Consider the following 121,297-nt stretch of genomic DNA (forward strand, 5'->3'; position numbering starts at 1 on the left):
AGATTTTGAACCATCTGAGGGAGGAATAAGGTCCGAGCTTCATGAATACCTCTTCCCCTTAGTTTGCTGTAATTGTCATACGGGGGTTACTGACAGGTGCATAGCCTGCAGAGTTTTCCCAGCCCTTCTCTCATTTGAGCTCCGCAACCCTGGAGGGAAGGTAGGAGTAACTGTAGTAGTTGTTTTAATCATATCAACAGTCACCAACATTTACCGAGCACTTCGATTGTAAACATGTCACATACATTGTCAATTTTAAACTTAGACAGTGAACTAGCAGTGATGATCCCCACTTTATAGGCCAGTATATTGTCACTCAAAATAGTCCAATGCCTTGCCCAAGGTCACCACGCCAATAAATGGAATAACTGGGATCTGTAGGCATTTATTTAGACCTCGTGCCCAGAGTGATTTCCACAACTGCTCACTGTAACTTCCTCAACTTTGCTTGCTTTTTTATTGCTATCATTTTTAGGAAAGACAGTGGTTTAACAATAAAGAGTGCTGGGTTCTATCCTGATCTTTCTAGCTGTGTAACCTTGGATAATTTACTTTAACTCTGTGTGTCAATTTCTTCCTCTTGTGGATAGATCTTAACATCTATGTCCCAGGGCTCAAGGTTAAACAAAACAATGTACACAGAGTGCTGCTCCCAAGGCTGGAGTAAACACTCAAAGGACATTGACACATACCTGATTTTCTTAAGCTGTCTTCTCATAGAAAGAGTTAAGGCTCGCGGGGCAGGGGTACAATGTCCTTGAGAGCTTCTAGGTGCCAGAGGAGCAATACTTCTCACGTCCATGACCTCAGCTCCCTTGAAGAGGCTCCTCCATTGGAGTGTGTACCTATCAGAGGGCAGCATTGAGGGCCAAGAGGGTGCTTGGCAGGAGTGGGCACTTGACTCCTCTTTCTCCCTCAGGGGCCCCTGAGAAACCCCTAGGCCTTTAGAACTAAGATGCCCTTTGTTGAACTATTTTGAAGTCGCCATGTTGATTTCATGCTGACTTCTGAGGGTGGGGTGACAGGGAAACCCAGTTTTACAAGAGCACATGATTCCTGAAAAGGCTGCAAGGAGATCAGAGCTAGAAGGAGACACAGGCATCAGCTCCTCCAAACCTGTCCTTGTACAGATGGTAAACCAAGAGCCACAGGAAGAAAGCATTTTGACAAGAGCTCATCCTGCAAATGTTGACAGAGCCAGGGTCAGAGCCACCATCAGACCCAAATCATTCCTTACCGAGAAGGTGGCTGAGGGCCAGCAAGAGGCCTAAATCTACTGGCTGGACACCCATGGGCCTTTGTACATTCAGACATCTGGCCCCGGGCTCTCTTTTATGTCACCAGCTTCCCTCCCCAGGAACTTTCCTCCCAGAATCACGGAAATGGTGCCCTGCTGCCGGCTTCCAATCAATGGCCAAGACAGATTTTTAAAATAATGACAAGTCATCAGGGTCTGCTCTCAGGCAGCCGTGGGGGCCTTGGGAATGAAAGAAATCTTCCAAATTAGGCCATGTTGGTGTATGGGAACTAGCAGCATCTTGCTCATTCCAGCAGGCCCAAATTAGAACAGCCAATGAAGAGGGTCCTGGGAGATCAGGCCTCCTCGTGGGCCCGTGCATCTGAGTCCCTGTCTCAATCACTACACTGTTCTTAGGATCATCGGGTGTTTGCTGGCAGCGGGCAGTGCCCCAAGTGCAGTCAGGAATTTGGCATCGGGTGTAATCCTTAGCCGTGTGCTGGCAGCACTACTTCTTTAAGAGGCGGGAACACTGGGATCTCTGCCACCTGGTCCCCTGTTGGGGAACTAGCCTGTGAATCAGCCAAGCCAGGTTCCCAGCCCAGACTACTATCAGGTAGAAAAAGCCGGTGGGCCACTTCCAGTTGTGTTACTGAAGCATATATAAGCATATATTACCTGATCTCCCTGCTGTCTTGCTAGGAGTCATTCATTCAGCAAAAATGTATTAAGCACCAATTTAGGGCTATCCTGATGAATAAGACAACAAAAAGAGGGATTGTGTGCCCAGTGCTTACAATATGAGGTTATTTCAAAAAGTTTGTGGGCAAATGAAATTAAAAGACAAATTTACTTTGGTACAAAAACATTTGAGGGGCCGGCGCGGTGGCGCACTAGGTTAATCTTCCACCTATGGTGCCGGCATCCCATATGGGCGCCGGGTTCTAGACCCGGTTGCCCCTCTTCCAGTCCAGCTCTCTGCTGTGGCCCAAGAGGGCAGTGGAGGATGGCCCAAGTGCTTGGGCCCTGCACCCGCATGGGAGAGCAGGAAGAAGCTCCTGGCTCCTGGCTTTGGATCGGCGTAGCTCCGGCCACTGCAGCCATTTGGGGAGTGAACCAACAAGGAAGACCTTTCTCTCTGTCTCTCTCTCTCATTGTCTGTAACTCTACCTGTCAAAAAAAAAAAAAAAAAAAAAAAACTTTTGAAGTCTATGCATGGCTTTTTCATGATACACATTTTCTGGGAACTTTTTTGAAGATTTCCCATATAACAAGTAAGATCATCACCTTACCAACAGAGTATGATAAATGCCACAAGGGTGATTAGAAAGGGTGTTGTAATATTACCTTAGGGTGGGCAGGGAGGTCTGGGTATTCAGCCAAAACCAAAAGAAGGAGCCAGCTCTGGAAAACCAGAAGGAATAGTAAGTACAACTTTGAGGTAGGAAAGGCCCAGGAAGGAGGGAACAGGTGATGCACAAGAAGTGAAGGAGGCAGTGTAAGATAAGAAGACTAGAGCTTTTTTGTTTGCTTTATATTGTAAGTTATCTATTCATTTTATTTGAAAGGGAGAGAGAGAAGGAGGGAAAGAGAGGGAGACAGAGAGAGATCTTTTCATCCAATGGTTCACTCACTAAATGCCTACAACAGCCAGTCCTCTGGGCCAGGCTGAAACCAGGGGCTCAGAACTCAGTCCAGGTCTCCAGTGTGGGTGGCAGGGACCTAAGTACTTGAGCCATCGTCTGCTGCCTCCCAGGATGTGCATTAGCAGGATTCGAAATGAACACTGCAGAGTGCTTTAACTGCTCTGCCAAACGCCTGCCCCAGAGGATTGGGTTTTATTCTGAGAGCAATAGGAAGTCAGCAGAGAGTGTCGGGCAAGAGGACGAAGTGGACCACAGGGCAGCAGGACAGAAGCACAGCGAGCAGTGAGAAGGCTGACTTGCCCTGGTCTAGGGGCAGATGCAAGATCTGCTTTAACAGTGGGATTGCTGAGATCTGCTATTGGATTAGTTCATTCATTCATCGATTCAACACACATCAACTAAGCACCTATAGCCTTCTGATTCTATGGCTGGTGTTGGGGTAAATGTGGAATGAGGATCACAGTCTACTCAGGGAAACAGATCAGAATAGGGAAATGCAATGCATTTAAGTAAGTGCGTGGGGAGCAGGCATCTGGTGCAGTGATTAAGTCACCACTTGGGACGTCTACATCCCATAGCAGAGTGCCTGGCTTGTGTCCTGGCAACTCCGCTTTTGATTGAGCATCCTGCTAATGAGCACCCTGGTAAGCAGCAGATGATAGCCCAAGTACTTGGGTGCCTGCCACCCACACTGGAGACCTGGATTGAGTTCTGAGCTCCTGGCTTCAGCCTGACCCAGAGGATCAGCTGTTGCGGGATCTGGAGAGTGACTCAGCATATGGAAGTCTTCTCTCTCTCTCTCTCTCTTTCTCTGTGTGTCTGCCCTTCAAATAAATAATAACAATAACTAATACATACAGTAAATGTTAGAGAACATCTAACTCTGCTGAGGGGAAAGGACCAAAGTTGTCTTCCTAGCACAGGGGAGCCAGAGCTGAGTCTCGAAAGAAGAACAGGAATAATGAAGAGAAGGCCTTTTGGGGGTCCTGGAACAGAACTCTGAGATAATAGCACAGTAGCAATCTAGTAGCATGGCTAATACCTGGTAAAGCCTAACAATGTGCTAGGTACTCATGGGCACCATCACTGAATCCCATGAGACAGGAACTATTATCACCTCCACTTTACAAATAAGAAAACAGAGGCACAGTTAGGCTCCACTACATGACTTGCCCAGGGTCACCCCACTCACAATGGCAGAGCCGGGCTCATGCAGCTTGGCCGTGAAGGCCACGGTTAACTCGCTCACCATGCTGAAGGGCCAGCCTGCGGGACAGCAGGCGAGCAGGCGCTGACGATAGCATGGAAGGTGTAGGGTATGGGAAAGAAGGAAGTTGATGTGGCCAGTGCAGGGCACCGGGTGGAAAGAGAAATGACATGAGGAGGGCATTTTGCAAACTGTTAAGTACTGTCCTGTTATTATTAAATAACTGCCTTTTCCCTCTGTGAGATACCAAGGTTTTCTCAGCAGCATCTCTGGATTATGGTCTGGATTGTGGCTTCCTGGGGGCCTGCTGGACAAAGGCAATCTGGGAAAGGATGGGCTGCGGTGACCCTGACCCTGGGAAGCAGCAGGCTTGGGCTCCAGTCCTAGCTCTGCCCCTGATGCAAGGCATGGTTCTGCATGAGTCCCTGCCGCAGCCTGGTCTGCAGCTTCCCTGCATCTAGGATGGAAGGAAGGAGGAAGGGGGGCTCCCAGGCCTTCCCAGCCTTCACATTCTGGTGGTGTTCTGCTTCTCTAGACCAGGTGGTGACCTAAATGTCTGCCTGGGACCTCTCACCAAAGCAAAATGCCACCCTGGATAAGAGTGGCGCCTTCCAGGAGGGAGGACTCACACAGGATGGGAAGCCTATGGCCCATGTCCCCCAAGGCCACAGGTGTCCAGGCCAAACAGCTTCTTTCCTGTCCCTGCCAGGACACGGGTTTCAAGGCCCTAGTCCAGGGAGTGACAGCATTCTCCACCCTGCTTCTAAGGATGCAGCCAGAAGACACAGATGTGGTTTATATCCTGGGTGGTCCCATGCGAGTTTTCTTAAGATTTATCTTATTTATTTGAAAGGCAGAGTTATATATATATAGAGAGAGACAGAGAGAGAAGTCTTCCAGCGTACTCCTCAAATGGCTGCAATGGCTGGGACTGGGCTAGCCAAAGCCAGGAGCCAGGAGCTTCTTCTGAATCTCCCACATGGGTGCAGGGGCCCAAGCACTTGGGCCATCTTCCACTGTCTTCCCATGTGCATTAGAAGGGAGTTATACTGGAAGTGGAGCAGCCAGGACTTGAACCGGTGCCCATAGGGATGCCGGCACTGTAGCAGCGGCTTAACCTGCTGTGCCGCAAGGCCTGCCCCTGGTTAGTTTGGACAAAATCCTCAAGGTTTTCTCACTTATCCTGTTCCAGGATCCATCTTGTACAATTATTTTTAGATCCACCCCGTGGAATAAAAAGTGTCTGTCACTTCCTGTTCTGGGTTTAGGACCCCAGGGTGGCCTGCTCTGAGCTGCCACAAACACGGAGGTCTTTGGTATGTTACCCAAAGAGTCCCCACACTGCCAAAGGCAGATTTTCTCTCTGGTCCTTTGGATGAGCAGACCAGTCAGGGGCGCTGGTGAGGCAGCCTCTGGACTAGAATCAGCCCATCTTTCTCATGATGGACAATCTCGGGGCCCTGGCGACTGACAGATCACACACTTCCGTCGTCTGCCCGGCAAGAGCTGTGAATAAACACGGACGCTCTGTGAAGGCGTAAGCCACTGATGACAGAGGTCAGAGGTCTTGGTTCTTTTCCAGGCTGTCAACCAAGAAAAATGACCTGCTGAAGAGCTGGGGTCCGGGCACGAGTCCTGGCCATGAGCAGGATTCTTTTTGCTGTCCAAGATTCACTAGAAGAATCCTAGAATGTTCAAGTCAGAAGAGAACCTAAGCATTTAAGAGCTAATCCAAGCACTCTCAATCTTCCAGAAAAGAAGGAAAGGATGTATTTAAGCTTCCATGATAACTTGGCCGGGAACTCCTTTTTGTTTCTGGTGCCACATTCCAGATTCAGATGATTGGCTTTCCGCACTGAGCAAACAGCAGGTGGGCGGATGTGGTCACCAGCCAGCCAGCGCACTGGCACTGTGGGTCACCGAGCTTCACCCACAGCACACCATGAACAGCTTAGCCCAGCCTGCCACTCTCTCCTCCCTGGAGGTCCTACAGTCCACAGAGTGGCTCAGAGATAAACCAGCTCTTGGGGTGGGCAATTGGCACAGCAGTTAAGAAGCCACTTGGGATGCCTGTGCATCATACTGGAGTGCCTGGTTCGAGTCCTGGCTTCTGCTTCCTGTGAATGTGCAACCTGGGAGGCAGCAGTGGTGGCTCAAGTATTTGGGTTCTTGCCACCCATGTGGGAAGCTAGAATGGAGTTCCAGGCTCCTGGCCTCGGTCTGGCCCAGCCCTGGCTGCTGAGGGCATTTGAGAAGTGAACCAGAAGATGGAAAATCTCTTTCTGTCTCTGCCTTTCAAACAAAGTGAAAATACAGAGAGAGAGGGAGAGAGAGAGAGAGAGAGAGAGAGAGAGAGAGACTGACTTCTCTAAGCCAAGCTCCTAAGATGGGAGATGAAATGGCCTAGGGAGACCATCCCCCCTTTTAGCCTAGTTCCCTCCGTGATGAAGCATCCCCAGCTCTGTGCAGGGACACAGTACCAGAGCTCAGTGAGATCAGTGAGCTGCAGATTGGTGAGCAGGCCACACGGGGCAGAGGGAAGCAGGTGGGTCATGGGACACAGGGCAGGAGTGCAGCTGCCCTCACCCTGTCTCTGGTCAGCTCTGTCCAGAAGTTATTTATTTACTGGAAAGGCAGAGTTACAGAGAGGCAGAGGCAGGGACAGGTCTTCCATCCACTGGTTCACCCCACAAATGGCCACAACAGCTGAAGCTGGGCTGATCCAAAGCCAGGAGTTTGGAGCTTCTTCTGGGTCTCCCATGTGGGTGCAGGGGTCCAAAGACTTGGGCCATCTTACACTGCTTTCTCAGGCACATTAACAGAGAGCTGGATTGGAAGTAGAGCAGCCGGGATTCGAACCAGCATCCATATGGAATGCTGGCACTGCAGGCAGCAGCTTTACCTACTATGCCACAGCGCTGGCCCTGGTTCTTTTTCTATTGAACTAAAGTCTGTCTCTATGAACTTCTGCCCACTGGGTCCAACTTCACTTCCTGGAGTCCCACAGATCCAACACGTTCATTCCTTCTGAAGACTTGGGAGGAGGTATCCCAGATCACACACCCCACAAGGGAAGCTGTTATAGGGCAGAAATCCTGATCAGCAGCCCAGCCCAGCCCAGCCCAGTCCTGCCTGGCTCTCTCTCTTGCCAAGCTGAAATATACACAAGGGTGCCTCTGAAAGTGCATGGGAGACATGCATCCAGAAAAAACCACGCATAGCAGTTCAAAAGTTTTTGCATCAAAATAAACTTTGTTTTTCATCCTATTTTTCCATGCACTTTTTGAAATACCTTCCTGTGTCCCACTTAGGAGGAAAATGATGAAGCTGAATCAAGAAACACGAGGGCCCCTGGGAATCTTTGTCTGGAAGCCCCCCGTGAGTGCCGGCATCACTCTCAGCTCTGAGCAAAGAGCAGACAGCCTCTGCCGCCATCCCAGGGGAGGTAAGGTTCTGATTACCGAGAGGGACACTATCTGGATATACAAGATATTTCAGGAAATAGCACTAAGCATAAAACAAAGGCTGACAGTGAGATAGAAAACAAGTAGGGGGCAGGTGGTTGACACAGAAGTGAAGTTACTGTTTCGGGATGCTAGCAGAGGACCTGGGTTCGAGTCCTGGCTTCACTCCCCAGTCCAGCTTCCTGCTGCTGCTCACCCTGGGTGGGGTTGGGGAGACAGCTGGTGATGGCTCAAGTATTTGGGATCCCTGCCACTCATGCGGGAGACCCAGACTGAGTTCTGGGATCCTGACTTTGGCCTCGCCAAGCCTCAGCTATTGTGGGCATTTGCAGAATGAACCAGTGGATGGGAGGTCACACTCTGCCTTGCTCTTTCTCTGTCTCTTTGCCTTTCACATAAATGAGATAAATAAACAACAATTTTAAACACAAAGGCTCAGGCAGCATGTCACGTTCAGTGGAGTGGCTGGGAAGACCTTTCACAGGAGGTGCTCACTGCGCCAGAGCCAGGAGGCCGGCGTGGGGCAATCCAGGGACGGAGTGGTGAATGCAAACTCTGAGACAGGAATGAGCTTGGAAGAGAAAAGCCCAGCTGTGCAGGGTACCGCAAGCGAGGGGCGGCAGGAAAGGAGATAAAGCCTCTGATTGGAGGCTCTGGCCTGAGCAGAAGATGGATCATGCTGACGGTTCCACTTCCCAAGTGCCAGAGCCCCAGCACAGCAGAAATTACAGCACCGCTGTGCTGAGAACTGTGAGGGCCGGGTGCTCACATGTGTGCGGCTGGGCAGGGGTCCCTGGGACAACGCCGCTGGAACCTGCAGCTCAGATCCAAAGGGAAGCATCCATCCCAGACTTCTGTCCAGGCCAAACAGCCGCAGAGGACTTGTCTGCAGCTCCCTGTCAAAGAGTCTCAAAGGACAGAGGCAACCCAAGAAGGAAGCCGAGGTGTCAGGATTCTGGGTGCAACACAGAAGGGGCTCCTTGCCTTGCTCTTAGGGTCTTCATGGGAGCTCACCACCTTCTTCCCCAATCAGGCCAGCTCTCAGCGTCAAAAATAACTCACCCCGGGATAAAACAGCCCTCTCCTGGGAGTCTGTACTGTATCAAGAATCAAAGTCCTGAGCTGAGGGAGTACAGATAAAATTGTTGGGGGCAGGTGTTGTGGGGCAGCAGGTTAAGCCACTACTTGGAACATCTGCATCCCATATTGGAGTGCCTAGGACCAAACCCCAGCTGCTCCACTTCCAATCCAATTTTCTGCTTCTGCTCAGGTGCTTGGGTCCCTGCCACCCACATAGGAGACCCTGATGGCTTTCGCCTGGCCCAACCCTGGCACCCTGGCTGTTGTAGGCATTTGGATTTGGAGAATGAACCAGTAAATGGAATATTTCTTTCTCTCTCTCTTTCTCTCTCTCAAATTCTTTCTCTCTCTCTCCCTTTAAAATAAATAAAATAAGTAGCCAGCACTGGCAGTAGGCCTGGCCTGAAGCGCCAGCATCCCGTATGGGCGCTGGTTTGAGTTCTGGCTGCTCCACTTCCAATCCAGCTCTCTGCTATGGCCTGGGAAAGCAGTAGAAGATGGCCTACGTTCTTGGGCCCCTGCACCTGCATGGGAAACCCAGAAGAAGCTCCTGGCTCCTGGCTTCAGATAGACACAGCTCGATTCCATCGGATGGAAGACCTCTCTCTCTCTCTCTCTGCCTCTCTTCTCTGTGAAACTCTTTCAAATAAAATAAGTAGGTCTTTTTAAAAAATGAAATAAATGAATAGACTTTTTTTAAAAAAGATTTATTTATTTATTTATTTATTTATTTATTTATTTATTTGAAAGGCAGCACTACAGAGAGGCAGAGGCAGAGAGGAGGGGGGTGTCTTCCATCCGATGATTCATTTCCCAGATGGCTGCAACAGTTGGGGCTGTGCCAATCCGAAGCCAGGAGCCAGGAGCTTCTTCCAGGTCTCCCACATGGGTGAGGGGTGCAAGGACTTGAGCCATCTTCTACTGCTTTCCCAGGCCATAGCAGAGAGCTGGATCGGAAGTGGAGCAGCTGAGACTTGAACTGGCATCCATATGGGATGCCAGCACTGCAGGTGGAGGCTTTACTCGCTACGCCACAGCACCAGACCCCGTGAATAGACTTTCCAATCAATCACCTTTAAAAATAAAATTGTGTGATTTCAGATTTTTAGGTTAAATGCCTGTGTTCCACATCAGAACACCCAGGTTCATTATCTAGCTTCGGCTCCTGACTCCAGGTTTGTGCTCATGCAGACCCTGGGAGGCAGTGGTAATGGCTCAAGTAATTGGATTCTTGCCACTCAGGTGGAGACCTGGATTGAGTTCCCAGCTCTTGCTTTGATCCTGGCCCAGGCCTGGCCACTGAGCATTTAGGGGGTGAACCAGCAAATAGGCTGTGTCTCTCTCATAGATAGATAGATAGATAGATAGATAGATAGATAGATAGATAAATGTGTGTAGTCAGTATTCTGCCACTCCGGTTGGGCAGGCACCTGCTGGATCAGCAGTTTGATGCAGGGCCCTCGTTGGTGTGGGGCTCCCTCCCCCATCTCTGCTGCCTTGCTAAGGTGAAACACTCATTCCTGCCCGGCACAGGGCATTTGACTCTTGGAAACTCATGGGAGCTTCTGGAGCGCTCCGAGCACTGTTAACTGCCTCTGCACAATTCCTGCCAAGGTGGCTGAGGCAGGGGTGGGGTAGCCCTGAGTAAACTGACAGTCAGAGGACACATATCAGTTGAGAATGTTCCCATGGAAAACAAAGTCCAGCCCCTTCCAGCAAGTGCTGCCTGGCTTAGCCAAGAGTGCCCTGTCATCTCATTGGCACTGCTTCTGTATTTCTCAGCAGACCAGAGTCTGCGAGCACGGACAGTCTCTGGGAGCAGGTTTGTTGTTGCTGTTGTTTGTTTATCTTTCTCCAGGATACTCTGACCTTATGTAGCAAGAGCAAGAAAACCCAGTTCCATCCTTAGGTTCCCCCAGCCCACATCTAGTGATTTGTCCTAAGGATATGCTGCACAGACTGGAAGATTGTTTTAATAAAGCTTGATAGTATCATATACAATAGCATAAAGTGGGAATTCTCCAGGTGCCAAATGACCAGAGAAATAAACAGACTCTAGCCCATCCCTTTGGAGGACTTACTAGGACAAGCTTGGAAATGACAAACACGGTGAGGGGTAGGGGTTGGGGGAGGGGCATGGCGGCACTGTGGCTTAGTGGGTAAAACGACCGCCTGCAATGCCAGCATCCCATATGGGCGCCAGCTCAAGACCAGGCTGCTCCATTTCTGATCTGGCTCTCTGCTATAGCCTGAGAAAGCAGTAAAAGATGGCCCAAGTGCTTGGGCCCTTGCTACCCACGTTAGAGACCAGGAAGAAGCTCCTGGCTCCTGGCTTCGGACTGGCCCAGGTCTGGCCGATGCAGCCACTTGGGGAGTGAACCAGTGAATGGAAGATTGCTCTCTCCCTCTCTTTCTCTCTCTGTAACTCTGCCTTTCACATAAAAAAAATCTTAAAAAAAAAAAAAAAAAAAAAAAAAAAAAAAAAAAACCAAGAATTAAGGGGCCAGTGCTGTGGCCTGGGAAAGCAATAGAAGATGGCCCAAGTACTTGGTCCCCTGCACCCACACGGGAGACCTGGAAGAAGATCCTGGCTCCTGGATTCGGATCCGCTCAGCTCCGGCCGTTGTGGCCAACTGAGGAGTGAGCCAGCAGATGGAAGACCTCTCTCTCTCTCTCTCTCTCTCTCTCTCTCACTGTTTGTAACTCTACCTCTCAAATAAATAAATAAAATATTTTTAAAAGCCCAGAATGTACTTTAAAAAAACAAAAAAAGAGCTAAATAAAGCCCCTGTTCATTTTGCTTTTCTGTGTTTAAATAATGTAAATAAAATAATTTATATGAAAATTCTAGTTTTTAAATATTTAATACATTCAAATATTTTATAATTATTATTTTAAAATTTTTAATTTTTAATTTAAATTATTTTTAAATATTTTAAAATTAGGGGCTGGCGTTATGGCACAGTGGGTAAAGCCAACACCTGTGGTGCCAGCATCCCATATGGGCACGGGTTGGGGTGTTGGCTGCTCCATTTATGATCCATCTCCCTGCTAATGCACCTGGGAAAGAAATGAAAGATGGCCCAAGTGGTTGGGCCCTGCATCCACGTGCAGGAGCTCCTGGATCCTGGCTTTGGATTGGTGCAGCTATAGCCATTGTGGCCATTTGGGGAGTGAATCATCGGATGGAAGATTTTTCTCTCTGTCTCTCCTGCTTTCTCTCTCTAACTCTTTCAAATAAATAAATAAATATTTTTAAATGTTTTGATTAAATATTAGGCATTAATATTTAAACAACACAAAATTGTTATTCACCTTCTTCAAAAGATAATTTTGGGGTGGATATTTAGACTAGTGGTAAAGCCATCAGTTTGGACACCCACATTCCATACCAGAGAGCCTGTGTTTGTGCCCCAGCTCTGCCCTTGATTCCAGCTTCCTGCTAATACATACCTGGGAGCCAGCAGGTAATGGCTCAAGGAGCTGGATCCTTGCCACACACATGAGACTCAGAACGAGTTCCAGGCTCCCAGTTTCAGCCAGGTCCAGCCTCAGCTGTTACAAACTGAACCAGCCCTCTCTCTCTCTCTCTCTCTCTCTCTCTGAAATAAAAAACAGATATTTTAATTAATTTTTAAAACATAATGAGTTCTTTTAACAACTGCTCATTATGCCATCCTGTGTCAGGTGACCAGCATGGAGAACTGATGGTCTGTTGAATGGAATTCAGGGATGTGGAATAGACGTGGGAGTCTAGCCTTGACCAGGACCCCACCTCCCCATGGATACCCCAAGAGTTAGGTTCTAAAACAGCACACGCTCCCGCCCAAAGGATGGGAGATCACTTTCCCAGGCAGGATTTGTCCTGGACCAGGAAAAAAAAATCCATCTTGCCCAAATGACCGGTCCTCCTACAACACTGTTCTGCCCTCCACCAGACTACCAGCTCTATGGATTCCCAGCTGCAAACAACAAACATCTACTATGAGTAATTACCGCTGCTATCATCACTAGTGGTGATGGTGGATGCAGGGCTGTGCTAAGCTTAGAGGTAAGAGCTTTATATTCATTATCTCTTTTTAACCATAACCTCAAAAAGGAGAGATTTACTCCCTGTTAAAGATGAGATAATTTGGGGCTGGCGCTGTGGCTCTGGGTAAAGCTGCCTCCTGCAGCACCGGCATCCCATATGGGTACCGGTTTGAGTATCAGCTGCTCCACTTCTGATCCAGCTCCCTGCTATTGCGCCTGGGAAAGCAGTACAGGAGACCCAGAAGAAGCTCCTGGCTCCTGGCTTAGGAGTGGCCCAGGTTTGGCCGTTGCAGCCACTTGAGGAATGAACCAGCAAATGGAAGATTTCTCTGTCTCTGTCTCTGTCTCTCTCTCTCTCTTTCTAACTGCCTTTCAAATAAATAAATAAATCTTAAAAAAAAAAAAAAGAAGTAATTGAGGCTAAGAACAGTTGAGAAACTTGCCCCACGGCCACGGATGTAGTAAGTGGTAGAGACAGTTTCAAAACAAGAGCTGACTGCTAAGCTTGAGGGCTCACCCTCAAATGAGTCCTTCATGGGGGCGAACCCTCAAGGCTTCCAGATGGGGGCCTCCATCCTTCGAGGGTCTCCTCTGGCCTTAATGCATCAGGGCAATTTCCAAAGAGCAGGCTGGAGTCAGCTGCTGTCACTCACAGCCATATGGCCTTGAAAGTGGCATTCCCAGCAGCTCACAGGAACTGGGAGCCAAGGCAGCTCCCAAGCAGAAATGCTCTCAGGCCTCCGGAAACATCTGGAAGTCCTCAAGGAGGCAAGACCTGCCCCTTTATCACCTCTCCAGGGGAGATAGCAGGCCTGCCCCAAAGGCAGGGTAAGGACAAACATACCACTTCACTTTTCCAGATAGGTCCCTGCAAACACAAAGACTCACTCCTATTAAGCTTTGAGGATTGGCCGTGTGTGCACAGACCCCATCCTGGGCAGTGGGGTCGCAGTCCAGGAATCAGAGCCCCCGTGTGCCTTGTAGGGCTTGCAGGGTGAAGGCAAGGAGAATGACAAACAGCATTTGCAATCGAAGGTGACTGGTGCAAGGACAGGGATGTGACGCAACAGGGAGAGGATGAACTTTGGAGTCGGAAGGGCCTGTTTCTTCATGTCCTGGTTGTGTGACTGCACAAATGTCCTAACCTCTCCGGGTTGTTTCCTCATCTGGAAGAAGTGTCATGTGCTTTGCTTGCATAATTACCATGAGAATTAAAAGTACATCAATACTTAGAACTGCCTGGCACGCAGGGGGAGCTCACTAACTGAGTACTAGTATTAATAGTACAAGTATGTTTGTAAAGGCTCTAGTTGGGGCATGTGTAACTGCTGTTATCAAGGAAAAACAATAGAAGGGACCTATGAGCTGGGTTTTGACAGGTGAGTAGGAGTTTGTTGACAGCTGGTGGGCGGGAAGGGTTTCCTAGTTAGAAACAACAACAAGGACAGCTTTGCGAGGGACAGTGGAATGTTCAGGCAACTTGAGGAGACCAATCAGAAGCCACTGAGACATTCTCATCAAGCTAGAAGGGCCTTATCTGGGGCAGGATGACTCTCTGAAGTCCACTTTCATCTGTCCTCTAAAGGACCATAAACAACGTCTCAGTGTGACTTCATAAACCAACATTCTTGTAAGCAATGCTCCCTGCTGCACAGCAGCCTCCACGCCTCTGATAATCCCCATGGAACAAACGAAGCTGAGAATTAGACTCCAAGCACCCAAGCCACTCACTCACCTTCTCTAGACTTAGACAGGCTTGAGTTGGATTCCTGTCCTGGCTGTCTGACCTTGGAAACTCACTAACGTCTCTGATCTGTCAGTTTTATTACCTGAAAAATGGGAATCATTATGTTGGTATGTTACATAGAAATCAACGCCCACTATCAGTGTCTGGCACATGGCAGGTGCTCTCCCCGGAGAAGGGAAAGGAAGTGCTGTCCTGCCAGAACGTACTGCGGAGTGAGAGCAGATCTGACCTACATCCTGGGGAAGCCTCAGAATATCAGCCACAAAAGACTGAAAAACGACTTCCACCAAAATGGCATCTTGTAGATATTATTCTGCACTTTGCTTTTTCCAATGAATGCCTCTTTCTTTCTTATTGACATAATTCATATATAATTAAGTTGACCCTAAAACTGAGTGGTTTTTAGTACATTCACAAGGTTGTGCAAACCATTATGCTACCTAATTCCAGAACAATCTCCTCATCCCAAAAAGAAACCCTGTACTCATTTGCAATAATCACTCTCCATTCCCTTCTCCTTCCAGTCTCTCCACCAATAACTACTTATTTTCCTTTTCTGCAGGTTTGCAAACTCTAGACATTTCATTTAAATGGATTCATATTATCTGTGGCCTTCTATGTCTAACTTCATTTACTTGGCACAATGTTTCCAACATTCAAATAGCTTGTACTGTAACTTCTTTCCTCTTTATGGCTGAATAGTAATCCATTGTATAGATATTCCACATTTTAAAATGTGTTCATCAGTTGGTGGACAATGGGTTGTGTCCTTTGGGGGCTATTATGAATAAACTTAATTCTTTTTAACATTTACATTTTGGTGATTTGATGTTGCATATTTTATTTTATTTATTTTTTTATTTTATTTTATTTATTTGAAAGGCAGAGTCACAGAGAGGCAGAAGCAGAGAGAGAAGGGCGGGGGGTCTTCTATCCGCTGGTTCACTCCCCAGATGGCTGCAACAGCCAGAGCTGCGCTGATCCAAAGCCAGGAGCCAGGAGCTTCTTCCGGGTCTCCCATGTGGGTGCTGGGGCCCAAGGACCTGGGCCATCTACCACTTTCCCAGGCCATAGCAGAGAGCTGGAACTCAACCTGGCACCCATATGAGATGCTGGCACTGCAGACAGTGGCTTTATTCACTATGCCATGATTGCGACCCCAGCATATTTAAGCACTTCCTTCTAAAGCATAGTTCTGGTCTTCCTCTAATATAAAAAAAAATAAGTTGTCACAACATTCACCTAGTCTTCCATAAGAGGTGGTAAAAACTTACCCCATTTCCTGAGGAAATGACCCAACAGAAGCAATAAGTTTTATTGACAAAGATATTATTTGCAGCAATTTTGACAGTAACACAAAATTGGGTACAACTTAACCAGTCCATAATTGGGAGCTATTTAGATAAAATGTATTGTTTGAGGAAATAGCGTGCAGTTAATTCTTAATAATTAGGAAGGCCATATAGCGATAAGTAAATTGCTAAAGATCTTAACCCAACTCATCTAAATGTAAAAGGGCATCACAAGCCCATGCTGGTTCTCACAGCAATCTGAGATGGGGCCGGAGGCACCTGCTGGGCTCAAGTCTTGTCAACTGCATCACCAAGATGAACAGAAGCCAGGGGGCCTTGCTGAGGCTGGGGGTCACGGCCAACCTGCCAGGACCTCCCGCACATGCTGTGAGAGGACCCACACAGAGTAAGGAAGACTTCTTCTAAGTGACAAGTGGCAGCTGAAGTCACAGTGTTGGCTTTGTTCATTTGTTTTTAAAGATTTATGGGGGCCAGTGCTGTGGCACAGCTGGTTAAAGCCCCAGCCTGCAGCACCTGCATCCCATAAGGCCACCAATGTAAGTCCCAGCTGCTCCATTTCCAATTCAGCTCCCTGCTAGTGTGCCTGGGAAAGCAGTGGAGGATGGCCCAAGTCCTTGGGCCCCTGTGCAAAGTGGGAGACCAGAGGAAGCTCCTGGCTTCGAATCTGCTCAGCTCCAGCTGTTGTGGCCATTTGGGGAGTGAACCAGCAGATGAAGACCTCTCTCTCTCTCTCTCACTCTCTCTCTCTCCCTGTCTCTCTACCTCTCTCTGTAACTCTTTCAAATAAATAAAATACATCTTTTAAAAAAAAGATTTTTACATTTGAAAGGCAGAGTTACAGACAGAAAGAAAGACAGAGATCTTCCATCTACTGACTCACTCCCCAAATGGCCACAACAGCCAGGGCTAGGCCAGGTTGAAGCTAGGAGCCTAGAACTCCATCCAGGTCTCCCTCATGGGTGCAGGGGCCCAAGCACTTGAGCCATCTTCCACTGCTTTCTCAGGTGTGTTCACAGCGAGCTCGATGGGAAGTGGAGCGGCCAGAACTCTCACAGGGGCTCCTATGGGATGCCGGTGTCACATGTGGAAGCTTAACCTGTTGTGCTGCTTCCTTAGACTTTGGACATCCCAACTCCTTAGGTGCTCAGAGGGTGGCTCGTACTGGTCTGTATAGTAGAAATGACAGTCATGGACCCAAGATCATCGTGATGGCTGTGGAATCAGTTGTTCGTGAAGGTAACAGGTGACCTGTTGTGACAGGCACCTCCAAAAGTCTGTGTGCCATGCTGGAGCCCCTCTCCAGCATTCAGAATCTGGGACAAGGCCGACTTCTCAGAGCATTACCTGACGTTGTACTTTCCATACAAATGTCTTTGTCAAAAGTCCACTTCTAGGGCTGGCATTGTGGTGCAGCAGGTTAAGCCACCATCTGCAATGCTGACATCCCATGTGAGTGCTGGTTCCAGTCCTGGATGGTCCACTTCTGATCCAGCTCCCTGCTAATATGCCTGAGAAAGCAGCAGCAGATGGCCCAAGTGCTTGTGCCCCTGCCACCCACATGGGAGACCCAGATGGAGATTCAGGCTCCTGGCTTCAGCCTGGCCCAGCCCTGACCATCACAGCCATTTGGGGAATGAAACGGCAGGTGGAAGTTCTCTCTCTCTCTCTCTCTAACTCTTTCTTTCAAATAAATAAATTTTAAAATAAAAATAAAAAGTGTGTTTCCTACCACAATCATGTTGACTATAATCACTGCCATTAAAAGGACACAATGTAGCAAAACCCAACTGTGAACACATAGCCTTCAAAGTATCGATATGAGAAATTCAGTCTCAACAGAGCACGTTGGTTGTGACATGGGATAGGCAAGCAGCTAGTTAGGTCTGTGGAGCCAGAAATCACTAATCACTTGCCACCCAAGAACCCTCCTACCTGTCAATCAAAATTCCTGCCTCCCATGATGTATCTGGTGCGTCACGGACCAGGGCACATACAAGATTTTAAAAAGATGGAAGATTGGGGCTGTTGCTGTGGTGTAGTGGGTTGAGCCTCCACCTGTAGCATCAACATTCCATAAGGGTGCCAGTCCAAGTCCTGGTTGTTCCACTTCTGATCCGGGTCCCTGCTAATGGCCTGGGAGAGCAATGGAGGAAGCAAAAGTGCTTGGGCCCCTGTACCCACATGGGAAACCCAGAGGAAGCTCCTGGCTCCTGGCTCCTGGCTCCTGGCTTTGGATCAGCCCAGCTCCAGTTGCAGCCATTTGGGAAGTGAGTGAATCAGTGGATGAAAGACCTCTCTCTCTCTTTCTCCCTCTGTCTGTTAAAAAAAAGGGGGGGGGGGTGAGGGAGTGCTTTCTTTCCTCCCTGGACCTCCGAAGATCTTCCACTCTCCCCACCTCTTATTCTCAGACAGATCTTCCTAATCACAGGTTTTCCTTTGCTCCCACATTTATGGACAACTCTTTGGCCCACTCATGCTGTGTATTTCTCCTTTTAAGGCAGCTGACACTCACTATCAAATAAACTTTATACCTGTTTGCACATGATCCCAGTCTCCACTTAGTATTTCTATCTCTGTGGAAGATAAGAACCTGACCTAAAATATAATAAATCCAGGGCCAGCTCTGTGGCATAGCAGGTAAAGCCGCCGCCTGCAGTGCCCGCATCCCACATGGGCGCTGGTTCTAGTCCTGGCTGCTCCACTTCTGATCCAGCTCTCTGCTATGGCCTGGGAAAGCAGTAGAAGATGGCCCAAGTCCTTGAGCCTCTGCAGCCACATGGGAAACCCGAAAGAAGCTCCTGGCTTCGGATTGGCACAGCTCTGGCCGTTGCCGCCAATTGGAAAGTGAACCAGCAGATAGAAGACCTCTCTCTCTCTCTCTCTCTCTTTCTCTCTCTCCCCCTCTCTTTCTCTTTGCCTTTCTCTATGTAACTCTGACTTTCAAATAAATCCTTTAAAAAAATAATAAATCCATTGCTCACAACCTAAGGCAGGTTATTTTTTAGTATGATTCTGGTCATGACACTTGTATTGTGATTGTGTATTTTGTATCAACTGTCACTTAAATTGTATTTATTTCAAAATTTTAAAAATATACTCATTTAATTTTTGTTGAGTTTACAGGAAGGAATATAAAAGAATATTTTGGAACATGCATGGTGGCTTCCAAGCGCTCTTCTACAAGCCTCCAATCAACTCCACAGAGTGAAATGGTCTCTAAAGTGTCCCCACTCTTAGGGAGAAGTTTGAGGCTGTACTAGTTAAGATCACAGTTATGCTACTCTGACAAAGACAGCCCAAAACACAGTGTCTCCAACATGACCAAACTTCATTTCTCTCTCACCAACCACAGCCAGGCTACTGAAGTGATGCTGCTGTGAACAGGTGCAGTCAACCTGTTGCTCTGCCACCCCCGAGGGTGTCGTCATTTGCTTCACCAAAGCTGGGTTGCTACTCCTGGGAAAGGGGAAAGAGCCAACATACAAGATAAGGAGCTCGGCCGGCGCCACGGCTCACTAGGCTAATCCTCCACCTAGCGGCGCCGGCACACCGGGTTCTAGCCCCAGTCAGGGCGCCAGATTCTGTCCCGGTTGCCACTCTTCCAGGCCAGCTCTCTGCTGTGGCCCGGGAGTGCAGTGGAGGATGGCCCAAGTGCTTGGGCCCTGCACCCCATGGGAGACCAGGAGAAGCACCTGGCTCCTGCCTTTGGATCAGCACGGTACGCACGCTGGCTGCGGCGGCCATTGGAGGGTGAACCAACGGCAAAAGGAAGACCTTTCTCTCTGTCTCTCTCTCACACTGTCCACTCTGCCTGTCAAAAAAATAAAAAAGATAAGGAGTTTATGTTTGGAGATGTCCCAGAAAATGTGCACATCACTCCCTTGTGCATCCTGTCACTCCCCACTCAATCACAAGGCTATGCCCAGCTGCACAGCAAGCTAGGAAATAGAGCTTTCAGCTGGGCTCAGTCAGGGGAGAAGGAAAGGTCTGAGGAAAGAAGTAGTCACCTGTGACAATGAATTTTTTTAATTAAAAAAAAAAAAGAAAAAAAAGATAACTGGGCAGGCATTGTGGTACAGCAAGTTAAGCCACCACTTGGGATGCCCGCACCCCATATCCAAGTGCCTGGGACCAAGTTGCACCTCCATTTCCAATCCAGCTTCCTGCCAATGTATACCCTGGGAGGTAGCAGATGGTGGCTCAAGTAATTAGGTTTCTGCCACTCATGGGAAAGACTTGGATTGAGGGCCTGACTCCTGGCTTTAGCCTGGCCTGTCCCCAGCCATTGCAGGCATTTGCAGGTTCTCTCTGCCTCGCAAATAAATAAATAAGCTTTTACAAGGCTAATCATCACAGCCTTCTTCAAAACACTAAAAAATGGAACCAACAGGAATGTCCAACAACAGAGAATGTTAAAGTCAAGTATGACCCACCCATCGTATGATGGACTGCTGCACAGGCACCAGAATCACACTCCTGATAAACATTGATATGAAAATTTTGATTACCTAAATGTGAAAAGCACATTGCAAAAACAATATATACAGTTTAATTCCAATTTTTGTGGTAAAAATTATCCAACGATATGGGGCAGCATTGCAGCACGGTGCGTTAAGTTGCCTCCTATGATGTCAGCACCGGGCACTGGTTTGTGTCCCAGCTGCTCCACTTCTGATCCGGCTCCCCGCTAATATGCTTGGTAAAGTGCTTGGGCCCCTGCCACCCATGTGAGAGACCCAGCTCAAGCTCTTGGCTCCTGGCTTTCGCCTGGCTCACCCCTGACTGTTGTAGCCTTTTGGGGAGTGAACAAGTAGATGGAAGATCTCTCTTTCTCCCTTTCTCTAATTCTGCCTTTCAAGTAAATAAATATATCCTTTTTTTAAAAAAAAGATCTTTGATATTTGAAAGGCAGAGTATACAGAGAAAGAGGGAAAGAGAGAGAGAAGCCAGGAGCTTCTCTCACATCTCCCACATGGGTACAGGGGCCCAAGAACTTGAACCATCTTCCACTGCTTTCCCAGGCACATTAGAAGAAAGCTGGATCAGGAGTGGCACAACCAAGTCTCAAACCGATGCCTATATGGGAAGCCAGTGTCACAGGCAACAGCTTTACCAGCTACATCACATGCCAGCCCCAATAAATAGACCTTTTTGGAGCCGGCGCCGTGGCTCAATAGGCTAATCCTCCACCTTGCGGCGCCGGCACACCGGGTTCTAGTCCCGGTTGGGGCGCCGGATTCTGTCCCGGTTGCCCCTCTTCCAGGCCAGCTCTCTGCTATGGCCAGGGAGTGCAGTGGAGGATGGCCCAGGTGCTTGGGCCCTGCACCCCATGGGAGACCAGGAAAAGCACCTGGATCCTGGCTCCTGCCTTCGGATCAGCACGGTGCGCCGGCTGCAGCGGCGGCCATTGGAGGGTGAACCAAGGGCAAAGGAAGACCTTTCTCTCTCTGTCTCTCTCTCTCACTGTCCACTCTGCCTGTCAAAAAATTAAAAAAAAAAAAATAAATAAATAAATAAATAGACCTTTTTGAAAGTTATTCTTAAAGGACCAGAAGAACATTCACCAAAGTGTTAATAGTGATTCTTCAGTGAGTGACACTGCTAGTGATTTTTACTTTCTCCTTTATTCTTTCCAGAACTTTTTAGTTTCATTGTAAAGACATGTATGATTTTTTTTTTATTTTTTATTTTTTGACAGGCAGAGTGGACAGTGAGAGAGAGAGACAGAGAGAGAAAGGTCTTCCTTTGCCATTGGTTCACCCCACAATGGCCGCTGTGGCGGGTGTGCTGCAGCCAGTGCACCGCGCTGATCCGAAGCCAGGAGCCAGGTGCTTCTCCTGGTCTCCCATGGGGTGCAGGGCCCAAGCACTTGGGCCATCCTCCATTGCACTCCCTGGCCACAGCAGAGAGCTGGACAGGAAGAGGAGCAACCGGGACAGAATCCGGCACTCCTACTGGGACTAGAACCCCGTGTGCCAGCGCCGCAGGCGGAGGACTAGCCTATTGAGCCACGGCGCTGGCCGACATGTATGATTTTTATAACACAGGTGTCATTTAAAATGTTGGATTTAGTGCACAGAATGCCGTGTAGTAGCAGGATGGACTCTCAGCCCTCAGCAACAACACCCTGTTCCAGGTGGGGAGAGGAAGGCCCAGGGAGGCCAGGGGACTTGCCTCAAGTGCACAACTAGTCAGAAAGGGGATCTGAATGGAGGTAGCCTGTCCTCAGGGCTGGGATTCTTATCAACATCCTGCACCAGAAAGAACAGCTTGATTGCTGGCAGCTTAGTTGGTGTTGAGGTGCAGTCAAAACAAAGTGTCTTCAAGTTCTTAGAGAACTTAAACACACACACACACACACACACACCCCACATTTCTGGCACTAATAAGGAAATAGGCACCGCATAAATTAAGTCCTCACTTTGATAGAGACAGGATATGAACCCTTGTTTCGTTCATTTACAGCATGTTTGTTGAGTACCTGCTACAAGCCACTGTGGACACACCTGTTCCTGGGAATCAGGGCATGACTCTTGCTTGCTCTTGTGGGGCTGTTTCTGTTTATTGAGTCCCTAATACAAACCATACATTTTATTGAACACCTACTACACACTGACAGTGTATACCAATAATAGCAACCTGCACTTGCTCAGTTAGGGTCTAACTCTCAAGCATTGTAACTAAGCATCATTGTCACCTCACAACAACCCTATGACCCTGGTAACACTAACCCCATTTTACAGATGACAGCACTGAGAACCAGAGATATTAAGTGGATATCCCAACGTTTCGCAATAGTCTGTGGCAGATCTGTTTTTCAGTGTATATCCTGCTGCCCTAAAACTCAGGTCCTGTTCCCAGTACCACAGCCTCACCCTCCAGCACCTCCTCATTACAGCCTAATAAAAGACCTCCGACTCAGCGAATTTGGTCCCGGTCAGACTCACTAAACTTCCTGGAATGGATCTCAGGGATATTTCATTCTCAGTACAATACCCTGTATAACTCCCATTGATGCTAAAGTTTGGGAACCATTACCCTAACCTGTAACCTGGAGTGCTATATAGTTCTTTCTCCCAGGCCCCGGGCTGGAAGTACCAAGCCTCATATTCCACTAGGGTGCAGCCTAAGCCAGGATGTCTAGATGAGTGGTACACTGTTGAAGAGTGGTGGAATCGCTGATGACATTCATTCATTCATTTGACCAAAGGTGTGGGCTTACCAGGTGCCAGGGACTGGGCTGGGCCCTGGCGGATGATTTCTGAAACTCCGGTGCTAAACAAACCGGGAAAGCTTCTTTGGAGCAGTGAGGTACATTGATAAGCAGAGCCAGAATATTTTCGGCTTTGCCCATCGCAACCTGCTTGTCTCTGGGTGAAGCCGCATGACGTGCTTTGACCAATATGGTGGAATGACTTTTGGCATTCCAGAACCCAGACCTCACGGCCTTGCCGCTTCTACCTTTGCCCTCTTGAAGGTCTCTACCACTGAGTACAGAAGCCCAGGCTGCAAGTCCAGGCAGAGAGACCCACCTGTCCCAGCTCAGGCCCCAGACAGGTGAGGGAGGCCTTCCCAGGCCACGTATCCCCAGAACAGCTGCCAGGTGACTGTTCACCCAGTCAACCCATCAAACCATGAGAAGTAACAAAATTTTGTTTTAAGTCACTGAGTTTTGGAGAAGATTATAATACAGAAGATTATAGGACAGCTGACGGAAGCAGCAATGCATAGGGGGAATTTTGTTATCTGTTCACAATTATGTTCATTCCTCAGAATCCATGGGGGATGGGTTTCAGGGGCAAATACTCAAATATCTGGGACTTCAAGTCCCTTATAGAAAATGGCATAGTATCTGTATATAACCTACACAATCCCCCAATATACTTTGTCATTTCTAGATTATTTATAATATCTAATATAGCTATGTTATGTAAATGGTTATTATACTGCATAATTAACAGGTTAATGACAACAAGAATTAGCCTGTACATGTTCAATACAGGTGTAAATTTTTTCAAAAATATTTTTTAAAAACTTATTAATTTGTGAGAGACAGCGTGCCCATGCTCTTCCATCTCCTGGTTCATTCCCCAAATGCCTGAAATAGTCATGCCTGGGCCAGGCCTAGGTCAGGCACCTAGAACTCAATCCAGTTCTCCCACTTACTTGGGCCATCACCTATTGGCTCTCAGGGTGCGCATTAGTAGGAAGCTGAAACCAGAAGCAAAGCCAGGACTTGGAACCCAGGCACTCTGATATGGGATGTGGGTATCCTAAGAGGCATCTTAATTGTTATGCAAAACAGTTGCTCCCCCCACAAATATTTTCACTCTGTGGTTTGTTGCATCCATGTATGCAGAACCTGTGGATGTGGAATAAACTATATTTACTGAGGGCCTACGATGCACCAAGTATTACATTACCCCAGGTGTCGGGGAACAAGCTAAGAGAAGCCTCCAGCCTCATGTTGGGGGAAGCTAAACCATAAATAAGTAAACCCATAGATACACAAGTCTAATCTCCTAGGCAGGTAGGTGCTGTGAAGGAAAACAAAGCAATAACTAAAGAATGATGAGCCGGCGCCGCGGCTCAATAGGCTAATCCTCCGCCTTGCGGTGCTGGCACACCGGGTTCTAGTCCCGGTCGGGGCGCCCGATTCTGTCCCAGTTGCCCCTCTTCCAGGCCAGCTCTCTGCTATGGCCCGGGAGTGCAGTGGAGGATGGCCCAAGTGCTTGGGCCCTGCACCCCATGGGAGACCAGGAGAAGTACCTGGCTCCTGCCTTCGGATCTGCGCGCTGCGGCCGGCCGCGGCGGCCATTGGAGGGTGAACCAATGGCAAAAAGGAAGACCTTTCTCTGTCTCTCTCTCTCTCTCACTGTCCACTTTGCCTGTTAAAAAAAAAAAAAAAAAAAAAAGAATGATGAATACTGGAGAAAGGGTGTTTTGGGATATGGTGGTGGTAGGAACCTTTTCTAGAAAGGTGAAATTTGAGAATAGTTCAGAGGACTGAGAAGGAGCAAAACCTGAGACGATTCAGGACAGGTAGGTTCCAGGTAAATGGAACAGGAAGTACAGAGATCCCAAAGCAGGAAAAATCTTAGTACACTCAGAATTCAGCCAGGAGGCCAGTGGGGCTAGTTTAGTGCAACATACACTGATTTGAATTTATTTGAATGTGTTTACATTTGAGTGCATTTAAAATTCTGTGTCTTTCAATTTCCCCTTCACTCAGGACATGGTAATGCCATCCACTCACATTCACCAAATACCAGCTCAATTGGATGCTGTCCCAAAGCATCTGTCAAAAGACATGTAAAAGTTCTTTATTTTTCTGGCTTTTGTTTGTTTGTTTAAATATTTACTTATTTATTTGAAAGTCAGAGTTATACAAAAAGAGGAGAGGCAGAGAGAGAGAGGTCTTCCATTCAATGGTTCATTCTGCAACTGCCGGAGCTGTGCCAATCTTAAGCCAGGAGCCAGGAGCTTCTTCCAGGTCTCCCAAGCTGGTGCAGGGGCCCAAGGACTTGGGCCATCTTCCACTGCTCTCCCAGGCTGTAACAGAGAGCTGGATTGGAAGTGGAGCAGCTGGGACTTGAATCAGTGCCCATATGGGATGCCAGCACTGCAGATGGCTGCCCTACCTGTTACGCCAAAGTGCCAGCCCCTATTTTTCTGGCTTTTGAATCAGCAAGCTACTTTCCACTTTTCTGTAGATCTTCTTGTCTTCAGTAGTTCGGACTAGTCAGTTTGTCAGCACTGAGACCCACGAAGGAAAGGGGTACGTTTTGGCTCACGGTGTTGGAGTCCAAGATCTCGCAGGCCCACTAATGTGGCCTTCGCTGAGGCCGAGCGTGGATCACACCGTGATTCTGGAAGCAGAGAGAGCGTCTGGGCTGAACTCAGTTTTATAGCCACTCCTCTCTTGAAAATGAACTAAGTTCTCTGAGGCCCCCCGACAAGGCCTACCTCCAAAGCATCACAATCGGATTAAGTTTTCATCCTCTGGGCCCACCTTGTGGAGTAGCCTGTAAAGCCACTGCCTGCAGTGCCAGCATCCCATTTGGGCACCGGTTCGGGTCCTGGCTGCTCCACTTCCAATCCAGCTCTACTATGGCCTGGAAAGCAGTGGAGGATGGCCCCAGTCTTTGGGACCCTGCACCCACATGGGAAACTTGGAGGAAGCTCCTGGCTCCTGGCTTTGGGTCAGCACAGCTCCAGCCATTGTGGCCATCTGGGGAGTGAACAAGCGGATGGAAGACCTCTCGCTCTCCCTCGCTCTTTCTGCTTCTCTGTGACTCTGTCTTTCAAATAAGTAAATAAATCTTAAAAAAGGTTTTCATCCTCCAAGTAACATCAATTTACGATGTTGGGATTGAACGGTGTGGGAGCCACATCCTATTCACAGCAGTATTCTCTTACTGTGTGCGGAACATGCTCTTCAGATCTGGACTGTCTCTACAAAGCACAGCAAATGGTTCTAAATCAGATCAATAAATTATGGAGTACTTATTCAGTTGGCAAAGTAATACTGAGTGCTTTCTTCCTCTCCCAAAATCCGTTCTGGGGGAATCACTTAAGTGAAATGGAACGGTGGAGTTGAGGGACTTGCCAAACAAAATGGTCTCTGGGGAGATACAGTCTGTCTGGAACTCCAGGGGTGGACCTGGAGCCGAGAGGGCAGAGCCTGCAGCGCGGGTGAAGAGCTGATGAAGGGGGCAGGGAGGACAGGCTGGAGGACAGGCCTGGAAGGCCAGCTACTGCCTCCCCCAGGGTGTCCTCTTGGATAATCATTGCCTACCCCTTCTCCTGAGCAAGCAGCAGCAAGTTCAGCTCAGCAGGGAAGAAAAAAGAAGAGAAAAATGAAGAGAGATAGAGAGGACTCCCCAGAGAGAGTGGCTCTTCCCAGTGCTGCTGTTCCTAGAAATTCAAAGGAAATTCCTGACCAGAGGATGAATTCCTTCCAGAAAGGTGGTTCTGTAGAGCCTGGGGGTCTACGACTCTGGGCTTATTCTCTCCTCTTCCCCCTAAACACCACCACAGAGAGCAGCTCCACCAGGGAACCCGGGCTCACAGACCAATCTAATTAGCCAGCTGAGGAACGCAACACAGCACAGGGAGGTAGAAGATGGTGTCCACATCTGGAGCAAAAGTGCTGGCCTCAACCAATCAAGGACTGCATGGAAATGAACTCAACACAGCAAGGAGTGGAAAAATGTACCGCAAGAATGAGAAATCATGTTTACCACCTGAGTGAGGGCTAATGAATGTAAGGGAAGCTCCCCATATCTAAAAGGTTCGACTTGATGAGTTTTGACCTAGTGTAACCCCTGAGAAACCACTGCTACGATCAAGATATGAACTCCTCCATCACCCAGAGCTTCCTCCTGCCACTCTGACTCGGTCCATGCAGGCTGTTGTTTTTTATTTTTTTTTTTTTATTTTTTTTTTTATTTTTGACAGGCAGAGTGGACAGTGAGAGAGAGACAGAGAGAGAAAGGTCTTCCTTTGCCGTTGGATCACCCTCCAATGGCCGCCGCTGCAGCCGGCGCACCGCCATGCAGGCTGTTGTAACAGAATACGAGAAGGGGTGGCTTATTAACAACAGAAATGTGTTTCTTACAGTTCTGGAAGCTGGGCAGTCCAGGATCAAGGTGTCTGGTGAGGGCCACTTCTCTGGAGACAGTCGTCTTCTCGGTCCGCAGAGGGTCAGTGAGCTCCCTGGGGTCTCTTCTGCAAGGGCACCAATGGCATTCACGAAGGCTCCACCTCCCTCAGGCCCCACCTCCTGATGCCACCACCACAGAGATTAGGACTTCAGTATCTGAAATTTGACAGGATAGATTCAACCCAGAGCACCCTTGCAATCCATCCTTCTCTCCACCTCTGTCCCAAATAACCACTGATCTGCTTTCCATCACATAAAGAATTTTGTATGGATAAAATCACCTAGCTTACATTCTTTGTTTTCTGGTTTATTTCACACAGAATAATTTTGAAGTTCATCCATGTTATTGATAGTTTTTCCTTTTCATTGCTGAGTAGTATTCCATCGTATGGATATACCTCAATCTGTCTATCCATTTATCTGTTGATAAACATTCAGGGGGGATATTACAAATAATGCAGCTATCAGTATCTATGTACATGCCTTTGTTTAGATGTGTGTTTCTATTACTTTGGGGTAAAAATGGTAGAAATGGAATGGCGAGGTCCTGTGGTACACCTTTCCAAACCGGTTGTACAATTCTGCATTGCCACTAGCAGCGTATGAGAGCTCCGGCTGCTCTACCTCTTGCCAGGACTTGATTAGTTTTCTCATTTTTTTTAAAAATTTGTTTATTTATCTGAAAGTTTACAGAGAGAGGGTGAGACAGAGAGAGAGAAAGAGAGAGAGATCTTCAATCTGCGGTTCAATCCCTAGATAGCTGCAACAGGCATGCTGAGCCAGGCCGAAGCCAGGAGCCAGGAGCCAGGAGCTTCTTCCAGGTCTTCCACATGGCTGACAGGTGCCCAAGCACTTGAGCCATCTTCTGCTGCTTCTCCCAGGCCCTTAGCAGCCAAGACACAAACGTATAGGATGGCAGCATTGCAGGCAGTGGCTTAACCACTATGCCCCAGCTCCGGTCCCAGCACTTGGTTTAGTTAAATCGTTAATTTTAGTCATACTATCCAATTTGTACTGGCATCTCACAATTTTTGTTTGCCTGGTTTACCTTAGTCATTCTCATGTATCTTCTTTTGTGATGTGTCCGTCCCAATCTTTTGTGTCTTTTAAAATGGAGTTGTCTTTATTCGTGACTTATACAAATTATTGATCTCTTCTGCATGCAGGTCTCATCTGCTCTCTGTGTTGTAAATATTTGCTCTCAGTCTATAGATTGTCTTTTTCTTTTCTTTATTTTATTTTATTTTGACAGGTAGAGTTATAGACAGTGAGAGAGAAAGACAGAGAGAAAGGTCTTCCTTCCATTGGTTCACTCCCCAAATGGCTGCTACGGCTGGCACTGCACCGATCCGAAGCCAGGAGCCAGGTGCTTCCTCCTGGTCCCCGATGTGGGTACAGGGGCCCAAGCACTTGGGCCACCCTCCACTGCCTTTCCGGGCCACAGCAGAGAGCTGGACTGGAAGAGGAGCAACCGGGACTAGAACCCCGCGCCCATATGGAATGCTGGCACCGCAGGCAGAGGATTAACCAAGTGAGCCACGGTGCTGGCCCCACCTTTTTCTTTTCTTAATGGTGTTTTTGGAAGGGCAAAGCTTTCTCATGTTGATACGGTCCAATTTGGAAACCTTTCCATTATGGTTTGTGCTTTTTGTATTCTAGTTTTAAAGGATGTGCCTATGGGGCCAGCACTATGGCGCAGCAGGTTAAAGCCCCAGTCTGTGGTGCTGGCATCCCATATGGGCGCCAGTTCAAGTCCCAGCAACTCCTCTTCTGATCCAGCTCTCTGCTATGGCCTGGGAAAGCAGCAGAGGATGGCCCAATTCCCTGGGCTCCCCAACCCACATGGGAGACCTGGAAGAGACTCTTGGCTCCTGGCTGCAGATCAGCTCAGCTCTGGCCATTATGGCCATTTGGGGAGTGAATCAACAGAATGGAAGACCTCGCTCCCTCTTTCTCTCTCTCTGTAACTCTGTCTTTCAAATAAATAATTCTTAAAAAAAAAAAAAAAAAGATGTGCCTACCCTGGCACTGTGGCACAGCAGGTTAAAGCCCTAGCTTGCAGTGCCGGCATCCCACATGGACGCCTGTTTGAGTCCCAGCTGCTCCAGTTCTGATTCAGCTTCCTGCTAATGAACCTGGGAAAGCAGTGGAAGTAGAAGATGGCCCAAGTCCTTGGGCTCCTCCACCAGCTTGGGAGACCTGGAAGAAGCTCCAGGTTCCTGGCTTCAGATCAGCGCAACTCCGGTCATTGCAACCATCTGAGGAGTGAACCAGCAGATGAAAGACCTCTCTCTCCATTTCTCCCTCTCTCTGTAACTGTCTTTCAAATAAATAAAATAAATCTTAGGGAAAAAAATGTGCCTACCCTTAGATTGCAAAGATTTTCTTCACTATTTCTTCTAGTATCTAGTCTGTAATTTTTTTTCAGTTAAATTTTGTATATGGTATGAAGTAAGGATTGATGTTCTTTTTCTTCCCACCCAATTGTATATCCTGTAACTGCAGCGCCACACATTGAAAATACTCTCCTTTCGCTGTGACTTGGCAACTTTGTCAAAAACCAATCAATCATGTGGGAGGGGAGATGGGGGAGCGAGGGCTTCACCATTACAGAGCCTCCTCTGAAGGGGATGAAGGTGCTCTGAGGTTTGATAGAGATTGCACAGCACCGTGAATGTGCCAGAGGCCATGGAATCACACACCATCAAATGGTCCACTGGTCATTTATGTGAGGGTTTATTTCAGGGCCATCTACTCCGAACTCCTGATCTTTGCATCCATCTTTTCCCAACACCCACCTGGATTTATGGTATATTTTGAAGTCAAGTAGGGCGAGTCCTCAAACTTCGTTCATTTTTTTAGAAAGTGTGGCAGTTCTTCTCATTGGAGGATAATGTATAAACATACCTAGTGTCATTGATAGAAAAACAGGACACTATCGCTTTACACCTGTTTCGTGGCAAACACACATGCACACACAATAATGACAAGCGTTGACAGGATGTGGGAACACAGTCATTGCGGGTGGGAGAGCAGTCACACTGAGCATCCTCACACAGGTCAGAGGGGACATGCGTGACATGTCCATCACAGGCTGGTAGCAAGGAGTTGGAGAGGCCACCCCGCTGGTGGGCAGGTGCCTGCACTGACCACTTCCCAGGGAACTACTGTTACTGGAGAACGGCAGGGTCCTTGTCTTCACACAAGAAAGAATTGAGGCGTGAGACAGAGCGTAAGTAGAAAGCAAATAGCAAGGTTTATTAGAACAGGAACAGGGACATTTTTTTTTTTTTTTTGACAGGCAGAGTGGACTGTGAGAGAGAGAGAGACAGAGAGAAAGGTCTTCCTTTGCCGTTGGTTCACCCTCCAATGGCCGCCGCGGCTGGCGCGCTGCCGCCGGTGCACCGCGCTGATCCGATTGCAGGAGCCAGGAGCCAGGTGCTTATCCTGGTCTCCCATGGGGTGCAGGGCACAAGCACTTGGGCCATCCTCCACTGCACTCCCTGGCCACAGCAGAGAGCTGGCCTGGAAGAGGGGCAACCGGGACAGAATCCGGCGCCCCGACCAGGACTAGAACCCGGTGTGCCGGTGCCGCTAGGCAGAGGATTAGCCTAGTGAGCCACGGCGCCAGCTGAACAGGGACATCTTTAAGAATGGATGGGCACCTCTCTAGACAGAACCTGAGAGAGAGTGCCCAGTCGCTCAGACTGGGGGAGAGCGGGGTTACATGGTTGAGTGGAGAGAGTACACCTGGCTAGGCCAGGCAGTGCCTCAGCATAGAGGCAGAGGGCAGAGCACACAGTCTGGTTGAGGCCAGGGGTTTTTAAGGGGATGGGTCTTGTCTTCCCACATCTTCTCCTCCTGAAACAAAAGACTTTTTTGGAGGTAAATACGAAAAATTCCTATCTGAGATTTCCCCCTGAAGTTATCAGACAGGAGGAAGCCTGGCTGGCGTCTACCCCAGTTAGAGGAAGGATGGGCAGGACCCACTGGAGGATCAGGATCTGGAGCAGGATATTTTAAATGCAGATACTGGACTGCAGCTGGAAGATTATCAGGCAGAAGGGATGGGGACCCCCACCTGGCAGGTTGTCAGGTAGAAGGGGCAGGGCAGGATGCAAATACTGGGCTGCCCTGGAAGATTATTGGGATGACTTTGAGATGCATATGCTGGACCTAGATGTCAACTCTTCAGGCCTTTGTCACACACACATAAGCTCATATCTGACTTCCTACCTAACACTATCACCTGGAGAGACCACTCCTCAGGACTGCTGGGGAGTCTGAGGAGGCAGTGCCCAAACAGCAATCAAGGTGGCTGACCCTCAAGGGATGTCCCCCTTTCTCTGCCTACACACCCATCAGCCGAGGGAGGCACCAGCAGGAGCTGGAGGGAGGCAGCCGAGAACCCTAGCATGGGGGCAAGAGAAACTTGGACTGGAGCTCTCCCCATAACCCACAGCAGTGCTCCACCCAGCTCCACGATGGTCCTCCTCGTCCTAGTTCCCAAGGGATCGTCACTACTCTGACTCGAACACACCAACCTGGTAATGGCATCTCAGGCTGGAGGAATGGGTCCTGGCGCTTGGCCCCTGAGGCTGGAGACAGGGTGCCTGGCAGACAGCAGGAGCTCAATACGAATGCTGCTCTAGCACCTCTCGGACAAACCTTGCTGCTCTAAGCGGACTTCCCTCTGCTAAATCAAAACCTATCTTCCCATAACTCAGGGAAAACTAGTTAAGTCACTGTCAAAATAAAATTTTACAGAGCTTGAAAGGAAAAATAGCTACAGAATAAACACACTTAGAATGAAAGAAAGCACTTATAACCGAAACCAACAGTTCTCTATTCAGCCTCACTTTCGACTGGCTTCGCTGACCCCACCTCCACCTCTATTCCTAAAGAAAAACTTCTACTGTGATTTCTTCCTTAGGAATTTCGCTGCATGGTCCATATTTTGAGGTCTGCCAAAGTAGTGGCCACTCCTCCATACACATCTGGTCTTAATGTCTAAAAATGTTTTGTTTAAAGATTTTATTTATTCATTTTTGAAAGAGTGACAGAGAAGGGTAATTGATCTTCCATTCATTGGTTCACTCCCCAAATGGCTTTTGCGGTCCGAGCAAGACCGATCCAAAGCCAGGAGCCAGGAGCTTCCTCTGGGCCTCCCACATGGGTGACAGAGACCCAGGTACATAGACCATCCACCACTACCTTCCCAGGTGCACTAGTAGGGAGCTGGATCAGAAGTGGAGGAGCTAAGACTCAAATCGGCATTCAAATACGGGATGCCACTGTCGCAAGCTGCAGCTTAACACACTATACCACAACGCTGGCCCCAGTGCTATTAATTTTTTAAATTAAAAAATTAAACTTCAGGTGAAGTACAAGTGATAATCAACTGAATAAATTAATAAAAATACATACCTGAAAATATGTTCCTTAATAGAAGGAACACCATTTAGGGTGTGAACCAGCAGCGGATAGAAGATTCTCTCTCCCTTTCTCTCCTCTTCTTCTGTCACTCTGTCCTCCAAATAAATAAAATCTATCTTTAAAAAAAAAAACTTAATAGCCCTATTTTGTTCCTCTTCCATTTCTTTTCAACGGTTATTAACACTGCCACTAGCCAAAATCACAAAGACTTACTTTCTCTAGGCTGGATCTAATTTTTATTTCTTGAAAAAATAAGCAAGGGGGTAGAAATACTAGGCCCACAGGACCCACAGGTCAATTAAAGAGTCTTGTATTGCCTTGTCTTCTCTATGCAAAACAGTTTTACAAAATTCCAGTATTACCTGCTTGGTTTGGTTTTGTTTTTAAACCGTGTTGGAACAGCTCTAGAGCTTTCCCCAGTTCCGAGGGGAAGACAGGTTTCTTTGTAGTCTACTTCAAAATTGGGGGGAGGTGTCCTGATCCTTTTTTGTAATATCTCCTGAGGCAGAAACAAATCCCAGTAAGTATTCCTGGACTTCATCTCAGGCAGGTCAAACAGGCAGGTCTTTCTTTGCTCTTGGGTAGCTGCCACGAACAGCAACAAGGCACAATTTGGGGGCTAAAATCGCCCAGAAACCTTGCAAACACCCCCACAGCACATTTGTTGTGATGATGTAAAATCTATCTTTCCAAAAAGGGTACCCATCTATTTTTGTTTGATTTGAGAACAATCACAGTTTATGTCCATAAGTCCCTAAGAAACGGGAGAAAACATATGCTGGGGATCATGAAGTTTTTGATATTTAATAAAAGGATTCATGAAAATATTTATGAAAAGTGGTAATTTCCCTTTAAAATAAATTCAAACAAAAGAATAGTGTTTCAAAGTAAAACACAAGTATTAAGTAAGCACAAATGATAACAATTGTATGCTGGTATTGGAATAATAAAGGTTTTGGAAATATTGCTCTAGTTCATTAATTCATGTCACAAATATTTGTTGAGTAGCAGGCAAAGTTAGGTGAGTGCAAAGCTATTCAAAAGTTCCATATCATAGAGCTCATGGAATGTTCCATGAAGACAGGTCCTTTTTAAAAAAATCAAACACATTTTTTTTTTTAATTTGGAAGGCAAAGTTAGAGAGAGAGAGAGAGAGAGAGAGAGAGATCTTCCATCTGCTGGATCTTTCCCCAAATGACCACACGATAGCCAGGGCTGGGTCAGGCCAAAGCCAAGAGCTTGGAACTCCACCCAGGTCTCCCTTGTGAATGGCAATGGCACAAGTATTTGAGCCATCTCCCACTGCTTTCCCAGGCACATCAGTAGGGAGCTGGATTGGAAGTGGAACAGCCAGGACTCAGACTGGTGTTTATATGGGACGCCAGTATCGCAGGCAGTGGATGAACCTGCTGTGCCTGCCCTATGTGGTCAGACCCTTAATAACCACCTAGTCCAATTCCCTTCCTCACTCACTTTTACTGTCAGGGAAGCTGAGACTGAGAGAGCAAACAATGCACCTTGCTTGTGAAATGAATGAAGGAAGCCTGCCAGTTCTCCACCCAGGGCATCCATCACTATGTCTTCATCCCTCTGGAACCTGCCCTCTGCGGTCTGCTCCCTGGACTGTCATGAAGGTTCTGATCTAGCTCTTAGGGGAAATCGCCTTAGGAGAAGGGCTGCTTTCTATTCTCATCTCAGATTTCAACTCCTGTGACAAATACTGGTCAGTCTCCTGCCAGATGTACCCGCCCCTCCTTCTCTTTGAAGATGCTGCACCAGTGTCCATTGGAGGGAAGAATGAATTTTTATTTTAAAGATTTATTTATTTAATCAAAAGGCAGAGTTAGAGAGAGGCAGAGAGAGAGAAAGAGAGAGAGAGAGGTCTTCCATCTGCTGGTTCACTCCCCTGATGGTCGCAATGGCTGGAGCTGTGACAACCAGAAGCCAGGAGCCAGGAGCTTCTTCCCAGTCTTCCCACATGGGTGTAGGGGCCCAAGCACTTGGGCCATCTTCTACTGCTTTCCCAGGCCATAGCAGAGAGCTGGATCGGAAGAGGTGCAGCCGGGTCTCAAACCGGCGCCCATATGGGATGCCGGCGCTTCAGGCCAGGGTGTTAACCCACTGTGCCACAGCGCTGGCCCCATTTTTTTTTTTAACTTTTATTTAATGAATATAAATTTCCAAAGTACAGCTTATGGGTTACAATGGCTTCCCCCCCATAACGTCCCTCCCACCCGCAACCCTCCCCTTTCCCACTCCCTCTCCCCTTCCATTCACATCAAGATTCATTTTCTATTCTCTTTATATACCCCATTTTTTTTTAAGATTTATTTATTTATTTGAGAGGCAGAGTTACAGACAGTGAGAGAGAGAGACAGAGAGAAAGGTCTTCTTTCTGTTGGTTCACTCCTCAGATGGCCTCAACAGCCAGAGCTGTGCCAATCTGAAGCCAGGAGCTTCTTTTGGGTCTCCCACGTGGGCGCAGTGGCCCAGCTATAGATATTTCTTGGAGTCAGACATACCATTTTGATCCTAAACCTCAAATAATTATGTTGAAAACAAAAGAAATTGAAAAGGGGCCAGCACCGCAGCTCACTAGGCTAATCCTCCGCCTGCGGCGCTGGCACCCTGGGTTCTAGTCCCGGTCGGGGCGCCGGATTCTGTCCCAGTTGCCCCTCTTCCAGTCCAGCTCTCTGCTGTGGCCAGGGAGTGCAGTGGAGGATGGCCCAGGTGCTTGGGCCCTGCACCCTATGGGAGATCAGGAGAAGCACCTGGCTCCTGGCTTCGGATCGGTGCGGTGCACTGGCCACAGCGCACTGGCCGCGGCGGCCATTGGAGGGCGAACCAACAGTAAAGGAAGACCTTTCTCTGTCTCTCTCTTTCACTGTCCACTCTGCCTGTCAAAAAAAAAAAAAAAAGTAAAGAAAAGAAAAGAAAAGAAAAAGGATGTTCACTGTACCCTCTTCTCAGTTTTGTTGTGACACTAAAGCTGCATTAAACGAAGTCTTCAAAAGAAAAAACGAAAAAGAAAATAAGATATCCATCTACAGAGGGGAGACTGCTGGGAAGTACAAGCACATTCCTTAGGGATCGCAGGACTGTAATGATAGCTCTGTGTTTTGGTCATTGGTTTCTACCAAATTTCAGCCATACTATTGGAGTCATTCACCATGAAGAAGTTCAAGTGCTTATATTGCCTGGACTGCCTGCCTGCTGGTAGCACTTCTGTCTAAAGAGCAGAAACGGTTTCCATGGTGACAGCAACAGCTCCCCTTTGCACACGGCTGATGGATTCCTCAGGACCACTGGCTCAGGTATGTGTCGATTCACTGAGCCAAGGCAGGAAACACCACCTGCATACCAAGGCTTGAAATCAGATCCCGAGTTCCTTCCTGGATCCTTCCTCTGAGTTTACTGTGTGCATTTCACCTCTTTGAGAGAGCAAGTGCAAGAGTATTCTACAATTTACTCAAAGCACAGAGAGAGGTGCATCTCTGGGTGTTCCGACTGGGATGAAATGCCAGCTGCGGCAAGTTTTGAGAAAGAGCTTTGCAGTACTGCATCATTAAAGGGCCAGAGCGGGGCTGGTGCTGTGGCATAGTGGGTAAAGCCGCCGCCTGCAGTGCTGGCATCCCATATGGGTGCTGGTTTGAGACCTGGCTGCTCCACTTCCTACTCAGCTCTCTGCTATGGCCTGGGAAAGCAGTACCGGAAGGCCCAAGTCCTTGGGCCCCTGCACCCATGTGGGAGAGCTGGAAGAAGCTCCTGGCTCCTGGCTTCAGATTGGTGCAGCTCCAGCTGTTGAGGCCAACTGGGGAGTGAACCAGCAGATGGAAGACTCTCTCTCTCTCTGCGTCTCCTTCTCTCTGTGTAACTCTGACTTTCAAATAAATAAAATTGTTAAAGAAAAATAAAAATAGAGGCCCAGAGGGAGTCACTCCATGGCCCATCACGACCTACTCTGTCACTTCATCCTGGCATCCAGGACGACTAACGTCAGGGTCAGCTCTCAATGACAGTGTCCATGGAAATGTGCACAGGAGCCCGTCTGTGCTGCTGAACGTCAAGGAGATTGTGCTGTAGGTCAGGCACCAGGGCTGGAAGCTCATGGCGGGGGAGCTTAGGCATTTACGGTTGGATGGTGGGATTTTCCTCCTTAAAAGCTTTGTCTTCTGGCCGGCGCCACGGCTCACTAGGCTAATCCTCTGCCTTGCGGCACCGGCACACCGGGTTCTAGTCCCGGTTGGGGCGCCGGATTCTGTCCCGGTTGCCCCTCTTCCAGTCCAGCTCTCTGCTGTGGCCCGGGAGTGCAGTGGAGGATGGCCCAAGTGCTTGGGCCCTGCACCCCATGGGAGACCAGGATAAGTACCTGGCTCCTGCCATCGGATCAGCGCGGTGCGCCGGCCGCAGCGCGCTGGCTGCGGCAGCCATTGGAGGGTGAACCAATGGCAAAGGAAGACCTTTCTCTCTGTCTCTCTCTCTCACTGTCCACTCTGCCTGTCAAAAAATTAAAAAAAAAAAAAAAAAAAAAAAAGCTTTGTCTTCGCCAATAATGTCTATCTATAAATCTTTAAGGATCTTTCTGGAAGCATCTCCCTGGGGCGAATGTGTGCCAGCCTCCTTGCACAGAGCAAAGCCCATCAAAGTCAGTGAAACTGAAGAAAATGTTGGTTGAGTTAAAGAAAGTTGTTCTCATTTGCATGCACAGAGACCTGGAGGGCTCTGACCCCTCCTGTGATGGGCTATGATGTCGCTTTCCTTGACCATGGCAGGAAGCCCCTCCAGAGGACTGAAACAACATAGCAATTGGGCAAATCTTAGTCAAGTCTGGATCTTGCACTGAGTAAATTGTACTCAACACCAAAAAAGCATTCCCAGATTTCCCCTTTTGAGAGAAAGAGAGAGAGAAAGAAAGGTGAATTAACTTTGACAGGAGGTCCAAAGTCAGGTCCAGATGTTTCCAAAGATAACTGGCTCAAAGTCACTTAAGACAACTAAACCAAAGTCCAGAGGCTCTTTTCAAATGCATTTACTCTGGGTGGAAAAATCCCCAGAACAGAGAAAGTCAGCAATTTGAGCAGTTTCCTGGCAGCAGCTTCCACTGGCTTCCATTTGGGAAAGAGATAATCGGGGCCTCAACAGGTCTTTGGAACATCTATATTTATGCATAACCACTTCAAGGACATGTTCCCAAAACCATGTAATTGGAAATATTTTATATATTTTTTTCTTTCTGTCTTTTGCATTTTTTTTGAAAACAAAACTTCTACATTTGAGACTGAATAAGAACAATCACGAGATACTTCTGCAGGAAAGCTTTGTTATAGTCAAAGATCTCAAAACCACTAGTGAAAATTTTTGGTGCTCAAGACATTAGATGTTTGTAAGCAGGTAAGTGGTGTCTACTTGGGGGCAGTGCTGTGGTGTGACGGGTTAAGCTGCCACCTGCAACACGGGCATTCCATGTGGGCGCCTGTTTGAGACTAGGCTACTCCACTGCCAATCTAGCTCTCTGCTAATATTCCGGGGAAGCAGCAGAAGATGGCCCAAGTGCTTGGGCCTCTACACTTAGATGGCAGACCGGATGATGCGCCTGGTTCCTGGCTTTGGCCTGGCCCAGCCCTGGCCATTGTGGCCATTTGGAGAGTGAACCAGCAGATAGAATACCTCTTTCTCTCTCTCTCTCTCCTTCATCCTCTCTCTCCCCCTGTACCTTTGCCCTTATGATAAACAAGAAACCTTTTCTTAAAATATTGGTATTTATTTGAAAACTGTGTGGAGTTTGAAAGCATATTTTTTTCTTTTGTAAATGGTTTCACAATATTTCTCTAGGGTGGCACTGCTGGCATGCTGGGTGGAAGGATTCTTTGTTATACTGGAATATCTTGTGCATTTCAGGAAACTTTAGCATCGCTATGCCTGGACACAGAATCGTACAGTGATTGGGGTCTTGAGGGAGACACCTGCAGGCACTGTTGGCAGGCACTCGGGACACAGAAGTGGCATAGCCCCCACAGGGAACTCGCAGATACCTGACAGTTCACTTCTGGAAGGTGCCCCGGCACACCCTGGCTGAGTCAGCTAACCAGGTCAGGAGGGTGGAATTGCGCATGCCTGGTCAGCGGGCCCTGCAGTAGGAGTCGGAGGTGGCCCCACCGGTGTGGGGAGAAAAGACTGCTCCACAGAGAAGGGAAACGGCTCGGCTTTGTCTCTAATAACAAAATGTTGGATTCACCTTTGATCGCTAACAAAAGTGTTTTTGTTTTGATTTATTGACACTGTCTGTTTATGTCTTGGAGATGCAGAGAGACAGAGAGTTCCCAATCCCTGGTTCATTCCCCACATGCCCATGATGGCCAGGGCTGGGTGAAGGCCAAAGCTGGATTGGGAATTCAACGCACGTCTCCCATGTGGGTGGCAAGAACCCAACTCCTTGAGCCACCACCACTGCTTTCCAGGGTCTACACTGGCAGGAAGGCAGTGTTCTGGAGCAGGAGGCAAGCGTCCAACCCAGGCACTCTGATGAGGGACAAAAACATCTTAACTGGTGTCAACCGCGAGGCCAAATGCCCACCCTACAAAACAATTTTTAAAAACCTAAAATGCTTTTATTTAAAAATGCCACAGTAGCAGATCTCATTTGGAGCTGCTGTTTTTGCAGGATCTGGATGCTGGGCAGATGTGTGGACTGCGAAGAGGGCTGCAGCTGGAGCTGTAAAGTCTAGCCTGGGCTTAGTGTTGCAGGTATAGAAATTTTATAGCTTGGTTCCGAGTTGATTAGAGTCTAAGATAGGTGAGAATAAATCTAGATTTTTCCCTCAATCCAAATCCTTTGCCAGAGGGTTGGATGGTTAAGCACAAGAATGGAACAAAGAAAGTTCAGGGCTACTTTATCCAGGTAGAATGAGAATACTGAGTTCGCTGGGCACCAAGACACGGTGCCTCTTTCCCTTAGCTAGTCCATTCAGACCCTCAGGTCAACCCACCACATCCTCTTTCCAGATTCTCCGGTGGACCAGGTGAACTCTGCACAACCCGGATAGACTCCAGCTTCCCATCTCCTTGGGCTACCCATCCCCAGGTTACCTTTCAGGGTATGGACACTTTCAGACAGCTCTTGCTTTCATCTGTTCTGTTACAAGAATTGGTACCTTCACATTACATGATTCCAAAAGCTAACTTTCGTGTCTGTTTTACAGAGGAGGAAACTGAAAAGCTGTGAGAAGTGAAGTGACTTCCTGCATGCCGGGACGGGTACCCAGGCCCTCTGCACCACTGCTGCCCACACATTCATGTGCACATGAATTACCTGGGGATACTGTCAAAACTCAGATTCTGACCTGGGAGGTCGGGGGACGGTCCCAGATTCTGCATTCCTAATGGGTTTCCAAAATGCTGCTACTGCTGCTTTAGAAACCACACATTGAATGGTGAGTCTACACACCATGCACCAAAAGCATCAACCCTCCTAGGTTGGTGTTTTATTTGTAAAAAATGTTTATTTATATTTATTTGAAAGGCAGAGTTATGGGGCGGGAGATGAGATCTTCCATTTGCTGTTCGCTCCTCAAATGGCCACAACGGCCAGGGTTAGGCAAGGCCGAAGCCAGGAGTGTGGAACTCCATCCTGTTCTTCCACGTGGGTGCAGGGGCCCAAGCACTTGGGCCATCTTCTGCTGCTTTCCCAAGCACATTAGCAGGGAGCGGGACCCAAAGTGGAGAGCTGGGACTCAAACCAGTACCCATATGGGATGCAGTATCACAGGTGGTGGCTTAACCTGCTGCACCACAGTGCCGGCCCCAGGTTGATATTTTTTAAAAATTGTTTTATTGCAAACTAAGACACAGATACAGAAAACCAAGGAAATCAAATGTGTAGTGTAATGAATGATTGTAAGGTAAACACCACCCCAGTCAACAAACAGGACTTTGCTATCCAATCCAGAAGCCCCCTCCAAAGGCCCCATCCCGATCACAGCGGCCTCCCTGCCCAGCAGATGAGGCCACTACCCTGACTTACCAGCAGTCTCTTCTTCGCTTTTACATTTTTTTTATTTTCACATGTTGAGAACATCTATCACTAGACCCCCATAATCTTGCCTGTATTTCAAAAGGCCTATCTTTTAAGTCTCTCTGAATCTGAAGATTCCTCCTCCATCCCTTCTGTTTCCTTACAAAGTATCTTTTGAAGAATTCAAACCACTTAACCTGCAATTCCTGAGTTTGGAGTCTGCAGGCAACACTCTCACTGCAGCTCAACATACTCTTCTGTCCTTCGTTTTTCTGGCAAACTAATAGCTCGATTCAGAGGACAGGTCAGACTCAGGTTTGGTCCCTCTGGCAAGGCTGTAAAAGGTATTTGGCAAGATGATAGCAGATATGTAACATCGCGTTGTCTTTCTGTGGTCTTAGCAACTGCTGATGCTTAATGCCCATCTCCTTATTCAGCGCACCTGCAAAGCAGTGACGGCCTTTTTATTAATTTTCCATTTATACTTGGAATATTTTATTAAGAGATACTTCCCAAAATCTGCTATGTGGATGTCCAAATAATCTTTTTCTTTTTCTTTAAAGTTCAGTAAATGTAATAGAATGTTCTAGTGTTGGTCCTCCTGGGTTTATATTCTCATGGTATACTTTCAGTAAGTAGTTTCACTTTTTTTAATTTCAGAAAAGTTTTCTTGGATTCTATCTTTTAGCATTTGTTCCATTCCTCCCTTGCTTTGTTTTTTTTCCCTATATGTTTGATCTTTGCCTGTCATAAATATTTATCAATTTCCCTCAAATGTTATCTCCTCATTCCCTTCTTTAAACATATTTTTCTTCTCCCCATATTTTTACCTCCTAAGGCATTATCTGTGCTACGTTTCATTCTTATGTTCTTTCTCATTCAGTCTTCATTTCCAAAAGAATTTCTAATTCCTTCCTGAATTATGCTTCATGTTTTAATTTTCACAATTCTGATTTATGCCATTCTTTCATGGCTAATATCACTTGCTTAATGCATTTGGTTTGTTTTTAAGTAAGTTAGAGCTCTCATTGTCTATGTTACTCTGCTCCCTCTCAGTCCTTTTTTTCTTTTAATAACTTTGCATGGAATTTGGCCTTGATGCTTTTCTATGCTTTTTTTTATTTGAAAGGTAGAGTCACAGAAAGAGAGAGAGAGAGAGAGAGAGAGAGTCTTCCATCCACTGGTTCACTCCCCAGATGGCTGCAACAGCTTTAACTGAGCTGGTCTGAAGCCAGGAGCCAGGAACTGCTTCCGGGTCTCCCACGTGAGCGCAGGGGCCCAAGGACTTGGGCCATCTTCTACTGCTTTCCCAGGACACAGCAGAGAGCTGGATCGGAAGTAGAGCAGCCAGGACTACAACTGGCGCCCATACGGACGCTGGCACTGCAGGCTGCAGCTTTATCTGCTACGCCACAGTGCCGGCCCCTCTAGTGATTTTTATGTGAAGTATTTTCCTGACTTTTTTAGAAAGAGGATACTTCCTGGCCGGCGCCGCGGCTCACTAGGCTAATCCTCCGCCTAGCGGCGCCGGCACACCGGGTTCTAGTCCCGGTTGGGGCGCCGGATTCTGTCCCGGTTGCCCCTCTTCCAGGCCAGCTCTCTGCTGTGGCCAGGGAGTGCAGTGGAGGATGGCCCAGGTGCTTGGGCCCTGCACCCCATGGGAGATCAGGAAAAGCACCTGGCTCCTGCCTTCGGATCAGCGCGGTGCGCCGGCCGCAGCGCGCCGACCGCGGCGGCCATTGGAGGGTGAACCAACGGCAAAAGAAGACCTTTCTCTCTGTCTCTCTCTCTCACTGTCCACTCTGCCTGTCAAAAAAATAAATAAATAAATAAATAAGAAAGAGGATACTTCCAGGCAAGACTTCGAACCTTTACAGAGCCCCTCTGACATTTTCAAGTAGAGTTTAAAAACATGGCAGCCTGCTTTCTGGGATTTCCTGCCTCTGCGATTCTTTCCTGGGTCTAGGCCATTCTTTGTTTCCTTTCTCTAGTCCTTGCCCTGCTCAATTTTTACTCATCAGAGTTTTCCTCAGTGTGTGTGTGGGGGGGGGGGGGGAACTGTCTTCGAAAAGGGCAATTCACAGGCTCAGTGCTATGCGTAGCGGGTTAGGCCACCCCTGAATTCCAGTATCCCGTAAGGGCACCAGCTCAAGTCCTGGCAGCTCCACTTCTGATCCAGCTCTCTGCTAATATGCCTGGGAAAGCAGAGGAAGATGGTCCAAGTCCTTGGGCCCCTGCACCCCCATTGGAGACCAGAGGAGGCTCCTGGCTCCTAGCCATGGCCTGGTCTAGTCCGGGCTGTTGCAGCCATTTGAGGAGTGAACCAATGGATGGAAGATCTCTCTGTCTCTCCCTCTTTCTCTAACTCTTTCAAATAAATAAATAAGTCTTTAAGAAAGAAAGAAAGAGACCAATTCATTCTCAAGAGTGTAAGACGGCTGCAGCACTCCAGCCCTTTCAGGTGTCTCCTGTCCAGTTAAGACGTCGGAACCTCTCCCAGCTATTCAGTGAGACCCAGTGCCTTCCTTGGGTTGTCCTGTTCTCAGGCCTGTCTTGAGCTGTCCCTGTTTCTCTCCTCCCTTTCCTTTCACACAAATGTTCTTGTGCAGCAGGTGTTTTGCCCCAATTGCTTGTATCTCGGGGTTCACAGGGTTACCCCATCACTAGTTTTGTTGTTAGTACTGTCTGGGGTTTTGGTTTTGCTATTCAGTTGCTGTTTTTATGTAGAGATTGGGATGGATTAAAAAGAATGCAGCCACCACCAACTTTCGAGGTTGAAATTTAGTGATTTTTGTCTTCCACCTCTGGTAGCGCCTTACATGTTCCTACAGTGATGATAAAGACCTGAGCAGTGTCACGGCGTCTCCAACCATGCACCTGGGTTTGTTAGCTACCCACAGCTAAACAGAGCAGCAATGTATGAGATGTCTCTCTCTCTGGAATTCTACTTATGGAGGGTTACTTCCTCTGTGAAACTTTGGCTGTCACTCCTAAGTAAAACTCTCTTGTGTTTCCCTCATTACACCTCTTGGGTTCTCTGTGTGTGCTACCTCAGAGAAACAAAGTCACAGAAGTAGGGGCCATCCACAATTTCATCTCTGTTGCTCCAGGCCCTACAATACCTGGCATGGAGTAGGAGCCTAATTGATACTTCCTGAAGGAAGAGATTTGAGTTAAATGATGCCTGCATCTGGATTACATAACCAATATTTTTTTAATTATTCTCTTTTAAGATTTATTTATTTGAAAGGCAGTTATAAAAGCAGAGAGAGAGAGAGAGAGAGAGAGAGAGAGAGAGAGAGAGAGAGAGGTCTTCCATCCACGGTTCACTCCCTAAATGGCCAAAATGGCTGGAGCTGTGCTGATCCAAAGCCAGGAGCCAGAAACTTCCTCTGGATCTCCCACATGGGTGCAAGGGCCCAAGGACTTGGGCCACCTTCTACTGCCTTCCCAGGCCATAGCAGAACTGGATCAGAAGTGGAGCAGCCAGGAGTTGGATCGGCACCCATATGGGATGCCAGCAATGCAGGCAGCAGCTTTACGCACTACGTGACAGCATCAACTCCTAAATTATTCTTTTAATTTATGCTGAATGTAGGAAACTTAAAAAACACAAAAAAGCCTGTCAAGCATATTGACTTATTGTATGGCTCAGCTTTTAGATACTATAATAAATGTCTGAAAGAAGCTAACCTACAAAGGAAAAGGCTTATTTTTGCTTGCAGTTTTGGAGGTTCACAGTCCAGGATCAGGTAAGAACCACTGGTTTTGTTGTCTGATGAAGCCGGCGGATGGTAAGGGGACAGTGCGTGCAGAGGAAGGATCACATGGTGCACCAGGAAGCAGAGCAGCTGGGCCTCACCCAGGCTTTTACAACCAGGCCCCTCTGAGAACTGCCTTCCAGGAGCCAGCCTCCATGATCGAGGGCCCTCCCCCTAGACCCACCTCCTAGAAACCCTAATTGGATTAAGTTTCTATTCTTTTGGTAGTATTTTGACTTTGGCATTTAACTATCTGTATGCATTTGGGAGCCAAATCTTGTTCAAACCATAGCATTTATCTTACCCTTAAGACATAATCGTCGGGGCTGGCGCCATGGTACGTTAGGTTAATCCTCTGCCTGCAGCACCGGCATCCCACATGGGCGCCAGTTCTAGTCCCAGTTGCTCCTCTTCCAATCCAGCTCTCTGATATGTCCTGGGAAAGCAATAGAAGATGACCCAAGTCCTTAGACCCCTGCACCCGTGTGGGAGACCGGGAAGAAGCTCCTGGCTCCTGACCGGTGCAGCTCCAGCCACTCGGGGAGTGAACCAACGGATAGAAGACCTTTCTCTCTGTCTCTGCTTCTCACTGTCTGTAACTCTACCTATCAAATAAATATATAAAATCTTTAAAAAAAAGACATAATCGCTATTAGCCTTTTTGGTATGTTTAATTTCATTTGTTTCTATGCATGTTTCAATCACTTAATTTGAATCATGCTGTGTGTCATTTTTAATCTTGTTTTTTCCACTTATATTTTACTTTTTACTGATTATTCTTATATTTATATTCTTATGTTTATTTTTACTGATTATTCTTCAGTAGCATTATTTGGTAGGTGTGTATTGTTCTAGAGAATAAGGAAACAGTTCCAACACAAAGCTGGAGACAATTCTAAAATCGGGAAGTGTACTCTGCCCGCTGATGTCTTTACACGACATGCTCTAGGATAACTGGAAATGAGGTAGGAGACAAGTGTAGTACTAGAACACATTCAGAGGGCTGTAACGTTTAGTACAAGAAAATTCTTGGTATAATTAACATTTTCAACAGCAACAGAATCCAGCTCCAACTCATTACAAGATGCAGTTCCCCTATGTTCCACTAGGTGGCAGAACAGGTTGGAGAACAGTGGTGGGTCTCAACCTTAATGCACGTAACAATCACTCATGGGGCTCCAGCCCCTAAGTTTGGTTTATTTGACTTGGCAATGATTCGCATTTCTAACAGGTTTCCAGGTGATGCATGTTTGCAGAAAGAGAACCACACTTTGAGAACACTGGATTATAGGAAGCCAAAGTAGACTAACCCAAGACCCATTCACTCAGCCATCCATCTGTTCATCCTCTTCTCTAGTACAAGGAGATAGGTGTAAGTGGAGGGAATGAGACACAGGTCTTGTTCTCAGGACACAGTCCAGCGGGCAAAATAAAAGAAAATAACTTAGGTTATTACTTCTATTTTTCTCTCTCTTCTGACACAGACTCCATCAGTGTTAATTTTGTTTTTCTGATCCCGTCAAATAGGGTTCAAGCCTTGTGCTCTCAAAGCTTGAATGAACAGTCCAAGAGTCATCTCATATGGCTAACCCTGCCGAACTAAAAATGCAGGAATGTTTTCTATCCTGTAAAAGCTTCCAGATGGGAAATCTCTCTGAACATGGAGACCTGCCTGCGATATAAAGTCACCCATGACAAACCCCTCCCTGACTCTGCATTAATGAGTAAAGACAAAACACCAGGATTACACGTGCTGGGAATCTGTACCATGCTGTCTTCTGGATTAATGCATTTTAAACTTTAACATATATTATGATTAACTTGGGGAAAATCTTCTGGTTATGATCATCCATATTTTCCTTTAAACATTATTCATCATTTGTGAGTCAGTTCTATTAGGAAAAAGTTTCAATTAAAAACATACAATATACTCAGTATCGCTGACTAGCTCTACTCTTCAGAACTGAGTCTCACTAGAACTACTTAAACGGTTATTGCACAGTTTGCATATCACATTAACAGCACGTAAATAGCAACTGCCTACAGTTTTGACACAAATCCTTTTTACGTAATGGAAGGAAACTATAAAACATGCCTTGCGTTAAATTATTATTTCTAAATTAGTGGTTTCTTGATTAGTAAAATTTTATTTATGACCATAATTTAACTAAACCAATGTTTCCACAAGTGTTTGAAAATGTAATAAAAAATGAGGAAAAGATGCAGAGTTAAAAATAAAAACAAGTGGAGCCAGCACGGTGGTGCCGCCTGCAGTGTCAGCATCCCATATTGGCGCCGGTTCTGGTCCCGGCTGCTCCTCTTCCCATCCAGCTCTCTGATATGGCCTGGGAAAGCAGTAGAAGATGGCCCGAGTCCTTGGGCCCCTGCACCCACGTGGGACACCCAGAAGAAGTTCCTGGCTCCGGATTGGCGCAGCTCCGGCCATTGCGGCCATTTGGGGAGTGAACCAATGGAAGGAAGACCTTTCTTCTCTGTCTCTACCTCTGACTGTAACTCTACCTCTCACATAAATAAAACCTTTTAAAAAAAATTAAAAAAATAAAAACAAGCAAATGTTAAATATCAATAAAGCAACCTTGAAATATATTCTTTATACCTATTAAATTGGCAAAAATGTTTGCAATAACAACTCAAGGGAAGGACATTTAACCTAGTGGTTAAGTTGGCCAGTTAAGATACTCATGACCCATACCTGGGCTCAACACCTGGCTCCAGTTCCTGTCCCCACCTTACTGCTAATGCAGACCCAGGATGGCAGCAATGGTGGCTCAAATATTTGGGTCCCTGCCACCCAGATGGTAGTCCTGGATGATGTTCCCAGTTCTTGGCTTTGCCCCAGCACAGCCTTGGCTATTGTGGGCCTTGGCGGAGTGAACCAACAGATAAGAGCTCTGTCTCTCAAATAAGTAATTAAAAAAAAAAAGCTCAAATGATAATGTGGTGAAAAAAATCCAGCACTGTGATTGTAATATAAATCAATGTAAACCATCTAGAAAGCCACATGAAAATATGAACCAATAGCCATAAAGGGTCCCTTTTGAGCCACAGAGGAGTATTCTGGGACACCAAAAATGTCCTATCTTGACTCTGGCTATGGCTGGACAGGTATTCACTGTATTCAATAAAGTGTTTTCTACGCACTCTCTGTAAAGAAAAATTCTTTGCTTTTACCAGTAAGTCTTCTATTGAGAACTTGTTCTAAGGAAATATACACAAAGTCTCTACAGCATTATATAAAAAGTAAAACTGGAAACTACCTAATTATCCACCCAAACAGGAATGGTTTAGCAAATTACAGTAATAAAGGAATATTACAAAGTATTATGGTAATTGTAAAGACTTAAAGCACATTTCTGACAGCATAATACACACCAATGATTTGCAATCCTATAACTACACACATGTGCCTAAGGAATAGAACAGAATATTCAAAATCATGATGAAGGAGTTCTGGGTAATTTTCCACCTAAGTTTTTATTATTGTTAGGTTATCTTTACCGCAAAGAGAACAGAACATGTAGTTAAAATGCAAAGGACAGGAACATTCCACTGGCAAGGACTATTCACGTCTAATCACGCTGTGATCATCAAATCTTCTACACTAACGTATACAGAACACTTTGGATGTTTACAGAGGATGGCAGAGCAGAGAAGTCTGACAGGAAGAGCTGTGCAGAATTAGTCTTTGATTTTGCATCTGCTATTATATTCTGAATTTTCAATACCTTGATTTTCCCATAAATGAATTTTATTCCAATCCACATACCCCTCAAGACAGCCTGTGGAATTTATTGAAATATTAAGAACTCAGCATCATTGAGTTCCTACTCTCAATCTCACAGTGTTACTGGGGACACTAAGTACTCTTCTGAATTTTGGAAAGTTCATGGGTCAATGGTGAAAGCCAACAGTCTGTCAACTGCAAAAAGTACCACCTGATGTATTGCTGAGAGAATCACACGGTTGACCTTCCTAGACAAAAACACCTGGTCAAGACAAGCAGGGGATGGCGGTCAGCAGAAGCTTCGAAGACAGTGGAGTTCACTGATGGAGGGGACATGCAGGACTTCGGATGAGGAGCGGAGGATAAGTTCCAAAGTCCAAGGGCAACAGAGAGCCAGCAAGAACTGTCTGCCAGAAGGGGTGGGCTGGGACTCCATGATGTGAGGAGAGGGAGGCTGGACAAGCCCAGTCTGTTGGATCAGGAGTCAGAGCTCAAAGGAGCGGCGGAGGAGACCTCGCGGAAGCAGGGTTAAGAGGATTTTGAAAGGTGCACACAGACAGTAAGGAAGCCAGCAGTTGAGGTTTGCAAACGCTTGAAACAGGGAGGGAATGGAAAGGCAGACGGGAAAGGCAGGAAACGTCCAGGTCCACCAAACCTCTCAACTTGCTACTCTCCTCTAAGCACTGAGTCACTGTTCCAAGCCTCAGTTTTCTCATCTGTAAAGCAGGAATGATGATCTGGCCTATGCTGTTGGGGATCAAGACTAAAGGACCACATTTAAATGAAGAAGGAAGGAAGCTGCTAGTGATGTGAATCAAGGGGGGTGGGGGGAGTGAGAGGAGACAACTCCAAGGTCTGCAAGCCGCAAAGCTGCCTCCTCCACTCCCACCCCGTCTGCATCTATTCATGGAGGTCTCCAAGACTCTTTCCTCCCTCTGTGCTTGTAGATGTACTGCCTCCTCTCCGGTCTCCTGCAGAAACTGTTACACCTGTTGAGTGTACATGACAGAACACGCAGACAGAGTAAAAGAACTGTCAGTCGTACCAGGAGCAGTTCCATTTCAACACATTCCAAACACACGTGCTTCTCAAAGTCCCTAAACTGGTTGGGGGGGGGGGGGGGATCTGAATTTGTTAGGAGAGAAAAAAGCAAGAAAAAGTCTTAACTGCAAAATATACTGTTAAGGAAATGAAGTTTTATTACAAGTACAATGAACTTGGGCTTGGCTAACCAGCGTTGCCTAATTAAGGGAATCTGCTTTAACGTACAGATGATTTATAGTTAGCACAATCACTCATGGGTGAAAGAATGTTTCTATGATGCATGAAAATAACTTCTCATCACAATCACTCCACTATTTGCCTAAGCAATCCCCTCTTCCTCCCAGCCCACAGTTCCGATATAAACTCTCCCTGTCTGTGAATGTCACAACATACATCAAGTTAGTGAGGCATACAGTTCATCAGAACTGTACCATGCTGCTCTAGTGCTGGACTGGGAAGAGACCAGCTTTCTGGACCCGAGCATTCTCATCAGAAGGACTAAATCTAAATTGGTGAATCGGTTTGTTCACAACGTAACAAGGACACCAAGAAACTATGAGCATTTATCAGCTGAATCAATAGTCTGCCAGGTTTGCCTATGCAAAAGCACAATTTGGGGGCACATTTCTGAAGAGAAGTAGCTGGATTCTCTGAGCTGCAATAATTGAGTTCACACTGGTCAAGACTGAAATAATTTCAAGCAATTGAGTGGTTCTAAGGAAGACTGGAAACACAGACACAACTTGAAAGCAAAACACCTTTTGCACTGAGCATGATCAGTAGGCCTTCCTAGGCTGATGGGAGACTCTCCAGTAATCACCTGAGAATTCATTCTGTAAAAATTTCACTTTCCTAGAGCAGGTATAGGAAACCTCCAACAGGAGACACTGCCCAACACGGCTAGTGGGCGTTCTGTCAAACATGCCAACTCGCTACTCATCAGGCACTATTAAGCCATTTTGGCAGGAGCACCAGCACAATAATGAGCTTGGAAAGGCTGTGTCAAGGGGTCATTCCTAAAGGGTCTTTCCTCCTGACAACTCTGTGTCCCTTAGGGCAAAGATGATGGCGCACCCTCCCCCAGACGCATGGGTGAGCAGTGGTCTGATTCTGCTAGCTTCCCTACAGAGGAAAGGGAGGGAGGCACGGAAAGCTCTAAGAATGGCGGTGAGAAGAGTCACCTCTAGGCTCCCAAGAGGCTGCCGGCCTTAAGAAGCTGGCTGGGTTTGGCCAACGCAGTGTGTAAAGTCAGGCTCTACAGTCTTCAGCTGTTTCCGTTAGGGCAACATGCCTAACCTAAAAAAGATAATTTCCTCTCATCCAAAATAATACTGTTTCCAAAGGTGTTTCTTCTCTGTTTTACAAATGCAGGTATAATTATTCTCCTAGAAGCAAATACTGCAGAATGATCACAAAATCCTCTTTCAAAGTTTACTGAGCATTTTAAACGGCGAGAATGGAGTAATTTTTGAATTATGAAAAATGAAGCGTAAACCTTAGAACTGAATAGCAATATTCTCCAAGCTGCACTTTTGCAAAACCCTGTGGGACCTCTTCAGTCTGGCCCTTCCATTGGAGCACCTCTCTTTATATTTTTCTGAACAGGGTCTACATGGTCAGGGTAGGGCTGGATTTGACTACTACTAGCCCAAATAATGGAGCCAGAAGAAACTACCTTCCTTTTAAGGGGAACAAAGTCTTCTAAAAACCTCAAATCTATTCAGGGCTCCAGCAACTCTGTCCTAATTTTGGAACCTGAAGCTGTTAGGGCATCCTTTACAGACCTGCGAGCAGACAGCCCTTCATGTCCACCACACCACAATGTCATCCAATAAATCTAATGCTTGCAAACATGGACAGGGTTGATGTACTCAAGACAGAATTTTACAGAACAAGAATATTCATGAGAGGCAAAGGCAATGCCCTCACCCCTGAGCTAAGGAAGCCAATGTCAGCAGGTACACGACAGTCCCCAAACTCAAGGAAGGAGAGTAAGAACTACCAACTTCCCTTCCTACTCCTCTGCCTCCCCACTTTGCTCTACTTTGTCAAAAAGCTGACCTAGTTTTCAAATTTTTTAGAGAAGCTGGCAAGGGTATGAATAAATCCAGAATTTATAAAGCAATTTCATTAAATGGAAATGATGGCCTCTGTGGAGAGGAATCAAAGCTAGGACTCCAACCACTGCCTCACGGATTGCTGTCAAAATCCAGCTGCGTCAGCACTCTCTGATGACAACTTCCAGGCTCACCACTGAAACCGAAATGGGACATACCACCCAAGTTTCAAGTCAGTCATTGTACAAAAAATTCTTTCCACAAATGACTATAATTACTCGCCCTTTGAAGCTATTGGACACACCTGAAAGTGAGACGTGGCTATGTGATCATTAGATCAGTAATCTCAGTTATCTGCTCAGGCTGGGCGAAAACAAGAAAGTCATTTACCCTCATCACTGCCTGAGGTCTCCCAGGGCTCCTGCAAAATAGATTCCAGCTGCAATTCTGGTTTCATTTCTTTCTTCTTTAAAGATCTATTTATTTGAAAAGAGCAATAGCAGAGACAGAGGGAGAGATATTCCATCCACTGGCTCATTCCTCCAAAGGCTGCAACAGCCAGGTCACAGTCAGGAACTAGGTACTCCATGGCAGGGGCCCAAGTACTTGGGCTAGCTTCTGCTACCTTCCCAGGTGCATTAGCAGGAAGCTGGATCGAAAGCAGAATAACAGGGATTCAAACCAGCTCTCAAATATGGCATGCCAGCTTTGCAAGCCGCAGCTTAATCTGCTACGCCAAAACGCCTGCCCTCCTGGTTCCACTTCTAAGAGGACGAAGCAGAGCTCATTCACAGAACTCAGTGTGAGGTGGAATAAATCCAGATTTGAGGGGCTTGAGGAAGACATTCTTTCATCGAATCCCCTTGGAGTTTCAACATGGACGTTAACTAGACCTGTCCTGGAAACAGCCAGATTCTCTAACACCACAGCACTCAGAGGTCCACCATCAGGCTCTATGGGAATGCAGATGCTGGGAGAGCTGGGTCCCCACTTTAGAAGTCTGCAACATTTTCAGATCTGCCCACAGTCCCTTTTCCCAACTATAAACAGGTATGCTTGATATTGGAGACAGCAAGGAGGTAACTCATGTCCCCAGGCCAAGGCTGCACTGAGCTTCCAATTCTCACGATCATCTTTCAAACTACTTTCTTGTTGGTCTGTGAATGAAAAATGCCTGTCCCCTCACTTGCCCCTCACTCTCCTTGCAACACAAGAGGCTACCACTTCCACAGCTGCCCCCTCTTCTCTCTCCTAATGTTTATGACATTTCCACTGCTGAACCGCAATTACCTAACTTTATGTATTTTTTAAAGATTATTAATTTATTTGAAAGGTAGATTGACAGAGAGAGGAAGCGAGCAAGAGAGATCTGCTGGTTACTCCCTAAATGGCAGCAACAGCCAGGGCTGGGCCAGGGTGAAACCATGGGTCTCCCACATGGTGGCAGGGGCCCAAGCACCTGAGCCATCTTCCACTGCTTTCCCGGGCGCAGCAGCAGCGAACTGGATTGGAAGCAGAGTAGTCAGAACTCAAACGGGTGCTCCAACGTGGAATGCCAGAACTGCATGTGACAGCTTAACCCACTGTGTCCCACACTGTTCCCAGAATTACCTAATTTTAGAAGACAAAGGTGGAGGACACAAACTGGCAGTCCACTGACATGTTCTCCTTAGTTTAACTTACGGAAAATTGTCTTCAATCAGTTGTCAGCACTTTTAATATCAGGGTATTTCCAATAAAAATCTGGATTTCTAGCTCCTCCTGAAAAAAACCCAGAAGACGTGTGAACACTGGGCTAGCTTCTGCCATGATGAAATAGCTACAGCCAAGGAGCCGCTGTCAGATAAGTGCTCCAGGGCCAGCACCATCCTGCTCCGGCACGTTGCACTCACTGACCTCGCCTGCCTGGCTTTTTATGCCCTTGAGTTTGTGAGTCCTCATCTAGAACAATCCCTTCCCTTTAAAGATGAAGACAATGGGGGTCTGGGGCAAAGGAAGCATGTAAGGAGGGTTCAGGCATCTTCCTCTCCAATTTGGCACATTGCTTCCCTATAGAACCATGATCCCATCAGCATTTCTGCCACCAATTGCTTACATTTTACATATTCTAAGTGGAATCTGATATATTCTTTAAATTCCCTTTTATTCTTTTCCATAGGATTGGATTTCCTTATAGATAACAACTTTCGGATCTGTGATTTCATTTAAATATTACATGCAGCCCAAAAGAAACAATTAATTGATGAGATCAAACTGCACTATCGACTTTTGCACACTTCAACAGATGCAAGGCTGGAAGGAACTGCAGAATCACTTAGCTTAACACTGGGCTGTACAACAAGGAGGAACTGGGGGCTCAGCGAAGAGATATGGCTGAGGTTGCAGAGTTCCTAGGTAATAGCCAGTCTCCAATTTTCCAGCTCAGTGCTCTTTCCACTGTACCATGTCACCTCTGTGCTGTCACCCAGGTTGTTTCTACAGGGAAACAAAAACTATATAACTCTAAATTCCAAGAAGCGGAATTTAGAATGAGTTATTCACCAATTTATAGAACTGGACTTGCACTGGGAAGCAGGCTTTCTTTAGAACTGGTATTTGCTGGAGAATTTATGAATGCCACAGGACTTGGGGGTCTTCGTTAACACTGGCCCGTATAAAAAGCTAAGCCCCACGTGAGAGAAGTTGTTTTAACAACATCATAGCACCTTCGCTTCAACTTCAAAAGAAAAAAAGGCTACAATAAAAAGCTTTCATAACAGACTAAATGTGATTTTATAGGCAACCAATTAGCAGATTAATGAACCATTTAACTTTCTTTACTTAAAACCAATATTCCACTCAATAAAGATGAATCCAAAATGCATCCTCTTATGCTGATCAACATAAGTAAGTACAAATGAAGTCAATGGTGTATCCCATTAGCATGCTGCGTTGTATGTCCATAAAACAAGCCCTCCCCCGCCCCAAGCCCTGGCCCCTGGCAAACACAGATAAATGATTGTGCACTGCGTGATGATACCATTAGGTGAGAACTTTGGTTCATGCAGTCGGCTGCCATGGAGGTTGCACCCAAAACCCACAGCCCCGGCACCCAAAGTCAGTCAGCGGTGGTGGCTCATGGTGTCAGCCGTGCTCCTTCCACAACACCAGGTGAATACTGTGGTCAGGCATGCTGGTGGCAAAGACCAAGCCCGTGTCATTGTGCCCGTCTAGTCCATTCAGCCAGGATGCTTCGCCTGCCAGAAAGCTTGAGCCTCTCTTTGATTTCCTGTACTCTGGCAGAGGCCAGCGGCTAATCAGGCTCTCTGTCCGCAAATCCATGATGTACAGGTAGCGGTTGTCAAACAGCAGGGCAAAGATATCTCCGAAGCCAAGCAAGGCCAGGTTTGCTATCTCAGGAGTCTTGATGACCCTACAAGGATGAGAGTTAGGGATCATGAACCAGAAGGCAATTCTGCTTCTGTTTACGTCACTATAATCTTCGCTGGAGACATTTAAAATCAATACAAAATTCAAGCAAATTTAGAATTAAATGACAGTTTTTGAGAAAGAAGAAAATGAGGACAAAAAGCTCACTTACAAATTTGGGGAGGGGGCCAAACAGCCATCAAATCTGACAACATATTAAAAAAAAAAAAGGTGATTGTTTTGTTTTTAATTGGAGAGGCAGAAACAGAGAACTCACATCTACTGGATCACTCCCCAAATGCCTGCAATGGACAAGGCTGGGGACCAGGCCAAAGGCAGGAGGCAGGAACCCAACGCAAGTCTCCCACATGGATGGCAAGAACCCAATTTATTGGGCCATCGCTGCTGTCCCTCAGGGTCTGCAAGCAGGAAGCTAGAGTCAGAAGCCAGAGTCAAGAATGGTACTCAGGCACTCTCATGTAGGATGCAGGTATCTTAACTGCTAAGCTAGTATCTACCCTGAAAGGTAGTATCTGACAAAAGTTTATAAACAAAGCACGAAAACATCCGACCAGGCTGGAAAGCTCCTTCAGATTATCCAACTTAACATTCTCACGTCCAAGATGGGAAAATCAAAGCCCAGCTAGGGTAATAACTTTAGCTAAAGATTCACAACTTGTCAGACACCAGTCAGAACCAGAATGCAAGAATCAACTCGTATTACAAGCTAAGATGACTTATTCATTAAATCCTAGAATACTAAAACATCCCATCCCAAAGCCCAGCAACTGAAGTGCCAGTCATCTCAGCAGGCAGCAAACAAACGGGTTTCTGCAAAAACAGCAAAGCTGAAAAAATTCAGTTCTCAAAATAATTCAGAAACACTTATTAATAGTAGATTCCTAAGAACTTGTTAGAGAAAACTAGGGGAGCTGAGAGGACATCCCTAACCTTCACGGGTTGGCAATGACAAGGGCACAAAATGGGAGAGACTGAACCAAACACCAGCATACATGAGAAAAGCAAACCCAAAACCCCCTTAGTTTCTGTTGTCTGTGCCTTTAGCAAAGCAAAAGGTTGACAAGAAAAGCTGATGTCCTCTTGTGGGTATTAGGAAAAAAGCTACAAGGTAAGCAGAATCCAAGAGTGCTCTGCGATCATGTGGTTGGGCTCCTGTGGGAAGGAAGGAAGTCAGCCTAGTTTTTCACAAGGACACTATGAAATTAGTGTACATCCAAGACTCAACCAGAATGCGGAGGGCCTGGCGATCAGGACAAGTAAGGAGCAGCTGAAGGCTAATGCTGAGAGCAGTGAAGGATGCAGGGGCAGGGCAACTACGCAGGATCATTACTTGTGAACGGTGCAGGACGCATGAGACAAAGGCCAGACGTTACAGGCTCTAGAAGACAGGAACCAGCATCAAATGAAAAGGATTACAAAGATTTCAGTCTGACACTAGCAAGGGAGGGGACTTTTTTTTTCAACAAACATTTACCTAATGTGCCAGGCAAAGAACATCACAGTTATTAACAAGTATCTTGGTACTCTATACTTTGTGTGTCTTTGTGGGTGCAGTCTGTTGAAATCTTTAGTATTAATTGAAAATGAATCATGATGAAGAATGGGATGGGAGAGAGAGTGGGAGATGGATGGTAGCAGGTAGGAGGGAGGTTATGGAGGGAAAAGCTGCTATAATCCAAAAATTGTACTTTGGAAATTTATATTTATTAAATAAAAGTTGAAAAGAAAAAAAAAGTATCTTGTAAACAACACAGTGAGGCAGAGGCATTTATCCACTGTGACCAGTGAATGAACTGAGGGGACAGTAAAATGTTTTGCCCTGGCCACAAGGCGAACATGAAGCAGATTGAGCTTTGGAGCCCAGACCTGTCAGACTCTGGGACGTATGCTCTGTGGGACGTGTGCTCTGTGGGACGTGTGCTCTGTGGGACGTGTGCTCTGTGGGACGTATGCTCTGTGGGACGTGTGCTCTGTGGGACGTATGCTCTGTTCTCTACATTTAGCTGCTTCCGATGAGGAAGGCAGAGAGCATCTCCAGTTGAGGTGTACAACTCTCTCCTGAATGGAGGGATGACTGCACAAATAAATGGATTCCAACTAAATACCCATTTTCTGAGAGTTACACAGGTTGAGTGCTGGTTGGGCCTGAAAAGGAGACGTACAACAGTCTTCTCACTGAGACTGGGGCGGGCACAGCACACCGCTGTCAGCAGTGAGAACGTACTCAGCACAAACACTGCAAAAGATACAACAGCAACACCAAGGAGTGAGCACGTCATTCTACCTTTTATCAGCTGGACCTGGAAGAGTACCTTTTCTCTTTCCAGAAGAAGAAATGAAACTAGGAATTCCAGAATGAAGAACACTAAAGGCCTCTTGAAATTTTACAAATTTTCTACCATAGGCAGGTGTTTCTCTTAACACTGATAACTCCAGAAAAGAATTGTGTGGTACTGAGAATATCAAGAGAAGTATAAATTTTAGGAAACTAAGAAAATGATTAACAAGGGCTTAAAAAGCAGATCATAGGCCAGTGTTATGGCATAACGGGTAAAGCCAACTAGAGTGCTGGCATCCCATATAGGCCCAGCTGTTCCACTTCCAATCCAACTCCTTGCTAACGCTCCTGGGAAAACAGCAGAAAATGTTCCAAGTACTTGGACCCTTGCACCCACATCAGGGACCCAGAAGAAGCTCCTAGCACACAGCTTTGGAGTGGCCCAGCTCCAGCTGTTGCAACCATTTGGGAAGTGAACCAGTGGATCAAAAATCTCACTTTCTTTCTCTCTCTCTTTCAAATAAATAAATTTAAAGAAAAAAAAAGATTAAGCTCATTTTCCTAGATTGAAAAAGGAACTCTTTTTAAAAGAGGTAGATGGGGCCGGCGCCGCGGCTCACTAGGCTAATCCTCCGCCTAGCGGCACCGGCACACCAGGTTCTAGTCCCGGTCGGGGCGCCGGATTCTGTCCCGGTTTCCCCTCTTCCAGGCCGGCTCTCTGCTGTGGCCAGGGAGTGCAGTGGAGGATGGCCCAGGTGCTTGGGCCCTGCACCCCATGGGAGACCAGGAAAAGCACCTGGCTCCTGGCTCCTGCTATCGGATCAGCGCGGTGCGCCAGCCGCAGTGCGCCGGCCATTGGAGGGTGAACCAATGGCAAAGGAAGACCTTTCTCTCTGTCTCTCTCTCTCACTGTCCACTCTGTCAAAAAAAAAAAAAAAAAAAAAAAGAGGTAGATGGGTACGTTCAAGCGTGACATTAATCCAAAATCAATCACTGAATTATAATATGCACAGATGCACTAGGCCCGATCCCAGGGACAGCAGTAGGTTGGGATTAAGCAAGCATAGGGGAAACAGCGGTTCTAGCCACTGTGCTCCAAATAAGTTCACAATCAGTAACTCCCTCATCATTTTCCATTTGGATGATTATGTTCATTCATTTCACAAATATTGGGAACATGAAGTATGCTAGTCATTGCTGGTATCAGGATTAGGTAGTGAAGAAGACAAACTGAATTTCCTCACCTACAATCTGTCAAAAACAAAATCTATTGCCAAACCCATTTCTCTATTTCCTCACCTGCTCATTGGCCCAAACTGCTCAAGCTAGGAAACAGAGTCATCACCCAATTCTTCTCCATACTTAAATCCTAAATTCAATCACCAAGCTCTACTGACTACCTCCTGAATTTTTTTTCATTTTTTTCTCCATTATCATGCTTTTGCTTGCCGTATTGCCAACAGCTTTCTCCCCAGCTACTCTTAGAATTTTTCAATCAGCTACCTTCACACTAAATCTGATGCTACTACCACTTTGTTTGAGCTTCTACACCCAATGATGCCTCCATACTACCCTCTTACCTCCAGCTACACTGGTGAATTCCTCAAATACACCAGACCCCTTCACCTCCAGGACCTATGAACAGAACAGTCTTGGTCTACAATACTGCTCACTGCACACCAGCTCCTGGCACTTAGTTAAAGGCATACATTTAAAGGTCAACCCAAATAGTTCTTCCTCTAGGAAGTATTCACTTACTTCACAAACAATATGGGCCGTCAACATACCCTGCACTAGGTACTTACTACCAAACCATTAAAAATAATGCACTAGCTTGTGGCCAGCACTGTAAGTAAGTAAAGCTGCTGCCTGCAGTGCTGGCATCCCACATGGGCGCCAGTTCAAGTCCTGGCTGCTCCACTTCCAACCTAGCTCTCTGCTATGGCCTGGGAAAGCAGTCAAAGATTGCCCAAGTCCTTGGGCCCCTGCACCCACATGGGAGACCCGGAAGATGCTCCTGGCTCCTGCCTTCAGAACAGCTCAGCTCCGGCCACTACGGCCAATTGGGGAGTGAACCAGTGGATGGAAGACCCCTCTCTTTCACTCTCTCTCTGCCTCTCCTTCTCTGTGTAACTCTTTCAAATAAATAAATAAATCTAAAAAAAATGCACTAGTTGTTCAATGTCAGCCTTCCTTCATACTGGTTAGTCATTTCCATGTGCTTACTAATAAGTATTTCTGTCACTTCCCAATGCAGAAATAGACAGGTACTAAGTATCAACTAATAAACAAAGCAGTGGTATAACAAACACTACAAATACAAATTCCTATAAGAGACCAAAGGACACTGGGAAAAACCAACTAGAAGGTATGGTAAGCCCTCTATCATCAATTTAAAGCAGGATAAAATTGGAAACACAGAAAACTGGGTGGTTATGGGTATAAGAATTAAGACTAGTGAAGGAGGGCCAGCACTGTAGTGCAGTGGTTTAAAGCCCCCGCCTGCAGTGCTGGCATCCCATATGAGCACTGGTTCGAGTCCCAGCTACTCCACTTCCAATCTGGCTCTTTGCTATGGCCTGGGAAAGTAGTAGAAGATGGCCCTCATTATTGGGCCCCTGCACCCATGTGGGAGACCTGGAAGAAGCTCCTGGTTCCTGGCTTCAGATCAGCTCAGCTCTGGCTGTTGTTGTCATTTGGGGAGTGAACCAGCAGATGGAAGCCCTCTTTCTCTAACTCTGCTTTTCAAATAGGTTAAAAGAAATCTTAAAAAAAAAAAAAAAAGACTAGTGAAGATGAACAGATTCCAAAGACTGAAATACAAACATGTTGCAGAAGAGATAATACTTTTGATAAGCTTGTGAATCCTTCGACTTTGACCAGATTAGTACTGTAAATAGATTGCCCAGCTGTGCAGTTAGGCTCTTGAACCTAAGAAATCTTGCGTGCTGTAGTAAAGAAACCTAGCTCAAGGCTGGTGCTGTGGTGCAGCTTATGGCTGGTGTTGTGGTGTAGCAGGTTAAGCTACTGCCTGTGACATCAGCATTCCATATGGGTGCAGGTTCCAGTCCTGGCTGCTCCGTTTCCAATCTAGCTCCCTGCTAATGCACCTGGGAAAGCAGCAGAGGATAGTCCAAGTGATTGAGTGCTCCTGCACCCAGATGGGAGACTCAGGTGAAGCTCCTGGCTTTGCTATGGCACTGCTATGACCACTGCAGCCATTTGGGAGTGAACCAGTGGATGAAAGCTCTCTCCCTGTCTCTGTCTCTCTCTCATGCTAACTCTGCCCTTCAAATAAATAAATCTTTAAAAAAAAAAAAAAAAAAAAGTTTGTAGGAAAAAAGAAAACCCAGCTCTAGTTCAAGAGATTGCATCATTATCTCAGACTTACTGTGCAACATGTTGTCACGTGTGTTTTGCTTCTTTTCCGTTAGCTTCAGACCTTAAGCAGCCCTATCTGGTCCTAGCAACTAAGGCCAGAGAACTTACAGCAGGATTCAGAAGAGGCTGGTTTACATTTGAAGGAAAAGAAGCAGAGATAAAATAGCCCCTTTTCAAAGAAAAATAAAATCTACCACTTCTCACCAGGAAACAATCTTGCAGACTTGCCAGGTAAAGTTGGCATATCCAAATACTAAAAACTAACAAGAGGGGCTGGCACTGTGGAGTAGCAGGTAAAGCCACCACCTGCAATGCCAGCATCCCACATGGGTGCTGGTTCGAGTCCCCACTGCTCCACTTCCAATCCAGCTCTCTGCTATGGCCTGGGAAAGCAGTAGAAGATGGCCCAAGTCCTTGGGCCCCTGCACCCACGTGGGAGACCTGGAAGAAGCTCCTGGCTCCTGGCTTCGGATCAGGCCCAGCCCTGGCCATTGCTGCCATCTGGGGAGTGAACCAGCAGATAGAAGACCTCTCTCTCTCTCTCTGACTCTCTGTAATTCTGCCTTTCAAATAATAAATAAATAAAGCTTAAAAAAAAAAGAAAAAAAAAAAACTGACAGAACTTTTACCCAGGACTCTAGACTCTCTATAGGTCTTTCTTAGCAGTAAACATACATGAAAAATGTAGGTGCAGGGTCAAATTCAAACTTTTAGAAACTCTTAAGCATCCAACAATTATGATACCTTTACCCTACTCTCTACCTTCATGCCCCTCCTTTCCAAAATTTCAATTTAAAAGTAAAGCAGTATCAACCTACAAAAAATGTGGTTTTTCCTATGATGATTACTTGGATTTTTTCTTTGCAAAATATCAAGTTCTTCCAAGGGATTCTTTTCTCATATTTTGGGGTCCTTGATTTCCTGGGACATTAAGTACACACCTCCCAGATAATCCAGCCAGGAATGGAGCAACGTTAGACTAAGTGAGATACAGAATGTAGGGCAAGGCCATAGCCCCATCTTGGCTTCAGTTTCCAATCTAAAAAATGAAGATCTTGGACTGATGTTTTCCAGGTCTGTTTTTTTTTTTTCTCAAGCATAATCATCAATCATTCCTAGAAATGTTTCTGACAGCTCTGAAACCTGACTGTTCAGAAATGTTGGTCTGACTCCAGAAGACATGAATGGGGTTCTAACTTTGTCAACAGATGGGGCCTGCCAAAATTCTGCTGGCTAGTAGGATCAGATCCCATTTAAGCTGACCTCAAACAGTCACATTAGAAAAAAAAAATGGAGAGAATGTCCCCCAAGTCAGCATTTCCTGACACGCTGTGGAACATTAACTTTCTGAGCTTTTGTGAGTTGTTACTGCACATGTGCACCACAGGTACGACATAGAGTAGGATAAACAGATTCAAACAGGTTTCTTTACGGAAGCTTCCAGAGTTATTAGTAATGATCCGCCAGGTGCCATACTAAGCCCTTACACAAGCATTTCATTCAATGCTCACTTTATAGATGAGAAAATTGATGCACAGAAGGATTAAGAAACTTACACAACATCACACAGCTCATAAGAGATGGTACCAGATGTTAACCCATCATATAGCACTGGCTTCCATCAGCCTTGAATATGCCAGCAAACACTGCCAATCTCCAAGAGGGGTCTATGTTGGGTCAAAAATCACAAAATTATTTGTCCACAGACCTCTCATTTCTTTGGAAACACTGGAAGTTATATTTTTCTCTAAGTACCACTACTTTTCAATCAGTCAATAAGAAAGCCACTTGATCCCTAGATCCACTGAGGTTGACCAGGCTTGCATAACAATGTAGAATTTCAACTGACTATGAAGAGAACTTTAAAAAAAAAATTAGAATTGGAAAAGATCAGGAAGATCTGTCATCCAGGCCCCTCATCTTCCCGAAAAGCAAGTTAAACCCTGAAAGGGAAAGTGATTTATGACTCAGAGTAGGGGAGGGATTATAACCTAGATATTTAGCTTCCAGGAAACAATCCTTTGTCATTTGCTTATTGCCTCTAAAACAAGTTTTCCACTGTGAGATGCTGACTTTAAATAGACTGGCTTATAACTGATGCAGTAAATATTTCCTAAAAGCAAGCTGTTGGTTGGTACATGCAAATATTTAGTCTTTTCTTTACTACTCAACAGCCAGCATTCAAAGATAAAGCATAAGGTACAAGGAACATTACCTGAGGATATCATAACTGGCAAAGTCCCACTGGTAGAGACCTAGTGCTGAACTACAGACAATGTATTTGCCATCAAAATGAAGTCTTGGCTGAAGGCAGATACTTCTATCCTCAGAGACAGATAATGTCTTTAAGCATTTGCAGTTGATTTCTCTCCCAATTGGCCAAATCTACCAAAAAAAAAGAAAGAAAATGAGAAAAGATAACAGATCACACCACCAACAGAAAACCTTGCCTTAAACAATGTGGCCTGCATTTGCTGAAGTCAGATACAAAGTGCAGCATACTGGGAACATCACAGGTTTTAAAGCCAAAGATCACGTATTCAATTCTTGATTCTTCTGGGTAATTTGGGTCAAAGATTTAACATTCCTGAAGCCCAGTTCTTGCGTGAAGATTAAAGCCTACCGCATGGATTGGTTTGAAAGATGCAATAATGGGGCAGGCATTTGGCATAGCCACTAAGATGGCACCTGAGAGGTCCCCATTGCATGTCAGAGTGCCTGGGTTGGAGGCCTCCCTTGTTCTGCTTCTGATTCCAGCTTCCTTCTAACATACACCCTGGGAGGCAGCAGGTGCCGACGACTCAAGTACCTGGGTCTCTGCTACCCACGTGGGAGACGTGAATTGAGTTCCAGGCTCCTGGCTTTGGCCTGGCCCAGTCCTGGCTGTTGCCAGCATTTGGGAAGTGAACCAGAGGATGGAAGATCTCTGTCTCTGATACTCTCTCTCTCTCTCTCTCTTCCTGCTTTTTAAATAAATAAAATCAATTAAAATTTTTTAAATAAACAAAGAGGCAATAAGAACATATATAAAAATTGTGTAAACTCTTTGCAAATTGTTTCAACAAATGGATATTTATGGTTTCATAGCTTAAGAATTGAGGAGAGCAGGAAGTATGTGTCTTAAGAAAACAGTAAGAATAAGTTGAAACAAATTTCTGTGAATTTCTTTTTCATTTACAAATCATAGTTAGAAACTGCATAGGATACAGAATTAGTGAATCATATCCTAGTCTTTTTTTTTTTAAGATTTATTTATTTGAAAGGCAGAGTGACAGTAAGAGTGAGTGAGAATGAGACAAGAGAGAGAGAGAGAGAGAGAGAGAAAGTATCTTCCATTTGCTGGTTCACTCTCCAAATGGCCACAAGAACCAGGACTGGGCCAGGCTCATGCCAGGAACTCCTTCCAAGTCTTCCAAATGGGTGACAGGGACTTGAGGCCTCAGGCCATCATCTGCTATTTCCACATGCGTGAGCAGAGAGCTGCATCAGAAGCAGAGCAGCCAGGACTCAAATTGGCATTCCAACATAGGATGCAAGCACCCCAGGTAGTGCCTTAAGCCGCCCTAGTCATGTTCTATTCTGATGGATTTAAGACACTGGACTAAGACATTCTCACTTTCCCCTGTGGAGTATTCTCTCTTTGCCATGTCATTTTAATTTTCTTAATAGTCGCCAGTTTTTCTTGATGGGGCAAATTAATAGAAGAAAAAAAAAATCTGACCTTGATCTCGTATTTGTCTGCGCTTAAGAGGATATAGTCTCCAGGGCTATGCAACAGAGATTTGACTTTGCACTTCTGCAAAACCACCTGCAAATATAAACATCCATGTTACAGAAACATCTGTTTAATGGTCTTCTATAGTGATTTTCATTTTTTTAATTAAAATATGAAAATGAGCTTGAAATGACACAGTACTGTAGAATAGCTAAACTATAATCCCATTACTAAATTTCTGTTATTAGCAGTATCTACAAGTATCCAATACTGGCAGCATTTAACCTTACCTATAATCTGGAAGAGAGAACTAGTAAGTCATATATGATGGGCACACACCCACTCATCTCCCCAGACTACAGTATAGCTCCAAGGGCCTTCTTCCAGGTCATCAAATGTTCCAAGTTCTTTCCTATCCCTAGCCCTGTACACATACTGCACATTCTAAAGCACTCTTTCCACAGCTACCACCTTTTCGATTTTTACGTCTGTACCTTCTCAAAAAGCTTTCCTTGAACTAGTTACTCTCACAGAAATTAACACAAATTGTAATTATATCATTTAAAATCACTGTTTAATAACTATTTATCCTCCTAGACTAACATCTGTAAGAGTAAAGCCTGGGTATATTTTTCTAGCTCCTGTATCCTCAGACCCTCAAGTTCAAGGAAATGCATCACATGGCACAGTCACTATTAATGCTGCATGTGAGCCCCACAATAACCTTTGGAACTAGAAGACATCATGATATTTTGCTACAGGTCTTGTAAACTTTTCTTAGCCTCACTTCTTTTTTCCAAGACTGAAAAGCATTCTTTTTTTCAAAATGGAAATTGCTTTTCTGATTAAAAGACAAAAATGTTCTTCCAAAAAAGCACCCACAATCTCATCAGAAATAATCTCCTTAAAAATACTGGTGCATAGCCGGCGCTGTGGCTCAATAGGCTAATCCTCCACCTTGCGACGCCGGCACACCGGGTTCTAGTCCCGGTCGGGGCGCCGGATTCTGTCCCGGTTGCCCCTCTTCCAGGCCGGCTCTCTGCTATGGCCAGGGAGTGCAGTGGAGGATGGCCCAGGTGCTTGGGCCCTGCACCCCATGGGAGACCAGGAAAAGCACCTGGATCCTGGCTCCTGCCATTGGATCAGCGCGGTGCGCTGGCTGCAGCGGCGGCCATTGGAGGGTGAACCAACGGCAAAGGAAGACCTTTCTCTCTGTCTCTCTCTCTCACTGTCCACTCTGCCTGTCAAAAAAAAAAAAAAAAAAAAAAAAAAAAATACTGGTGCATAAACACATTAAAAATGTTCAGATATCATGGGCATTTTTCCCTGTCCATAAGTCACTCATCGATTAAACTACTGAGACCTTCTACATGCTGGTCACTGGGGTATACCATCAAACTTTGTGATTATGACTATTCTGTCTTAGGATTAATTTCCACTTACAGGGTAGTATTCACATCCCCCACTTCCCACCACCCACAAGAAGTCTGCCATCAAAGAGATGTCTTCTCAGTCTTCCTACCTTGGTGACCCACTCCGTGTGCCCAGTGAGTGTGTTCAGGCATGTCCCAGCAGATAAAGCCCATACTTTCACAGTGAAGTCTGCAGAGCCGCTCACCAAGATATCCAGTTCATCATTGTAGTCCACGCTAAACACTAGTACATACAGATACACAAAATTAAAACACATGCCTCTGTCAGTGGTAAAAAAAAAAAAAAAAAAAGAGTTCAATAACATTTAGTCTCCCTAGCTTCCCAATTACATAATTTCCCAACCAAAGCCACTATAAGAATGGGACTATTCCATTAGCAATTTTATGATTTAAAAAATCCATTTCAAATTCTTGTTACCGGGCTGGCATTGTAGTGTAGCAGGTGAAGCCATTGCTATATGGGTACTGATTCGAGTCCCAGGTGCTCTACTTCCAATCTGACTCTTTACTAATATGTCTGCAAAAGCAGAGGAAGATGGCCCAAGTGCTTGGGCTCCTATCAACCACATGGGAGACTCGGATGGAGTTTCAGCCTGGTCCAGACCTGGCCGTGCAGCCATCTTGGGGGGTGAACCAGCAAATGGAAGATCGATTCTCTGTCTGTGTCTTTCTCTCTCTCTCTGTCTCTCCCTATCTGTAACTCTGCTTTTCAAACAAATAAAGCTTTTAAAAAAGAAAAAAACTGTTGCTATTATTACAGATTATTTTAAGCTTGGAACATTCCAGAAACAATACAATTTCTTGTATTTGTATTTGCTTTCAAGTAGGGCAAAACCAGTACTGGAGATATTGGTATCCCTTCTCAGGCCTGCCTGCCTGCCTGACACTACACAAAGCTATCTACTTTATGCAGGAAAACAGAATATAACTGGCCCTGCTCAGATACGCACTGACAGTAAGACAAAACATAAAGAATATAAGTTGCAAAACAGTACCCAGACTCAAGAAAGGCCAATGTAAAGAGAATCAAAGGGGGAGGGGGAATCTCAAAGGTCACACTAAGGCATTCACTCAAAACAGTGGCTCAATTTCTTTATGGCTCTATCCCAGCACCTAAGTTAGTGTCTGCAGTAGAGCCAGTACTCAAATACTTGTTTTTAAATGTCTGTCGGGCTCTACAGGAACACCAAGGACGCAGAGACAATGATACTGTTCCTTTCTTTAATTAAGGAACACACTCTAAGTTAGGGATTGAGGAGGGAGTCCAGAAAAAAATAAATGTTTACCTCTTGCTAGGGGAACACCAAGGAGAATGACTAACTCTGCCCAGGGGTATCAGGGAGGACTTCAGGGAAGAGGCAATAACGGTGATGAGCCCTGAAGGATGAGCAGAGTTTATCAAGAAAAGAAAGAATACTGCAGGTAGAGGGGTCAGCAAAAACATGGAGTTAAGATAAGCGGCAGCAATGTCCAGGGAACAGCAAGTAGAAAATTTTTTAGATCGAAGTTGATCAGGAATAAAATCACTAGAAGTCATGGTACATTTTGACACTGTGGAATACTACACTCTGTAATATGTAAGTTCCATACTAAGCCATACACCTTCAAATGTCAATCTCTAAAACCAGCGATTGGTAGCAGACAGCAAAGACTAAAGCTGAGTTTACATTAAAGAATATTGAGTACTAGGCACATAAAGTACAAGAAACTCAAGACACAAGGGTAAACAAGCCAGGCAGGGCCCTTGTCCTACAGAGCTACAGTCCGGGAGGAATCGGGATTACCACCCTTATTTGCATGATGGGTGTTCTGGGCATCTTACAGCAGAGGGCCCAACCTGTTCACAGAGGACTGTTCACAAACGTGATGCTTAAGAGTGGAGACTGATTCTCAGAGGCTAAAGCAGTGGGCAAATGCAAAAAGAAGAAGGGAGCTGCAGCACAGAAGTCTGGGAAATAGCTTAATACGATTTCCACACAAAGCTCCAAAATACAGGAGAGAGAGAAGTTCAAATCTCAAGGCTATATTAAAGAAGTCAGTTCTCTGCAAAATAAGGCTCCTGTATATTTCTTAGGGACTATGCAATCATCTGTTTATCTCTAGGTGGTTACCTTTTAATCAGATGTTAATCAAGCTCCAACCAGATGTAATCTATAGACCACACAACCTGGGAACCACCATCACTCCAAAGGATTTTCTGCTTTAATTCCACAAATAAAGTGGTCTGAATTTACAAGCACAGGACTTACTCAAATTTGGAGATAGGGAATCTGATAAAAGCAAAGATGACTGACTGTTCAACATTATATAAATGAAATAGGAAGGAGGGAGAACTACCCTTCCCAACGTAAGAGTAGATAGAATTTGTAAATGGGCCAGGAGGGGAAGAGCAAAAGTGGGGAGAGCATCCCATATACGACTAACTGGAATAAAGGGAGCAACTGCAGTGCCTGAGGAAGAAGAAGGGGGAAAGACGGGATAAATGGAAAAGGAAAAAAGTTTCACATTCTTGGCCTATGGCTTTAAAGATGAGGTTAGAGCAATTTTAAAAACCCTTGAAAAAGGGCAACCCACCCGCCCCCGTGTGCCCCCGGAAGTGCTGGGTCCGGGCTCCAGAACTCCACTCCCAGCACGCCACAGTGTTGTCAAAGGAGCCTGTCACAAGCTTCTGCTCGTCAAACTTCACTGCTGCACAAGTGTGGGTCTGGATGCCATAAACACATTGCCCTGTGCTCACATCCCACAGCTTTGCAGACAAGTCATCTGACCCTTCAAGAGAAAAACAGGGAGGTTAATAAGAAAAGGCATATTAAAAAGACAAAGTCAATCTTCAAACCAAAGTATTCTTAAAAGAGAACATTAATGGTCACCTTTTCCAGCACTTTGACTTTATGGCTGAGAAAACCAAAGAACGAAGAGTCCCAGTTGCATGACTTGCTAAGTCATGAAAACAGTGTCAAATGCACTGAATGCACTGTGGGGGCTGGCATGGTGGTGTAGCGGGTAAAGCTGCTGCCTGCAGTGCCGGCATCCCATATGGGTGCCGGTTTGAGTCCTGGCTGCTCCTCTTCCGATCCAGCTCTCTGCTATGGCCTGGGAGGGCAGCGGAAGATGGCCCAACTGTTTGGGCCTATGCACCAGCGTGGGAGACCTGGAAGAAGCTCCTGGCTTCTGGCTTCACATTGGCCCAGCTCCAGCCTGGCTACTGCAGCCATCTGGGGAGTGAGTCAGCAGATGAAAAACTTCTCTCTCTCTCCCTGCCTCTGCCTCTCTGTAACTCTGCCTTCCAAATAAATTAATTAATTAAAAAAAATCAAGACTTGGGGGCTGGCGCTGTGGCGCAGTGGGTTAAAACCCTGGCCTGACGCGCCGGCATCCCATATGGGCACCGGTTCTAGTCCCGGCTGCTCCTCTTCCAATCTAGCTCTCTGCTATGGCCTGGGAAAGCAGTAGAAGATGGCTCAAGTCCTTGGGCCCCTGCACCCACATGGGAGACCTGGAAGAAGCTTCTGGCTCCTGGCTTCGGATCGGCGCAGCTCCAGCCGTTGCGGTCATCTGGGGAGTGAACCATCGGATGGAAGACCTCTCCCTCTCTGTCTATACCTCTCTCTATAACTCTGTCTTTCAAATAAATAAAATAAATCTTTAAAAAAAAAAAGGAACAAAGATATAAAGATTTTCAGCCACATGTGCACTGTTAGAGGTAACATAAAAAAAAAATCAAGACTTGGTTTTAATTAAGTTTAAAATCCTAATAACTAACTCATGTCTCACAATTTACCTTTAATAAAACTCAATAAAGAAAAAGACATCGGTACTATAATAAAAACATAGTACCCTAGGAAAGCACTAAATCATCAGTTTTCTAAAAGCTGAAAAGACTTCACAAAGTCAGCCACAATTCCACCTTTCATAAAGGGCCATTGTTTCAGAAAATGAAAAATAGTTACCACTTATGAAAGAGCTTGAACACTGAAATGATGAATGTATTTGTCACCCTGCTATTTTGTAAGACTTGGCTGGTGATTCTCAATGGACAGGAGAGATCAGAACCATGAGGGTTCTTTTATCAAAACACACAAACAGGGCTCTAAGAGAATTCTAATTTAGAATCTAAGAGATTCTAATTTAGGCTACCTTAGGTAGAATCCAATAATCTTAAAATTTCCAGGCTACTCTAACTCATCAGTATTTTGAAAATCAATGGTCTAAAACAACGCTGCCCAACAGAAATATAATGCACACCATATATGTAATTTAAAATGTACTAAAAAAGTGTAAATGAATGAAAATAATTATCTAAGTAAATGTAAAAAATATTATCATTTTAACATATAATCAGTATAAAATTTATTGAGAAATTTTATATTCTTTTACAATCTGTCTTCTAAGTCTGGCATTTCATATTTCACATCACAAGTTGGTTTAGCCACAGCTCAACTATTCAAAAGCCACAGGGACCAATGGCTACCTCACTGGATAGCACAGGTCTAGATAGTCTGCACAGCAAATACGAGGAGGGGATAAAAAGAGAAAAGGCCTCATGAAACTGAACAGTCCTCATGTACACGTTCTACAAACACGAATGCAAACATGCCTTAGAACAAAATGAATGCAACTGGAAAACATTACACTTAAGTAAAATAAGCCAGCCCCAAAAGGACAGATACCACATGTTCTCCCTGATCTGTGGTAACTAATAGAGCACTTTTTAAAAGGTAATCTATAGAAGCAAAAATGACAGCTTGAGATGCAATGACTTTGAACAGTCCATCTTGACTGAAGAACATTTTTTTTCATACTATTTGTTGAACTCTTTAATTAGTATAGAGTTAATCTTATGTACATAAAGTTAATTGAAAATAGATCTTAGTAAAAAATAAAAAAATGGAAATGGGAGGAAGAGGAGGAAGAAGCGTGGGAGTGCAGGTAGAGTGGGAAGAATCACTATATTCCTAAAATTGTATTTATGAATTATATGATGTTTGTATTCCTTAAACAAAGGGTTTCTGGGAAGGGGGAAAGAACATGCCTTAGAAGCCAGCACGACTGGCTCCTCAACTACACTTCTCTTGTTTTTAGTATGGAATTGTTTGAGGAAGGAATTTCGAGGTTAAAAAAAAAAAAAAAAAGAAAAGAAAAAGGAACAGTATATACTAGAAGTTGGCAAAACTTCCATAAAAGACCAGACGGTACCTATTTCGGGCTCTGGAAGACACAGTCTGCTGAAATTACTCTGTTCTGCTGGATGTGGTCCACAGTCTATAGCTTGCCAATCCCTGGGTTATACCTATTAACCTTCCTACTATGCATCTCTATATATTACAAAAATACGTGTGGTCAATTAATAAAGAACTTCTAAGGATCGAGGATTATAGACAAGGTTTGTCAAAATGCATTGCCTAAAACATGAACACTGGTTATAAAAACAGTTCAGTCTGACTGTGAAACAGTGACAAAGTCAGGCTGGAGAACTGGGTCAAGGGGATGTTTAACCAGACCTTATTTGCATTTCTGAAAGATCACTGCATCGTGGAAAATGATTTGGGGGAATGGCAAAACTGGAGGCAAGATGGCTGGATAAACTAGGGGAAAGGATAAACAAAATGTGGTATACGCCTATTTGTACAACACAACATTATTTAATCTTAAAAAGAAATGAAATTCTGACACACGGTATGACACAGAGGAACACTGAGTATATCAAACTAAGTGAAACAGGCCAGTCACAAAAGAACACTGCATTATTCCACTAACATGAGGTTCCTAGAACAGATGAAATGCAGACAGAAAGTAGAATGGGGGTGGTCACTGGCTAGGGGGAGGGTGACTGGGCAGTTAAGTATTTATGTGGTACAGTTCAGTTTGGGAAGATGAAAGAAGCTCTACATGGTTGAAGCTAATAGTTGCACGATGTACTTAATGACACAGACAGCACACTTAAAAAGGACAAATTTTATAATGCATGCTTTACCACAATTTGGAAAAAAAACAAAACATACTAGGAAGAAATTTTCCAAACTAATTATTTAACTAGTTTATACAGGAAAATGTTGTCAAAAACAATCAGGGGGCCAGCATTGTGACGTAGCAGGTTAGGCTACCATCTGCAATGCCCGGATCCCATGTGGGCGTGGGATGGAGTCCTGGCTGCTCCATTTCTGATCCAGCTCCCTGCTAATGTGCCTGGAAAGGCAGCAGAGGATGGTCCAAGTGCTTGGGCCCCAGCACCCACATGGTAGACCCAGATGAACATCCTGGCTTTGGTCTGCGTTGTGGCTATTTGGCCATTTGGGGAGTGAACTAGCTGATAGAAGATCTTTCTGTTTCTCCCTCTCTCTGTGGCTCTACCTGTCAAGTAAAATAAAAACATCTTAAAATAATAATAACCAGATTAAGTTCCATTATTCAGGGGGTACAAGTCTATTCCTAATTGGTAATCACTTAGCAGCCACAATTCTCAACCCTTTTCTGGCTTTACGTTGACCTCTCCTCTGGACTCCCACTTACCGCATCAACCAACTCAACTTGTTTTCAGAGGCTGATGCAGTCTACAGGTGATGGACGATTCAATAAATGTGGACTTTTACATTTCATGAGAAAAAAAAATCCTCTTGAAAACAAAAGATGAGTATGTACAAAGATAGACAGGAAAATGAGCTGTAACCCAAATGGAGCAGGCTATCTTATCAAGTTTAAGTTTAAATATTTAACTAGTAGAATAAGATCTCAGATCTCAGCTCTCAACCCCCTCTCGGAAGCACCGGCCTCTGCTGACCAAATGAATATACATCACAGTGCCTCTTTAACAGGCGAGCCTCCTGCTCTAGGTACTCTTCATCCCTGTTCTGGTCCCTTCACCTCTCTCCTTGGTCTAAGTATACTCTTCAAATAGCTCTATTCTCTCCCATCTCTAAATCTCCTTTTAAAATTTCACTGTTTCAGCCACAGCTGGGATGTGACTGACTCCTAAAGCTTTCTGTCTAGCTCTGAATATTCCAAGCCCAGACCCGGTATTGCTAAATACTGTGGCGTATCCACTTAAATATATAGAACAGGCAACTGAATTCAGTTCATCCCAACTGAACTCCATCTACCCTCTCAAATGTCTTCATTTTCTTTTTCTTCTTTTTTTTTTTTTTTTTTTTTTTTGACAGGCAGAGTTAGACAGTGAGAGAGAGAGAGAGAAAGGTCTTCCTTTAGCCGTTGGTTTACCCCCAAAATGGCTGCTACGGCCGGCGCACCGCGCAGATTCAAACCCAGGAGTCAGGTGCTTCCTCCTGGTCTTCCATGTGGGTGCAGGGCCCAAGCACTTGGGCCATCCTCCACTGCCTTCCTGGGCCACAGCAGAGAGCTGGACTGGAAGAGGGGCAACCAGGACAGAATCTAGTGCCCCGACCAGGACTAGAACCTGGGGTGCTGGCGTCGCAGGTGGAGGATTAACCTAGTGAGTCACGGCACCTGCCTCAAATGTCTTCATTTTCTAGTCTCGTTATTGGAACTGCTATCTTCCCAGGCTATTATTTTCTTAAGGCTAGAAACTTTAACCACTTCTGAAATCTCTCTTCCCCTTGCCACACTAAACCACTGCCAAATCCTGTCAATTCTACTTTAACAGCTGTTCTATTCCACTGCTCCCTTTTAAAACCTCTGCTTCTACTATCCTAACTCTAGACCCCTCTTTCCTAACCTAAACTGTATCAGGCTGAGAGTAATTTGAAAGCTCAAACCTAAGAGGTTCTGAGACCTCTCTTAAGAGGTCTCAATAAGAGTCACATCAACTCCTTAGAAAAAAATTTAGAAATGTGTGGAGGTGGTTTCCGTCGTCATGACGATGGAGGAGGGAGCATTACTGGTAGCTACTGGGCAGAAACCAGGAATGTTGGATACTGTGTACTATCTCAGCACAAAAAAGAATGGTTTTGCATTTTATATGACTTCCTGATAATTATGCCAGATATTCATAAGTATGGAGATTATTTTTAGTTATTTAAATCTAGAACCTGTCCCACAAAGCATATTTGTAGTGTAACTTCGTAATGAATTTTTTATGACTGCAACTGCCAGATAAATTGAAGGTAATTGCTTTGTTGGCAATTTTGTGAAATTTTTCACGCACTGGGAAGATCATATCACTGACGGTTCTTTGACACAAATGCAGCATGCATTTATAACTGTCAAGTTCATGATGACAGCACACATAAATGCAAACATGTGATTACTTCATGTCTTCTTGTATATCCAGGCTTAGCATCACAGTTTTAGATGTGCACGTAGTATTTTAATTACAGTCCTCTTATTTCTCCTTGGTACCAGAGTTTAGGCATTATATTGACTTTTAAAATGTGTTTTGTACAGATAACTTATTTCTCTGAATAGACACTATAAAAAGTATTATACAAAGAATTGGATCTGACACAAGTAAGAAATATTGGTCTACTTGAAGTAGAAAGCTCTAACCCTGAACCTTTTTCTGCTCAGAAAACTTTCATGACTCTTTTGCTTACAGACTGTCCAAACTCATGTTCCCAGGACTCAAGACACTTCACAACACAGCCTATTTCTTCAGATTACATTCCAAGACTCCGTGATATTCGAATAGTCCCACTAAAATGAATTCTCTCTACTTTCTTCCTACATGTTCCATGCTTCTTAGCCCCTTCTATGCCTTTGCCTTTCCTTCCTATCAGAAAGCCCATATTCTGTATCTCAGCTCTCTAAAAACTATGCAGTGCCTCAGGCCCCAACGTAAACACCGCTCACGTTTCCCAGATGGAAGAAATTATTCCTTCCTCTGAACAATCACGTGGTTTTTATTCCATATAATTTAACTGCATCATTTTAGCTCTTGTATAGCTCTTGATTTTATTATTCAACCATAAATCAGAGGTCATAATACAGCAGCTTACAGGTTGAACATGACTCAACCACAGTATTTTTAAAGTATCATTAATATTTAAAATCAATACAAGAGTACTTCAAAAAGTTCATGAATATGGAATTAAAAAGATAAATCTATTTTGGTGCAAAAAATTTCTGAAACCCATGCATAGTTTTTTTCATAATCACACTCAAGAACCTTTTGAAGATCCATACTTTAAAAAAAAAAATCTGACACTTCGCTTAAAAATTCAAATTTGGCAACTCTGAATGTGAAACCCACATGACACGACTTCACTACAATGAGGCGGCAGCTACACTCTTTAGAAAGCCAGGTGTTTTCTGCTTTGCCACAATCCACACAGAGACTTTCACCCAAGGAAGGTCACATCCTGATTCCAATGTATACGTTCTCTAAGGAAAAGAACTGCTGTGATCCATCTGTGTGTGCCCTCATATTGCCTTCCAAATGGTAAGCATTTCATAAATACTGAGTATCACAAGGAATAATGAGTCCCTTTCTCAACATTTCATAAACTGCAGAAGAGGACTAGCTTAATCTGTACCATGTCAGTCATTCACATTAGCCGTCACTGTCTCTGGTAAAACTTTCTTACTATTTGTTCAAGGTACTAATCTAAGTCACTGTAAACTTGCTGCCAAATTCAGGATTTCACAACTAAACCACAGTGAAAATTCAAGCTCTTAAGAAACAACATGACACAAAACATATGTAATTGTGTAACAAGTACTTCTCTCACAAGTCAAGTCTCAGGGTTGCTGCTATTAGAAAATTAAATCAATGCTTTAGATCATTTTCAATAGCCACAGCATAATTTTCAATATGAAAACCTGTTGAATTCACTTAGAATAAAAATAACACACAGGTCCATCTAGAGAATAATCTTAAAACAAAGGGTAGACTCCACTTATTGTAGATACTAACTTTCCAGATAGAGAATTCAGTGAACATTTCCTATTTACCTCTGTTCCAAGTTATTATGCTTTATGGAATTTCAAAAATGAAGTTTGATGAAAGAAGAAAATAATAAACTAGAAGTGGTCCTGAAAACAATGAGTCACCTGCCAGTATGTACCTGAATGAGAAAGAACTCTAAGCTCCAAGACAATATTGCATCTTAATCTTAAAAGAAAAACACCTGCCATAGATCATGAGGCGAAAAGGACATGGAAAAGTCATCACAACTGGGAAAGTACATCGAAGTACAGACAAATAGATACTGTTCTACTAATCAGGCTCATAAAACAGAGAAAATAAAATACATATGGAATGAATTCAGGATGACAAACCATGCAATGCCTTAGATAAATATTTATTTTAGAAAACTGGTAAAGTGTATAGCATTTCAGAGAATATACTACCACATGGGAAAATGTACAATTTATGAACAAGTAAATGCAATTTTTAAACAATACTGAGAAATCACACAACTCTTAATTAAAAAGATTAAGACCAGTGGGATACTCTAAGGGATAAACAAATTATTCACGAGCTTGCAATGGGCATGGCATCAATTCAATCTACCTGGAAAGGCCGCTACAGATAAAACCATTCACTTCTGGATCTGGTGATTCTACTTTTAGACTTCTGACTCAAATAAATAATTTAAGGGGAGAAAAGAGTAATATAAACAAAAATATTCATAAAAATGCAAATAACTTGAATATGTACTAATATGGAAATGGGTAAATCATGATGATATATTTACATAAAGGAATAGTTTAGATTTATTTTAAATGACAACTATGCAGTTTAGGTAATACACAAACATTTACTAGAAATTATCTTAGATGAAAAAAGAATACCACATACCTCTATATATTTGATGCAAGTAAATAGGCTTTGGGATCATCAATAAAATTGCCTAGGACTATTCTAAACATTGCTTAAGAATTACTTACATTGCCTGTCAAAATAGATTGCCTAAAATGTGGGCACCGATTATATGTAGAAATCCAAGTCCATTCTAATTGCAAGATCACATACTGAATTCTAAATTTTAATAGTTATTACACATGTTATGTAATGCTTGCTTTTAAAAGTGTACAAAGTCAAACAGCAAAAGCTCCAGGGCTCTCACCTGTACAGAGAAGTCCATCTTTGTAGTAAAGTGCATACACTCTGGCACTGTGTCCAATTAATGACGAGGTCTCAAAGGCTTCATGGTCCTCCAGTTGCTTCATTCTTAAAATAGCCTTCAAATAAACCTTCTTCCAGTGCAAAGCGTCCTGAACAGAATCATCTATCTGCCAGCCCAAATTTTTACACGCAGTCTGCCACACCTCTGTACAGGCACTTATCACCTTATTCCACTGTTTAGAGACGAGGCAGCATGTGAGTAAAGTCTGAGGATCGAGCCATTTTAACAAATAAAAACTGAGCTCCAAGGGAAGGAGTTTGAGGAAGTCCCGCTTGAGGAGGGTCTCCAGGTTATTGGAGAGATGCCTGAGCTGGACTGCCCCACTCAGACTAATCAGGTGATCCAGAGTTTCATTTTTCTGCAAGTCCGTCAGAGAAAGAAATGTAACAGAAATGTTATCAAGCCATGTCTCAAAGTCCTTTCTCTCCATAAGGTTATGGAAAAATTTACCTGTGGCACATCAAAATATTGTATTAGTTCTGCTCAAAAAGACCATTCAAGCAAGACTGCTAACAAACGAAGTATTAAAAATTAGTGTAAAAAACTTGGCATTTCAACTCAGTTACAATTATAACTTTACAGTTAATACACTACATTTATCTGAAAATTTTCCATGCACATAAAAAACACATTTGAGAAAACACACTTTAACAAATCATGATCTTCAAAACACCAATGTTTCTGTTTGACTTGTTCCTTAGAAGCCTATCACATGCTACATGCACCTTTACAGTAAAAAATTTACAAAGTACACATTCATGATGAAACAGTGTGATCTATAATACATCTCCCCCATCGAAACCATTATAAAACTATTTCCTTAACAGATTCCTTAACACATGCTATTGGGCACTAAAACACAAAAATAAGCATTGGGATGTGCAACCAGAAAAATTAAGTCTCTGGATCAACCCTCTAAGATATTAGTTAACTTGTGAGGCACAATCACACCTGTCACCATCATCACAGAGATGACTACTTGCTTTTGCAGTAGATGCTCAGATGACAAGGTCTGGGGAAGAAAACTAAGCAGCTGAACTAAGTGATATGCCTCTGGTATTCTGGTTCTTCTACCTCCTTGATGACACCGCCAGTTAGAACATGAATTACCAAGTTCTTACATAGTCCATTTTTATATCACATGAACCGGTGATAATTCTTAACCATGTGCCCCAAAGAGTCACGAGGGTCCCAAAAATCTGCACAAATAAGGCAAATTAATAATCCCAATGCTTGCAAAACAACAACAGCCAGGTATCATCATCTTCATTTTGCAGATGCAAAATCTATAGGTTAAAGTAAATGACTGCCAACAGTCACAGAGCTATTAAAATAGGGGAACAGACTGGAAGCTAACGACTTTAAGATCAATACATGAAGCTGTCTTTCTGAAGTCAGTGCCAACAGGAAGAACCAAAACCTGGTAACAGATCGGGGGTACCATGTCTATGTGATTATACCAGTTTCCCTTTAGAAGAGTGACAAATTGCTCCAGGACTAACCAGAACAATATTTTTTTAAGTATCTTGTATTAGTGTCAACAGGTGTCAACTCACTCTTAACAGTAGGAACTAAACTTAACGAAAAGAGAACAAAAAATAAAGTAAACCAATATTGTCGCCGGTGCCGAGGCTCACTAGGCTAATCCTCTGCCTTGCGGCGCCGGCACACCGGGTTCTAGTCCCAGTCGGGGCACCGGATTCTGTCCTGGTTGCCCCTCTTCCAGGTCAGCTCTCTGCTGTGGCCCAGGAGTGCAGTGGAGGATGGCCCAAGTCCCTGGGCCCTGCACCCGCATGGGAGACCAGGAGAAGCACCTGGCTCCTGGCTTCAGATCAGCGCGATCGGCCATTGGGGGGGGGGGGGGGTGAACCAACGGCAAAAGGAAGACCTTTCTCTCTCTCTCTCTCTCTCTCTCACTGTCCACTCTGCCTGTCAAAAAAAAAAAGTAAACCAATAAATAAACCCATCTTCCCCAAGACTGGTCATGTGTTGACAGATGTTAATGATGGGTGATGGGTACACAAGGGTTATTCTCTTTACTTTCTTAAGTTTGGACATTTCCATGATTTAAAAAAAAAGAAGAAAAAAAAAAAAAACTTTGCTTCCAATCTGATTATACAATGTCTTACAAGACTGTCAAACTGATTAAAAATTTATGTTTAAATTAATGTGGAAAAGGAAGATAAATTCCTCCTCAGACATGTCACCTAGATCACCTAGGTCTACACAAAAAAGCAGCATTTCATCTTCCAACTTGTTAATATAAAGTGAGTAAAAAATCACTAACTTTCCACTATCAAATCTGGCAAGAACATTCTTGGACAGAAAGCATTCTGATTTATTAGGAGAGGTAACCAGATCTTCCAATCACATCATCTGCTATTTTGTACGTTCAGTTTCTGGAACTGTGACTGGACTCAAAATTAATACTCTGGAAGCCAAAGGGTTTAGACTAGAGAGGAGCTATAATTTATATGAAGCGTTTACTTGGCTGCCAAAAAATTATCAGTTCTCGACAAGTTTTCTCAAGTTATCAAAAGATAACAAGCTCCCTCCTTCCTCTCAATCCTACCAGTCTCTATAACATTTCTAGACAATTTCTTTTAAAATAATCACAAAATAAAAGAGCCATTTTCTGTGGGTATCTGCACAATGTCATAACAGCTAATTAATACTGACCAATTAAAAACATACACCAAAACACTGGCCCCAAATCAATTTTTATAGAGAAAAGTGTGGAAAGCATTTGCCAATTCTCACACACACACTCACTATGACACACATCTGTCATAGAAATGTTTAGTTATTTAAATGGCCACAAGACAAAAACACATATAAAACATTATCATGTTCCCACACTCATCAATACCTGAGAGACATCCTACAACATGCAAGTTAATATGCCCATGGCACCTCTGAAAATTATGGGACAAACTTTTCATTGGTCACCAACCATTTCTGATTACTCTAACTTACAAAGCTTTTTGTCCAACTCTTTTTTTTTTTTTTTTACAGGCAGAGTGGACAGTGAGAGAGAGAGAGACAGAGAGAAAGGTCTTCCTTCTGCCGTTGGTTCACCCTCCAATGGCTGGCCGCCGCGGCTGGCGCGCTGCAGCCAGTGCACTGCGCTGATCTGATGGCAGGAGCCAGGTGCTTCTCCTGGTCTCCCATGGGGTGCAGGGCCCAAGCACTTGGGCCATCCTCCACTGCACTCCCTGGCCACAGCAGAGAGCTGGCCTGGAAGAGGGGTAACCAGGACAGAATCCGGTGCCCCGACTGGGACTAGAACCCGGTGTGCCGGCGCCGCAGGCGGAGGATTAGCCTAGTGAGCCACGGCGCTGGCCAAAAGTTTCAATCAGTAGTGTAAGAGTTGGACAAGCTGGTGCCGTGGCTCACTAAGCTAATCCTCCGCCTAGCGGCGCCGGCACACCGGGTTTTAGTCCCGGTCGGGGCGCCAGATTCTTTCCCGGTTGCCCCTCTTCCAGGCCAGCTCTCTGCTGTGGCCAGGGAGTGCAGTGGAGGATGGCCCAAGTGCTTGGGCCCTGCACCCGTAAGGGAGACCAGGAGAAGCACATAGCTCCTGGCTTCGGATCAGCGCAGTGCACTGGCTGCAGCGCGCCAGCCGCAGCGGCCATTGGAGGGTGAACCAACGGCAGAAGGAAGACCTTTCTCTCTGTCTCTCTCTCTCTCACTGTCCACTCTGCCTGTCAAAAAAAAAAAAAGAAACTGTTCAACCGTGTAGGGGTAGTTTCCCAGTTCTTCATCTCTATTTTGAAAAAGGTATTTCAAAAGAAGAAGAATAGGTCCTACAACTCCGCAGAATGCACTATTAAATAGCGAGTGGGTATTTAGCTTAGCAATTAAGATGCCTGCATCCCATATCAGAGTATCTGGGTTCAATTCCTAGCTCCAGCTCCTGACTCCAGCTTCTCATTAATGCAGACCCTGGGAGGCAGTGGTAATGGCTCAAGTAATTGGGTTCCTACCACTCGCATGGGCCAACAGCTGGATTGGGCTCCTCACTCTGGGCCAGCCCTGGCCTTTGTGGGCATTTGGGGAATGAACTAGTGAATGGGAGCTTATGCTTTCAAATTAAAAAGAAAAAGAAAGATTTTTTTAAGTCACCAAGTTTTACTCTTTTAAAAGAATCAACTAGTTTTGGAAGGGACTTTGGTGAGGTCACAGATCTAAACTGAACTCTCAGAGTCTCTAGGAATATCATGTACTGGTAGCACATGGTCCCCAGGGGGGAGCTCAGGAAATGGGATTTCAATTCAGTGTAAGAAGGAGCTTTTAAATCATCAGAACTTCACAACAATGGAGAAGCTGCCTCCAGAATGGTGAGCTTCCCATTCCTACGAACAGTCAAGACTGCTGGATATGGAGACAGAACCAGACAAACGAAAATGCACTGCAGTCAGCTGAACCTTTTACTGACTAAGCTGCTTCCTGTGCGATCAGGGGCATGCTCACGCACTTCTAACCTTCGCCTGTCATCTGTGAAATGGAAGCTGTCACTCAACTCCAGCTCTGTGAGAACCAGCAATAAGGCAGGAATCTGCTCAGCACAGTCCCCAGTCCAGGATAACTGACATGGTATTTGCTGTTAGCTTTATTACTAGGAATACTTGGCAGGCAAGCTTTCTGTGACACTGAGGCTGGATGGGTCCCTTTGAATCCTATGATCTTATGGCAAAGTTTCTCTTAAAAACATCTAGAAGAAAAACTCACAGACTCAAACTTACTGGGAGCATAATTTTACAACGAAGGGCAGTTACTGACTTGAGGCTATAATTTCTCACTAAGTGCCTTTTTCTCCCCCCTTACCCACATACCCTGCTGTCTTGACCTTTTATTTTTCCCCACCTCAGACTAAACATTAACAATAATAACAATCACAGAGCTCTGAGGAAGTGGGTGGAGCTATGAAGTCTCTTAAGCTGGGAGATGAGAGCCTGAGTTTGGTCTCTGATTCTGCCTTTAACTCATATTTGCCCCCATAGGCCAGTCTCATATTTATATTGGTTTTAAAGATGGAAGTACTACTCATAAACATTATCTCATTTAATCTTCACAACCTTGTGAAAGGGATCAATACTAATGCCCTAACTAACAGACGGGGAAACTCATGGCCTAAGACGTAGAAGGGCTTTCCCAGAGTTGCACAGGATATAGCAGGCGGCCTAAGGGCCCACCCTCCCAAAGCAAAACAACACAGGGCCTACAACTCCAGGTCTTATCAGTGACATGACATTCTCGGCAAAACCAGGTGAATGTCTGCACCACCACCCCCACATTCCACCAAGGCCTGGCCTGGTGAGGAATGAAAGCAACACATCCGCAGCTGTCAGGAAGGAGGCTTTATCTTGCCAATCTTTTCATATCAAACATAATCACTTACATAGCACCCAGGCTTTGAAAACCAGTATACACTCTCCAACTTACATACGCTTAAAATACATTTTGGATATTCAAGAAACCCTTAACACTGGTTACCTCCAGAGGGAAGTGGAGAGCTGAGGAACAGGGATGTGGGGTCCCTTTTGATCGTACACTATTTTGAATTTAAAGCCACGTGAATAAACTCCCTAAAAACAGCCTCCGGTTTTAAGAGGAACCTCAGACAGCTGGGAAAGAACACAAGTACGAGTTTAGATTGTAAAATACGGGCTCTGCAACTCCGCTTTCTGCTGGGTGACCTTTGGGCAAATCACCCCACCGATCTGAAGTCCACTTTCCTCACTTGGAAAACGTAGCCCTGAACAGCACTACTCACAAGGGTTTCCGGCAGGATTAAACAGGATAATGCAGTAAAACGTTTAGTACGGTTCCCGGCACGCTGGAAGCCCATGATAAAAGCCAGCTACCGCTATTACTTAGCACCGATGTGTTCTTTGCCTGTGCTCACGCAGCACCCCACATACACACCTGTTTCCATGGCATACCCACAATTATGGCGCAGGCCCTCATATTAGTACGCCGCTCTGTACCTCATAAACCATCTCTCCAAGCTTCCTAATCTTTCAAATTCCTGGTAGCCCCGGGCATCATTGTTAACTCCTCTCGCAGATAAGGAAACTGAGGCAGGAGGAGGCAGTTAACTGTGAGACCCAATTTCCCCATCCCTTAAGATGAACTCCACATCCCTTCAACCCCTTCGTCGCTCCCAGGCCCTCGGCTCCCGGAGCCGTGTTCCGCGCGGCACTGACCTGAGCGAGTGCCCCGGGGCCTGGGACCTCGCGCCGGGTTCACACCGACTAGGCGCGCTCGGGCCGCCAGAGCCTCGCAGCGGCCGGGTCCGCTCCGCAGCCATGGCGCCTGCAGGGAAGAGAAAGACAAACAGCCCGAAGCGCAGCGGGTCAGCAGGGGCGCGGACACTCGAGATCCCCCCCACCCCGCCCCGATCGGCCCCGCCTCGTACACAGACCTGGCCCTGCGGCCGCCTTTCGGGGTCCGCAGCCTCACGGGGGAGCGGCTTCCGGTGCTGCCTGCGTCATCTCCGCGCGCCCCTCCACCCCGCGGCGCCCGGCGGAAGTGGCTGCACTTCCGGCCCCCGCCCGAGGCGGAGGCGGGAGAGCCGGAGGCGGGAAGGGAACGCGCTTGGTCAGGCTGGGCGTGAGCCGTGGTCTCACGGTGGGTTAGAGCTGGTGAATACTCCACCCAAGCTGGCGTTCGTCTGCAGATCCAAATTTGCTCGGCTCATTTTAGCTCCCTCTGCTCTGGAGCCGCCTCAGCAGCAGTTTTTATTATTATCCTCACTCTGAAGTGGGAACGGTGACTCAGGTTAAGAGACGCGTCCAAGTTCAAACATTATTGGGTACCTACTGTATCCCAAACTCTGAGTAGCGAGAAGAAAGCGGATAAGCAAATGACTAAGCCAGGTACGGTGCTAAGAAGAAACGTAAAGCAAAGCTGTCGAGCGGGGTCGAGAGACCGGGGAGGAGAAAGGCAGGCAGACTGTGTAGGTTTAAGTCACAATATTGACGCCATGGCAGAGCCCACTGCTCGCTTTCTCAGTCTCGGTGTTTTCCTCCTAACGGTTGTAGTACCCTGCGAATCTCATCCTTCTGGGATGTTTAGTGTCAGAAACTCAAACTACCAAACACTCCTAAAACTACACTGCAAGGTCGTGATTATCATTAGTCCCATTTTTAGAGATGGGTAAACTGAGGTCAAAAAAGGTTTAGACTGCTTGCCTGAAATCCTAGTGACTGCTTATCATAGGATTTCAACTTAAAATGACTCAAATGCCTGGGTTATCTTTGTCACTCTGTGCGGGCTCATCAGCCACATGCATACCCACTCACACAAATGGCACAGGCGTGTCGTACCAGTCCTGCCCCAGTAGGACTTCCTGGCATTGATGGGAATGTTCACTCCCACAAACATGAGCCTCTTCTGGCTGTTGAATGCTGGGTAAGTGCCTACTGCAATGGAGAAACTAAATTAATTTCATTTAATTTAAAAAGCCATGTGTGGTAAATGGCTTACCATGTTGGAAAACATAGTCTAAATTTATGGACATAAACATGTAGAGCCTCATATCCAGCTAGTAGTAGGGCACAGCCAAGGTTCTAAGCACCTCAATTCTCTCATCAAGAGTTCTTGAAATAAGAGAAATGCAAATTGACTTTGTGGGGTAGAAGCCGACTATGGTGCCCTAAAAATTAGGTCTCAAGAGAGCAAATTTGACTGGACAGACAACAGGACGCCCCTGTAGACTTCAAAGCCAGAGAGTGACTAATGAAAATAATGTAAGATATTTGGAAGGCATAGATTCAGAGATTGGATAACCTCTATGACAGGGAAGGCAGTAAAGGAAACCAAACACACGTATCTCTTTGCAGCAAACTGTCTCAGCCCCAGTAGTGTAGGAGTTTGATGAATCAAACTGAAAGTGCCAGATGTGACTGCCCCCAGTGATAATATTGTTTGAACCTCTCTTAGGCAAAGAAACCAAATTGTAAAATGAAGCTCAAAGATCTAGAAGCAAAACTTATAGCTATAAAAATTAAGAAATTGCAAACCATGCATAGATTTCATGTTTAATTAAATACTTACAAGACCCATTTTATTGTTAAATTTGGTATATGTAAAAATTCCCCTTCATGTTAATTTTTTTATAATTTTTTTATTTGACAAATAGAGTTAGACAGTGAAAGACAGAGAGAAAGGTCTTCCTTCCATTTGTTCACCCCCCAAATGGCCGCTACGGCCGGCGTTGTGCAGATCAGATGCCAGGAGCCAGGTGCTTCTTCCTGGTCTCCCACGTAGGTGCAGAGGCCAAGCACTTGGGCCATACTCCACTGCCTTCCTGGGCCACAGCAGAGAGCTGGACTGGAAGAGGAGCAGCCAGGACTAGAACCCGGTGCCCAAATGGGAAGCCGGCGCCGCAGGCGGAGGATTAGCCAAGTGAGCCATGGCACTGGCCCGTTCATGTTAATTTCCTTTAGGTTAAATTTTTCCATTTTGTAAAAATTTCCAAGTTTGCAGGATGATTGTTTAGAAAACAGAGCCAACTTTAAACTTGAGGAGTTATTATAACCCAAATAAGTAGAAACACTGCAATGAATGGCAATTAGGAAGTTCAACATGTGAAAAAAAATAAAAAACGATGAACTGTAGCCTGGCATAATAGAATGCTAGTATAACTGTTTATATGACAGGAACAAGAAAATATGCTGAATGTTTTTTATTTATTTGAAAGGCGGAGTGACACAGAGACAGAGATATTCCATCTGCTGGTTCACTCCCCACCTGGCTGCAACAGTCAGGGTTGGGCCAGGCCAAATACTTGAACCTGCTGCTTCCTTCCTGGACACATAAGCAGAAAGCCGCATCGGAAGCGAAGCAACCAGGGCTTAAACCAGCACTCTGGTATGGAGCTGCTGGTGTCACAGTGTCATCCCCTGATGTTTCTTTTCTTGAAATAAACATACAGGAAAAAATAGTGTCTAGGATGATTCCAACACAGACTTGTGTATACTCCAGGAAAATAGCAAACATCGAGTGCTTACTTTTTTAAAAAAAGATTTATTTTATTGATTTGAAAGTCACAGTTACACAGAGGCAGAGAGAGAGAGAGAGGTCTTCCATTCGATGGGTTCACTCCCCAGATGGCTGCAACGGCCGGAGCTGTGCCGATCCGAAGCCAGGAGCCAAGAGCTTCTTCCTGGTCTCCCACGTGGGTGCAGGGGCCCAAGGATTTGGGCCATCCTCTACTGCTTTCCCAGGCCATAGCAGAGAGCTGGATCGGAAGAGGAGCAGCCGGGACTAGAACCGGCGCCCGTATGGGATGCCGGCACTTCAGGCATGGGCTTTAACCCACTGCCACAGCGCCAGCCCCCGAATGCTTACTTTTTGCAGTTCAGGCTAAAATGAACAATATGATGGAGAGGGTAGGGTGTATAACTTACAAGTGATTTACTAAAGTTCTTGTGTAGCCTGTACCAAGAATTCAGGATGGAGCATATAGCAGACCTCACCATGTGATGTATCTTTGGAGAGAAAACAATGCATCTGCTAGGGATGGCAAATAGTCCTGATATTTTTACATGTGCATCCACCAGGGAGCAGACATCATTCCATTTAAATAATTTCAGATTACTTAATTTCTTGAGATGCCGTCCAAAGAAAATGTGTATGATACTTCCATTTGTGTGATGAAGCTGCAGTGAGGTGACCCAGGTGAACTGCTCTTTGAACTCCCACACATACTGTACCAGGAACTCAGCATAAAGACAAAGGTTCATTTTCATGGTGTACACGAGGTTGGAAGCTTTTGAAGCCATTTTTTCTATTCTTTGTTCTGGATCCACTGTAGCTGTAACATGATGAGCGCTCACGTTCCTATGTAGTCAGCAGGTATTCTGAGACAAAAGCTCAGGTTGATTGGCCAGAAACCCTATCCTTTAAGTTTGAAGTGCCAAGTACTTTACTGCAATAGCTGTTTGTACGGAGTGATCCTGAGCTACACTGAGGCATCACTTGGTATCCAAAGCCCAGAAATTGCTCACCGACAGCATGCAGGTAAGTTTCTGATTGTTGAAACATTTGATAGCTGCTAAAATAGACTTTAAGGCATCTAAGTTCCTTCTATGTGTAAATCATCAGCACTGAGAGAACAGACGTTCAGATTATAATTGTCATGGCTGATCTTGTTTGGCTGGTTTTTTCTTTGCAATGGACACGAGAAAATAAAGGTAGAAGTCAGAATTCTCTGATAGTTTAGAATGAGCTTTGGAATCTGACTGATCTGCAATCAAATCATGGCCCTGTACCAACTCCTTACCCACTATGTAGTTTGGAAACTAAAACCTTTGGATGTTCAGCATAATTTTGAACATAACCTGTCTGAAAAGGGTATTACCAATGCTAAAGGAATTAAGGCCTGGCACAGAGCAAGTGCTCAGTAAGAGGTAATTCTTGTTACAGGAGGTTTTGTTGACCAAAGCTCCAATGAATACAGATCTCATTCCTCTGTTGTTCCCTAGCCCTGTTATATTACAATTCCCCCTGTGCACTTCCACATGGAAAGTTTCCATCTCCTTTGATGAGGTTCAGTAAGCTTGGCACAGGTCCATGCTAGATCTTTGAAGAGGTGCTATGCAGATAGCAAGTACCTAAGCATATTGACAGGTCAGATGGAGTAGGAGACGCCATTAAAATGGACTCTGATTTGGTATTAGATTAAATTGGCAAGTCATACTAGAAGTATGTAAATGTTTGATAGAAACCAGTGTTCAATGGCCAACAAAAGCAATCACTTCATGGAAAAATCGACCTTGACCTTTGTAATTAGAGAAGAAACTGATCCAGCTGCTCCAATTCAGGGAAGTACATCACATATTTTATATATTTTTATCACAATCATGGCAGTTGTTGTGTCCACATGCCTATATCTGATTCTTCTATGCCTCTCCAATACCTAACTTAGTGGCTTGAATGGGGTAAGGAGTTTTTCATTCAACAAGCAAGAAAACAACTGACTGACATTTTACTTAGTGTCCATTTTGTACCAAACACTGGACTCAGAAGAGTAGGGAAGAAATATATGAGTGCTGTCCTGGAAATTATGACCAAACAAAAGGGACAGTAAATAATGACAAACATTTAAAATAGAATAGACTGCTACATGCTGTTAAAGGTCTATATAGGGTTCACTGGGAGCCAAAACAAGAATGGAGATGAAGCTTGAGTGACCATCTTTTTGTTATGACCATGTCCTTTTGTTATTTAGGTGACATTCTGTAGACTTCGGACTCACCAATGGTGCTTCATTCTGTTTAATGTCATCCTATTCCATGCCTTGCTTTTTGGGGCTGACTTTGTGGAAGAATACTTTCTGCATTCTTTGCCTCATGTAGATATGAAGGTTCTTGAAATCAAGGATAAAGCAAGAAAATTGAACATGGAGCCCCTGAAAAGTAATCTCTCCACATACTACATTCTAAACCAGCCGGAAGTCTGTAAAGGGAAGAACATTTTTTTGCTCTCTCTTATTTTTAGTAGCCCAGGAAATGGAACAAGACGGGACCTCATCAGGAAAACCTGGGGTAGCATGACCAGTATCCAAGGGCACCTCATTATCACACTGTTTGCTTTGGGAATGCCTGTTTTGGTAACAACCCAGAAAGAGATAGATAAAGAGTCCCAGAAGAATAATGATATTATTGAAGGGATCTTCTTGGACAGTTCTGAAAACCAAACCCTGAAGATCATCGCAATGACACAGTGGGCTGTGACTTTCTGCCCTAATGCCCTATTCATTCTTAAGGTTGATGAAGAGATGTTTGTTAACCTGCCAAGCCTGGTGGGCTATCTTCTCAATCTGAAAGAACACCTTGAAGATATCTACGTAGGCAGTGTTGTCCATCAGGGCACACCCAACAGAGACCCTCATCATCAAGAATTTATCTCTCTTAGTGAGTATCCAGAAAAATACTACCCAGATTACTGCAGTGGTGAGACCTTTATAGTGTCCCAAGAAGTGGCTCGGATGATGTATGTGGTTTTCAAAGAAGTCCCTGTAATGGTGCCTGCTGATGTGTTTGTAGGAATTTGTATGAAATCCATTGGCCTTATTCCCATCCACAGTTCAAGATTTTCTGGGAAAAGACACATCAAATACAACAGATGTTGCTATAAGTATATTTTTACATCCTCAGAAACTACAGATGCTGAAATGTCCCTGGCATGGAAGGAAATTAATGATGGGAAGGAATGTACATGGCTTGAGACTTATTATGGGCTCATTTCCTGCAAACTTCTGACATACCTTGACAGCTTTAAACATTTTCACATGAGCACCCTAGAAAACAATGTCATGTATGTTGATGATTAGGGCTTCTTTATTTTCTTTATAAGGTCATTGGTTTTGAATTGCCATTAACCCTGTTATGGAAAGCATCCCTCTGTTCCCATGTTTAATGTAGTTTTTCTGGATCTTTAGTGATACTTAGCAAAAGCATAAGATATTCTTGTGCTCTGATGCATTCACTTTTATTGAGAGTTCATTTTAAGATGTTTAAGTTGGTGCGACATGATTCGTTTCAAAATAAACCCTTCTTTCAGAAAAAAAGAATATTACATTTAATTACAACCAATTCTTATTTCAAACTGACAGGCAAAAATTGTATATACTTGTGGTATAAAGCATGAGGTTTTGACCTACTAATATGTGTAAAATCTGCGATGGCTAAATCAAACTATTTGGCATATTTAAATCATGAATTATGAATATCACTTGAAATATGAAAATTATGAATATCACTTCACATGCTTATTATTTTCATGGTAAGAACACTTAAAATCTACTCCCCTAGCAACTTTTCAAGCATGTGATATATCACTATTAACTGTCATTACTATGAAATATGTTAGGTAGCCCGAAGTAATTCCTCTTGTCAAACTGAAAGTTTTTGTCCCTTGACCTACACCACCCCACCCAGCCTCTGGTAACCATTTTGCCCTCTGTTTCTGTGACTTATGATTTCAGCTTTTTCATTTACTGTATATAAATGGGATCACACGGTACTTATCCTTCTGTGCCTGACTTACTTTACTAGTATGGTGTCCTCCAGGTTCAGCTTTGCTATTGAAAATGGCAAGATTTGGCCGGCACCGCGGCTCACTAGGCTAATCCTCCGCCTAGCGGCGCCGGCACACTGGGTTCTAGTCCTGGTCGGAGCGCCGGATTCTGTCCCGGTTGCCCCTCTTCCAGGCCAGCTCTCTGCTGTGGCCAGGGAGTGCAGTGGAGGATGGCCCAGGTGCTTGGGCCCTGCACCCCGTGGGAGACCAGGAAAAGCACCTGGCTCCTGGCTCCTGCCATCGGATCAGCGCGGTGCGCCGGCCGCAGCGCGCCGGCCGCGGCGGCCATTGGAGGGTGAACCAACGGCAAAGGAAGACCTTTCTCTCTCTCTCTCTCTCTCACTGTCCACTCTGCCTGTCAAAAAAAAAAAAAAAGGCAAGATTTTCTACTTTTTAAGCCTGAATAGTATCTCATTACGTATGTATACCGTATTATCTTTATCCGTTCATCCATAGATGGACACTCAGGTTGATTCCACTTATCTTGGCTATTGTGAATAATGCTACAGTGAACATGTGAGTGTAGATATCTTCACATTACTGATTTCATATCTGTATCAGTGGGATTACAGGCTCATATAGTCATTTTATTATTTTTCCTTTAAGAACCTCCATGCTGCTTTCTACAGTGGTTGAACTAATTTATGTTCACAGAAATAGCATGCGAGGATTTCCTTTTCTCCACAACTCCACCAATACTTGTTATATTTTGTCCTTTTGACGTAATCCTTTCTAACAAGTATGAGGTGATATTTCTTGTGGTTCAAATTTATATTTCCCTGATGATTAGTGATACAAAACATTTTTCCATATAATTTTGGCTATTTGTATGTCTTCTTTTGTGAAGTATTTGTTCAAGTCCTTTGTACGTTTTTTAGTGGGGTTATTTGTTTTATTGCTATTGAGTTGTGTAAGTTCCTGTTTCTCTTTGACAGTTATTTTCTCTTGTTCTGTAGGTTGTCTCTTCAATCTGTTGATTGCTTCCTCTGATGTGCAGAAGCTTTTTAAGTCAATGCAATACCATTTGCCTGTTTTTGCTTTTTGTGCTTTTGGGGTCATTCCAAAAGACTTGGCCCAGATCCATGTCAAAGAGTCTTTCATTTTTATAGTTTAAGGTCATGTTTAAACCTTTAGTCCATTCTTAGTTATTTTCTTCTGGGTTGTGCAATGAATGTTTAATTTCATGTAGATATCTTGCATATATATATATTCAGCTTTCCCAGAACCAGACAGAAAAAAAACTATCCTTTCCTCATTTGTGTATTGGCATCTTCATAAAAATTAATTAATATGCCAAGACATGTTTCTAGGCTCTCTGTTCTGATCCACTAGTCTATATGTCTGTTTGCTTAAGGTTATTTATTTATTTGAAAGTCAGTGTTACAGGGCTAGGAGAGAGAAAGAGAGAGATCTTCCATCTGCTTGTTCATTCCCCAGATGGCCACAATGGCTAGGGCTGGGCCAGGCTGTAGCCAGGACACAGGAACTTCATCCAGGTCTCCCACATCAGTGCAGGGGCCCAAGCACTTGGACCATCTTCTGCTTTTCCCAGGCCATTGCCAGACACTTGGATTGGAAGTGGAACAGCCAGGACATGAACTGGTGCTCATTTGGGATTCTGGCATTGCAGGCATTGGCTTTTCTCACTATGCCACAATGTCTGTTTTTATGCCGTGTTGATTTCCATATCTTTGTAGTAGCTTCTCAAGTCAGATAGTGTGATGCCTCATCCAGCTTTGTTCTTTTTGCTCAACATTGCTTTGGTTATTTGGAATCTTCTGTGCTTCCATAATGAATTTTAGGACTGTCTTTCCATTCCTGTGAAAAATATTTCAGAATTTTGATAAGAATTGCATTGAAACTGTATATTGACTTGGGCATTAATTATTCCAGTCAATAAAGAAAGAATACCTTCCTTGTGTCTCCTTCAGTTTCATTCAACAGTTCTGAAATTTTCAATGTATTGATATTTCACTGCTTTAATTAAGTTCATTCTGATGTAATTTTAGAATCTATTATAAATGGAATTGCTTTCTTGATTTGTTTGGGGTAGTTCATTATCAGTGTATAAAAACACTAGTGATTTTGTATATTGATTGTGTATTCTGAAAATTATTGAATTAATTTATTCTAAGTTTTTTTGGTAGAGTCTTTAGAGTTTTCTATATATAAGATAATCTCAGCTACAATTAGGGACAATTTAACTTCCTCCTTTCTGATTTGGATGCCATTTATTTCTTCCTCTTACCTAATTTCTCTGACTAGGATGTCCATCCAGTGCTCTGTTGACCAGAAATGTTGAGAATGGGCATCCTTTTTTGTATTTCTGATCTTAGAAGGAAAGTTTTCAGTTTTTCACTCTTGAGTAGGATGTAGCTGTGGGTTTGTCATACATGGCCTTTATTGTATTGAAGTACATTCCTTCCGTACCTAATGTGTTGAGTGCCTTTATCAATAAACGATGTGGAATTTTGTCAAATACATTTTCTTCATCTATTGAGATGAGCACATGGTTTTTGTCCTTTCTTTAAATTCGATATATCATGTCTATAGATTTGGTTGTGAGAAATATTCTCATAACTCAGAGAAATCTAACTTGATCATGGTGAATGATCCTTTTGATGTGCTGTTAATTTCAGTTTGCTAGTATTTAGTTGAGGACTTCTTCACCAGGGATATTGACTGTAACTTTCCTTTCCTCTAGTGTTCTTGTCTGACTTTTGTATAAGGGTAATATTGGTCTCAAAAATGAATTTAGGATTGTCTTCTTTTTTTTTTTTTAAGATTTTCTTATTTATTTGAGAGGTAGAGTTACAGAAAGAGAGAGGGAGAGACAGAGAGAAAGGTCTTTCTTCCACTGGTTCACTCCCCAAATGGCCACAGTGGATCCAGCTGGGCCGATCCAAAACCAGGAGCCAGGTGCTTCTTCCAGGTCTCCCACATGGGTGCGAGGCCCAAGCCCTTAGGCTGACTTCTACTGCTTTCCCAGGCCATAGCAGAGAGCTGGATTGGCAGAGGAGCAGCTGGGACTAGAACCGGCATCCATATGGAATGTACCCACTACACCACAGCACCAGTCTCTTGTCTCTCTAATTTATTGGAATTTTTTTAATTGGAATTTTGAGAAGCACTGACATTCATTCTTTAAATGCCTGGTACAATTCAACAGTGAAGCAAACCATCAGATCTGGGGCTTTTCTTTAATGGGAGATATTTTATTCTTCATTCAATCTCCTTACTCAATATTGGTCTGTTCAGATTTTCCATTTGGTCATGGTTTACTCGTGGCAGCTTTCATGTTCATGTACAGCAGGCCATGAGAGGGTGTGGCTTCGCCACTGGGCCTGACTGTGTCTTGGGCTTGGGTGTTGGTGTTGTGGTTGTTCCCTGGGCCTATGCTCCGAATAGCAGGGGGTCATAGCATAGCAGCAACGTGGATGGGGATATGAAGTGCCTTCCAGGTTGCTTGGTCCCGGGAGGTGGGAACTGCAACTGCTTGACTGGGGAGTGTGCAATGGCAGCAGAACTTCAAGGATGGAGAGATGCAGTGGCCTCTGGCCCCTGGCCCCTCGTACAGGCTGAACATTAACAGTACCTCCAGTCTCAAGATGACTCTGCAATAGGAGCTTGGAGTCTTGAAGTCTTAGAACCAGAGTTTGCAGCGTGGGCATGTGCAGCAAGAGCTTGTCTCAGCAGTCTGGAGTGCAAACTAGCTCAGTTTGGTGATGGCTGTGATGTCAGATGTGGGTGGGCTGAACACAGGCACACAGCCTGTCTGGCGTGTGGGCACTGTCAGAGGGCTGTGGGTCCAGGGCCTGTGAAGGGTTGGGAGACATGGTGATTCAGTTCCCAAAGCAGCTCAAAGGCTCAGAAGCTGTGTCTGCTTCCCTGGCAGGAATGACTGTTGATGACCCCAGTGGCAAGAGAGGTAGGTGTCTTCTCAGAGCAGGTCACTAAGGAACAGTGATATTGATGGCCTTTGCCTATCCTGTTTGCTCCCAGCCCTCTCCCCATGTCTCAGGTATACCAGTCTCACCAGCAGTCCTTTCTGTGTGGATATTCCCCAGTTACTGTTTTCTCACTTGTGTCACTGCAGATTCATTAATGAGCCCTTCAGCCCTCATGTGCTGTTTTGGGTTGTGAATAACTGTGTATGTTTGTTTTGTTTCTGGGAATATGCAGGTTGGTGTCTCCTACCCACCCCACCCCTCATCTTGGTGACATCCCCTCCTGGTTTCTTTCAAGATACCTTCTTCACTGTCCTTCTGTATTTCAGAGTTAGAAGCTAAATTTATACACCTCCACATTTGGTCCAGATGCCTGTGTCACAGACAGATGATGGGCTGTCTCTGATGTTTGAATTCATTTACAAGCATTTGATTCAGCACCTGTTCACAAGCCTGTGGGGGCATGAGTTGACTTTCCCCATATGTCACCACAATTCCTCAATGCCTTATTAAAGGGATTGTTAATATACAGCTTTTGGGGGAAAATTTTTACAAATATCAAAACAAATCAAGCATTCTACATAACTTTCCAAGTCTCCAGGGAGGTGTGGGCAGCAGGACAAAGTGCTCTTAACCTGGAATCAGTGGTACATCCGTGTATGTAGTACACATTTACAGGTAACCTAACCATTCTGCATTCATCTACCTAGGTTGATTGTCTGTGGGGTTGCTCTCAGGAGGAGCTGAGCAAACTTATGGGCAGGGGGATCTTGCTGGTGTCCATTCCCACAGAGCTCCCAGCCTGGGATGTTGCTCCAGATAGGGTGTGGACCTCACCAGCATCTGCGATGTCTGTGATCACACAGTCACCCTCCTCTGCCTCCTCTTCTGTGTTTTCCCAGAAGTCATCTATGTCCATGTGCCTGTGCTTCTTTGTGAACTGAATTATGTACATGCTGCCTGCCAACCTCCTCTTCCAAAAATGGGCATTCCCCAGTGGGCCAATGGTGTGAATGCCAACACTGTCCTCTGTGTAGACCAAGAGGAGCACCCTTGTGTTCTTGAAGCTCAGGGAAGTCAGGACTGAAAGGATGTGAATGGAAGTCCCTCTGATAATGTTGGATCCCATTTGCTTTGCTGCCCCCTCTGTGTCTACTTATCAAGAGCAGGGGTACAGCTCCTTCCAAACACTTCTTTCCCTCCTGATACCAACCACCCACACTGAATTCTCTGTCATCCCCAGGTACCTTGGGTATCTGGTATGGTACAGGTAAACCAGCCATCAAAACTTGCAGCACATGCACATACCCCAGAATGGGCAGCAGGATCGCACCCTTCGGTGCCTTCCCCACATCAGGAGGAAAAGGCTCTCCAGATCCTCAGACTTGTCAGACACTGCAGAGCCCCAAAATTCACAAGAGTATTCCAAAGTCCAAGCCACCTCACCGTGGCAGAGTAGACCTTCTTCTATCAGACACAAGTGTCAAAGTCTTAGTTCTCTTTATATTAGTGAGATTTTTAAAAAAAGATTTGTGTATTTATTTTGAAAGGTGGCATAATAGGGAAAAACAGAGAAAGATCTTCCATGTGCTGGTTCACTCCCTCAAATGCTTGCAATAGCCAGAGTTTGGCCAGGCTGAAGCCAGGAACTTGGAACTCCATCTGGGTCTCCCGCCTGGGTAGCAGGGTCTCAGATACTTGGGCCATTCTCTGTTGCTTTCCCAGGTACATTAACAGGGAAATACAGCAGACAAGACTCAAACCAGCGCTCTAATATGGAATGCTGATATTGTGTTTTTTTTTTTTTTAACTGTGCTATGGAAATGTCATTACTCAGTGAGAGCAGTGGTGAATAGTTTTTGAGAATGCTCAGAATATTAAGGAGATACTACATAAGGAAGCTTTTTAACTAAATGTTATTCTTGCTTGCAAGCAGGAAATATTTACTAGTTTGGGCAGTGGAACTGCATTTAATTTAATATTAATCATCTTGCTTATATTAAGTCGTCACTAGTGTCAAGATGGCTTTCTAACTTTCTGTGAAACAAAATGTTTATCAAGTCCTGCTTAGCAGTGCTTTACAGAGTGGGTCCAACAGATTCACACTTCATGTCAGGACATACATTTTATTAGTTTCCTGGGAATACCATAACAAAGTACCACAAATAGGAGACCTAATGGAAATTTATTCCCTCGTGTTTTTGAGGAGAAAAGGCTGAAATCAAGATTCTGCAGAGTCCTAGAAGGGAGAAGTCTCTTTTTTTTTTTTTTTTTTTTTTGACAGGCAGAGTGGACAGTGAGAGAGAGAGACAGAGAGAAAGGTCTTCCTTTTGCCGTTGGTTCACCCTCCAATGGCCACTGCGGCCGGTGCGCTGCGGCCGGCGCACTGCGCTGATCCGGTGGCAGGAGCCAGGATCCAGGTGCTTTTCCTGGTCTCCCATGGGGTGCAGGGCCCAAGCACCTGGGCCATCCTCCACTGCACTCCCTGGCCACAGCAGAGGGCTGGCCTGGAAGAGGGGCAACCGGGACAGAATCCGGCGCCCCGACCGGGACTAGAACCCGGTGTGCCGGCGCCGCTAGGCGGAGGATTAGCCTAGTGAGCCGCGGCGCCGGCTAGAAGTCTTGTTTCTTATAGCTTCTGGTGGTTGCCAGAAATCCTTGGCATCCCTTGGTTTGCAGATGTCATTTCAATCTCTGCCTTCATTGTCACAGGGCCTTCTCCTGCATGTCTGTGACTTCACATAATCTTCCTTCTTTGTGTCCAGATTTCCCTCATATAAGAACATCAGTCCCTCGATGAAGGTCCACCTAAATGCTGTCACCGTTACTTAATACATCAGCAAAGACACTCCTGTTTCACCAGAAGGCCCCATCCACAGATAGCAGGGATTAGGATGTGACCACAATTGAAGTCACGGTACAGCTTGGGACTTGTATGATAGCTAGACATTACATCAATAGGTTCAATCCTGTGATTCCAGGAATTTTAGATGTTCCCACTGCAATATACCTTGAAAGTAACCTGCCATGCTTGTTAGATCATATTTTGGGGTGTGTTACTAAAACATACTGAGTCAAATTTATATCCAAAGATCAACCATTGCAGGGTTCATGGCCTACCTGAGATAGAGTAAGTATCTAGATTTGGCACATAGCAACTGTTCAGTAAGAGGGAAGAGGCAGCATTTCTGAACATATATTCTGGGTTGGGCATTTGGCCTAGTACTTAAGATGCCAGCTGGGACACTTGTATCCCATATTGGAGTAAGTGGGTTTAAGTCCCAGCTCTGCTCCTGATTCTGGCTTCTGACTAGTACATATCCTGGGAGGCAACAGTTGTAGCTCCAGTAGTTGAGTTCTTGCCATCCATGTGGGAGACCTAGATTGAGTTCCCCACTCCTGGCTTCCAGCTTAGCCCTGGCCCAGTCTTGGCCATTGCAGGCATTTGGGGAGTGGATCAGCAAAGGGCAGTTATTTGGAGAGACAGGGAAGGGAGGAAAGGAGAGATACAATTCTGTTAAACAGGCTCCACTTATTTGCTATTTGACCTTGTCCCTGAACTTTGCTGTCTTGGTCTCAGCTGTAAATGGGCATTTCTATAATAATAATACCTAATGCCTGGGAACGTGAATATAGCATCATGAGTTAATACATGAAAAGCTCTTAGAATAATGCTTAGCAAACATCAAACACTTAGTAATTGTTATCTTCAAAATATAACCAAATAAGGCTGGTGCCGTGGCTCACTAGCCTAATCCTCTGCCTGTGGTGCCGGTACTCTGGGTTCTAGTCCTGGTTGGGGTGCAGGATTCTGTCCTGATTGCTCCTCTTCCAGTCCAGCTCTCTGCTGTGGCCCGTGAGTGCAGTGGAGGCTGGCCCAAGTGCTTGGGTCCTACACCCACATGGGAGACCAGGAGGAAGCACCTGGCTCCTGGCTTCGGATCGGCGCAGTGCCAGCTGTGGCAGCCATTAGGGGGGTGAACCAACGGAAGGAAGACCTTTCTCTCTCTCTAACTCTGCCTGTCAATATATATATATATATATATATATATATATATATATATAACCAAACAAAAAGGGAATATAGGGGCAGGTGTGGCACAGTGGGTTAAGCTGCCACTCAGGACACCCACATCTCCTGAGTATCATTTAGAGTCCTGGCTACTCTGCTAATAGATCCAGGAAGGCAGCAGATGATGGCTTAAGTGTTAGACACCCAGACGGAGTTCCAGGCTCCTGGTTTCCATCTGGCCCAGGTGTGGCTGTTGGCATTTGTGGAATGAACCAAAGGATACATCTGTCACTCTGCCTTCCAAGTAGATGAAAATAAACATTTAGAGGAACAACAGAAAAAGGTGTGTGTATGGGGGGCGGGGCGGGATACAACTGGCTGACCCTCAGAAAACCAGGTTAACTTTCTGGCTTTGGGCTATGTGACCTGTATAAGGAACCCATTTCCCAGTTTTACTGTCTTGGTCTGCAAAATGAAGCTTAACTGGTATGGCCACTATAAGGATAAGAGAAAATGCACACAAAATGCCTAGTATAAAGTGGATGCTAAGAAATGGTACCTATTGCTAATAATTAAAATATTTGCAATTTCCCCTCCTTTAAATCCCAAGCTTTGGTTATACTGAATTACTTCTAGTTCCTCAAAAATGTTTTGCTACCTGTACCTGCTGCTTCACTTGTCTTCAGGTAGTTAAGATTCAAGCATTCCCTTCTTTGAGTTGCACCAAATCTATGGCAGGTGTTTAGTTTTCTTCTATTATGGCACTCACCGTACACTCTCATTTTCTACTGACCAATTTTCCTCCACTTTGTCACTTGCTCCTTGTGTGATTTTGTAAGCTATTTAAGTTTCGCATCCATCTCCTTATCATTTTTTTTTTTTTTTTTGACAGGCAGAGTGGACAGTGAGAGACAGAGAGAAAGGTCTTCCTTTGCCGTTGGTTCACCCTCCAATGGCCACCGCGGCCGGTGCGCTGCGGCCAGCGCACCGCGCTGATCTGATGGCAGGAGCCAGGTGCTTCTCCTGGTCTCCCATGCGGGTGCAGGGCCCAAGCACTTGGGCCATCCTCCACTGCACTCCCTGGCCACAGCAGAGAGCTGGCCTGGAAGAGGGGCAACGGGGACAGAATCCGGCGCCCCTACCGGGACTAGAACCTGGTGTGCCGGCGCCGCAAGGCGGAGGATTAGCCTAGTGAGCCGTGGCGCCGGCCATCTCCTTATCTTTAAATGAGATGTACTTAGTGCCTAGGACAATATCTAATACTTTCCTTAATGCCAAGAACATAAGAAACAGTATTTATACATGAAATGCAAAATGGTATATCACAAATTTAGCAAAATAAAAAACAAATTGTTAGATACAAAGTCAGGATGAGTGTAGACCATTCACGGAGGGCATATCTCTGAACTCTGATGTTACATGAACAAAATCAACACTGTTAAGTAGAATGGTGGTTGCCAGGGGCTGGGGAGGAAGGAATGGAGTTATTGTTTAGTGGGTATAGTTTCAGTTCTACAAGATCGAATTCTGGAGATGGATGGTGATTGTACATTAATACACAAATTTAACACCATTTAACTATACACCTTAAATGGCTAAGAGTACATTTTATGTTACATGTACATTTCACAATGAAAAAAATATCATGAACAAGATTAAAAGCAAGTCACCTTAAAGAAACAATATTTTTCAGGCTAGGAAAGACTTGGCTGTAACCCGATTAGTAGGAAAATAATCAGTATGGAAAAACAAGATCCATGGATATCAGAGATGGTGAAGGAGAGACGATCAACCCAGGGACCAGAGAAGTTACTTGAGAACCATCTTGTTACAGAGCAGGATGGTTTATCAACTTCACCATGGCCTAAGAAAAATCTTAATTCTGAGCCTCTTCCTCTGACAACATGTCACGTAGAAGCCTCTGGAATGGTGGATAGATCTGGGGGATGGAGTGTTCTGGTGGAAAACAGGTGGGGATAGTGATGACATGGCATGTGTTCCTTCTGACTCTAGCTGCTAGAGTCAGCTTCCCTCTGGTCAACTCAAGATTGACTTTATGAATGTGAAAAACTAAAGGTGTAGTCCTCAACAACGATGACCCACCAATAAATTGACAGTTCAGGGACCTTTCTGGTTAACATGTTACCTACCACTCTCCCTGCCCTCACAGCACCACAGGATAAGATTCATTGATCAACAGCAAAAAAGCATCAAAAGAACAATACAACATTTTTCAGTGATTTAATATCTACTTTTAAAAGAAATAGTAACAAAAAAATCAAATGACTTTATTAAAAGTATTTATTCTAGAAAACATAATTTTAAGATTACATAGTACTCCTTTTTCAAATAATATATCCAAGATTTTGGAATCAGAAGAAAAGGACAAAGGAGGGCGGCAAGAAGGGGAAGGTGGTGAAGAAAATCCAGAAACAATTAATTCCATTTTCCTTGAAGTACATTTTTAAATAAGATCCTGAATATGTCCGTGAGAATTTCCTAAGAGAACAAAACTTCCATCCAGTGGCAAAGATTAAGGCAGTCAAAGAATCTGAAAAATCACGCTTCTACTAGGACCAGGCCTGCCTACTCTTGGTGTATTCCGAACTCCTGGTTCCACTTTGTATTGATGCAGAAACATAACAATGTTGCTAATAAAGTCACATGAGATGCGCCATGATAATTCTGGGGGAGGGAAGCCTCTGTAAAAACACAGATGGAGTCAAACACCTTAGAAGTTCTGGTTAGAACATGGTCCTCTACATTGGTCTCCAGAAGAAATCACTCAGCTCCTTCGACGGCTGTCGTGGCAACTGGTTTCACATAGTATGGACCTTCACTCAGGTAAGTTCTGAGCCTCAAATAAGTAGGGTTCCCAAAGATTTCGGCAATTGTCTTGGAATTGGCAAGTGCTTTCACTAGTTCATATTTGGCATCCTTTGAAGCTTTGTCATGTTCCACAGAGCGGTCCATCACATATTCTACAAAGCCTGGACTGTTAAACATAAGTTTCTGAGCCCAAGATTGGTTTGCAATGGCCTGGAAAGGAAGGCAGAAAGAATTTCTCTGAGCCTTAAAAAGTTAATGGGATGGCATAATACTCAGAAAGAAGTATTAGCGTGAACCATAAAATATTACCTTTCCCCAGTAAATTCCCTCCTGAGAATCTAAATCATAAAAATTAAAGTTTTGTATACCAACATGTTCATCACAGTGGGTTCAGGGGCCCAAGCACATTAGCAGGGAGCTGGATCAGAAGTGGAGCAGCTGGGACTCAAACTTGCCCACGTGGGATAGTCAGCACCCCGATGGCGGCTTAATGGCCGATGCGCCACAGAGCCGGCCCCCTTTCACTATTGCTTTTTAAGGAAGAACAAATCGCCAAGTTTACAGCCTACTTTCTTCCTCTCAAGGTGCATGCCACAGACCAGCAGCATCAGCATCACTTGAGAGCTGGTTAGCAATTCAGGATCTCAGGCTCTCAGTCAGAATCTGTGTTGTTAACAAGGTTCCTTTGAGAAACACGCGACTCCATAACAACAGCCAAAGGGGGAGGTGGGCTGAGCTAAAAATAGCCATTCCAACTAGTAAATGAAAAATTCTCTGTACAACTGTGCCCAACTAAGCAGAGAATAATATATAAGAGGAAAAACACAATAAACTAATAATGAGAATACCAATGCAGATGCCAAAATGGACACTTCATACAATGAAAAAAGTGTTCCTGGAGATGACAGGAATAAGTGCATCCTTCAAGGTCCTGAACCTGTACCATCACATCCACAGGAAGTCATCCCTCCCTTGTTCCCTCCACCCTCCCAGTTTCCTCCCATCGGGGCAAGTAGGAGGATACTTCAAAAAGTTTATGGAAACAGAATTAAAAGATAAATTAGTTCTGGTATAAAAAATGTTGAAACCCAGTTTTTTCATAATACACATTTTGCAGCAACTTTCTGAAGAGCCCGCATATGCTGCGTGAGAATTTATTACTGATAAGATTACCAAAGAGATTTCTACATTTCTACAAACCCAGGCACCAGAGTGAGTCCTGGAGCTACAAAAGACAGATCAGATATGGTTCCTACTCTTCACCAATTCCTATCACAGCTCTAATTATGTAAGAAACTATACTATTATATTTATTGCCTGACATCATCAATGGGCAAGAAGCTACATGAAAGAAGTCTTTAAATATTTGGTTCACTGTTGTATCCTCACACTCCCCAAAAAGAGAAACTAAGTTAATGAATACATGGACCAGTGAGAGCCAACACTTTTAACTCAACCTTGTTGGTTGGGGCAACACTTTCTGAAGAGAGACCTGAGCCAGTCCTTGAAGAAGGAATCAGGTTAACAAACAAAGGTAAGGAAGACTGTTGGGTGCAGAGAGTAGAGCAAAGGTCCAGAGACAGGAAGTGAAGAGTTTGATATCACTTGTGTATTAAGTGCTAGACAGGGAATGGCAGGGCAAAAGGCTCAGGTAGAAGCCTGGGGCTGGTTAACAGAAGGTGGCAGATAAGGAGTTTGGAATGTTGTGATTTCAGAGCCTCTTAAACTTCAGAGCACCTGATACCTTTTGCTGAAACAATCTGTTTACACATCTGACTCCCTCATTAGTCTTTAAATTAGCAGAGAGCAGGAACTCATTTCTATGCACTTGTGCATTCCCAGAACTTGGCACAGGGACTGGCTCAGTCTAACTACTCATTTGTTGAACTGGCAGAGTCCCAGAAAGCCCTACGGAAGAGAAGACAATACCGAAATACCTACCGTGAACACTTTCAAGGCAGCACAGTGTAGTTCAGGGAAGGGTTGACTACTGATGCCACGGAAAAGCTCCAGTGGGTCTCGAGATAAAGAAGAAAACCAGGATTCTGTCATCCTCAAGAGGTCATCAGTCTGCTGCTCAGGCTACAGGACAGAAAAGGAAAATCTCATTAACTTCTCTGGAGGAAGCTACTCATTTAAATTCATGAAACCTGGATTCTCATGTCACTGTCATGAATTTGCTGTGTGATCTTGGCTAATTCTGGAGCATCTGTCTCAATCCCGGCCAAGACCTTTCCCAGTTTGTTTTTTTTTTTTAATAGGTTGTTTTGAATACTCCATGATTCTAATTTAATTTTAAAACATCATGAGTTCTATAAGGGTTATCTTGTTTTTGGTTTTTTAAACTACAAGTGGGAAAGATGACATTTACTTGGTCAACATTCACAGGTTAATCAGTACTTTACCAACTCACACAGAGCCATTCTTCCAAACATATCCCACGATCCTTGGTTAATTTCCCAATCTACTTACTGGTAAATATAAAATAGATGAAATTGCATCCAGACATCTAAGTTTTAGCTCTGTTGAGGCATTCTTTGCTTGATGTCCTATTCTCTTAAGCAGGTGTTCAAAGCGAGTTCCTTTGAAGGACAAGGTTTTTGGGTATAAAATAAACATAGAATTTACCATTTCAACCATTTAGTACATTAATATTAACGTGCAACAATCATCACAATCCATTTCCAGAGCTTTTTCATCAACTAAAACCAAAACTCTGTATGAGTAACAATAATTCACATTCTTACCTACCTTCATCCCCTGGGAAGCACTACTCTACTCCGCATCTCTATACTTTTCTAGCTATCTCTAAGTGGAATCATAAAATCTGTCTTTTCATGTCTGGCTTATTTCACTCTGCAAAATGTCTTTAAGGTTCCTCTGTCCTGAAAGCGTATGTCAGAATTTTGTAATTTAAAAAAGACGAGTAATTTTCTATTGTATGTATATACTAAATTTTGTTTCTTCATCTGTCAGTGACCATCGAAAGATGTTGCTTCCATCTTGTTTGGCTGCTGTGAACAATACTGTTATGAATATAGTAATCAAGTGTTTGACTGAGGCCCTACTTTGAAATCTTTTGGGTATATACCTAGAAGTGAAACTGCTGGATCATATAGTGAGTTTAACTTCTATGAAACTGTCATACTAATTTCTTTAGCAGTTATAACATTTCATATTCTCACCCAAAAGTACAAAGATTACAATTTTTCCATATCCTAGTGCTTGTTATTTTATATTTTCTTTTTTAAATTTTTTTTTATTTTTATTTTTTGACAGACAGAGTGGACAGAGAGAGAGAGAGACAGAGAGAAAGGTCCTCCTTTGCCATTGGTTCACCCTCCAATGGCCACCGAGGCGGGCGTGCTGCGGCTGGCGCACCGCGCTGATCCGAAGGCAGGAGCCAGGTGCCCCTCCTAGTCTCCCATGGGGTGCAGGGCCCAAGCACTTGGGCCATCCTCCAATGCACTCCCGGGCCACAGCAGAGAGCTGGCCTGGAAGAGGGGCAACCGGGACAGAATCCGGCACCCCGACCGGGACTAGAACCTGGTGTGCCAGCGCTGCAAGGAGGAGGATTAGCCTAGTAAGCCACGGCACCGGCCTATATTTTCTTTTAAATAACTATCTTGATAGTTGCAAAGTGAAAAATGAGCTTAAAAAGAATACTTTCATATACTATAACCATACCAACTTAAACCAACACAAAAATAGGAATATACCCAGAGTCAAATGACAGACCTAAAACATACAATTATGTGCAATGTAGCACATATAAAGCAAAGTGCACGGAACTGGAATCAAACGACCTGGATTTGAGTATAAGCTGTTCCAGTCTGCATAGTCTTGGAAAATTTTCTTAACTTTATGTTCTTAGCAAGATTGTAAAAGGATTGTATGTCATAGGTAAAAGCACTCACAAAAGTACATATTACACAGATATGAGTTGTGATACAACAGCATATTAATTTTTCAATATATACTTCACAAGGGTTTTCATAATAGTGCCGCATATTATCTTTTTGTGTAGAATTCACTGTGTTAAGATACTCTTGGCTATGCCATAAAAATATCTTTTTAAACATAAAATCTGGTAACAAACTTTTGTTTCCCTTCCTTCAACATTACAAAAAATAAAATTTCATTAAATATTCACAGCAACCCTGAGAAGTGGCTGTTATGCACTTTTTGAGGAAAATGAGGCTTAAAGGAGTGAAGAGAATAAATGAAGTTCAAAAAGCTAAGTCAGTGTTAGAACTGAAATATGACATGGTCTTCTGTTCAAGGAAGATGTAGAAGGGAAAGTGACCCAAGTTGGAAAATAGAGTCCTAAACAGTAAGAAGTGAAATAGAAAAGGTTTTCAGTATTAATTATGAGACTTTGAGGGAGAAGTCCAAGGTGATGGATAAGAAGACTGCCACCCATAACAGCAGTTTCTACTTTGTACCTAACCTATCAGCAAATGAACTTGATTACTGAAAATCTTGTCAAAAATTAAGATATCCTCAAAGAAAACCAAGACAAGTCATACCAACCTGTTTTATGCAAAACTTGTTTTCCTTCAATATTGGATCCCAAGATTCCAATTGTGTCTACCGCTACACCAATCATGGTGGGGTCCTGACTTTCTGTCATTTCAAAGACTTTTTCCACAAAGACAGGATAACGCTCACAGATTTGTTGAGGACTATCCATGACAGCTAAGTTTCCAAAAAACTTCACAAATCCTAAAGATAATTACAAAACCATATTTACTTATTTAAAATATTTAAAAATTCTATTTATTTTCACTTATTTGAAAGGCAGAGAGAGAGAGAGCAATCTTCTACTCACTGTGTTACTTCCAAATGCCAGCAATAGCTAAGGCTGTGCCAGACCAAAGCCAGGAGCCTAGAACTCCATCTGGATCTCCTGTGTGGGTGGCAGGGACCCAGATACTTGAGTCATCACCTGCTGCCTCCCAGTGTGTACATTATCAGGAAGCTGGATTGGAAGCAGAGGCAGGACTCAAACCCTGATACAGGATGCAGGCACCCAAGTGGTGGCTTACCTGCTGTACCACAATGCCTACCCGCAAAGATATATTTTATCTGAGGAGCAAAGGAGGACAAACTGTGGGTTTTTTTTGCTTTGTTTGTTTATTTTTTGATATAGGAACAATAACAAACTGCAGGGCAAAAAGAAGAGAAGATTGGAGTAGAGTGTTGCCTGGAAATCAGAGAGACCCATAAGGAAAGAGTGACAGATCTGTGATGCGTGGTCCTGAGAACAGAAACCGCAGGCTGTCACTGAAAGTGAGTCCAAACATTAAAGTGTTGTCATATGCACTAAAGAGAACAGAGAACAAGGACCAACAGATACAAATTATATGAACGCAAGTTTAAGGTTATTTAGTAAGAAATTTTTAAATAGATATGATCATAAAAAAAAAGTTAGATTAACTAAGAAAAAATAAACCTCTAATTTTTAAAATGTTCAAAAGGGTCTAAGCAACAATGTCTTAGAAAGGCCTAAATTAGATAAATTAGGTCCTAAATTAGATAAAGATTTCCAACCAGAGATCTGATGATTCTTCGACAGTTGTTGTAAATATCACTATTAGTATTTTGTGTTTCTTTTAATTGAACTTCTAAAGAAAACTACCCAAATGCTCCAAAAAACACTGATGCTTCCATGGGGCAGCACTGTGACACAGCAAGCTAAGGTGCTGTCGCAAACAGCTGCTCTGCTTCTGATTCAGCTGTCTGCTAATGTGCCTGGGAAAGCAGCAAAGGATGGCTCAACTGCTTGGGCCCCTGCCACCAACATGGGAGACCCAGATGAAGCTCCAGGTTCCTGGCTTTGGTCTAGACCAGCCCTGGCTGTTGTGGCATATGAGGAGTGAACCAGTAGATGGAAAAATCTCTCCTTTTCTGTCACTCTACCCTTCAAAGAAACAAAAGCATTGATGTTTCCAGAAAATCAATAGTACGTGGCCCCCAGAGCAACAGATTACACCTCATTAAGGGACTATCAGTTTCTTTTCTTTGGATCAACAATCATACATGGGGGGCTAGCGCTGTGAGGTAGTGGGTAAAGCCACCGCCTGTAGTGCTAGCATCCCATATGGGCACTGGTTTGAGTCCCGGCTGCTCTACTTCCGATCCAGCTCTCTGCTACAACCTGGGAAAGAAGTAGAAAATGGTCCAAGTCCTTGGGCTCCTGCACCCGCGTGGGAGACCTGGAAGAAGCTCCTGGCTTCGGATCAGCACAGCTCTAGCCATTGTGGCCAACTGAGGAGTGAACCAGCGGATAGAAGACCTGGCCCCCCATCCCCACCCCACCCCACCGTGTCTCCTCTCTCTGTGTAACTCTGACTTTCAAGTAAAATGAGTAAATCTTAAAAACAAAAACAAAAACCAACCTGGGACTGGGCCAGACTGAAGCTTACAGCTAGGAACTCTGTCCTGGTCTTCCATGTGGGTAGCAGGAACTCTTGCTTGAGCCATCACTCTGCCTCCAGGGGTCTGGACTGGCAGAAAGCTAGTCAGGAGCTGGAGCTGGGAATCTAACTCAGTCACCCTGATGTCGGACTCAGGCATCTTAACTAACAACGCTAAATACCAGCTCCAATTTGCATATTTTTAAACTATTTTACTTATTTATTTGACAGGCAGAGCTACAGAGAGGGACAGGTAAAGATCTTCCATCCGCTGGTTCACTCCCCAAATGGCCACAACAGTGGGAGCCGGGCTGATCTGTTGCCAGAAGCCAGGAGCCAGGTCTCCCACGTGGGTGCAGGGTCCTAAGCACTTGAGCCATATTCTGCTGCTTTTCCAGGCACATCAGCAGGGAGCTTGATGGGAAGCAGAGCAGCCGGGACATGAACTGGCACCTATATGGGATACCAGGCGCCTCAGGTGGAGGCTTAGCCTACTATGCAACAGCACTGTCCCCTTGTGTATTTCTTAATCAGATTGTTTTCTTACTACTGAGTTATCTGCATTCTTTACATATTTTGATGCTACCCCTTTATCAAGTGTATGGCTGGTAAATATTTTCTCCCATTCCATAGCTTATCTCTTCACTATGCTATTTCCTTTGCTGTAGAGAAGCCTATTTGTCTACTTTTATTCTTTTCTCATGTGCTTTTTGGGGTCACATTCAAAAAAACTTTGCCCAGACCAACGTTGTGGAACTTTTCCATTATATTTTCACCCAGTAAGTTTCATTCTTATGTTTAAGTATTCAAACTATTTTGAGTTTTTGTATATGATATGTGTTGTTAGCATCTTCAACAAAAATCAGTGAAACGTAAATGCATTTATTTCCCTTCTGTTCCACTAGTCTACATACCTGTTTTTATACAAGTACTATGGTGTTTTGATAACTATCTTTTTAGTAGATTTTCAAATCAGATAATGTGATGCCTCCAGCTTGGTTCTTTTTGCTCAGTATTGCTTTGGCTATTCAAAGTCTCTTGTAGTTCCACATGATTTATGAAAAAATGTGATTGGCATTTTGATAGGGATTACAATGAATCTCCATACTACTATAAGTAATAGTATAGACATTTTAATAGCATTAGTCCTACCAATTCACAAACATGGTATACTTCTATTTATTTGTGTCTTCAATTTCATTTTTGCATTTTAGTTTTTAGTGTGCATACCTTTCAAGTACTTACTGAAATTGATTTCTAAGTATTTTTTATGCTACTGCAAATAGGATTGTTTTCTTGACTTCATTTTTAGACTGTTTGTAGTCAGTGTATAGAAACACTTTTTTTTTAATGTTGATTTTGTATCCTGTAAATTTACTGAATTCATTTCTTAGTTTTTTTTTTTTTTTTTTTTTGACAGGCAGAGTGGACAGTGAGAGAGAGAGATAGAGAGAAAGGTCTTCCTTTGCCATTGGTTCACCCTCCAATGGCCGCCGCGCTGCGGTCGGTGCACCACGCTGATCTGAAGGCAGGAGCCAGGTGCTTCTCCTGGTCTCCCATGGGGTGCAGGGCCCAAGGACTTGGGCCATCCTCCAGTGCCTTCCTGGGCCACAGCAGAGAGCTGGCCTGGAAGAGGGGCAACCAGGACAGAATCCAGCGCCCCGATTGGGACTAGAACCCGGTGTGCTGGCGCCACAGGCAGAAGATTAGCCTATTGAGCTGTGGCGCCGGCAGTTATTTCTTAGCTTTAAAAGTTGTTTTTGGTTGAGATTGTAAGGTTTTCTAGATATAAGATCATCTCATCTGCAAACAGCCAACTGAATTTCTTCCCCATTGATTTGGATGCCTTTTCTTTTTTTCTTTTACCTACCTAGTTGCTCTGGATAGGACTTCTAGGAATATGTAAGATAAGAATGGGCAAGAGTGGGCATCCCTCAGTCCAGATCTTAGAGGAATAGATCCTAACTTTTCACTGCTGAATGGGATTACTGGCTTGTCATATTAGCTTGCCATATATTTATTGTTTGGAAGTATTTTTTTCTATACCTAATTTATTTAGAGTTCTCATGAGAGGATGGTGAATTCTGTCTAGTGACTGTTTGGATTTTGACCCTCACTCCATTAATGTGGTATTATCGTATTTATTGATTTGCATATAATGAACCATCCTTTAACTCTGGGATAAATGTCACTCGATCATGGTTAACAATCCTTTTAATGTGCTGTTGAATTTGGTGGTTATGGTGTCTTCTAAAAGGAATCAGGTCTAAGGAATTTAACCCGTGGCCTCCCCTAAAAATGACAACTCAGAAACAAACATACACTATCATTTCCATAGGAATCAATGTTTCTTACCTGGTAAATAGAAGCTAGAGAAAGGGTCTGAATCTGCCCCAACAATTATATTGGAAACCTGGTCAATTACTCCTTCTTGAGCAAGGTACTGTCGTCCATGATGAGTATATGCCAGTGATGTCACCATTTCTATACACGTGGCTCTAAAATGTCAGAAGAACAAGAACAAAGAGATTTTACATACAATTAACATAGGTTATAAACTGTTTCTATGTATGTTATCTTATGTGATTCTTCCCACAAAATCTGAAAGATCAATACTCTTGGCTCTACTTTTCAGATGAGAATACAAGATGTGGAAAGTTGCAGGGACCCTTCTAGAGTCACACTGTTATTAAGAGCAGAGTTTAGAGTTAAATCTTGATCGTCTCACTTGAAGGTCATTATTGCTTCTACTGTATGCGTATATATATATAATACTTAAACATATAAAACTTTCTATTTTGAAATTATAAACATACCCACAGAAGTAAAAATAATAGTATAGTAAGCGCCGGCACCCCAGCTCACTAGGCTAATCCTCTGCCTTGCGGCGCTGGCACACCGGGTTCTAGTCCCGGTCGGGGCGCCAGATTCTATCCCGGTTGCCCCTCTTCCAGGCCAGCTCTCTGCTGTGGCCAGGGAGTGCAGTGGAGGATGGCCCAAGTGCTTGGGCCCTGCACCCCATGGGAGACCAGGAGAAGCACCCGGCTCCTGCCTTCAGATCAGCGTGGTGCACCGACCGCAGCGCGGCGGCCATTGGAGGGTGAACCAACGGCAAAGGAAGACCTTTCTCTCTGTCTCTCTCTCTCACTGTCCACTCTGCCTGTCAAAAAAAAAAAAAAAAAAAAAAAAAGTATAGTAAGCCAGCAGGCACTCATAACCTTGACTTTTACAATGATCAAGCCTTTGCTCCATTTATTTCATCCCCCCCAACATTACTGGCTTAATTATTTGTAACCAAATCCTACTCAAATTGTCATTAACTCCTACACATATCAGTATGCATCTTTATGTAAAAGACACAAACACTTCCTCACTCAATCATAATGCTATTACTATACATTAACAAACTAACAATTATTAAGTATCATCAAATACCCAATCATGATCAAATTACCACAAGTGACTCAAAATGGTATTTTTACAGCTGGTCCTAAAGTACATTAGCCAAGCATTTGCTTGTTTTTTTTCTACATCACAAAATTTGACAAGACTAAAAAATAACAAGATTAATTTCCTCCCTGGTGGTAAGATGTTAAAATGCTGTGAAACAATGTGACTGGAGACTGATATACAACATAGGTTAACAAATCCAGTCATATTTAAGGAACACAGGACAATCAGAACATCATCTGAGAGAAAAAAACAACTAACCTTAATGCTATTTTATTAAAATACTTGACAAACCAAGGTTCAACAGTGAGGATATGTTAGTAAACTGTGGAATTTCAATAAGAAAACATTTCAAACATCAAATTGGATTTGGAGAGAAGGGAAAATAGGAGGCTAAAATAGACTGGAATTAACTTTTGAAGAACTATGTCAACTATTATATTGGTTTCTATGGTTAATTCAGTTAATCGTCATCATATCTTCTTAACAGAGTTGTTATTCCATCTGAGACAGGAATGAACTGACCTGTATGTACAAAGTAAAAATAAGCTGGGCATGCTCAAATAGTCAGTAAATAGAGAGGTTTGCAAGGTCAAGTCTTTCTCCTTTTCAAAAAGCTCATGTCTTTTCTATCATGCCACAGTGCTGTTATTTAACAACATCAAATAAATACACTTGATAAAACACTAAATAATCCAATATAGTTGCTCTAAAGTGGTTGAACTGTCTCTGGGGCTTTGCAAAGTTCCCATACATTGTCAAAATGTCACCTGAGCCATTTTCTAAAGGTCCCTTGCTAGGGACACAGTCATGAGATCAATCCTGGGTATAAGTTCTACTATGAAAGATTATCCTAGGTCCCAAGGTTGTTTTCTGGTCCTCCAGATGTTTCACTTCAAGAATTTTCAACCCACCTGACCAGCACATCCTCACCAGTCAGCTCTCTCAGGAGCTGGGTTATCAATCCACTTGTTGTACAGTAGTTTAGAGATTCTGGTGACACAGAGGAAATCTCTACAATTAGCTGAAAGAACAGAAAAAGGTGAAAACAGCTCCAAACCCGTTAAATTTCATTTTCAGTTAAAAGCAGGTCTAGATACTTAATTTGATTGAATTTTTAAAAATGCGTTGTCTCTAGAAAAAATTCACTGAACACATACGAAATTACTTTGGCATAGAAATATTATGTATAGCTGTACTTTATTTTCCCCTAGGATTCATCAATCAGTGTCTAAACCCTGAAAAAGCAACAACAGATTATAAAATATATCTACTCATACATATTGTTAATCATTCACTTCCTTATTCAACAAGTACTTCCTGAAGGACTTACTCAGACATGGGAAGATACTAAAGGGTTTTAAGCAGGGAAGTAACAGGATCACACACAGATGTTCAAAATGTAAATGTGGTATACATGATAAAAAACATACAAATATATGAGCCAAATTAAAAAAAATACATTGAAAAAAGGAGATATTCTAACTGTATGTGAAGATAGGTTAGGGATGAAAAATGAATGAAGAGACATCAGTCTGGATAAAAGTAGAGTTGACCAAGTGAATAACATTGGTAGACTAGTCTAGGATGGTGACAGCTTTATCAATAAAGAGAAACAGGTTTAAGTAGAACTGATATAATGCATTGACTGAATGGATATGTGGTAGGGAGAACATGGCCTCACACAGAATGAACTCTAGGTCTAATACCCCAGCTAGGTGGATCCTGGGACAGGGCAAGTTTGTTGCTGCAGTTTGTGTTTTTAAGATTTATTTTTTATTTATTTGAAAGGCAGTTAGAGAGAGAGGAGGGGCTGGCTCACTTCCCAAATGGCTGCAACATCCAGTGTTGGGCCAGGATGCAGCTAGGAGCCTGGAGCTTCTTCTGGGTCTCCTATGTGGGTGCAGGGGTGCAAACACTTGCTTTCCCAAAAGCATTATCAGGGAGCTGGGTTGGAAGCAGAGCAGCCAGGTCTCAAACCGCGGCCCATATGGGATGCTGGTGCTGCAGGTGGAGGCTTAACCTGCTATGCTACATTGCGAGCCACTGCTGCAGTTTTTTAATTGGGGAAATGAAACAGATAAAGACCAGGGATTTAGTTTGAGCACAAGTATGAGTCTAGAATATGTTCAAGGGGTGAGAATGAGTAAGCAGCGGATATGAAAGTCTGAGCTCAAAAGAGAGGACTGGATTTTTTTTTTTTTAATTTATTTGACAGGTAGAGTTAGACAGTGAGAGAGAGAGACAGAGAGAAAGGTCTTCCTTCCATTGGTTCACCCTCCAAATGGCCGCAACGGCCAGCACCGCGCTGATCTGAAGCCAGGAGCCAGGTGCTTCTGCTGGTCTCCCATGTGGGTGCAGGAGCCCAAGCACTTGGGCCATCCTCCAATGCCCTCCTGGGCCACAGCAGAGAGCTGGATTGGAAGAGGAGCAACCAGGACTAGAACCTGGCGCCCATATGGGATGCCGGTGCTGCAGGCGGAGGATTAACCAAGTGAGCCATGGTGCCGGCCCTGGATTGGGTTTGTTTCAGAATCATCATCACATAGGTGGAAATTGAAATCGTGAAAAAAATAAAAGTGCTCAGGAATGAGTATAAAAAAACAGTGATGGCAATGCTTGCAACTTCACCTTTATGACTCCAAAGACAAAAGGTTCAATAGACAACAGTGAGCCAGAAGACTGAGAAGAAACAGAGGTGTAGGAAAACGAGGGCAGTGTATCAAGACACACAAACCAAGAAAATGTTTTGCAGGTGGTTCCATTTTGAATAGGCAGCCTATTAAGGCTATGGCCTTGGGTCAATTTTTCATCAGTGGTGAGGCTGTCACTACAACATACAAAGCTTACTGTGAGAAGTAAAGATAGCATAGCTAAGGATTTTAGCACAGTGCTCAGTACAAAGCTGGTTTTTTCCTAGTTTTTTAACTCCTCCTAGTTTTTTAAAAGTCTGATCTCAAAGATATCTCTTCTAATAGTACTTACATATTTTATGTGTAACTGTCCCACATTTAAAGCTGGGGTTTCATCTCTATATCCACAGAACCTGGTATCTGACCTAACACTGATATAATCCATAAATGCATGTTAAATGAGCCATTTTGCTCCCCAATTTAAGTTTCTTTTGCATGCATTAGAAAGTGTGCTTTTAGGCTTACCTCATATACCCTGTATCGAACAACGTCATTTGTTTTCATGACACTTTTCAAATCATCCAGCAGACTGCTTTCAAATAAAGTCTCCAATCCAGCTTGGGTTAGTGATATTCTTGACAGGGATTTAATGGCCTTATAAGAAAAAGAAATATCTTTTAAGATACATAAATATTTATATGTATATATGTACTTTCTAATAAGTACTAATTCCTAGTTAGTGCATGGAATGCACCTCACCCAATGAACATTATGTTTTAGTTATTATTTATAAATGGAAAAAGATACATGGTATTCCCCAACAGAATACAGAAACATAGATTATATAAGTTGTGCTTTTAAAAAAAATTTAATTAATTAAATTTTCTTTATGTGAAAGGTAGAGAGGGCTGGCGCCGTGGCTCACTAGGCTAATCCTCTGCCTGCGGCGCCGGTACCCGGGGTTCTAGTGCCGGTTGGGGTGCTGGATTCTGTCCTGGTTGCCCCTCTTCCAGTCCAGCTCTCTGCTGTGGCTCGGGAAGGCAGTGGAGGATGGCCCAGGTCCTTGGGCCCTGCACCCGCATGGGAGACCAGGAGGAAGTACCTGGCTCCTGGCTTTGGATCAGCGCAGCGCACCGGCTGTAACGCACCGGCCGTAGCGGCCACTTTGGGGGTAAGCCAACGGAAAAAGGAAGACCTTTGTCTCTGTCTCTCTCTCTCTCACTGTCTAACTCTGCCTGTCAAAAAAAAAAAAAAAAAAAAAAAAAAAAAAGGTAGAGAGAGAAAAACAGATCCTTCATCCACTGGTTCACTCCCCAAATGTTTACAATAGCTGGGGCTGGGTTGGGCCAAAGCAAGGAGCCCAGAACTCAATCCATGTCTCCCATGTGGGTAGCACTTGATCCATCACCTGCTGCCTCCTAAGGTACATGTTAGCAGGAAGCTGGAGTAGGAAGTTGAGTCAGGACTCAAACCCAGGCACTGTGATACAGGATGTGGCCAACCCAAGCAGAGACTTGACCACTGTGCCAAACACCTGCCTCAAGTTTTGTTTGATCAGCAACCAAATGTAAACCCAAGATGGATAATGTAGAAATGTGCATGCCAGAAAATAAGGCAGATTTACAGGTATTTGACAATCATTTATTTATCTGAAACAATTTATATGAGGTTGCATTTACACATATCATCCATTCCAAACCTTTACCTCTCAGTTCAGAAGGCCTTTCTGAGGTCTTTTAGGACAATAGCATCTCTGCATGTTTAAGCTGATGGCTCTAGCAGACTCACCGCTTTCGCTACAGACAGATTCTCTCCACTAATGCAATATACGATTTCTTTTAGTAATTTAGCATTATTTAGAATCTCAGTAACAGCATCAGAATTTTCAACAATTCTTCCAACCTGAAAGAAAAAAAATCAGAAACTCTCCTCCAAGGTAGGTAAATAATTTGAACACATAATGGTCAAATTTTTAGTATGCAGTTATTTAGGAGTTAGATTATAGCCATATGCTGTTATTAAAAATGCACAGTGACCCAAATTCCTTATACCCAAATGCACATAGGATGTAGTCACATCTATGAAAGGAAACACATAAATAAACAGTAAGAAAAGAGTTGAGATAGCTCAGCTAGTGAAAACAATACAAATCCTTATTCTTTCCAGTTTTAGCTGCATGGACCTTGGGCAAATCAGCTGAAATTTTTTGAGCCTAATTTCTCATCTGTAAATAATTTCTTATCTGTAAAATGGGAATAAAATGTTTGATTCCAGTATAGTTACAAAGAATCTAAATAAAAGTGTCTAGTACATCAATGGTCAGCAAATGGATATTTTCCCATCTTTTATTGAATACACACTTTAAATGAGGATAAGCAGTTGAGTATATTTGCTACATGTTACCTTCTAACATTTCAACAAGCAGCAGCAGAAGCTCTTCACTCTATTAGGGTGTGTTGATTATCAGGATGAAAAGAAAGGTCTTCTGCTAATTAAGATGCTTTTTTTTTTTAAAAAAGACTTATTTATTTATTTGAAAATGAGAATTAACAGAGGGGGAGAGGCAGAGGCAGAGAGGGAGAGAGGTCTTCCAGCCACTGGTTCACTCCCCAAATAACCACAACAACCAGGGCTGGACCAGGTTGAAGCCAGGAGCCAAGACCTTCATCCAGGTCTTCCACATGGGTGCAGGGGCCCAAGGTGTTATGCCATTCTCCACTGCTTTCCCAGGTACATTAGCAAGAAGTGGAGGAGCCAGGACTTGAACTGGTACCCATAGATATGCTGGTGCTGTGGGCAGCTGCTTTACTTACTATGCCAAAGCACTGGCTCTAAGATATCCTACTTTGTTGGTTTAGTGACTTTTACACTACCATTTGGTTAATACCACTGTCATTGGACCCAACCTGGTAGAATTGCTATTTGAACACATGGGGATTTTTTCTTTAGGCTAGGAACCCCTTGAAGGAAAAGAAACAATTTTATATATTATAGAAATTCCACATGCATATAGCATTATGACCAGCACATACAAGGAACTCAGTATTTGATGAATGAACGATTCAGATGGTACTTAAATAAATTGCTTTAGATTTATCTTCCAGGTAATAGTTAGCTAAGCACATTAGAATAGATACTCTCTAGGGAATGGGTAAGGGAGGTGATAAGAAGGGTGGGAGGGAGAGAGACATACCTGGGACAGAGTGAGGATTTTTACAGAATCATCAGGGTGAGTCAGTCCCTTCTGCAGATCAACCCTGAGGTTCCGGGCCACGTGGACTGGCTCCATAGCTTGAAGCAATCGCTCCAGAATCGATACACACAAAGTTGTCTGTTCCCTAAATAAGATACCATAGATCTCATTGGTTCATATCCTGCCAGATATGAATAATGACCTAGTAATACAGTCCTCTTTGAAACAGTATCCGCTACTGTTTTCTATTTTTTTCCCACTATTGTTTTCTGAGCACCTATTACGTGCCATGCCCATGCTGGGGCTTCAGAGGATATACTAAATCACCACTGTGATTTCCCTAGCTCCAGGAATTCAGTAAAATCACCATTTTGTAATCCTCACAATGAAATTTACGTGGACAATCTGGGTCTCTGACATAGGTGATAGAGACCTAGGACTTGAGCAGGGTCCAAGCCATCTTGATAGAGACCCAGGCGGTGCATCAACAGGAAGCTAGACATGAACGTGGAACTGAGACTCAAACTCAGGCACTCCAACACAAGATGTGGATGTCCCAAGTGGCATTTAAACCTCTGTGCCAAACACTCACCCCCAAGAAAGAATACTTCTATGTAAGGATTTGCATGAATGTTCATAACAAATGTTAACTGTAATATGCCCCAAATGAAACAGCTGCAATATTCATCAACAGGGAACTGATTAACAAATCATTGTAAATCCATACAACGGACTACTACGTGGCAACAAGAAGGAATGAACTATTCACTCTCGCCACATGGATAAATCTCCAAAGACTTATGTTGCGGGAAAGAAACCAAACAACAGTACATACTGTACGGCTTCACACATGTAACACCCACCCACCTCAGCAAAAGAAGGGCAAACTCATCTTTGGGGACAGAGAGCAAACCAGTGGTTGCCTGGCTGAGGCCGGGAGGGATTACCAAAGGGTGTGAGGAAACTTCTGGGAGTGAAAGATATGTTCACTATCTCGGTTGTGCTGATGATTTCAAGAGTATGCACACACATCAGAATGTCAAATCATACATTAATGTGCAGTTTACTGGATGTAAATTATGCCTCAGTAAAGCTGCCCCACCAAAGAATGCACTGGTTGATAAAATTGTTTAGTGTACAAATTTCTGATCTTATGTGATCCTTTGATACTAACAAGCCCAAGAATTAATAACTTCCAGTCTTGTTTGAATTCCATGTGTGGAGCAGGATTTAATCTCCCTCACAAAAACGGTCAATTCCACATTTATACCTACCTGATTAGATCCTGCACCAATATATGGACAACCAAAAATATCCATGGAAAATGTATATATTATGAAGATCCATGGACTTCAAAATTGTCTGTAGCAGAATAAATTTATCATTCAAATGAATTTCCCCCCAAACTTTCTGATGTACCCCCATACTATCCAGAGAATTATTCCCACCAATTGTAACTGGCATGTTTTATGTATGCAGTTTGGAATCACCCTGTCTTGAGTCAGAAGTGCTATCACAGGCCGTCGCCGCGGCTCACTAGGCTAATCCTCCACCTTGCGGCGCCGGCACACTGCGTTCTAGTCCCGGTTGGGGCGCCGGATTCTGTCCCGGTTGCCCCTTTTCCAGGCCAGCTCTCTGCTGTGGCCCGGGAGTGCAGTGGAGGATGGCCCAAGTGCTTGGGCCCTGCACCCGCATGGGAGACCAGGATAAGTACCTGGCTCCTGCCATTGGATCAGTGCGGTGCGCCGGCTGCGGTGGCCATTGGAAGGTGAACCAACAGCAAAGGAAGACCTTTCTCTCTGTCTCTCTCTCTCTCAATGTCCACTCTGCCTGTCAAAAAAAAAAAAAGTGCTATCGCTGCGCCACAAGGTCAGCCTGGAATTACCCTGTCTTTAAACACCATTAGAACTGTTTCTCCTCCTCCATTCAAACTGTCTTCCCCATGGACCTTATTCCTCAAACTCCTCAGTTTAGTTTCTGCTGCATCTGTTCTCAACTTGCAGCGTGACCTGTGAAAGTCTTGTTGGACTCGGTGCCCTCTCCAAACTCTGTGAGCCTCACCTTTTATCGGGCAGTTATAGTATTACATGCTTACCCCAAAAGACACGTGCAGATGAGCAAAATCTGGTCCCTGCTTTCAAAGAGTTCACCAACCAGAAAGAAACACACATAGAACTATAACATAGGGCAACTGTGTCAAGTATCATTAACAGAAATATTCATATTGTCCTACAGGGGAGCCGAGGGGCACTCGCAACGAGAGTAAAGAAGAACTCTTTGGAGGGTGACACTTCAGCTGGGCTTGAAGAATGAGAAGACTGTGAGAGAAGGCAGGGCTGGTTTTGTTTGGACTTCTATGAAGTTAGGAAAGTGCCTAGTCATGCTCCAGAGAAATGCAGTGGTATCACATGGTAACTGGAACAGATGAAATCGAAGCAGAGGAAAGGAAAAGATGAGGCTGGAAAAGTAGGATGGAAATCTACTACAAACGCCCAAATGCCAGACTAAGAAGTCATGGCTCCACACAGGCAAAGGGAAACCATGGAAAAGAGTCAAGTGACTGAGGCACTGTGGCTGCAGGATGAGAAGCACCAGTTAGAAAAAGAACCTTAAAGATAAAGAGCAGACAGACTCACAGAAAAGATCTAGCAAGAGAGAATGACGCTTGCCTTAAAGAGAGAACAAATTTGTTATAGCACGTCTGAATATTAACGACTTAATGAGGGGAAACCAACTACCGAAAGGGGAGAAAGCTTCGATGTTCCCAGCCCAGGAAACCTTCTGAAATCATCCAGTGTCGACCCAGTGGCTCACTGTCTCTTCAAGTAGGAAGCTCACTTAAACTGCCAGGTCACAAACATTTTAAAATGCTTTTAAAGGATGCCACACACGATCGGTGTTTTTCATCAAACACTACAGATGTGGGGGCTACCATTTTAAGTCCCACTTCCATATTCATTGTTTTTATTTTATTTTTATAGATAGTCCCATGTTATACAAACCTGTCTGGGGGCGAGGGATTACAACATAAACTTCGGCAATTTTCCCTTTTCATTCAACAACATATATTAGAGACCTTTCTCTGCCTATTTACATATATATATATGGATGTGGATCTGTCTATACCTAAATACTTTCAACAACTGCACAGTGTGCCCTAGTAACAGCTCATACTTTCTTCAGCATCCCCTTTTCATGGATACGGAAGTTCCCAGTTTTCAGCTGTCACACACCTTCCTAAGTTTTGTGCGACCATAACCGCATGCTGACTGGGTCACAAGGTAGGCGAGTTTAAAATGTTGACAGATAGGATGGATCTCCTTTGAAGAGGAGGAGAAACGCCAAGAACCTGTGCACGTGGCTGCGGAGTCCTTGCAGGCGAGCAACCCCGCTTTCCTACTCCGATTCCTACTTCAAGGGTAAGGCCAGGCAACGAAAGAAAATTGCCCAGGGAACGTCTCTCAGAAGCTGGACTTGAACTCCGCCTCTCGCTCTCGGTCCTTCCCTCTCTGCAACTTCGTCTATTTCCCACCTCTGCGACTGGGAAAAAAGCACTCCCCTCGCTTGCACCCACGCCGGGCTTCCTAACTGGGAGCCCTCGCCCGGCTCCAGCCTGGGGTTTCTCTCACCGTTGGTTCTCACTGAGCAGGCTGAAGAGCGGTCCGAGGCGCAGGTCCGCCGCTCGCTCGCGAAGCTCGCTGAGCGGCACGGCCTGAAGCATCGCCTGAAGCGCGCGCAGCTCCTCCAGGGGCGCTTCCAGCCGCTCCACCTCCCTCAACAGCTCCAGCGCCTGCGCCGCCATCTTGCCGGCTTCTGCCCGCCCACCTGCCTGACTCCCGGGGCGCAGCCTAGAGTCTCGCGAGATCTGTTGGGCGTGCCCTCTGCCTTCCGGGTTTTGGCTTCGGTTGCTAGGGTCCGCCTCCCACGCTTTGGGTGTCTGTAGTGCCGGGTAGGCTGCCGTGGTCGGGCAAGCATCGCGAGAAGTCGGTTACGGCCGAGTCAAAGGTCGCCGGCGGTTTCTGGTCTGGCTGAGAGTGGTTGTCTGTGAGGCGCTTCTCGGTTGGTCACGAGTTGGGCTTTGCAGTTTGTTTGCGTGTTTGGCACCCGGTCAGAAGCCCGGCGTGCGGAGCAGAGGATGTGGACCCACCGGCAGTTGAACGGCCTGGCGGGAGACCCCGGACCCCCAAAGCAGTCTCTAGTCCGCGGAGGGAGCGGCAGTGGAGACCACCCCAGGCCGAGCGGAGGCCTTGGGGAGAGCCTTGATCCCGCCTGGGGGGCAAGCAGGATGGGAATTCTAGAGAAGCTGGGCGAAGGCGTGAGTGGTGCGGACTTGGGCATCTTTTTAGCCATGAGTCGACCGTGCGCACGATTCAGGAATGCCATTCGGGGCAACATGGAGAATGGCCATACGCTTCAAGAGGCTGTGCATTCCCTGGGATGAAAACGGCCTCAACCCGAGTGGATGAGCGGACCAGGAAGGCGCCCTCCGAGGCGAAGATCATTTGCAGCCAGATCAACTGCATTTGTAGGCATCTCGTGGAAATCATTGGCCGGGGCACTCCGGATAATGCCAACAGGGGATGGTTGGAAAAGCCAAAATCGCTACTGTCTGCGGAATAAGAGGGTGCTGGTAATTACATGCTGAGTCGGCACCCAGTTATACCAAGGAGCTGGAGAGACTGCCCCGAACCAAAGGCTGGTCGTTGGTCTTCGGAACTATGAAGATCTGCCTTGCATGCCTGCAAAGCCCCAAAACTCAAGAGAAATTTGCATAGCTAACAATGTAATGACAGGGCTAGGGCCACGGCTGATGAATTGCTTTGTCAGACGCTTTGCTAGGAAGCGGAAGTGTCTTTCAAGAATGTATAGTTCCAAGGAGTGAAACAGGTAATTTCAGTAAACATGGAGGTTGTGGACTGGCCATCTGCAGGCCCGATCGGGTTAACAGATGCGTTTTGTTTGGATCTGCTCAGTTTAAAACGATTTTGAATTAGTGTCAAGC

The 121,297-nt window shown here is 44.7% G+C and overlaps 3 protein-coding genes across 9 annotated transcripts; 1 reads left to right on the forward strand and 2 right to left on the reverse strand.

The window, feature by feature from the left end:
• Positions 1 to 365: 365 nt before the first annotated feature.
• FBXW2 (F-box and WD repeat domain containing 2) lies at positions 366 to 83,209 on the reverse strand. Of its 5 annotated transcripts, XR_016211466.1 has the most exons (11): positions 83,151 to 83,209; positions 82,933 to 83,041; positions 76,664 to 77,173; positions 68,256 to 68,450; positions 65,771 to 65,904; positions 64,255 to 64,341; positions 62,749 to 62,918; positions 27,347 to 27,547; positions 12,088 to 12,236; positions 2,585 to 2,641; positions 366 to 2,407 (listed from the first exon to the last, which is right to left on the reverse strand). XR_016211466.1 is itself a non-coding variant. In XM_070056131.2 (8 exons), exons 3-8 carry the CDS (start codon positions 76,764 to 76,766, stop codon positions 54,569 to 54,571), a joined length of 978 nt encoding a protein of 325 aa, XP_069912232.1. In that variant the 5' UTR covers positions 76,767 to 77,081; positions 82,933 to 83,041; positions 83,151 to 83,209; the 3' UTR covers positions 54,199 to 54,568. The 5 variants fall into 5 exon arrangements, 4 of the variants coding, with proteins under 4 accessions (XP_069912232.1, XP_002720550.1, XP_089157786.1 ...); XM_070056131.2 differs by lacking the exons at positions 366 to 2,407; positions 2,585 to 2,641; positions 12,088 to 12,236; positions 27,347 to 27,547 and adding an exon at positions 54,199 to 54,857 and having other exon boundaries at positions 76,664 to 77,081; XM_002720504.6 differs by lacking the exons at positions 366 to 2,407; positions 2,585 to 2,641; positions 12,088 to 12,236; positions 27,347 to 27,547 and adding an exon at positions 54,199 to 54,857.
• Positions 83,210 to 83,296: 87 nt separating this feature from the next.
• On the forward strand, positions 83,297 to 91,726 carry B3GALT9 (beta-1,3-galactosyltransferase 9). Of its 2 annotated transcripts, none has more exons than XM_070056150.2 (2): positions 83,297 to 83,604; positions 87,963 to 91,726. In XM_070056150.2, the coding sequence occupies exon 2, from the start codon at positions 88,092 to 88,094 to the stop codon at positions 89,064 to 89,066; it is 975 nt and encodes a 324-aa protein (XP_069912251.1). In that variant the 5' UTR covers positions 83,297 to 83,604; positions 87,963 to 88,091; the 3' UTR covers positions 89,067 to 91,726. The 2 variants fall into 2 exon arrangements, with proteins under 2 accessions (XP_069912251.1, XP_002720518.2); XM_002720472.6 differs by lacking the exon at positions 83,297 to 83,604 and adding an exon at positions 85,780 to 86,752 and having other exon boundaries at positions 87,963 to 89,553.
• Positions 91,727 to 100,054: 8,328 nt separating this feature from the next.
• Positions 100,055 to 120,110, reverse strand: PSMD5 (proteasome 26S subunit, non-ATPase 5). 2 transcript variants are annotated; one of them, XM_002720503.6, is made up of 10 exons: positions 119,925 to 120,110; positions 116,296 to 116,440; positions 114,891 to 115,004; positions 113,628 to 113,756; positions 111,384 to 111,493; positions 109,375 to 109,517; positions 105,134 to 105,325; positions 103,073 to 103,182; positions 102,542 to 102,682; positions 100,055 to 100,810 (listed from the first exon to the last, which is right to left on the reverse strand). In XM_002720503.6, the coding sequence occupies exons 1-10, from the start codon at positions 120,095 to 120,097 to the stop codon at positions 100,553 to 100,555; spliced, it is 1,515 nt and encodes a 504-aa protein (XP_002720549.1). In that variant the 5' UTR covers positions 120,098 to 120,110; the 3' UTR covers positions 100,055 to 100,552. The 2 variants fall into 2 exon arrangements, with proteins under 2 accessions (XP_002720549.1, XP_089157787.1); XM_089301661.1 differs by having other exon boundaries at positions 114,808 to 115,004.
• Between the last annotated feature and the right edge of the window lie 1,187 nt (positions 120,111 to 121,297).

Source organism: Oryctolagus cuniculus, chromosome 1, assembly GCF_051225735.1.
Source record: "Oryctolagus cuniculus isolate XC-2025 breed Fujian yellow rabbit chromosome 1, ASM5122573v1, whole genome shotgun sequence".
NCBI lineage: Eukaryota > Metazoa > Chordata > Mammalia > Lagomorpha > Leporidae > Oryctolagus > Oryctolagus cuniculus.

Bases quoted from the DNA above. Each gene is read 5' to 3' on its own strand.
- FBXW2 (XM_002720504.6), bottom strand. From the start codon at position 77,153: ATGGAGAGAAAGGACTTTGAGACATGGCTTGATAACATTTCTGTTACA. The intron at 68,451-76,663 runs GTGAGAGCCCTG...TTTCTCTTGAAG, and splicing joins AGATGGACTTCTCTGTACAG to GGTCAGATGACTTGTCTGCA. The intron at 62,919-64,254 runs GTCAGATTTTTT...TTTTTTTGGTAG, and splicing joins CAGACAAATACGAGATCAAG to ATTTGGCCAATTGGGAGAGA.
- PSMD5 (XM_002720503.6), bottom strand. From the start codon at position 120,097: ATGGCGGCGCAGGCGCTGGAGCTGTTGAGGGAGGTGGAGCGGCTGGAA. The intron at 109,518-111,383 runs GTGGGTTGAAAA...CTGACATTTTAG, and splicing joins GGTGAGGATGTGCTGGTCAG to AGCCACGTGTATAGAAATGG. The intron at 105,326-109,374 runs GTAAGAAACATT...AATTATCTTTAG, and splicing joins CTCTAGCTTCTATTTACCAG to GATTTGTGAAGTTTTTTGGA.